Source organism: Anastrepha obliqua, chromosome 2 (genome assembly GCF_027943255.1).
Source record: "Anastrepha obliqua isolate idAnaObli1 chromosome 2, idAnaObli1_1.0, whole genome shotgun sequence".
Taxonomy (NCBI): Eukaryota; Metazoa; Arthropoda; class Insecta; order Diptera; family Tephritidae; genus Anastrepha; species Anastrepha obliqua.
The window spans coordinates 11,179,269-11,323,447 of NC_072893.1; the positions used below are offsets into that span (position 1 = coordinate 11,179,269).

The 144,179-nt window shown below is 36.0% G+C and overlaps 1 protein-coding gene across 1 annotated transcript; it reads left to right on the top strand.

Moving 5' to 3' along the window:
- Nucleotides 1-11,075: 11,075 nt before the first annotated feature.
- On the top strand, nucleotides 11,076-120,702 carry LOC129238789 (frequenin-1). Its single transcript, XM_054873968.1, has 7 exons — nucleotides 11,076-11,148; nucleotides 89,784-89,808; nucleotides 89,885-89,933; nucleotides 94,908-94,997; nucleotides 102,727-102,805; nucleotides 113,445-113,533; nucleotides 120,505-120,702. The coding sequence occupies exons 1-7, from the start codon at nucleotides 11,085-11,087 to the stop codon at nucleotides 120,670-120,672; spliced, it is 564 nt and encodes a 187-aa protein (XP_054729943.1). The 5' UTR covers nucleotides 11,076-11,084; the 3' UTR covers nucleotides 120,673-120,702.
- Nucleotides 120,703-144,179: the final 23,477 nt, after the last annotated feature.

The following is a 144,179-nucleotide window of genomic DNA, read 5'->3' on the forward strand; positions in this document are numbered from 1 at the left end:
TTGCAATTCCCATCTTTTATGCGTGCGCCGCTAACAAATTGTGACCTGTTAGTATACCTACGATAGTTCTGCTTATCTTTCTAGACAGGGCTAGTACGAATCTGGCGTATTTATCTACATTCTGTGCACACATGATTTTCACGGTTTTGCAAGTGGCTAGATTATTCCAACTCCTGTCTATCTGTGGTGTTATGTTCGCAGCGATGCCATTGTGCACCGTATTTTAAGGTTTCAGTATATCGTTTTCTTGTTCGAATTGTATGTAAACAAAGCTTTTGGCTCTCAATGCCTTCATCTACAATTTGGTTTCCTACATTTATTGAAAAAATTAATTTTTTTTTTTCACATAAAAGTTAATATATTAAAGTTTTTTGTGTGATTAACTTTTTTATTTAAAAATAAGAATTTTTTATATTTATACATTTAGTATTTTTTTTTTTTTTAATTTTTCGTCTGATTAATTTTTTCTGCAACCAGCAACGCACTTAAAATTTTTTGGTTTTAAATACTGTTTTTACTTCCCACCTTCTTTGTCATAACTCCCTGTCTTATGTCCAATGAATCTGGAAAATTCTCACACGACTAACTACCTCTGTCACTGTCTCTATTCTTTCCTATCTCTTTCTCTGATACTTTTCTCCTTTCCTCCTTGACTATCTACCCTCTTTACAGAGCTCTAAATACAATAAGTTTTTTAGCCTGTGTGCTTTAGCTGCCAAAACTCTTGGTGGTTCTTGGCTCGACCTATTTCCATTTCAATTTCAAACCCATTTAAATATCTACCATAAGCACGTCTACAGGTAAAGTCTGCCAAACGCCAAGAAATTAACTCTTGAAAATCAAATTGTTGAGAATGGTGAGATATCGATGTTGTAAGTTGCGCTACAGCGGCAATATTCTCAACAGAGCGTCCTAGGTTTGGTCTGCCAGTCCTTTTTCTAACCTCGACAGAACCAGTTTTTTTAATTTTTTCACTAAACTTTGGATTGCCGACTCAATTGGATAAGTGTTTCTACAATGAGGAACATTATTACATGTTGTTCTTAAAGATCGACCACTTTCATAATTAGCTTGAACAATTGTACCGCATTGTATCCATGAATAAAATTGTATATCTGTCTACTTGGATAATGTCAAGAATGATATAAAAACCGGTACCGTCTAGGAATTATTCACGACGGACATTTGGGTGTCACTTTTCAAAGACCCCTTATAAATATACGGATAAATATTTATAAATATTATATATACACTGACCGATGTATTAAGATATCCGGGTACCTAATGAGTAATGTAAGAAATGAATACATTTGTTAATACTTTTTATGGAAGTTTGTAGTTCAAGTAACTTATACTTTTGTATAAGAAAGCGTGAAGCAATTTTTTTTTATAAATATTATTTATTAACTTTATTATTGGTACTGGTCTTCTAACTTATTTTAATCCAAAATTTTTCCATTTATTTGGATGAAAATATATATGAATTAAATCGATATAAGTAAATTGGCTCGAATTAGTAATTCTTTTAACAACAAAAAAAAAAGAAAAGAAACATTTCTGGGCTGAGGATGTGCTAAATTCTGTCGGGACCGAACTTATATATACTTGGTCACATATTATATATTATATATGATTCGAGTATACTCCCTTTAGTTGGTGTTGGCAGAGCTCTTTCTTCTAACTATTTGTAGTGTGTGTTGCGATATTTTTCCAAAAAGGGAGATTCCTACGATTTCGTCACAGCTTCGTCGTCGGCAGATTGGTTTTTATGAGAAGCTATTTTCTTTTCAGAAACACACTTGGAGGTTTCCCATTATCTGCCGAGACCCAACCGCTATTGGAAAAACAGTTTTTAATATTTAGTGTTTGATTAGCATTAGGAATTCCAGTATTTTTTGCTTATATCATATTTTAGCGTTAACAGCCATACCTTAGCGTCAGGAACATTATTTATTTTACCACCTTTTACTCCTTGCAATGCTATTCTATTAAGAAAAAAATATGATAGCTTAGCAATTTTATGAATCTCAAAACTGCATCCTGAAAATAAAATATGTTTACTGAAAATACCCTGCCTTCCATTGCTAAGCCTGAGGTTGCCACAGCCACGACATTGCCTCTAAATGTACGCTTTAAAGAATTCTACTTCTCACCGCCTATTGCCTCTTATTTCACTACTTGTGCCCGCATCACAATAACAGGCCTTGTAGTTTTTTAAGCGACGATGGCGTTGACAATGACAATGCAAGTGTCAAGCATTTGGCCCTTCCCATGAGTCATCTAAAACATCTTAAATGCTGAGCACTTTGGCTGTTGCCATTGGCATGCAACAAAACGAAAACAAGATGAGGAAAAGCGAAATGCGAGAGAGAAAAAAATGAATAAATAAAAAAATTCGAAGGCGTTGAAAGGAAATGCGAATACAAAAGCGAGGAACTTGAAGTGCAGCTGTTGGCGACACAAATGAACATAAACACTAACACTTACACGCAAACGTATGGGTGCAACTTGTTATGTGTACGCATATGAAGGCGAACACACACATGCGAATGGAGTGAAGTGCCCCGAAGGAAAAAGGCTGAACAAGTGAAATGAATGTTAGGTTTAATACTCGATCTTACTAATTGCGAACCGGTTTGGAAATCTAGCTGTGAGTATCAAACGATAGCTCCTCCTGCACATTAGAATCATGGCTTCCTATGATGACTACGGTTTGCAATCAGCTGGGATTCTGCTGGGCTGATTCTAACCGGGCCAGAAAGACATTTTTCCTTGTCGAGTTCAAAATTTATTAATATTTAATGAAATATTTAAAAAAAAAGAAAGTAAAGTACATGTTTTGTTGCTTCCTCCTCTTTGATATGTCGTTGTTCCACTGTAATTGCTGGACTAGCAGCAGCGTAGTTTAGAACACAGTTTTAGTTCAGAGATATAATATTTTGACCGTAGCACCGCTTTAGAAGTATCAAGAAGGGGTTACAGAGTCTACTAGATGCCTTCTGCCGAATTTAGTACTTGTTCCGGACTATCGATAAAGTAATGTAGAGAGAGATGTAACTCTTCTGTTCAATTTAGTACTAGTTCCGACTATGGAAAAAGGAATACAGTATCACTAGACCTCATCTGTCAGATTTACTAGTAGTTCCGAACTTTCAAAATGGAATGCAGGGCATTTCCGTTGTCATAAGACGAATTTAGTACTAGTTCTGGACTGTTGAAAAAGATGTGTAGAAAGGACTAGACCGCTTTTGTTGAATTTAGTATAAGTTCCGAACTATTGAAAAAGGAGGACAGGGGCACTAAACCTCATGGGTTAGATTTAGTACCAGTTCCGAACTATATAAAAAGAAATTCATGAGCCACTAGACCTCATCTGAAAGATTTAGTAGTAGTACTGAACCATTGAAATGGAATGCGGAGCATTTCCGATCTTATTAGGCGAATTAAGTATTAGTTCTGGACTATTGACAACCTCTTTTGTTGAATTTAGTACTAGCTCCAAACTATTGAAAAAGGAGCGCATGGGCACTAGACCTCATCTGTCAGATTTAGTAGTAGTTCCGAGCAACGAAATGGCATACAGAGCATTCGAAATCTCATTTGCTGAATTTAGTACTAGTTTCAAACTATTGAAAAAGGAGCGCATGGGCACTAGACCTTATCTGTCAGATTTAGTAGTAGTTCCGAGCAAAGAAATGGCATACAGAGCACTCGAAATCTCATTTACTGAATTTAGTACTAGTTCCAGATTATCGAAAAAAGAGATGCCGAGAGCTTTAATTTTTCTTGAGTAGTACCTATTATCGAGTTTAGTACTTTCTCCAAATTATCGAAAATGTGTTGCCGATAAAATCTAGATCCGTCGAGGAATAATGCAAAGCGTACCAAGTGCCATCTGTCGAGTTTATCTATCAATAAAAATTATGAAGTGTGTACTAAATCTCATTTGTGGAACTTGACACTAACTTTGAATTATATTTCTGGAAGAAAAGAGCGTTTTAGATTCCAACTGCTAAATTTAGTACTTTTTTTTAACTATCGAAAAAGTGTTGAAGAGCGTACTGGACCTTATCTGTCCAACCTAGTGGTAGTTTCGCACTATCAAAAAAGTGCTGAGTGTGTACTAAATTTCCTTTGTCGATTTAAGTAAAATTTTTTGAGCTATTTAACAAAAAAGTGTGATGAGTGTTCGTAATCCAGTTTACCGAATTTAGTACTAACTCAAAATGATCAAAAATGTTCTACGGGTAAATATGTGGATCTCTCGACTTTAGTACCAATTGCGAATAAACAACTGATGTGTATTATTCAAAGTGTCACCAGTCAAATTTAGTACTACTTAAGTACTAATTTAGTACTACTTCTGAGTGCTGGTAAGCCAGGGTATTGAATTTAGTACTAACTTAAAGTTATCGAAAATGTGGTACAGGTAAAAATCTGGATCTGTCGATTTTAGTACCATTTGCGAAATATTAAAAAAAACTGTTGTGCATTATTCCAAATGTTATTATTCAAATTTAGTACTATTTTGGTACCAATTTAGTACTACTGACGGGTGCTAGTAATCCAATTTATCCAATTTAGTACTAGCTTAAAATGATCGAAAATTTGGTACAAGATCTGACGATTTTAGTACCAATTCCAAAATGTCACAAAAAAAATGATGCACGTCATTCTAGATGTCATCAGTCGAATTTAGTACTACTTCCAAACCATCAAACAATAAAAAATCAGAGCGCAAAAAATCTTATTTGTGGCACTTAGTATTTGTTATGAACTACCGAAAAGGTAGTATGAGCATTTTAGATCTCAGCTGCTAAATTTAGTACTTGCCCCAAACTATAGAAAAAGGTTTTCAAAGTGTATCAGATCTCATCTGCCAAGTTTCGTACTAGTACCGAACTACCAAGTTGACAGTGAATAACTAACGTTTGTTTTCCTGAACGTTGCTTTATAAAACTCACCAGTTTCTTATATAAATACGAATAAATAGAAGAATCCCGTACCATTTCGCTACAAGTGGATTTTCCTGCAAGGTATTTGTGTATGTGTGTGTGTGTGATAAATGTGTCTGAATTCTGTGTTGAGGTAAGTTCATATACTTGGTCGCTGTATTAGCCAAATTAAAGTGCACTGTAAACTGCTCACAGTTAAAGTGAATGGAAGAATAAGAATACGCAAGGCGATAGCAAGAATGGGAACAAATTTAGCAGTAAGAAAGCACAAAATAACAGTGAATTGGAGATAAAGGTGAAGGTGACGATTATGAATACGAAAACCAACGATAACAAAGAGCAACAAAACTAAAATCTTGTGGCGAAATTTCGAAGATGTTTTTATGTATACCGGCAGGACACGTATGGACATATATCGGGTGTTTTGTTAGCTGCATGAGAACTATGAACATCGATAACTAGGGTTTGGCAGCTGAGAGTGGCAAACTGTTTGACATTTCTGTTTAGGGAGGTTTGGGAAGTTATGAGAAATCGTTTAACGACAGAACAACGTCAACGCCATATGGCTAGATTTATTGGAAGAAGTAGTCAAAAACTGGTCTGATCGAATGGACATATACCGGATGTCATATTAAAAAAAAATTAGTGCTATGAAGGTAAGGCAAGGTTAGGTTAAAATGGTTGGAAGGAAGATAAGGTTAAAATGGTGGCCGCAGGAGTGGAAACATTTGGTCTAAGAAATCGAATTAGTCCTTAGTGACATCATGCTGAAGGATGAAGTTACTGATGAAGTTCATCAGATTTTTAATGTCAAAGCCTGCTTTATCAGCAGGAGTAGCAAAGAAGTAAGAGCCAAGATGCCCAGATCTTAACCCCTCCAGAGCAGGACAGCTAAAGAGAAGGTGCTGAGATGATTCTACTTCATCTTCCAAACAGTTGATGCAAAAAGGACTTGAGGTATTTCCAAGTCTCACAGCATGCACATCTTGCGTATAGAGTCCCGTGAGAATAACTACAAAGTTCGCTCTACCAGATCTACCAATGAAAAAATTCATTTCATCCATATTTTTGATTCGTATTATCATTTCAAGTTCACAAGCTCTTATAAAGAACCCGATATATAATATATACCCATAAAAGTGTAGGAATATGTGCTATTATTCGGCAAGCTTGTATCAAGGAGTACGCTCAAGTACGAATGTAGTCATTCGTGTACTCATAGCGGGTGTCTAGAAATGAGCTTCGAGCATTCAAAGGATGTTAAAAATTATTTGTTAACTATTATCTACAAGTCATGCACTGAAAAAACTAATATCTGAAGACAGGATGACAATGGAAAAAAACATTTTTTTAATAAATAATCGCGGATCCAAAACCGAAATTGAAGCAGACTTCACTCCAGTTTTTGCATCTCACACTATTCAAATTCTCCAACCCTTTTCAACACCCTTTGCAAAAATAAAGATTGTATTACATGAAAATCCATGTGTGCATACTCATGTGAGCTCGCCATTACATCCGCCAGGGACGACTGTGTTAAACAAAGCGCGCATAAAGACGGCGCCGTGCTCGTCATTTTCGCTTATCGTGTCGATTGTGTGAAGTGTGTGCAAAGTACGAGGACTCGAATGTAATTGCAAGTGTGTTAAGTAGTGTTGGTATGCATTTATATATTGTGTATTGAGCATGCAACGTCTGCAAAGTCAACACTTGTATTGGAAAGTGTATCCATAAAAGTAATTTCGTGAAGAGGAAAATGATGTGTTAATTATTTTTAGTGCAAATACTGGAAATCAGACAATCGCAATGGGAAAATAGAAAATAAATTTGTGCTATTTTAAGCAAGGTCAACAATTGTTATTCGAAATGCATTTTATTCATGGCAAATTTAAGTTTTTTTTTTATTTTCTTAAGAAATTTACAGCAGTAGCTGAGATCTTCAACAGTTGTACGTTGGACAAATAATACTAGTCACACCATCATTTTTTTAGTGTTACCTTGAAATCTGAAAGGATTAATCGCCCAGACACGCGTCATGGGTATTTGTCGATTTTTACGGTCACGGACATTGACAAGTAATTCTTTCTGAAAATATATAAGCAGTAAATGGGTTTTAAATATAACCTTATCATAAACATATCTTATAGAGCAACTGAAGGTATGTCGCATAAAGCTCTGCGCAAAAAAAAAAAATTAAAATCGAAAAGGTGTCTTCCGACTTCGTGTACTGTAATTTCAACTTGAACATATAAACTCAGAACTTAATTTTTTGATCTGTGTCTACATAAATTTTATTATTTTTATTAAATGTTATTTTATATTAAACATAAACTCAATGGTTGCTTTGGATTCTTGAGTTTAGAAATGTTCATTATTTGGAAAACTAAGATTTGATCTTACTATTTTGAATATGGCGGCCGCCGTAGCCGAATGGATTGGTGTGTGACTATAATTCAGGAGTGCGTAAGTTCGAATCTCTGTGCATGAATATCAAATAATCGAAAAAGTTTTTTCTAATAGCGGTCGGCCCTCGGCAACCAATGGCAAACCTTCGAGTGTATTTCAGTCATAGAAAAGCTCTTCATAAAAAACCTTTACCTTTTCGAGGCGGTATCAAACAGTAAGTCTCCCCATTTGAGGATTAATACCATTATTACTTTTTATTATTAGAAGGCCACTACGCACTGCGACCAGAGCTGATCTATTGTAAAAGGCCTATTTTTGTAACCCTAGAGTTTTAGGATTTTTAAAAATTTTAGCACAATTTTGGGGTTGTTGTTCCAAACATTGCATGGAGATACTACGATACCACCAAGGTGATGAAGTCTCTGTCTGCCCAACGCAGGACATTCACAAAGCACATGTTCTGAGTTTTTTATGTCCATTTCGCAAAAGCGGCATACATTGGTCTCAGATAGACCAATATTATTTAGATAATACCTCAGCCTGCAGTGAGCTGTAAGATATCCTGGTAAAAGACGCAGATCTACTCTGCTTAGTGGGAGAAGCTTGTCAGATATTCCTTTGTTGGGACTTAGGAATAGTTTGGCTTGGCCCCCAAATTGGGGGACATCAGAATTCGTTTTAGAGGTATGGTTCCTTCGGCAAAGTTTCTTATTCTGATCCCTAGAATACGATTTTCACAGAGCAATGAGCGATTTTTAAATCGACCCGCCCTATTGTACACAGATTACGGTATCTTTTAGCTATATTTTAGGACTTAGTGTTAGTAAATATATTTATTTGGGAAGGAGCTAAAGCTGATCTCCGGGAGCTCCACACAAAAAAGATGTTTTGCGGTGGCCACTATATCTCTGAACTGGATCCTCTGAAATTAAAAAACCAAACACATTTCGTTAAAGTGATGTTAAACCTAGTCATTAATTGAAGGAATAAGCAAAATACATTTTTTGACAAATTGGCGGTTCCTCACAAGAAAAACCGATTTTTGACCAAAATTTCGGCTTATGTTGTTATTAAAAAAAGATTTATCGGTAGCAAAAAATTTTGAAATAATTACTAAAAAATATATTTAAGAAGCTCGTGTGAAAATTTGAGACTAATCGGTTTCTTTTTTTTCGAGTAATGTTGGTCGCCGACATTGAAAACACCCTTTTGAGACAAACGCGTTTAAACTTTGAAAAGCACTTTCAAGCACTCGGAAGCACCTTTTCAATTTTAACTGTATATAACCCCTTAATGAAAATTGGTATACATCAGCCGAAATAAGAACTAGAATTGAAATGGCTAGGTCTACATTCTGTAAGTTTAGAAATATCTTAAGCTGCCATTACTTCGATATAAATCTTAAAGTTTGTTTTGTGAAATGTTTTGTTTGGTCTATGCTCATACATATATGGCATGGAATGTTGGACACTCAAAGTTATTGACGTGAACATACTCGGGGCCTTCGAAATCTAAATTTTTAGGCGCACATTGAAAATTCCGTGGACCGTTCTGGTTTCTAACATAGAGTTTCTATGAGGAGTTAATCGAGGCCGTTACAAACAATGAAACGTCGCAAGACAGCTGATTTTGGACACATAATGGGAGAACCAAATGCCACTTATTACAGCTAATACTGGAAGAAAAAAGTGAAGGGAAATAATGCGTTGACCGGAAGTATGTTAGTTATTATGGGTCCGAATTATGAGGAACAAAAAAACAACAAACAAAAACAAAAAGATATAAGGTAGTAGTCCGGTGTAACGACCGAAATTTCGACGTTTTGTCATAAATCTTTTTTAAAAAGAAAATAAAATGCGATCGTTTTAAAGTTTTTACATGTTCTTATTGGTGTTTTGAAGTATATATAAACACATTTTTATATTCAAAGAGATTATTATTCTGAAGACTTTATTTTAGGTCCCGAACCTAAAATATACATAAAAAACAAAATAAAAAAAAACATTGCGGCCTTGTCAAAAAAGTTCTCAAAAACTTCTTATTAGAAAATTAAATGTTTCCGGTATCTAGATAGGTGTGTCTAGAATAAGATTAAATTTTTATCCAAATAGAATAGTTTTGAGTCAGTGATTCCCCGACATTTCGAAAACATGGTTTTGAGAAAAAGATGTTTAAAGTTTCGACAACAGATTTTTTATAAACATTTTCAGCAGCTTTTAGCGCCCTACGTAAAGTTCTAGTCTCTTTAAAGTTGGCTTTTGCAGTTTTCTCTGCCCTCAAAATCCGTGCATTGTCAACATCGTCAGTGTAGTCCCTGGCTGTTTGCCCTAATGTAACGCCCATTGTCTCCACAACTTTGAGTACAGGTAGAAAACCCTCATTAAAGATGCAAGCGGCGGTATAAGTAGCAATTTCCAGAACGTTTTTCCCAGTAAAAGTATGCTTGGGAGCAAAATGCCATACACAGTGATTAAAACTTTCGTTGTTTTTTTGGGTGTTCCCGTCCAAGCATCTTTTCAATAAATCGTCGGATGCTAAAGTCTCGTACACTGGTTTTATGAGATTTATAACTTGCTCTCTTGATTTTCCGCTTTGAGCTGTTGATACTTGCACCAAGAATCTGAGCAGTAAGAGTGCTGAGGGTTTCCGTTTGTTGATGTCATGTGGTACCTGGGTTATACCTGGGTATACGTATTGTATACCGTATAATAAAAGAGGGGATGGTCAGAGTAGCTGCTGCTGGTGTGTCACACGCTTTCTTACACACTACGGCGCGCTCTCTTATTTTAGCTATAACTTTAAAAATAATTAAAGTTTCTGTCTGAAATTTTTATAGTATGATTTTAAGATGTTTTTCTGCCGAAAAATGTAAAAAAAAAAATCGTCACACCGGGCTACTACCATAAACGAATAAGCAATTACAGAAAATGCAGTTTGATATACAACGAACACGCACCCAAAGAGCAGTTTTTTGAAAAAATGTCCCTTTCATTTATAAGTAAAAAATACTAATAGTTATAGGAAATAGCTGATACCTTCAATTACTCCGGGGTGATAGTAAATACTTCATGGTTTTAAAGCAAGAAGCAGTAATCCAATCGGTTCAGAAATTTTCGATTTGTTGCAGTTTGAAAATTACTTTTATGACTTTTTAACACATTTTGGCTTAGGGTTAAGTTTTTTTTTCAATAAATTCGTGGAATATATGAAGGAAGAACCCTTCATAAGAGATCAGCTGAAAAAGAAAGAAAACCCTGTACAAATCGTTAAATTCTGGGCGTAGTTATTAGCGTACATACAAATATATTTTGAGCCTTTATTTTATAATTACCCAAAATTTAAATCTAAAAAATATATTTAATAATCAATTCCTTAATTTTTATTATCTTTCAGATCTCCAGCCATTGCAATGCTTAAGATGTTCACGCAATTATGACAAACGTTACATAAAAATTTTAAAATCTACAACTCCCTTAGTCTCCTCCCTAATTGAATATTTCAAATTAAAAATATTAATTTATCGCTAAGAAGCAACGAAGGTATATAAAAAGTAACGACAAAAGTACCAAGTTGCAAGATATATACATCTATTTATATATAGAGATATAAATATATATAAATAATCCCTTATAAGTCTTAAGAAAAAAATTTAATAAAAATCTACGTGAAATATCAACGAATATTGAGTTGTGAATTCCAAGCGTTAATTGCACCGTCATCACAATGGGCAAAAAGAGTTCAAAATTGAAACAGGATACCATCGATCGTCTGACGACTGATACATATTGTGAGTATAAGACATTTCATGTTGTAAAAAAACGAAAGTGTTTATGAAATTTTAATTTAATTTTAAATGGGGTAGTCTAGTAGAGAATTTTCAATTAAAATGTGAGCAACTATTATTTTTGATTTATTTTAACGGCTTTTAATAAACCCCAGATTTGCACACAATTTTAACCAAAAAATGTATAGAGACAAAAAGATGGCAATTCCAGACCGTCTTTAAAAAAAATAATAATAATAATTGGATAAGATATTCACTACAAAAAAAAGTATGTATATAAAACCATTTATCATCAAACCCATTTTTCGTGGTCAAATATTTTATCAGAATTTTGTTAGAGCAATGAACCGCAGTTTCTTGTTTTATAGTCCCTATACAACAGATAAAAAATCTCACCACACAAGAATCCAATCGGAGACATTTATGTTCAATTTAGCAACAAATGGATACATTTTTCAAACAAAATCGTTACTCGTGTGTGAATCGTGAAAAAATCGAATGAGTCACAGAAAGGACATAGGTTTTTTCCTCAAAACACCTCTGGTTTCGTGGGTATCTGAAAGCCAGGTGGTCTTTTATGAGACGATCTTTTCACGGCAGGATCACATTTGCAGGTTTGTAATTGCTTACTAAGAGGCGACGGCCATTAGAAACAGATATTTCTATTATTTAATCTTTTATGCTCACAGTGGGGGTTAAATACCCGACCAAGCACAGATTCATTTCATCGCGGCGGCTGCCAAATTGTTACTAAATAATTTAAGATACGCAATCAATTTTAGCTTCATTTCGTTGGTAATAAACATAAAGTCTGAAACTGTAAAATGAAATGAAGTGCATAATAATTTTCAAGATTTAATTTAGTTGAAAATTGCCGGTGAGCATTTCAGTAATTGTTTGCTGAAAATTTAAATGAAATTGGGAAAATTAAGCATTACCACAGCATTGCTTTGTGGTTTTAATGCAACCACTTAACGCCATGTCAAACGTTCAGTCGCTATTAATTACAGCTTATTTTATTGTAATTTACCATCAGGTGGATATAGGGATTTTGTAATTAAATAAAAATACAGCAGCAGTTGACCTGCATGTGAATAAATGTATGTACATAACATATGTACTTTAGGGTGCCTCATCAAAACAAGTGTGGAAGTTCCGACAGAAATATAAAATGTAATATATTTTGAGACTGGCGTCAAAGTATTTCGGAAAAATGATAAGATTTACGTAAATTTTCATTAAAAGTTTTTATTTTTCTATAAATATAAACACAAATTTTTGAAATTATTTTTTCTAAAAATAACCAAATATGAAGAAATAAAATAAACAATGAGAGATGAGTTAAAGATTTTAAGCTTAAAAAATTTGCATAGAAATGGTTAAAAATTCTGAATAACGAAATTAAGAGAATGAGATTTGCTATTTCTAATTCTCCAAGTAAAACCTCTTAGGCGTTGATGGACGAGCGAGAATGGAGAGTAAAATTTCAAGGCCATGCAACGTTTTGGGCATTTTCGTTCCGCGAGAGAGAAAAAAGATATAACGTAGAGGAAAAGGAGAGAGAGAGCTATACCTTATATATATCTTAGATACACTTTAAGGTATTTTTCCTGAGCTTTTCCTTGTGGTTGCTAATTTCTAGTGAGAAATAACACTGCCTACTTTTTGGCACTTGTTTGTTGGTGCAAACTTGTAGGAAATATGTTTTTGGTGCCTCCTTTTTGGCGTTATATTTCCTTGGAGCCTACTATTTGGGGCCTTTTTTAGATCCAAATTTTTTTGGCGTTTTTTTCGTGTCTACTTTTTGGCTCTTATTTCCGTTTCCTGGTTAGAAATCCGGCGTTGGATTTATTGGTATTGCCGTGCGGTAATTTGTGTCGTTGCTGCAGGCCTGGAATCGCTATGTATGTGCTGGTGACAAACGCTCCGAGTAGTGCTCGTTGTTGCCATGGTTTGTGCCCGGCGTTTACCTACACCGGTCGACCCGACTCCGTTTTTTGTAAATTTTGTCTATTTGTATTCTATGCAAATGTTGTGAATTTATTTAGATATATATTCTATCTCTCTCTCTCTCTCTCTCTCTCTCTCTCATTTTCTCTCGAGTCTCTCCCTCTTTCTTTGTCTGCCTTGAAAGTTTCACTTCTCTTCTGTGTACTACGCTACACGCACTTTTTTTTTAATAATTTTTTTTGTTTTTCAAAAGCAGACTTAAAGAAAACTTGAATATGCTACCAAATCCTGACTAATGAAGGCAATTAAGGTATCACTTGAAAGGAATTTTCTCAATTGTTCATTTTTTGGAACTTTTTTACGCTCAAATTTTGTTATTGTGTTTGCAAATATCATTATTTTTATTCCGTTGATACAATTTTGAGCATTTTTAGGCAAGTCTTTCAAGCGTTAAACTTTTCTATTATCTGTGGTTACTTAAAAAAAAAAATTGATAAATATTTTTTAAAATCATTTAAATAAAAACCAAAATTTTTTTTAATTATTTTTTTTTTTTTATTTAAAAAAATTGATTTTGGAGCTACTATCAAATTCATCTAGCTCACGTAATTCCCAATATATTTTCCCAATATGGTTTTGCGAAATGCCTAAAAATATTAAAAGATTTTTTAACCCCTATGAAAATATAGTCCCAATTTTTTTGCTGGTTTTGTATGGTGAGTGATGCATCCTAATGTCTATTTGCACAGGACATCTGCGACTGTTTGTTTTTGAACAGATTACATATGTTGATAATTTCTGTCATACTGCGATAGCAAAGAGTTTATTTAAAATCAATTTAAATGTAAAAATAATTATTTCGCTATTTCGTCGTAAAAACTGTCACAAAATGTTAAATAACCGAAAAACAAAAAAAAAAAAATAAGAAAAAACTTAAATGGAAATTCCCTAAAGTAATGCAGCGCAATTAGTGTGCAAGTGCTCTGATTACGTAAAGTGACTGTGTGTGTGCATCTCTGTATGTGTGCACAAATATATAAAATAAATACTGGTTATCATGGCAGTGGAGCTAATTGCATGAACTACCAAAAAAAAGTTCTTAATTTATGCTGCTATTTTTTACAATTTTTTTGTAGCCAAAATTAAGTGCAGGAAATGCTAAATGCAACTGTGCTTAACTGCAGCTGAAAAAAGTGCCATCGAAATTACTGCATAAATAAAAACAAATTAATTCCATCTCACTACTACCTTCAAATGCAATTATTTATGCAACAGACTCTTTTATGGCCAATGCCATTTGCAGCAGCCACTGCCAGCCAACGCCTGGTATTGAGCCGATGTGTCGAGCATACCACCACGTCAGTGCCTTCCGACAATCAATGGTGTGGAAGAAATTAGTGCAGTATAATTTGTATACCCGCGGCGCGCCGAATCGATAGAACGGAGCTACGCGCCAACTAGCAAGCGTACACACACACACACACTTACGAGTCTGCTCATAGTAATATTTCCCAAAATGTTGCAACATTTAAGTGCTACAACGCCCGAGCGAGCGCCACATTCCCTTTTTTCCAATTCACTTGCGGGCATTCGCTCGCATGTAATAATAATAATTTTCAATGACTTGTCAAGGCGCCCTTGAACGTGGCGGCGATGTTCAAAAATTGTTGAATTTCTTTTTCAATGCCATGAAAATATTCATATAAGTGCGCATTCATAAGTACTTATGCAAATGCACATTCTCGGCTCGAGTGCATAGGCATGCATGCATATGTTGTGTGTGTGTGTGTGGGTGCGCGTGGAAATGGCACTCATAATCGGCAAGTTCATTTAGAGGGCACGTTTCTTTGTTATTTTGAATTATATTTCACAAATAAAAAAAATATGCTCTGCATGGTGTAAGGAGGTGCTTGCGGATGTGTTACAACTAAGTAAATTTCTATGTTCAAGAAGAGTGTTGTTTGCGAACGCTTAGTTGGCACAGCGGGGCGTATACGTGACATTGGTGGTTGTAAATTGGAAAGAAAATAAATTGATTTGATAACAAAAGGAGGTGATTTTTCGATATAGGGGACATGTTATGCGGTGATTTAGGTTCAATATTTCATTTTGAAGCTTAAATTTTAGAAATATCGCTATAATAGTAAATATTTGTAACACAGACGCGGCGACTGAGTAGGGAGGCGTATATGTGTTAACGTTTTACTTGGTAAATGAGTTCTTCATTGAATATGTCTTTATTTTTCTTCTTTCAATTTATTCCATTAACTTATGCTCATTAGAATTACGCGGATAATAAAAAATGTTATATATCGTGTGCAAATGCTGAAAAAATGCTGAAACAAAATGTATTAAAATAAATAGATTAAATAAATAACAAAATAAAATAATAGAACTATTTCAAATATTCAAAAAAAAAAAAAAACAGAAAAGGAAAAAAATGAGATAAATAAATGAAATAAATAATAAAAGAACATAATGGAGCTATTTAAAAATTTCCAAGAAAAGAAAAGTTATTGAAGTAAATAAATTAAATAAATAATAAAAAAATAAATCCAAAAAATTCCAAAAAAAAAAATTATTAAATTAAATACAATAATTTAATTAAATAATAAATGAATAACAGAACTACTTGAAAAATTCTAAACAGAAAATCATTAAATTAAATAAAATAAGTAAACTGTAAAAAGCAATAAAACCATTTAAAAAATTTCAATAACAAAAACTATTAAATTAAATAAATAATAAAAAAATAATATAACTACTTGAAAAATACCACAAAAAACAAATTAAATTAAGTAAAGAACACTACAAAAATAATAAAACGATTGAAAAAATTCCAAAAAAATTTACTAAATTAAATAAATAATAAAAAAGAAAAAATAATAGAGCTATTTAGAAGATTCTAAAAAAAATATTAAATTAAAAAAATAGTAAAAATATAATAGAACTATTTAAAAAAATCAAAACAAAATTTTAAAATTTATTAAACTAAATAAATAATAAAAAATAATGGAACTATTAAAAAAATTCCAAAAAAAGTATTTAAAACTTATTAAATCAAATAAGTGAAATAAGAAATGAAAGGAAATGATAGAACTATTTAAAAGATTCCTAAAGTATATATTGTATTGTATATAACATTAAATAAATTATTAAAGAAAATAATCGAACTATTTAAAAATTCCAAATCAAAAACTTATTGAATTAAATAAATTAAATAAATAATAAAAAAGTAAAACAACAATATAAAAAATTCAAAAATAAATTTTTTATTTATTCTAATATTAAATTTAATAAATATTAAAAAAATTAGTAAAAAATTATTTTAATTTAAAATTATTTTATGTCAAGTGTTTGTAAAGGATAAAAACGCAAAAAAATCATATAAAAACTGTTTAATATACATATTAAAGTTCTTCCCTTGGCAATCGATATACGCAGCACTTATGATAAGTTCGCGAACTAAGATAGCTAATGAATGAAATTAAAGTACCTATTGTTTTATATGCATGGCGTTAATAACTATAGTAAAGCGGCTTATTGACAAGATTTGGCAACTTACTTGATTCTTATCTAAATTTAAAAGTTTTTTTTAGAGAAAATGTATTTCCTTCTCATAAAAATCCATCAAATCTAAGTTTCAACTTTTATACAAATTAGGGAAAAACAGAAAAGTCTCTTGAAAATTTCAAATTTTTTATTTAGAATTAAAACAATTTCGAGCAAGTGGTTTTATAGCATTTTTTTCTTTCATTTTGGTAATGCTACTAGGTTGTTCTATAAAATGCGGTTTGATAAGAAAATCACAATTTTATGGTTTGAAATACACTTTAGTATTCAGTATGGTCTCTCTGATCATCAAGGCACTTTGTGTTCCAAGGAGATTTTATTTTATGAATTCCATTTCCGAAGTGAAAATCTAGAAGGGTCGGAAAATATGCTTCCACAGCTGTTATGACCTCATCATTTGATGAAATTTACGCGTGACATTTTTTAGGTCTGGAAATAAATGGAAGTCGCAAGGGGTCAAATCCGGTGAATACGGTGGATGCTCTAACAATTTGAACTTTGATTCATGGATTTTAGCCATGGGAAAATGCTCAGTGACATGTTAAAAAATATTGTTCTTCTTTCAATAGCTGTGCCTTTTTTCATGCATTTTTTTTCCTTCAGCTGGTGTAATAGGTTACAATAGTATCCAGAATATATTGTTTTACCAGATTGCAAGTAGGTAGGTAGGTAGGTAAAATGGCAAGAGTACCACAGGCACACTTCAAATAGCACTTACGTGCCGTTTTGATACCATAATGTGGACCACTATCTGTGCAAAGAAAAAAACGTTTGGGAAGAGAAACCTTTTACAGCCATCCAGTGCTGTTGATGTAGTGGAGGAGAGAAAAGGGATCTAGGCTGAAGAATTTCCTCAAGTCATCCCCAAAGGACACACTAAGGAATCTCAAGCGCCTAGTCGCCAGAGCCGGACATTTTCAGATAAAGTGTTCAACAGTCTCTTTCTCTGCAAGATCCCCACAGCTTCTGCAATAGGGATTGTACGGAGTTCCAAGGTTCTCCGCATGAGTACCGATCGCTCAGTGGCCAGTGACCAGTTTGCAAGTAATCCACAAACGAAACTCTTTTCACATCCCAAAAAACTGATCCTGAACATCCTGGGCCATTTCTGGACACGAACTCGTTTCGGAGCCGCCTCTTCGGTTTAACACCACTCTCTAGCCCTCTGTTTTGATTTAGGATTGTGCTGATAGAACCAAGTCTCATCCATAGTGATGAATGGATGCACAACATCCACCTTATCCGTTTGAAAAAGCTCCAAAGTTGCTGAGAAAGTTGCGTCCGAAAGTAAAACACCTTGTTCCATTATTGGTGTATGCGGCACCCATTGGGCACACAGCTTTTGGAAACCCAATACTTCAGTCGGTTGGCATGAGAAAGAAACGACTAACGCGCTTTGTTAAACTCAGCCAAAATCGCGTAAGCGGTTATCGCTCCAATTAAAAAGAAGAAGAAGAATACTTCAGTCAAAATATTACTTGGCTAGTGTACCAATGAGTTGCCTCGGACTTCTACTAAGTCTTTTTCATTCAGTCAACGATTTTCCAACAAGATATCGTGTATTTTTTCTACGATTTCTGGTGTTTTCGCTGTCTTTGGATGTCCTTGACGTGGCTCGTCCTTAAAGATTATATGAGCCCATTTAAATTCAGCAGCCCATTTTTCTGCTGTACTAATTGATGACAAAAAGTCTTTATATACTTTCAACATTCGTTCATAAATTGTTTGCTTTTAAAACTTCCAAAAGTAAAAATTCTATCACCTGCATGATACTTGATTTTTTCCATTATAGAAAATATTGAGACACGTCGATACTAAATGACTGGTATGCAAAGAATTGACACATTGAAAAGAAACTTCACATTAGTTCATATGAAAACAGGAACAACATAGCAATGGCCCTTTTCGTCCCTTTTGAGGAAAAGATAATAAATAGTTAAACCAGAGGTATTTAAGGGATTGAAATGCAACACAAAAATATTTGCCAAAAAAATTACTCACAAGTGTCTTAAGGCACCAAATCTAAAACTCAACTTAAACGCCAAAAATAACACGTAATAGAAAATAGCGGTAACATAGGTACAATGGAATTGTATGACACAAATTTCTTCATTATACACTATACTCCATTTTTCAAAATATTTTCCGTACAAACCGTTTCCCCCCAACCAGAATTTAGTGCAATGAAAGCGCGGATAGATGAGCCATTGAAGGTGCTTTCTTTACGGTTCGTAGTTGAAGTCTAAGTCTGAACTCTGTTCTTAGTTTTTTCGTTGTAGTTGTAGTTGGGGTTTTTTCGTTTTTCTATTTCTCCTAAGCTCAAATTTTGATACTATCTCCAGTTTCACGTTCTTTATCTTAATCAATCTGGTCTAAAGCCGCTAAATTACTTTAAATTGAATTAAATAAGTTTCAAGCACTCAACTGCCAGTCACGCCACATGCTGGATGTGTATGCGTGACTTTCAGCCTAGAAACACCTGACCTCCTGCAAGTTGATTTAATTTAAGTGCTTAGCGCAATTATTTGAGTTGCAACACGCAAACCTGTAGAAATCTAAAAGAGGAGTGTTAAAACTAATTTAGTTTTGTTCATACATCATATCGCAAACATGGCGAGCTACAGCGAGAACATGCTAGGGAGCTAAAAACACGTGAGGTGCATTGCGTGAGCCTATGCATTTATGAACAAAAAGTGGTGTGGACATGCAAACGCAGCTATGATTACATACTTTCAAAAAAGGTAATATAAAGCAAGCGGAATTATAACTGAAACCAAATGAGTAGTAGATTATCATTGTTTTAGGACGCAGGCTTATCGATGGAAATTTACTTGCATTCTTATATGCAATTAATAAAATAAACACTTTTTGATTTTTTTGAATTAAATAAAAAAAATGCCTTTATAATTGTTTAGAAAGTGGAAACAATTTTAAAAATAATTTCAATTTAAATATTAGCTTGGTGAAAAAGAAATTCTTTATTTATGCGTAAATGGCTTAAAACTGTTTTACGGCTCCGGGGCGATGCTACGACTACGAACATTTCGGTCAACTTTATATTAATTATTTCTGTGATTTTATCGACATTACCCTACCATCAAAAATGCCTCAATGAAGTTGATGCAACCAAAATTGCATGAATTGGCTATTATAGTATCGGCAGCATAAACACCATTCACAATTTCAGCGGCCTGACTTTCATTTTTGATTTTACCAAAGAAAAACTGTAAGATGTACCGAATTTTCGCTTTGTGGACTTCCATTGCCGACACCCTGTATCCCAGAACTGATCGAAAAAAGAACGGAAAAAGAGGGAAATAATTTTTTTTAGTGTGAAATGGCACCTTGACAACAAGCATAAACTATAAGTTTGCATATCTATATTTTACGAGATATCGATCACTACAGCCATCTACCCAGAAAATAAGGGATTTTTTCCCCCAAACTAATATATACATATACATACATACTCGGTTGAAGAATAATGTCAGCGAAAGATCACTTTTTATTTATTAAAATATTAACTGTACAAGATTAACTATATAATTAATTTTTTTATTATGAAAATATAGTTCATTCTTTAACAAATACCACATAAATCCAAGTTCCAAACTTTGTTCTCAGAAATTCTCATCAGAATTTCAAAAGTACAAGTTTTTAGTCAGAAATCGAAAAGAGTTGGTTCGCAGGTTTATATCCCACTAAATTTTAGTATAACAAAGTGTGGGTTGGTAAATTTCTCGAAATTCTTCTTGATTTTTCATAATTTGTTCCCCTCACGATGTTGAGTATTCTTCAGATACAAAATAAAAATGGGGTTCACTCGTTGTAATTGAGATTAATTTGGAAATATGGTCAAAACGGAACAATATGTGGTTTCCTTACCCCTAAACCCACACACTTTATGATACAATAACACAGACATTTTGATACTTAGTGTTCGGCACAACATGGCGTATACGTAATATTTGGTATTCGCAAATGCAACAAACAGAAATGCATAATTGCAAAACTAACGAAGTAAACTACGCCACTGCAGACATGATATTATTATCTTTTACAAATCTTGTTTATTTCTTCTATTTAAAAGCTTCTCACAAAAACCATTTGCCGTTCGGAGTCAGCTTAAAACTGTATATATCATATATATAATTGGCGCGTACACCCTTTTTGGGTGTTTGACCAGTTCCTTCTCCTATTTGTGGTGTGCGTCTTGATGTTGTTCCACAAATGGAGGGACCTACAGTTTTAATCCGATTCCGAACGGCAGATATTTTTTATGAGGAGCTTTTTCATGACAGAAATACTCTCGGAAGTTTGCCATTGCCTGCCGAGGGGCGCCCGCTATTAGAAAAATGTTTTTCTTAATTTTGGTGTTTCACCGAGATTCGAACCTACGTTCTCTCTGAATTCCGAATGGTAATCACGCATCAACCCATTCGTCTACGGCGGCCGCAGCTTAAAACTGTAGGTCCCTTTATTTGTGGAACAACATCAAGACGCACATCACAAATACCGTCTTTTTTCGAAAATAAGACACTGTCTTACTTTCTGTTTAGTCCAAAATACGCGCTAGTGCTTATTTTCGGGAGAGGGGAAAAAATTATGTTTATTTATATATTTGTATTTAATATTTATTTTACACAGAATACGGAAATTTAAATTTATTCAATTACAGTCATGTCACCTTCTTCTAGAACATCGTCATAAATGTTCTGAATTATATTCTGACTTGCTTCCAAATGCTTTTCCTTTTGAATCCTTGGGCCGAATCTCTCATGTCTTGCGATATAGCTGTCGTTAAATGAACACCTCTTGTCTAAGTAGCCTGTTCGTAGTGCATTGGAAACATCACTATCAGTTATTTTTTCCCATGAATTTTTTACCCAATTCACAATTTCTTGTAAGCCTGGTTTTACAAAATTACCTCGATTTCTCAAGATTCTATTTTCAATATATTTATTGACTTCCATCCGCAAATGCTACTTGAATGACTTGTTTATTGCAATGTCAAGTATCTCGATGTAACCAGTAATTCCTGTCGGAATCATTATTTGATCAATCTTCCTCTCAACAAGAAGGTCTTTCGTGTCTTTAACGCGGTGAGTACTGGCTAAGTCCCAAACTAGTAAACCTCTATTATGACCAGTCAACAGCGGTGGCAGCAATCCACTAAATCAAACCAACTCTCTTTCTTCTAATTGCTTGGGTGCACCAGGCTTTTTCACTTTCAATCATATAAATTCCTGAAACACGTTGAATCCGGTAATTTTTACCTTTAGTGACTAAAAATGGCGATATTTTCTTGCCATCTATACGAATCACCAAAATGCAGGTAAACTGGCATTTTCGTAACCGGTAGAATGAACGCAAAGTGACGAAGAAGTCTTGTGCCGAACTGGAGCGCCTTGGGCTAGAAATACCGCGGCCTCATCCACAGCAATCATGTTGGAGAGTTGGTATTTCAAAAAATCGATGCCATCAACAAAAAGCTTAAACGCATGTGCACGTTTAACAACTTCATTGTCTTTCAGCTTAAACAATGTTGTTGTTCTCCTTAGAGACAGTTCATATCGTTTAAGGAAGTTGTCCAACCAGTGTGACGATGATTTAAATTCGTCTGTGGATATATAAATGCGATTGCTGTTTCAAGGGCAATATTTTGAATATTAGCCCTGCGCACAACCAAAGCCATTGCTCTATGTTTGCAATCCTTTCCCAGATGCAATCTTCCAACTCAGAAAATGACGGCTGCCGGCCTGATCCAACTCTTGGTTTTTTCTCATTTTTTTGGTTCACCAGTTGATACAGGTAATCGTAGTCTATGCACCATTTACGATCCGTACGGAGATCCAGCATCTTCTATTTACAGAATGTTACCAGATTTACACGCCGGGAGTCTTCCCCGATTTCCTTTTTGTACTCGACGGAATAGTTTCTTTTCTTTTGGTTTGCACTCATTTTAACTGAGCTTAAAAATTATTCACTTTATTTTGAAATAAAATTACGTATGAGGAAATAATGATACTTACAAGACTGAAATGAGTGAGCGATGTATATCTGCACTGTCGCTCAATATAGACTGCTGCCTTATGTTATATTTTGAAGATAAATTCCAAGAATTAATTTGAAACGAACTGTAGAGGTAAAGAATTAATTTCTCAGAATATTTTGTTTCATTCGTTTCTCTAAAATACCAGTATTATGAAAACTAAAGGTATTATTGCTTATACTTAATAAATAAAAAACATTTTTAACGAATTATTTTTGCCTCCTCATTTTAACTAGAGCTTAGTTTCGGAGGATGTCTTACTTTCGGCTAATTTTTATTTACTTTAAATAGATAGAAAATGAAAGCCTCCCCCAAGCGCCAAGAATAGGGCAGACCAACAGAGTTCTTTGAATGAAAACAAATTTATGAAAAACACACAAATTCACTAACATAGAATTGTAGTTATGTTCGCAGCTGTTCAAGCTTGCTGTGCAATATTTTTTTATCAGCCATCTATCGAAAATGGTAGCAGCAAAGTAGTACACTGAGTTCTTTCTCACAATTCCAGTACAAAAAAAAAATTGTCATACATTTAACATGAAATTCAATTTAATGTGAAGAAACCTGCAAAAACGGTTTTATGTCTTCATTTATTTTATGTTCCGTACAAATTGTTGCTCATTATTTTTTAATACTTAAGCGTAAGTTGCACAATTTATTTCATTAGAAAGCAGTAAGTAAATGTTATTTAATATAAATAGAAGTACGTAACTCCATATGCGGCCACCGCAGCTAAATGTGTTGGTGAGTGATTACCATGGGGCAAGAATAAAAAAAAAAATGTTTCTAAAGCAATCAATTGTCGGAAGTAGTTGCAAGCCGTTGAGTATTTTTCTGCCATAAAAAGTTCCTCTTAGAAAAAGCCATCTGCCATTCGGGGGCGGTATAAGAGTGTAGGGCCATCCACATGTGAAAAAATATTAATAGTCCCAAGTAGTAAGAGGATCATGGCCAAATACCCAACATTTAAACCAGTCTTTTTATTTTTAGATTTTACACTAAACTCTTAACTCAATACAAGCTCATTACGAGGGACATATTCAGTATTTATTAAATTCCAAGCATTTGTGGCTGTCATGTTGATTGTTGTGGAAGCTGATTGAGGTAATCGCTAGATTAAGTCTTTTTGGACATTCACATTCGTATGATATTTGCATTGAATGTTCTTTCGCTTTTGTCAACTGACAATGTTCTTTGAATTGTTTTCTGCATTTGTTATAATCAGCATTTGAAGCTAAGCCAAGCCGAAAAACCCTTTTGCTGAACATCTATTCCATATCCCGTTTTTGCGATTTGTTAAGATTGACGAGTCTCTGTATTTGAGCATTACATAAATGACTGTCCATATATTTATAATAGTAATGCGGCGAAAGTAGAGGGCGTTTCAAGAGGAATGTGCATTAAAAAGAATAAAGAAGAAAAATATTGTTGAAATAACGAAAAATTAAAAAAAAAAAATTTTTTTATAATTTTTTTAATAATTTTTTTTTTACTTTGTGTCGTTAATTATGACACAACATAAAACTAGTTATGAAATAAACAGATTTGAATTTTGACACTGCTTATTGGCGTACATTCGGGATATCTAATTTTTTTCTTTGTCGCATAAATTTTCTTACAGTTGTTCCATATTGTTGAAACCACAAATTAGGATACTGCTCCGCCATTGGCCACAAACAGTTTTCAATCAATGTTCTGTAAGAAGCTCCTGAAATCCTTTGTTCAAAGTTTATAATAGGAAAATATCAAAAATTGATCTTTATTGTAGCCCTCCAAAAAAGGGTTCGTAAAAATCATGTTTGTTTTTTACTAAGCTTTTATTAGATTTTGCGAGCTGTTCGCGGCGTTCGGTCAAAGCTTGAATTTGCAGATTTTATGTGTATCGCGATTTCTATATGAAATAGCTTCAATGTGTTAAAGAGCCCTTTTTCGTTTTGTTATAATTTTTTTGAAGCTCGAAGTTCCGATTCTCTCGTAAAACGCTAGATGATTACAAATAGTTTAGTAGAATTCAGAAGGCGCTGAATATTATAGTATGACCTCGATGGCCATATTCGTAATGACTATTAAAAGAGATAACTTTTTTCTCAAATTGTAAAATTCATTGTTAGATGTTTTGTGTGCCATGTGGCATAGGTCTTCTGTAACCACATACCGCCGGTATCTAAATATTTTAATCAGTTTAGGCAAGAACAATTTAATGATCAGTTAGGTGTTATGGCGGCGTAGACCGGGTGCTAGTGAATTGGATTCGTTCGATGTTGGTGCTGTGCGAATGCGCTATGGGTAAACCCCACCAAGACTGGCATTGTGTCCTTCACCAGAAGGAGGAAGCTTGACTCTCGTTCTGCCTAAGCTAAAAAAAGTTACAATCCAGCTATCCAGAGAAATTAAATATCTTGTAGTAATCCTCGATAGTAAACTCCTTTGGAAGTCACACGTTGAAACAAAGACATTCAAAGCACTGACAGCCTTCTGGCAGTGCAAAGGTCCTATGGATCTACACGGCTATGATAAGACCTATTATCAGCTATGCATCAGTGGTCTGGATGAGTAGACTCCCTCTCGTTGGAGTCAGGAGGACCTTGGGAATTGGTACGGCCTCTGTTCGGCATTGGACAATAGGGTAGGCATGGACTTTGATCCAACTATCCTCGCGATGACCCTTGACTTCATGCCATCCAGAGTCGTGCTTGACAAGAGATACAGTGTGGTGCTGCCAGAGGCTCAACTGTGGTCAAATTCAGAAAATCAGCCTAACACACATTGTTTTCGCATTTTCACGGATGTCTCTTTGGTCTTTGTGTTAAGAAGAGACCATCTTGGCTCCTTAGCATCACAAGATCTACTCAGATTTCTTCGAAAGTCGGGGGTATTTAAAGGAAATTAAAAGGGATATCCGAGTGCAGTTCAATGGACTTAATTGTGTCTGAGTGCTATACTTACTAGTCTGTCGTGATCACGGTAATGTTAAGCTCATTTCCAACTGAGTACGATTCCTCTAGTACAAAAATCTTTACATAAAGTGATTGTCTTCGAATTTCATGTTCGTTAATTTGAGAGAGTATATACTTTATGTTTTTATCCAAAGACGGTACATCGAAAATCGTACACTTTGCGAGAAAATGTGATGAAAAATTCGAAAATTTGGTTTATCAATTGTGAAGTCAAACTCTTTCTTCATCTGTAACATCTATCATTTTGTATACAAACTTCTTAATTTCAATTTCGATCGCCAAGTTCGTAAGCTGGTCTAAATTATGGGAATAAAAAAACTGGTTATTGAACTACTTCTATCATTAATATTGCCTTTAAGAGTCCTTAATAAAATATAAATGGCAGATATTTTTGTGTAACATTTTAACTCAATATCTCTTACCATATTTTTAAAAATCTTCAACATATTATTTTCGAAGTATCGAAAAGGGGTTAAAATGTGTCAACAAAAATGTTTTTTAGAAAATTTCAGTGGAGGTCTTCTCAGAACAATGTGCGAAAACGGACGCTGCTCTGAAAAAATTAGCAGCCTCCGGGGATTACTTTAGGTAGCGTTGGAACAAAGGATATAAAGGAAAGATAGAAATGAGGAGGTATCTACTAGAGTTGAGCTTAGGCCCACATAAGTTATAGACCTATGAATACTAAACTCGGGGTTCCAAATAAGATATCGAATGCTTACTTATGGGCTTGAAGGTTTGAAGGAAAAAATTCGGTCTAATAGCCGCATAGCAAATAAACGTCCAAGGAAGCCGTAGACGAACAGCGAGCATCTGAAGACGGCTGCTAGAGTCAGAAACCCATGCACGTTAGCAGGAATGAAGTGAAGAGATTAGCGCAAGACAGACGCGAATAGAAGAAATTCGTCTGGCTCTATTTTGTGACTATAACTCTAAGAATTTGTGATGTTGATGCAGGAAAGTCCGTTTTAGATCTTCAGCCAGTTTAGATACTAAATATTCACCAAGACCAGGGGGTTAGGGGAATAAACTAGCGTTTGACAACGATAAATTCAGACGAATGGAAAAATCTAGGCAACAGAGAACAATAGCATTAAGAAAAACACTGAATATAATAGGACACAGGATTGAGTCTTAAGCAACCCCAGCAAAGATTTTATTGCTACCTGACAATTTATGTACCCACAGCACTTCACAGCTGATAAGTATAGGGAGCTCTCCAAAAATTTAGCTGATATTAAATCAAATTATGGGCTTAGAAATAAATGAAGCCAAAACTAAAGCGTTTTTTTCAACTTCTTCGGACTTTGTCAACCACAATGTGGGCTATATGCTCAAAATCGGTGATTGTATAATAGTTTTAAAGTAGTGAAGGAATTTAAGTTATTACGAATAAACATTGATTAAAATAAATAATTGGCGCTTACACTTTTGTTAGGTGTTTGGCCAAGCTCCTCTTCCTATTTGTGGTGCGCGTCTTGATGTTGTTCCACAAATGGAGGGACCTACAGTTTTAAGCCGACTCCAAATGGAAAATGGTTTTAATGAGTAACTTCGAAAGGAAAGTTTTGCTAAAAATTTGTGATGCTTTATGTGGTAAAGACTAATGGCGGAAACGCTACAACAATAAACTCGAAAAACTGTATGTGCATCCATCTGTAATGGCCACAATAATAATGAACAGGCCAAAATGGTCATGGCTCCATGTCTGACGGGCGAATACCGACTACCCACTCCAACAAATACTTTTTGGAAAGTGCCAAACTTATGGAAGAAGGGATCGCCCAGCGCTCAGATAGATTGACGGTGTGGATGAAGCAGATGAAGATGTAGAACGAAAACTACGAAACCGAGACGATTGGAGGCATATGCTTCAGCAGGGGAAGATACGACCAGGGGTGTCCAGCCAACAAAGATGATGATAAATCAAAATTTAAATAACGCTTAATGGAACGTTAGAAAACGTGAAAGAGTACATGGGAGTATTATCTTTTGAAGAGTACGCAACATTTTTACTTTTCTCATTCTTTTAAAAGACTGAACTTTCTTTCATGACTTACTTGGACTAAGTGCGGAATCCATAGAAATTTCATGGATATTAGTTTAATAAAATAGCAGTTAAAAGCTGGGAGCTCCCTTTGAGGCACCCTTTTTCAGCCTCAATCTGCACTACATAGAGTTTGTCATGCCAGTAAGCACATACACATACACTCACAAACATATTCGAAATATGTCAAACTATTTGGTCCAATGTGTTGAATGTCTTTTGTGCAGACATGAAATAAATTGGAAAATGTCTTAGAAGCAAACTTGCAGACAAATCGTGCTTTTCGCAGCCTTAAGCGCACTTGCACATCGAAATGACTGTGTGTCTCTCAATATTTTTGATAAATTCTTTCGCCAAAGTGCTGACATGCAACCACCCTAGTCGTAGATATACTCGTGCATCTTCTTTAATTTTATTTCACAGATAAATATAATTGCATGTCGCTTAAAAGTGTACCACTGCGGCAAAGACTTGCGAGCGTTTGGCATTTCGAAAGACTGCAACTGCAGTAAACGGGGGAAGAGAAATTATTTATGGGGCAAGATAAGGAGTAAGAAATATGGCAATCATATGAAGTGGATTACGGATTATGAACGTTACTTGGATAATAGTGATAATATTGCATGTGCACTAAGTAAATGTTGTTGGAAGAGAAATACATTTTATTTGAGTGGTTTGTGAACGTTATGATATTAAAGGAAGAATAGTGAGTGCTGTGCCACCTACTAAAGTTGTAAAAATCTGAAGTGAATTAGGGTATTTGAAATTTATTATTTCTAACTAAAAAAACCGCAACGCGTATAAAAATATTGATGTAAGCTTCATAATTAGTTGCATAAAAATCAGCGAAAGTTTGATATTCTTGCTGAATTAACTCCTAAGGTCTCAATGGGACTTGACGCTACTGATGTTCAGGTTTGTCAAACGTTTCAACACTGAACTGAACAATAAAACACTTGGAGAGAGTTATCCAAAAATCAACACGATAAACCGGAATCTTATAAATGGTAAATGGACGAATCCCTCACCGAGGAAGGTGCAGGAGCAAGTGTCTGCGGATCTGCATAAAAGATACTCGGAAGCGCTAGGCAAGAATACAAATATACTTTAAGCGGGAACCTACGCAATAGCCCGAGTTGCTCACTTTAACAATGAACGCAACTATAACTACAGAAGCATATCTACCTCAACCGGTAGCCAGGCAGCAATCAAGGCTCTCAACTCCCTCCAGGTTACATCAAACCTGAAGCTGAGACGTTTTGATCAGTTGAATATCTTAGTCCAGGACAACCAGATACGTATCCTCTGGGATTTAGGACACATAAAAATTACTGGGAACGAAATGGTAGGTAAATTAGCCAAAAAAGAGGCGGTTTTCCTATTTATAAGTTCAGGGTCATTTGTGTCCTAGAAAAGGGTAACTTCTTCTCTATTATTCAGAAAGTAGAGGAAAGACAAAGAAGGTCATTTTGGTACAATATACCGGGTTTATCGTAAGTAGTGGTAGGTAGCTTTAACCTAAACTGATTTAAGAAAATATTGCTTGGAGTTAAATGAAAATAATTTAATAACCATCACAGGAATTCTCAAGAGGCATTATGGAGTTATCAACTCACTAACTTGAGAATATACTCCAACTTAGTTTGCAGTGGCTGTGTAGAAATGATTGACGGAACGAAAATGAGGCTAGCAATTTGACCCCTTGTAGGTTCCGTAGGAAGGAAGACGAAACCGCTAAAAATGTGCCCAGCACTGATATCTAAGCGGCGCAAGCACTTGGGTAAACATATTTTACCAGTGTCGAAAATAAAACTCAATGAAAGAGGATAAATACTAAAATTTTTTGCGGAAGTTGGGCTGAGAGAAATACTCTGAATCTATGAAAACGGCACAATAGATCTTTCTGGTCGTAGCGCTAGCCCCTCAAAATAATAAAAATAGTATACTTCGTATTGATCATTCGAGATCTTTCCTGATGCCGCGATATTAGAAGAAAATTCGATAATAAATTTATGTAGGGTGAACAAAAAATCAATCAAATATTTTTGCAAGGGATAACTTTAGATATCTTCGCCTTACGTTATGCGTATATGTAAGTGCGATATGGGTTGTGCTAGATAGTGCTGGAAAGGTAATATTTCTTATTCAAAAGATTTTCTGACGCGGTTTTTTATTTGCTTGACTTAGTGTTGTTGGAGCGCTTGTTAAATTTTGTACTCTAGCGTAGAAAAAAAACGCCACATTTTACAATTTTTTTTTTCGATGAAGCTCAAAGTGCAATACAGCCGGCGGAAAATGTGAATAGTGTACATAGTTCTGCCACTGTAAGAGCAAATCATGCCCAATTTTGTACTCCATTCCGGGAAGGAAAGAAGCAAACTCTCAAAAATGGCTAACTTTGGCCACTAGTAGGTAGGTAGGTAGGCGTAGTGATTGTCAATTGACACGCTTAGGCCTGCTGTAGGCCCATTGTGATACCACCAGGGCTGTCCCGCCTCCTCGCTCTACATTGTCCTCATTGAACCAACCTGTGGCTTTAATATAAAGGGTTCGCCATATAACTTTACGGAATTAAAAATGCTATAAAAAGAAAGTACTCAATATTTTTCCAAACTGTTTTTTTATTTTGAAGTACAATCCTTCCGGTTAATGATGGAACACAACTTCATTCATATGGCTGCCTCGGCTAGCCATGCACCATCCCATACGATCGGCCCAATTTTTCAACACATATGACATCGCGTATGTTGGTCTTCAGTGCATCATTTTTGTTGCTTGTTTTTTGGCATAACTCTGGTCTTTGACGGCATCCCAAAGATAATAATCCAACGGCGCCAAATCGCAGCTCCGAGGCGGCCAAACGATATCAGAATTTCGGCTGATAATGCGATCTTCGAAGGCAGTGCGCAAAAGATTGATCGTAGCATTCGCTGTGTGGCAAGTAGCGCCATATTGTGGGAACCAAATGCCACCAATATCCTTCTCTTCAATTTCTCGGAACAAAAATTCGTTCAACATGGCCCGGTAACGCTCTCCATTGACGGTTACGGCCACTCCTCGCTCATTTTCGAAGACAAATGTACCAATGATGCCTCTCGACCAAAATCCGCACCAAACATTGACTCGTTGTGAATGCATCGGCTTTTCTTCGAGTGCGTGCGGGTTTCCTGAGCCCCAAATGGGGCAATTTTGGTTGTTAACATACCCGCCGAGATGGAAATGAGCTTCATCCGAAAAGATGATTTTTCGGTAAAAGTCTTCATCTTCTTCAAGTCGATCCCAAGCCCATGAAGCGAAGCGAAAACGCATTGGGTGGTCGGTCCTTTGAGCGTATACACAACCATTTTCGTTCAGCGGAAGAATAAAACTAATTTTTTGTCCAATCAGATGACAGCTAAGTGTTACCATTCTTCAAGTAATACCCAGTTCAAATCCGTAACGATAGATGGCGGGCCCTGTATCTAACAAGGCTTGTTATTTTTAAATCGGCTGCTTATGCCAAGTTATTCAAGGAACTTCTTCCTAAAATATTGAACCTTCTTCTATTCAGAGCCATCATCTATCACAGAAAGTCTTCTATAGCCTCTTCTTCTTCAATTCGTTACAGCTTTTGAAATAATATAACGGTGCTCCCAATCTACTGGCATGCCAGCCAATCAGGCAATGCCCTGTTAGGTCCTCAAGAATATTTCTCATGTCCTTCCTGTTCAGTTTCAACAGTCAGCTTGTTCAGCCCATGTTCCATTCTGGCCACATCATTCTATTTAATTGTTGCACATCATGGATTGGCCACTAGTAAAATAATTGTGCGTGATGATGAATCACCAGTCTAGGCCACAGGCATAAAGATAGTAACTCGTCTGAAGCTGCGGAACTGGCAACAAGTGTTTATCACTTGTTATTGTCTGTGGTGATTGATTTTGCTGATGAAAAATCCTGGTCGAGTGAAACTTGTGAGAATTAAGTCATATGAAGAATTAATAGCCATATGAGAGTAGGTGCATTACTCCCAAAGTTAGTCTTACAGTTTTCTCCGTAAATAGGGTAAACATTGCGAAGACTTCATTGTAGAAAACTAAAGCTTATCCGGTCAAGTAGAACTGGACAGTCAGCGATGCCATTAATAGCATTGAAAAGAAACGAAATGGAAAGGACTGTTCTTCTCTTTTCTATAGATTCTAAATTAATTAGCTTTAGCCGAGAATTATAGGATGGAACAGGGGACTCAAATCGTAGGGAAATTAATGCCTGCTTAAGAAATATTTTTTGAATGCGCTCAGTTCTATTTATCGAGAGTTGGTCGTAGGGTCTCCAAATAGAGTATCAGAGTACTCTAAGTGAGAACGATCAAGAGCCGTAAACAGCAGTTTATCGATGTACGGATCAGAAAATTCAGATGTATTGCAACAAATGAAGCCTAGAGCCGAATACGAATTTCAAAGAATAAAATTAATGTGCCCACTGAAATTTCGTATCTAATAAAACTCCAAGATACTTAAACTCAGTCACACTTTGTAGTGCATTATTAAAAATAGCATAGAATGTGTTAAAAATGTATTAGCGCTTCGGAAATGAGACACGGCTTAATACACCATTAATGAAGATCGTTCAATCTGAGCATCCACTGAGTCCTTAACAGATGAGAGAGTTTTTAAATCATCCGCGAAGAGCAAGAAATTAGAGCAAGCAAATCATTTGCTTATGTCAATGATGAAAACCACAAAAATAAGTGGCCCTAAGATGTTCCTTTGAGGGACGCCTGAAGTAACAACAAAGTGGTTGGATGAAACAATTTTCACCGCGCACCATTTGTCTGTAAAATGTGACTTTAGCCATTGCAGAAAGGTGAAGTGAATACACAAACAAGCTAGCTCGCCGTGCGTTAAGGAGTCTGACTCGTGATGAATTCCAAACATGAATATGACGAGCCAGGTTCGTAATAGATCGTGGGACCAAACATAAACATTACGAGCCTGGGTCGTGAGTGAATGTTAGTTCTTACCTGTAGGCCACCACATTTTGTCACGAGTCTCATAGTTGCTGTTACAAGTAGTTTAAATTATTCTGATCTGTTTACTACGCGTTGACGCCTAACACTTGGTCCCGAGTTTCGTCGAGCTAAATGGCACGGCAAGGGGTTAATAGAGTCTAGTATGATAACTTAGAGTCCTTTGGAAAACGATAACATACCGAAAACCACCCAGATTAGAGCTGCCTAGTAGCCAGTTATAGAACCATGTTGATTTGCGGTAATCAAAGACTTAACTGCGAAATCAATTTTATCCTTTACAATCCACTCGAACAGATTAGGGATGTCTGATAGCTTGGCCCATAGCTGCGAACATCATTTTTTCTTCTGCTTTTAAAAAAAGGTTTTACTCGTATGATTGTATGAAAATTTCCATGCATTTAAAAAAGTGCCCTTTAAGAGGAATTACCAAGGCTGGATAATTCTTGAACAAAAGTGTTGAAAGACCGTCAGCATCTGTATATGAAAATGACAAATGAAACTAATCATTCCGATCCTTATTCTAAGATTTTTACTCTCTTTATATTAACTGTGCATATCATTACATATCGGACTACTGTTTCAGCGTTAATGAAAGTAGAGAAAAGAAGAGTATAGTTATGCATTGTTATGCCTTTGATTAATTGGCCATTAGCTTCTTTCCCCAGTTCAGACCAGTTCTTACTGGCTGTGGACCTGGCTAATGTTGACGTTGAGAGCATCGATCGTTTTCAGTTTATTGACACAGACCTGCGGAATCAGAAAGCTACACAAAAAAAAAGAGTCAACCGAGCTCAAATCGCATGGGCTTGCTGGCCAAATCATGTTCCCTTTGCGAGAGAGAGTCGCACCCTAAAATCGCTCATAAAAAAGTTTTTAAATTTTCTGTGGTGACTTTTTAGCAGCGCTTAAATAATGGATGGCGTTGAAACAAAATGGCCACCAAAATCGTTGGCCCCTTCCAGTTTTCTAACTGATATTTGAATATGCGTAACATAAACACATAAATAACTTACATAACATAACAGAACTTTATCGGACATTTTTTGTTTATTAAATATTCACACCTTTTATTTCTCCCCTTTGTCAATAGAATGTTGAAACTTCAAATACACTAAGGGATTGATACGTACACATTAGGGTGCATCACTCTCCATACAACAAAAAAAAAAAATAAAAAAAAAATAAATAAATAAAAAAAAAAGTAAAAAATATAAAATCAAACCTTTTTCTGCATCGCAATCATAAAATTTATTACTTTTTATTTAAAAACTTGCGCCAAAATATAATATTTAACCATTGAACTGCCGGGTATACTCGTCAGAGCGAAACGAATATTTTTTCTCATATCGGTAAATTACAAAAATCATCGTGAAGACAAAAAATCGCATTTGTGTTATTAATCAACGAATAAACTGTAACTTTTTCACTGGAAAAGGGCAAATAAAGATCTTTTAGGGGATTAAAGGTAGTCAGAGGCCCAAAAAAATAATGATATTCATTAATTTTTTTTGCTAGTCAATATTTTTCAGATTTTCGGGGAAAAAACCGACAATTGTATAAAAAAATCGAAATTAAAAAAAAAATCCTTCGATCAGGCACGAGATATACAGGGTAAACGATATGAAGTGTTTTTTAAGTTACAGTTATCATCAGTCCAAGAACATAGTTTTGAGAAAAACTTTGTTAATATTTGAATAACTCGAAAAGTATTTGTTGCATTCACTTCAAATTTTCGCACAATATTTTTAAGATTTAATACTTTAAGAAAATACAAAAAAAAAAAAATATCAAATTCTTTGAAAATTTTGTCCACACCTAACCCCTTAAAAAATTTGCACTTTAGAATTTTCATTAATCTGTCAACCTTTTATATTTTTATATATAATAGCTTGCATTAAGCTGAAATAGCAAATTCTAGGGAAGTACCGTTACAAGTCTATTTTTTCAAACAGCAAAGCATTTCGTATGCATATCTCAGGATTGTGAGATTCCATAGCTGAAAGTTTGGTGGATTTTATTCACAGGAAAAGTAATAGTAAGTTCTTGTATACCTTTGAGGAATAAAATTTGGAAATACATAGTTTTAATTATCTCTACCAGAATGAATGAATTATTGTGGTAGATATGAAGATATGTGCTTAAACAGGAAAATAATGGCAATTCTTTTATTGCCTTAATCCGTTTTATGGCTTCTTCTTTTCGTTCCTAGAATGCCTCAGATTTATCTTATTCTGATATATTTTCTTTCAATGAAATACATTTTGGATAAAAATATATATTTTCTAAAAAACCAATACGCAGCGTTTGAGTTTTAGTCACAATTGAGTACTTTTACAGGAAGAAATATTTCACTCTGTGTATGCCAAATATTCTCGTCTTCGCTGGAAAATAATTCAGTAGGTAAAAAAAGTGTCAAACGCAAGAAGAACATGCTTCAGTATTAGGAGTTACCCGCTAATCGATTTCCAAGCCATTGCATGCTTTGGGAATGATTCAGAAACAGGGGACTTGGGTTCCTTATGAGTTAAAACCAAGGGATTATGAACATCGTTTTTACACCTGTGAACAACTGCTCCAGCGGCGAAAAAGGAAGTATTCTCTTCATCGCATCGTGATGGGTGATGAAAAATGGATTCATTACAACAATCCAAAGAAAAAAAAGTCATCACATCTAGTCAAGCCAAGTCAAGACTGTCTAGTCATGCTTCTCTGTCGTCGCCTCGGCCGAATATTCTCGCTGCGAAGGTTATGCTATGTATTTGGTGGAACCAAGTTGGTGTTATTTATTATGAACTGTTAAAACCAAGCGAAACCAACGCTGGGGATCGGTATCGACTTCAATTGATGCGCGAGAGGCGGCCGCAATAAGCGGAGAGGCATGAAAGAGTGATTCTACGCTCGGCCTCACTTTGCAAAATCCGTTAAAACCTACCTGGAAACACTGAAATAGGAAATCCCACCCCACCCGCCATATTCTCAAGGTATTGCGCTGACATGGTCTAGCACATGGTCTAGCTGACTCACTAGATAGCCTCAAAAGATGAACAGTTTTACCGCGACGGCATACGAGATATACCAGAAAGATGGGGAAAAAGTAGTAGCCAGTGATGGGCAATACTTTCAATGATTTACTTGTAACCATTTTTTTTTTCATCAAAAAAATTTTAGCAGAAGTCTTCGTCTGCAATGGAAAATAATTAAGCAGATAAAAAGAAAATGTCTCGAAACAAAATTAAATAGTTAAAGGGTTAAAAACTACGAGAATTTACGTGAGCTGGACCGTAAAGTTTTCTAAATTTTTAGCTCAGCCTTGTAAGTATAGGGACCCCACCCGCTTTAGTGACTTTTTGAAAAAAGACAATTTTTTTAACTGATTTGGTTCATATCAACTTGATTTTTGAAGGTATTTTCAAATCGGTTGAGCTCACGTAAATTTTAATATATTATTTTTCCGAAATATTTTGGCAGAAGTCTTAAAATTCAGAAAGCTTCATAGTTCTGATGAAAAGCTACTACATTTTTCCAGATGCACCCTAATATACATTTACATACAATTTTTATAAAACTCCTTTGGGTGTTGAGCTGCACAACTTTCTACTCAAACCATCAAACTTACCTGCCCCTGAACTAATTTTTATTGAAAGTCATATTGTAATAAAATATTGAGTTTGGCAAACTTCTGAATTATGCAATCCAGTCGAATATGAAAATAAAAACAAAACCAACATGTTTGCAGAGCAAGTCACTAAAAAATATAAAACTAACGAAGCAAGTGAGGGAATCGAGTTTTTTCCTTTGCTTCATTTCCTTGCATTTTTTATGTTGTAGAAGAGCTTAAGGCGTAAATATCACCCCAAGGCATTGCTGGTGGCATTTTGTCGCTAGATATACTGCCTTTAAGTGAATACATACCGATGTATGTATGTGATAGTGCAGACATACAGATATAAATAGGTATATAAATAAGCAGCTTGTGACACCAAGCCGCAAAATCTTTTTGCAAAGAAGTTAACCCTCGGGGAAGTTGATGAGTAATCGAGATCGTAATAATTTAAGACACTTGTGGAAAGAGTTAAGTGATGTATGTTTAAGTAATTGATAACGAGGCAAGCAACAGTTTAGGTGGTGTGCAGATGGTGGGTGGAGGCGTAAAGAAATATGGGCATTTTCTTGTCATCAGAATGCCGTAATGCCAATAGTTGCTTAAGGTGTTGTTTGATTTAAATGGGGGGAAAGTGGGTAAATTACTGAATTTGTCAAAAAAAAATGTCATTATTGAAATAAAATATACATATTAATTCAAATTCTTGTTCCAATGAAGTCTTCTGCTATTACGTGCAAAAAAGTAGACACCAATAAAATACAAGATGCACAAAGTTTTAGCTTCGTTTGAGGTTACTTACATGAACGTATATTACTATTATTTTTAAAAGGCATTAGCAGGGAGTACAATCTAAAGTCTTGCGGATAGTTTCGGGAGCTTCATGGCATACGAATATGAAGAACGGCAACATTCACAGAGATATTTGCATAACTGGTGCAGCCGATGATATAGCGCGCCTGAGCAAAAAATACCTAAAGAAGCTAGAATAGAGATGGTTTATAAACTAGCCCGAAATCTATTGGTAAATGATGGTCACACACCATTGAGAAAAAAAGATGTGTTCAAGTCTGCTCTATATTAATTAGCTCATCACGCACGAGGGTCCGTCCACGAAGGCGACGGAATCTCGGCCATTCCAGCTTTCAGTACGGTCTCATCATCCAGAGAGGTAAAAGAAGCTTTAAGGCAGACTTTTCGGCTTCCTCCATCCAATTCCATTAAGTCAAAAAAAAATTAAATTCACACGCAATTGTCGTGAGCAATAACGGAAGCTTTAAGGAAACGGAGGCTTCGAAAAATCGGAGACTGGAAGCGCATCCTTTCTAGCTCCCTCCACTCATTCCATCATATCACATTCACATCCAATATAATCATATATGCACGTATATATATGTATTTTATTTGAACAAAGAACTGGCAGCACTGGCAAAGAAGCATAATAATTAAGCACATAAGACTTGAAAACTTTCTGTTAGTGTCCAATAATAGATGTTATTTTGGTATTCAAAGAAAAATTCTACTTTTTAATATAAATGATCGGATGTTCACTTCATTATAAAGAGGAAGGTATACCGCTAATGGTGGAAAATAACATGAGGCAAATGACCACCACGATCATGCTTATTGCCTTTTCATGAAATTTTGTATAACCGAATTGCAAAATGGCTGCCCTATGTCCTCCTATTGGATAGCATCACGAATTCCATCCAAATTGGAAATTTTTTTTACAGAAGAAAATCAATTAAGTCGCTAGCAAGTGATACTTAAACCTAAGATATAAAAAAAATTTTCGAATCTGATTTGCATAAATGTGGTATCCTTGAGAGCGTCAGAAGTCAGGCAGCATTTCAGTTTGATTATTTTCTTAATTTTTCCCAAATAAAATGTTTCTTAATATGCTCGATTTTTTAATTTTCAGTATTTCCTTGCATATTTCAAACACTTTTCAACTAAATATAATGAAAATACTGAAAAATTTCTTTATAAACAAGACATTTTTTGGGATAGAGTCTCAAAGGCTTCAGAAGTCATGACTGTTTGAGGTCACTGATGGGTAGATACCAGGACGCGTCAGCAGCGGACCGCAAGACTTTATTTTGGAACCTATGGATTTGATGTATGTTGCTGGTGTTGAAGCAACTCCATAGTTGGATCCAATATTATTATCAACTTCTAGGAATACACTAATCAAATATTTGTAGTGATTAAATCCTTCCATGGCTGTTACTTGCGTAGGAAAACGAAAACTTTATTTCGGATGTCATGCACAGCAGGTCAAATGCATTTCACTTTTCCAATTGAGGTTTGTTTGATATATAAATTTCAACCTTCAGCTTAAATTAATATCGAATTTTCTTTCCACTTTTCGTATGCATGTCCGACGGTAATATTTCCAAATGTCAGAAGTAATTAGTGCTTAGTCGCATTCAAAATACTTCATTAAATAAATCTGTCGTAAAATGGAAGTGTTTGATTTGGAAGTGAGTGGGAGGTGCAAAGTAAATTCCGAGAAGCACGTAATTTCACTAACACACATTCATATATTACAAACACATACATACGTATAATCCATATACACGCAAGTATAGTACATTGAGTGGCATGTTTGGAATAATAGAAATTTTAACCAAGATGATTTTGTCACGTAGATTTTGGTTTTTTTATGTTCGCTTGTTACATAAGCACAGGGGGATGAAAGTACTAAAGTTGTGAATTGACGAGACTTTTACATAAACTATATAAAATGCATACTTATCTGTGTATATGAAGAGTATATGAAAATTAAAAAATAACACTTAAAATCAAAATTAATTAAAATTGTGAAGAAGGCGAGCGTGCAGGCTTACATATGCAGAAGAACAACGGCTCAATTAAGGGTTTCAAGCTAACACCAGCCCAAGCAGTCAAATACTGATGACAGTCGTGAGTCTTGTATGAAATATTTATGCTCCCAAAGCGGCAATTTTGCGTGCCGGCGCGGCAAAGATGTAAAATAAGCCTCATTGGCCATCAGAAGTACCATAGCTAATCGATTATCAAAGTGAAATAACTTTATTTCTTTGTACATCGACACAAACATATTTTTGAATTAGAATATACAATTTTTTTAAATAAATTTCATTTGGAAAATGGTTAATCAAGAATTAAGTGGTTACATACGTCCAGTAGTGCCAAAAATGCGCTAAAAAAATTATTTTACAAGGAATAACAATAGAAATGAATATAAAACAATTTTATACGCTGTTTATTAGAACTTAAACTTTATAAAAAATTAATTTAAATTTTTCTTTACAAAATTTAGTATTTAAAAAATCACGTGACCCAAAGTACAATGAAAAAAAGTTGCTTCATGGCCTACATCATTTCTCCTTGAAATGTTGATGGATTTGTAAAAATAAAAACAAAAATATAAAATAAAGTTGTGATTATAGTCTGTCATTACAGATGTTTAAATTTCGAACAATTTTGCAATTTACGGCATTAAAAAAAAAAAAAATGTCTTTTACGTCATAAATGTCACACTTTAATTATGTTTATAACGCTTTTTAATAAAAATATCAAAAATCCGGCTAGACAAACTATAGGGGAAACACTTTCGAATATTAAAAAAAAAAAAACGCATCAAAAAATATTAAAAACTGTATGAGTTATCATGACCGTGCCGGAAAAAGTAGTTTCGAGAAAAAACGAGTTTAAAATTTCAAGTGCATTTCGTAACGGCCACTTGCCTCAAACGACGGGCAGCTATCTGTGCGCATCAAACTGTCGCCGGGCAGCTACATTTTCTAACATAACTTTGTATCTGGGGGGAATTTTTACAATCGACGTCTACAGAATTACGCCTAAGACTATAAAGAATAGCATTCCCTTAAAAAAAGATGGATTTTTTGAAAATTCTGGGCGAATGTAACTTAAAATATTTTCTTAAAATTCATTCTTTCGTTTTTGTTTTAATGGAGGATGAGATGGCAGCGCCATTCAAAATATATTTGGAATTCTTAAATACATTTCCGTTGATACCAATATTCTAATATTTAACTCCGTTTCACAATTGATAAGTATAAATTTTTTTATCAGATAATGGGTGGTAACACCATTATATTGTTCTAATTTTTTTCACTTTATTCTTATAGGTAATCTAATAATAAATTCAATTTTTCAATTGGTTCATTCACATTTTTTTATAAAAAATTATATGACATTTTTTTTTATAACAGTTTTTGGAAATAAATTTCCCTTAGTATACATAGTGCAAACTTTATTTTAGTTTTAGAACTTAGTTCACTTATTTTCATGGCAACTCATGGCAACTCAAACATTTTGTTTTATTGAAACAGTCTTGCTTTAGCACACATCCCGCTTAGTAAATAATTTATATTTGTTATCAAAATTTTTTTCTAAACGCGTTTAATTTGATAGAGATATTCTGGTATTTAATTTATTTTGGAATCGGTACATATTTTTAATAAAAAATTAGGTGGCAAGGCCGTTAATAATTTATTTTGGATTACAATTTTTTTAAATACTATTCCCTTGGTTCCCTTGTAATAATATTTTTTTTCAGTTTTGTAATTGGTTTATATTAATTCATTAAAAATTAGGTGGCAAGGCCATTCATTTTTTTTAACTAAAAAATTAACATTACGCAGCGTTGCTGTACCCAAAATATGTTTTTAGTTAAGCTTCTTTTACACGACTTTTTATTTAAGACTCCTATTCTATGTAGTATTTAGTCCTGCTTCATATTTAATACTTATCCTTTAAGGGGCCTGACGATCTAGAAATTTCAAGAAATCGGTTTTTTGTTTTAAGAATACACAAACTTTAAACTCATTTATCTCGAAATGACTTTTTTCGGCCTGATGTTGTCAAAAAAACAAAACTTTTCCACCGAATCATCTGAAATTTTAATATGTTGTTTACAACATCAATGGCTATCGCCTATACTAGAATCACATTAGTATTTCCATTATTTCGAATTTATTTGATTAAAAATTGAAAAAGAGAGTCAAATCCAAAACCGCGCCATTTCGTCAATTTTGTTTTTTTTTTTAATCTAGTATGGGACATAGCTACAGTCATACTAATTAATATTTTTTTTTGGTTTCTGTATTTCAGATAAATAGAAGATAAAATGGACAACACCATACAGGTCCAATTTTTCGGAAGGGGCAATTTCAGCTCCATTTTTTAAATTATTAAAATAAAAAAAATTTGTTTGTAAAAAGCCTAAAAAATGTAAATATCGTTTTGCAGTTTTTTTATTGTAAAATAAAATTCCTGAAAATACCCCAAATTTTAGAACTCTAGACCACCGGACCCCTTAATTAAAATATTATTTCTTATCAAAAATTGGATGGCAACATCTCTTAAAACTGTTTTTTATTTAAGCTTTTTGACAGGCTCATATTTGTTCATAAAAAATTCGGCGGCAACACCACCCAAAATAATTTATATTGAAGTTTTTGTTTTAATCGCCTTTCTTTAAATACTTATATTTCAGTATTTTACTACGCTTTGCACTTATTTCTATTAGAAAATAAAAATAAATAAATTTTTGGCGTTGTTGGGTGTTTGGCCGAGCTCTTCCGCCTATTTGTGGCGTGCGTCTTAATGCTGTTTGATTTTTATTAATCCTTAAACATTAGGTTTGAACTAAGTTGATTTCAAATATCGTGCTTTTGCCACCCATATTACAGTACTGCACATTGCGTTGTTATTAACTTTTATTTATTATCAAAAATTGGTTGGCAACGCCATTCAAAAAAATTAATTATTATACATATTTTTAAACTACATTTTATTTGTTAGCCTATTCTTAATTTAGATTTTTAATAAAAATTATTTGGCAACGTTGATCAAAATACATTATATATAAGTATAATATTACAGTTTCTGCTTCAAACACCTTTCGTTAACTACTCTAATTTCAATGTGAGAGGTTACCAAGGCGAATCTATTAAAGGTGATGCTTATAAATCAGCTTAGTTGTTTTTTTTCTTTCGCCGTGTCCACGTGGCTGTCAGCTCAGATTGAAAGAAGGCGAATTCATTATATGTTTTCTAGTTTCTCAGTACTTTGCTTTGACAATCGGTGTTGTTGGTCTAGTGCCACCACCTTTAATGAATGCGCCAAGGAGGTTACTCTAAATTTTTATTGATATGACATCATTAACGTTCTCTCAGTGTGCTTGAAAAAGAAAAACGCTAAAGCTTCTTCAAAATTTATAATTTAAAGCTTTCCAAATCATGCAATTGAGCACAGCTCTTATTAAAAATACCAAGAGACATTTACGCAGCAGCAGTATAGCATCAATTACTTTGAATCTGGATGTATTGAATCCAATCGCACGTCATGGTTTCGCCAGTAAAACTGGAACTTAATTTCTTAAACTGCCATAAACCTTTTTTTCATAAAAAGGCTTTTCAGCCTTTGGGATGCGGCTTAAATTCGAAATACCATGAAGACATCAGCACATACATACTTGCCCATATAAGAGGAGCGCACCGGTAGTTTCAAAGTTATAACTGTCAACAATGATGTGGGTAAAATGAGGCGGGTGCGCAGTCTACTTATTTGATGCCTGTGGTGAGCTTTCTTTATTTTTTTTTATTACCGCCATAAAATTTCGCTCATCAATCTTTACTGGCTCGTTAGCAACAACTGATTGAAGCATATTGGTAGCGGGAAACGATGTAGAGAATACAGAAGGTGGCGTCTTCCGAAAATCGATACTTTATTTTTGAAGAATTTTGATGTTTGAGTGACTTCAGTACAGAAAATATATTATATTTAATATAACATTTAGAAGTTGCTTGGTCTGCGTAAATTGAGTGGGTATTTTTGTGAGCATTGTGATTTGAGGATTTATGATTTTTAAATAAAAAAAATTATAAAAAAATGCCGCAAAATCTTGTTTTGCCTTTCCTTCCGATGACGCGCAGTGTCAAGAACGTGAGTAGAGTTTTGCGGGCAAGATAAGCCATGTAACCTAAGCTCGATGATGGGTTATATGAAGTACGCGTTGCTCAACGGTCAGAATATCACAATATTCTCCAATATAAGCACTTTTTACAATACTGAATTCAATAAAGCTTTAATGAAAAATTAAAAACATTAAAAATTACTTAAACATGGTTTCCCTAAGAACTTATAACTGTGAGAAATGAGATTCAGGTTGTTTTTATTGAAACAATTAACATTATCTTTTACTTTGAGATTTTTTGCAAACTTATTGGCATGCTTCCGTTTCATCTATTTCTCCAGAAATATCAGCACTTTTCTTGCTTCAATAAACCAACAGCATATGGAAATATACGCAGGGTCGGAAAAATTCTAGCATCCTGCGCATGGTGCGTTCTGCATATCCTGGAGGCTTAAATATATTTATCCTTCGTGAAGCCGAAGCTCAACGGACATTACGAGATAGTTATGAAGTAGTAAACGTTGATACTTTTAGAAAGAATATTAGGTAGTTAATGCCAAGGCCAAAGACACGAATCTAGTGCCGTTATGCTGGTTCGTAAAGAAAGTGGTGCCTGAGAAGTTTGGTATGCAGCTCGAGCCTACTTCTGAAACCACTCCGTCTGAAAACTCGTGAAGGAGCTCGAAGTGGTCACTCTACCTGGTTTTGAATATACGTTGATAGATTTCAAAGGTTTTTAAGTCAAACTAATTGAACTTATAATAGCGGCCACCACAGCCGAATGGGTTGGTGCGTGACTACCATTCGGAATTCACAGAAAGAACGTAGGTTGGAATCTCGGTGAAACACCAAAATTAAGGAAACAATTTTTCTAATAGCGGTCGCCCGTCTGCAGGAAATGGCAAACTTTCGTGAGTATTTTTGTCAAGAAAAAGTGCCTTATACAAAACAAACTGCCATTTCAAGGGGGTATAAAAATGGAGATATTTTTAGTTGTGGGAAAACATCAAAACGCAAACCACAAATTGGAGAAGGAGCTAGCCTAACACCCAATGAAGGGTCAATACGTAATTCATTGTCTATTTTGAAAGTAATTTGATATTTCCGTGCTTGAAGAAGTCGTAAAGAAAAAAAAAATTACTGTTTGATTTTCATTAACCTCTTTAGATAGCGGCCTTGGTAGTCTAGCGTAAGTTCACTAGCTTGCCATCCCAGAGGTTCTGGGTTCGAATCCCATGTAAAGCATGGTTCTTGCACTTTTCCAAACTGACCTAGTTGGTTTGGTTGGTTTAAGTGGTGATTCTTCCAGAATCCAACTAGCGCTTCCGCACCATTTTGTTGCCACATCTGACCTACTTTCCTAGTTTCTAAAACAAAACAAAATTCATTCCTTATTCCAATCTTTACTCTCGCACAAAAAAAGATAGCGCATTATTTGCATCGTGGTTGCTAAAACAAGCAAAAAACAAAAAAGCACAAAAAAAAATTTCATTCCTTAACCCCAAACACCTTATCCTTCCAATCCTTAATCCCAGACAAAAGTCGGCGAAAAAGACACAGAGGAAGCGGGCGACCGCGGTAATAGCGCAGACACACAAAAATTAGCGCAATCCTTAACCATCTGTGCGATCTTTCTGCCAGAAAAATGTGACACACAGATGGCGCTCCAAGCAGTAAGAAGGCGTTGTTCCTAAGCAACGACAGGTCGGCATTCCCACGTCTTAGGACTGATAGCGGCAGGTTAATCACCTACCCTGCCAGAAATCAAAATAGATTAACGAAACTAACGCAAGACTGAATCTTGTCGAGGCACTATGCTCCCGAGAGGAGTGATAGTTTCGAACAATCGAGAAACATTTGAAAACACTTAAAACACCGGCCCAACAAGGTTTATATTATGCAACGGATATGATATAAGCTACTATTTGGGCTCTCGGCGCTTCTGGCGCCTCATTAAGAACTCGCATAGCCTGGCGGTGCTTGAGTGAAAACAAGACTTATTTTATTCACTAATTTTGAGTGTTCGTGGTCTGACGTCTGCTTTAATCTGGTAATTTGTTAAGAGTAAATCTCTAAAGAAAGCAACTCATAGCTGGTAGACGCCTTCCAATCCCATCAACCAGGGAAATCTTCTTCGCCGTTAATTAGTGCCTTACGATCGTTTGGGCTGAATTACCGCAATTTTGTCGCGATCTATTTCGGTTGCTATTTTTGCATGTGGCGTATTTTGGTTTTTGCTAAACGGGCAGACTTTGTTAAGTTTCAGCAGATTGGTTGGTTGGTTGGTTGGTTAAAGTGGTGATTCTTCCACAATCCAACTAGCGCTTCCGCACCATTTTGTTGCCATATCCTCGTTATCAACTTGTTTACCAGTTATTTACGGCAAGACTATATCCAGTCTGTGCGGCTTGAGAACCTTATTAGGTTGTTGACGCCTAAGCCAGACAGTTATTCGAGATCTCGAACAGCGGTTGTCCCAAGGTTAACAAGATTGTCTCCTTTTTCTCCGGTTGTTTGCAACTGTGACAGTATGTATTGTGAGGGATACCCATTTTGGCTGCTTGTTCTCTGATAGACCAAAAGCCAGTTATTACTGCCGTCAGTCTTCAACGTCTCGTCGTTTCATGCTTATTAATGTCGACGATTGTTTGAGGTTGTAGGTAGGCCATAACATTCTGTTAATTTTGCATTTCGTCTGGTCTTTCCATCTACAATCCGCGATTCGGAGGTATTTTTGGGAAATTGCATTCTTGACAGCACCTAATGGAGCGATATTAATGGCAGATACCCTTCTTGCCAGTTCATCTGCTTTCTCTTTACCTTCAATGTTCCGATATCCCGGGATTCAGATTAAGATCTAAGAATCGTAGACGTAATTTATTTCCAAAAGGTTTTCTCTCGTGAGACACCCATACATTGACCTTCTTCTTGATAAAAGGTGTCGCAAAATTAATCGCTCTATCGGGAGACTTATAATTTTTGCAAACGACGTCGTAGGTCAGTCACATTTGACACTTGTAAACTGGACAGTTTCATTATAGAAAAAAAAAACATAAGTAATGGAGAGCGCAAAGATCCAAATGATGCCCATCACGCAATATAATTTTTTTTAAAAACTTTTCATCTAATCTTGTAGTCTTAATTATCTATTTTATTACATAAAATTTATTAAAAAAAAAAAAAAAATTTTTTTATTAATATAAATAAAATTTATTAAAAAAAATATTTTTCAATAAAGGGTGAATGTTAATAAAAACAAAAAAAAAATTATTTTTTAATAAAAAAAATTGTTTTATAAAATTAAAAAAAAAAATTTACTAATTTATAAAAAACATGTTCTTATTATATTAAATAATTAAATTAAATTTGCTAAAAAAATATTTTTCAATAAAGGGTGTTAATTAATAAAAAAAATTGTTAAATAAAAAAAAATTTTTTATATTATTTTATTAAAAAAAATTCACTAATTTACAAAAAATTTTTTCTTAGTTTATTAAATAAAATTTACTAAAAAAAAATTATTTTGTTTCTTTATTAATAAAAATTACTAAAACAAATATTTATTTTTTTATTATTTCATTAAATAAAATTTACTAAAAAATTGTTTTCAATAAGGGGTGAATATTAATAAAAAAACATTATTTTTTAATAAAAAAAATTGTTTAGTAAAAACTTTTTTTTTAATTTTATTAAAAAAATTTACTAATTTATAAAAAAATTTTCTTATCATATTAAATAAAATTAATTAAAAAAAATTATTTTGTTTCTTTATTAATAAAAATTACTAAAGGAGATATTTATTGTTTTTATTTTATTAAATAAAAGTTACTAAAAAAAATTAGATGATTATTAGTAAAAAAAAATTGAAGCATAATTTTGGGCTACTATTCAGTTTCTGGTCAAAAGCATGAGTACTTACGCGCCAGCCAAGATCCCCGATTTCTATGAATTTATTGACAATCTCCATGGTTGGCTTACCAAAGCGTGCTTTATCTGGGCATTGAAAACCATACGGCTGCGGTGCCGTGATATGTACCACATTCCTCAAAAAAAATGCAAAAAGTAAAATACCAATTCATACATTTCTCCTTTACATTTCACATAGTCACAAAGGCCAATCAGCGGTCATTCATTAACGTCCACCTATTTATGTCAACCCTTTTCAAATATAAATTTGTCAAAATTTGTTTACCATCTTTATGTGAGGCATTCATTTGCCAACGAAACAAGCACAGAATTGGAGAAATGTCTTGGCTTTGAAACTTAACCTTTCCTTTGTGCTTTAAATAAATTCTAAATTTCTACGAAAATTCCGCATAACAGCTGCCAAATACAAAATTTCAGTTGGGTTGCCCATACTTGTACCAGTATATTGGGTGAATAGTCCTATAAATAGGCAGTACGTACGTATGTGCATGTGTGTTAAAGTATGCCAAAAGTATGCTTGGTATTTCAATTAGACAATAGAGCTTTAAGAGTCCCCTTTTTGTTAAATATAAGTACGGCAATTCATTTTAAATTCTACATTGCGCGTTCAAAAATCGTATTTATGTATGCATTGAAAGTAATTTTCTGCGCTTGTATGTATTTATGTGTTCCTCCTCCATCCAGCTATATTTAGCACAACCATTGTTAGTTACTTTCATCGAATTGTGCCACTGCTTCCAACCCCATTTTATGGCCTTCACTCCACTATAAGTATAACAAATCAATTAGCCATGCCAATCTTGTTTTTGACTGCTGCAAAAACAAAAACAATTACTAAGCGAATTGCCTGACTGTTGGAACTGGAAACTGTAAGGTTAAATAACATTCACGGGTTGTTAAGCAGGATTGATGGCGCTTACCTACATTTTGTAAATGTATGTGTGTGCAGGTGTATGGGTGTGGGATGGTGCGGCTGGCAGACACACCTGCCACTCAAATTAATTGCATGGATCATTTTTGTTAAGCCTTTGAATTATTTAATGCTATAAAGTTGAGATTTATTATATGCTTAGACCGAAAGTATTTTGGGGATTTGCGGCTCATCTCCAATTAAATGCTGATAATATTTGCTTAAGCAGCTATGGAGCCAATCAAGAAGATGAAGAATATAAAATAAAATAAAAGGGAAGATTTTAAGATAACGGCGCTCCCACTCATGGTATACCCGCTATGAAATACAATTTTCAATGCTTCGCCTGCTTGCTTGTACTAATTTCCGAAGGCACTAAAACGGCTTTAATGAAAATCAGTGTCACTGTATATAAAATATAAGTTATATATGTAATAATAAGTTACGGTGTTGGAAGAATTTTGTTCCATGAAGGTTATGTGAACTCTTCTGCGTATATGCAAATTATTATATTAAATAAAAGTGTTTTACCAATTTCTGTTTATTTAAACCAATGTCTTTCGACGAAATGAGATTAAGGCAATAAAAGCCTCTTTATAGGTAAGTTAAGGGGTTAGGGCTAGTTAGAGGCCTGAAAAAATTATGATTTTCAATAATTTTTTTTCTAGTTAATTGCTTTATTTTACCAAAACAAAAACATAGCATTAATACTTCCTGGTTTGGCTTGACTCCAGCAAAATTAAAAAAAAAAAAAAAATATTCGTAAAAGTTTTCGCGGTTTGAGTGGGGCCCGCTCCTCCAGAAGTCCCCTGTGGTGATAATCACAAGTCCTTGGAGATTCATATAAAATCAATCGGACAAGAGAAATTAGTTTTATTAATTGATAGTCTTGTGCCTGGCCGAAGGTTTTTTTTTTTCAAAATTAACAATATGGCGACCTCAGGATATATTTTTCAGATTTTCGAGAAAAAAAAACCGACAATTACTTGTTAAAAAAAATCGAAATTAAAAAAAAAAAATAACAAAAATCCTTCGGTCAGGCACGAATTTTTGGTTTTGAGAAAAACGTATTTAAAGTTTCGTTATCAATTTATGCAAGTTATATGAATTATTTAATAGCTTACACTGTGTCATTTATTCCTGTGCTATATAAGAGTTATTCGGCAGTCATAGTAGCTTCCAAAATATCGATTTGCTGTTGTTGCTTACGTAGCATTCTACCTTCTCGAGCGTTATTGTTAGCACGCTTATCTGCCACGGTCATACGTGCAGCATCCATTTTTTCAGCAAACCGATGAGAATTAAGCCCACAATTCTCATCCCAGTGTATGAATATACAAGTAGCTATGTATGCAGCAATTTGCACGATAGTATAACTAGTATTTATCGTTTTTGGGTTGATTTAAGCTTTCATTATTAAACTTATTGAATCCATCTACACATCTTGGAAGTAAATTTTCATTACTGAGATCTTCGTAAGTAAATTTGATAGCCTTTAAAACATCAGGAGGTAAGGGAGAATAATCGTGTGTATACCTAAGTAGCAAGCTCTCCTCTTGCTTCAGCGCGGTGGTAAGAGCACCAAAAATCTTTGCCTTTTGGACACATATAATGGCTTTTCATTGCTCGAGCCGCAGTGATAAAAAGTTGCTATTATAGCAGCTTTCAGATCTTCAATAGAATCACAATGCTGGGGTATTGGTAAACCATAGTACACAGTTAATTTTTCTATTACTTTTCCGCCAGCACCTTTTTGTTTAGTTTTCAGTGCGCGCAAACGAGTTCCTACCCACTTTTGGACATGTAAATATATATGTAGTAGGGTATATGTAGGGAATATATATATTTAGGTATACTTATAATATATATACATCAAAATGGACATTCATAATAATAGTAATAATAATAATAAAACCCGAGAAGTCGGTTGCCTACAGCAGCTGCAGCTACTTGCTCTCGAAAGTTCCGGAGCACCCGAGCGCCCTTTGTTAATTGTTGAATAACTCGAAAAGTATTTGTCGGATTCACTTCAAATTTTTACACAATATTTTTAAGATATTATACTTTAAGAAAATGTAAAAAACCATCTAATTTTTTGAAAATTCTTACTTGTCATAACCTCTAAACGCAGTGGAATGGAAACTTATTTTATATACTAGAAATATCACTTCAATTGGTGAACCTCAAATCGTCTTTTTTTACCTTAAGTGTCAGTACTATTTTTTTATTTGAAATCGATAAGAATAGGACCTATGAGTGAGTCCATATCAAGTGGGCCAAGTATTTTGAGTGTTGATGTAAATATTTGGGCAACTGGTTTATTTGCAGACTTATGATATGATTAAGATATTTCAACCTACTGAAAAAATTAAAAAAAAAAAGTTAATAATTTTGGATTTTATTCAATGTTGAAAATTTTGGTCTATGTGTAGTTTTTTAAGGGAAGTAGCTTCGGTTATTTTTACATTTAAAAAATAAATAACATACATTTTTTAGAATAAAATATATTAAAAAAAAAAAAATTTTGGAAAAAAAATTCAGATTTTCTTATAAATATCTGAGACGAAGCTCAGTAATATACGAAATAATGTTTCGGAAAAAGAATTTAGTGTTTTCGAACAATATTTTTGGGAGAGTTTTCAAATTTATTTGTTTTATTTTTTTATTAATATCTAAGACAATGCCCTATAATACCTAAAAGTTCAATGGTGGGTTCCCATAACCTTTCGAGTTATATTCAAACAGGGTAAATGTCTCATGTAATGGCATACCGTTTTAGTGCATCTTCTATACATAATTCGACAAGGTAGCAAGAAATATTCTCGCTCAATTTAGATAGCTAAGTAGGTGCTCCGTGGGTTTGAGGTCTGGTGATTATTGGGGACAGTCGAGCGCTTTGATATGATTTTCTTGAAATCAAATTTCTGGTTCTCTGGTGCTGTGCTGTGTTAAAAAAGTAGTGTTTTCGTGAATATACAAAAATTATTCAAGCTAGCTAACAAACAATTCAAGCTGTCGAACACCACCTGAATGTCCAACATTTATGTTTTATGTGAAGTAGCATAATATAAAACAGTTTATGTCGGTTACCAGTGGAACTATCACAGTAGACTACTTTTGCAAGCTCAGCCACCGCGCCGTCACGTCAGAAGCCGCATACGTAAGTATATATAATTGGCGCTTATATCCTTTATTGGGCATTTGATTGAGTTCCTGCTCCTATTTGTGGTGTGCGTCTTGATGTTGTTACATAAATGGAGGGCCGTACAGTTTCAGGCCGCCTCCGAATGGCAGATAGTTTTTTATGAAGAGATTTTCCTCGCAGAAATACACTCAGAGGGTTGCCATTACCTGTCGCGGGGTGATCGCTAATAAAGAACATTTTTATTGAATGATGTATCATATCCGGAGCTTCGAGCCTGGGCACTTCCGAATCGTAGTCATGCACCAATCTATTCGGCTACGGAGACCGTATACTTGAGCTAAAAAATATTATTCCGAAATACTTAAGCTAACCGATTCACCCGACAGACTTTTGTTAAGCAATCAACGGAATTTATCGAAATACAATCGACATCTAATAACGTTCGATTCAACTTTTTTGTTATCCTTGCAAAAGAGAAGCTGTTGGTTTTCTCTAGTAATGCTGCGTATTCAGACTTTTATTTTCGTGTCAATTTATTTTTTTTTTTAAAGAATCTGAAAGTTCCAAAGGGTAAATGCACCTTTGCGTATCCTTTTTTTCATAGGAGAAAAAGCCGGCTATTTTCTACGCTTTTGTAAAACAGAAATCGATGTTGAATGTTTTTTAACATTTTTACCAAAAAAATTACGGATTTTGCGATATGTTGTTCTTAAAGATCTACAATTTTCATAATAAGTTTCCATAATTCTAACGCTTTATTCTTTCGTGTAAAATTGTGCCTCTGTCTACTTGACAAACGCCAATGATGTCATAATAAAGGTTCCATCTAAGAGCTATTCACTACCTACATCTATTCATCTTTCGAAGACCCGTTATTTTAAAAAAAATAAAGGAAATTGGGATCTTAAAGGCTATATTTTTCAAAAGACATTATACAATATTTGTCTTGACAAAAAGTAAAAAATTTAAGCCGGGTATACACTCTTTTGTTCGAAATCCATATTACTATCATAGGTAAGTATAAGTTTAATATTTAAAACCATTTGTTTTTAATTTAGTTCTTTGACAATTTTAATCCTTTAAACAAATTTAGTAGAAGAAGGAAATGAAAAACTGTAGCATAACTATCTGGTGATTTTTAAGAGCTTTTACTCACTCACCCAGAACTATCGTCAACATATCAGTTGTGTTTCTAATATATCACAGACTCTCAATATACTCGTTTCACATGGCTATTCAAAACTTGTCCTACACTCATTCTGTCTGCACTGTATTCTCACAATGTTACAAGAACAACTTCAGTAACGTTTACGAAGTCTAAAATTGAATACTTCTACCTGTACGAAAGCCAGTAATGCCTATTAATTTTTAAATATTTGCAAAATGCCTTCTAACGAAATACCAAATCCTTCTAACGAATTAAAAATCTTATGAAGGGATTCAAAACGTAATCAAGGGAGTACGGGATTTGTGACAGCCAAAGTGAATGAGATTTTATTGTATGATTCCTGAATTTCACATTTTAATTGAAATACCAAAAGTCAAGCGCTCCAAAATTGTGAAGTTCCATTTAAAATTGTTTGCCATTGAATTCTCATACATAATTAAGCTCTTCAAATTTACTGTATTACTGAGAAATTTCCTAAGCCAAGTACTGGTAAGTGAATAACTGCACACGAGGCATATACGAAAAATGTGTGAATGTGTAAGTCAATTGTAATTGCATTCTTTCTACAACAATAAGACAATGAAGCTCACACATTAATTTCAATTTGAAGCCTAAAATTCAACTTGACTCAGTTGGATTTGGGCCAAAATTGAAATGCGTAAAACCGCAAGTGCATAAGTAGGCAAAAAAGCACACAAAAAAAGCGATAACATGAAGAATAAAATTTGAAAATGGAAATGGATTTTTGCCATGTCAAGTCAGAGAAGAAAATGCAAAGTACTCGCTTGAAACTAGAGAATCACACACACACATAGGTATATGCAAATAGAAAGGATATTAAATTTTATAGATATTTTTTACATATATGTATATGTTCGCGTGCATTAGGATAAGCACTCAGACTCTATGCGTGTGTGAGTAGCTTTGCATAGGCACGCAAATATGAAGCAGCTAGCGCCTGAATAACCTCAGTGTGCGTGTGAGCATCGCCTCTGCGAAACCTTGGCAATGACGAAAAAGCATTAGCAGCAAGAACAATATGGGAAAATTCGTAAGTGAAAACGGGCCGTAAACGCCACCGTGTGTATGTGTGCATGTGGATGAGCGTAAGTATGCGCACATTTTCATGTGAAAAGTAATGCTTTGCCACAATTTTGCGGTTTACGCGCTCACTTGCATAACTACCTAGTGGAAGCGTTCATATGTACATACAAGCACACGCACTCGTACGTTTGTACAAAAGTACGCAAAAAAAGTTCGGCTACAATAAAATCAAAAGTTGAAGAACAAAAGTTGGCGAAAAAATCGGCAGCGCGATATTTGTTAGTGCGAGAGCTCTTTTGCGAATTTTCGAATGCCAAATGAATTTATTGATTTGATGTTCATGCTCGGGGGAAGGGGGCAATCACTTTGGTATATACCAGTATATATAAGCAAACATGTGTGCAAATTCATTGGTGTTCATGGTAATCGAAACTTGAATGAGTCAGCGCAACTCCTAGAAAGCGTGGTGAGACCTTGCTTCAAATTAGAGTGGCATTGGTGTAACCTATGGCTTGAAAAAATACCTACGGCTTTTCAATATATGTATCTGTGGACTTTTAAAGAAACCTTTAACTGACATTAGAAGGTTTTGCTTTTGGACTATTAAATTGTGACCTTTTTATTCAATTTTTATTCAAATTTACTCAAACTGATTTTTAAGCTGATGCGACGAATGACTCATAGTTTAAATAGTGCACTGTAACTAACTCACAGTGAAACGAGAGGATTGGGATCCTATTGAATGCGTGCGATCTACTCCTGGAGGGGTGGGCTTCGCGTCAACTCAGCGAGCGCTGGGCAAGTACACAAACTTTTAAGATCGCGAAATCTTTCTGGCCATGAGTGGATCGGAGGCGCTCGAGGGATCTCCTGCGGGTAAAAAAATCTCAATCTTAAATCTGGTGGGTGCCCTTACAGAACATTGGCCGTGTAGTATACAGTCTGTGAGACTCGTCATTACTTTTAGTCCTCTTTGCGTCAGTTGCATGGAAGATGAGGTGGAATCATCTCAGCACTTTCTCCTTAACTATCCTGCTTTCGTAGTGCTAAGCTTTAAGCATCTTAACTCTCATCTCTTTGCCACGCCTGCTGATATAGGAGACATTGATAAATTTCATCAGCTGTACGAAGCAAATCAGTCATCACTCGGTTGTCTTCAACAAATACAAATCCACTCCTCCTCCTACTTCCGTTCTTCTCAGCCTCCTTGTGTCCCCTACCTCCTTCCGTTCTTCCCAGCGTCCTTATGCCCCCTACAATGACCTCTTTATCTGCAACCTAACCTAAATACTGCACTAAAATTCAGCCACTTCACGTTCAATAAGGGGAAAGTGCGAAGTGAACTCAATAAATTAAGCCACTGAAAAAAAAAGAAATTTGCATATTTTGGGACTTTTTTTCTGTGGGACTACAAAAATAATCAAAATTCTGAAAAGAAGTCCTTGAACTGAATATGTCATAAATAGTAAAGTATTTTTCGCAAAGTTGTATAAAAGAAAAGGGCTCTCTGAACGAGCGGTCGCAACAACTGAAAATTCATATCTTACGGCGAACGAAAATTTCTTTGGATTACATTTACATGTGAATAGCTCTAGAAGCAGAGAAGAACTTTTTGACGAATTGAAAAAAAATTCTACATTTTTAAAGCCAAAAAACAAAAAATAATATAATACTTTCCTGACAATTTTTTGGTGGAAAAATATGGGTTATAATAAGATCCGCGCAAATTATTTGTAGAAAACATTTTGTTTATAAAAAAATACCGTCAAATTCGGACAAAAAATCGAATTTTTAAAAATATCCACGTAATATATCGAAAAAATTCATTCACATCAGCATTTCAATGCAGAATGTAATTGTAAATATACGGCAGAAATTTCCAGTCAATCGGTAAATATTTCTTCGATGAGTTCAGCTGATTTTAAAATAATTCAATAAAAGTTTGGTTAGAGTATTCAGCTGGGTACTAATCGAACTTTGAAGGGTTGTGCCAATTTCAAAATGAAAGTACCCACAATTAGTTTTTATTTGTTTAATGCAGAAAATTATAAGGAATTTAAGAATTGCCGTGATCGAAGCTTTGAAGCATAATTTACTGCTACCAACAAATAGACATCAATGATTTGGAATTGAAATTTGAAACTTCTAGGGATACCATATTCTTAGTTTGCTTGTTTAGCTTAAAATCTGCATTCTTGCAGCCTTTGCAAACATTTGGTAAAAATATTGTTAGCCTTTTTTTCCCAAAGTAACGTATTTGTCATTTAATTAACAATTATACTTTTTATAAGAGCTTTTATGGGTTGGTTTATATAATATTATTTATACAACTATCAATAAAATTCGTTGTATCATAGAATTACATTATACATAGATACTGGATCGATTTCTTTTACAACTACGTGATATTTCTAAGATTGTAATCTATATAAGGTCGATTGGTCGTTTGCGTTGGATTGGACGGGCTCGCATGAGTTCTTGCGTAGGAAGTAAATTTACTTCGTTGTTGCAGTGTGTTTCTATCGTTGCCTGGTACTTTCTGCTGACCTTTGTTATTTCTTCTTTAATTGTGATAATGTCCAGTTCCCTGTGTAAGTCGTGATTGGAGATATATCAGGGTGCATTAGTTATTGTTCTTAGAATTTTTGATTGCTGTCTTTGTATAATATTAGTATTCGATTTTTTGGCTTTGTAATTGTTTTGTAGTAGAGTTTTTTGAATCTATTTTTGATTTGGTCTGTCTTATTTTTAATGTGATGCTTCCATAGTAGTTTGCTGTCCAGATGTATACCTAGGCATTTCGCAGATAAGAATGTAGGAATAGGTGCTCCATTTATGGTGACGTTTCTTGGTATGAAGTTCCTTTTTGTTGTGTATATAACCTGCTGCGTTTTCAGAGCATTTATTTAAATATTCCAAAAGTCGAACCATTCCTTGGTTTTGTTAAATATTTGTTGCATCTTCTTCGTAGCTTTCGCTAATCTTGTATGTCCGTAAAGTAAAACTGTGTCATCTGCGAATGCAGCCAATATTGCATTTACGTTAGTGGGCAATGGTATGTCAGCAGTGTATAGATTGTAAAGCAGTGGTTCGAGAACGTCACTCTATGGAATTCCTGCTTTATTTTTTTTTAGAGTGATGAGGTATTGTGGTTAAATTTAACGTAGAAATGTCGATCCCTTATGTAACTTTCCAGTAGTTTGCATATATTGTTATTTAGCCCTTTTCGAACGGGAAATTGCTCTGATGGGAGTAGCAGCTAGGAGGAGCATATTTAGCTTTTCGGAGTTATTTAGGGAATTCGAAAGTTAGTTAAAGTAATGCGTGCGACACGCAGAATGGCTAGCTTTCTACTGATCCCGGAAATCTTTCCTTTCCTCGCCAGACCGGCGACCGACTTTTCCGACGACATGACGGCATCGATTGCAAACGGTTAATATGTAGTTTGATTCATGATTCAAATTTATTATGCTAAGGAATTTATTACGAGAAAAATCAACTAATGATATCGACTAACAAAAATTGATGCTATGTTAGCCACGTCTTAAACTTTACTTAAGTAAAAAACTTTCCTTAACTTTAACGAAGTAGTTTTATTCTCATCTGAATAAATTTAATATATATTGGAGGATTTTTTCAACACTTATATCTTAAATTTTCTCTATATATGCTAGGCTTAGGAACTGTAGAGCTTGGTGAAGAGGGCGAAAGAGCTGATTCGAACAGCGGTGACGAAGAAGTTTGCCTTGAACCAGTACTCGATCGATTCAGAGATGCTTACTGGTGTAAGGCCGGCGTTTAACAAAAATGATCTTCTCGCTGATGACACCGAGGGGAGGAGTTCGTTGGAGGAGACGTCGGCCTCACCACGATGGCGGCTAAATGTAGAGATTCAAATGAAACTGCACCAAATAAACCTCCACCATTCTGGCTCGCACCAGAGAACCTTTCTGCCCGCTGAGCTGTCGGTGGACGTAATATAGCCCTCATCCAAGAGTCGTGGATCAATGACAACACAATGCTATTTAAATTTATTGCCAGCCAGCATATGGATAAGACACGTGCTTGTATACTAGCAAAAGATAATATAAACTATCCGGGGATAAAACCTATAGTACGTTTCATAAAAGAGTAGAAATGGTTCCATGATAAATAAATACAATGGTACCACAACGAACCTGCATGTCTATGTTGGCTATTCTAAACTGACTGCTATAAAAACCTAACCTAACCTAACCTATATGTAGGAAATTAGTAAAACAAAAAAATTCGAAAATCGCATTCTTTGATATTTCTTAGAATGTAAATCGAGAACTTTTATGTTTTGGTACACAAAGCAAAATACAATTTTTTTTACCTGTGATAACTTTAACTTGGATATGAGGAATTTTAATGATCTACCTCTTTTGTTTGAATTAAAACCCGTTATTCGAGAACTCTTTTTTTTTGTTTTATATCCTTGTGGACTCCCTTCGGGAGCATAGGGCCTCGACAAGACTCTTTCATCGCACACTGCTTTTCTTTCGCCGTCCCGTATGATGTTGACATCTGCTAGTTGGCGCAACATCGACCTTTTTCAAGTACATATTCTTCGGCTGACCGCGACCTTTGCTTCCTAGCGAGTTTCAGTCTAGTGCCATTCTCGAGATGTGAACTATATGCGACTACTTCAATATAGAAATGGAACGTTCTGGTTCTTGGGTAAAAAAAAAATATTAAGGATTTGTATACTCTTCTTATCAGTGGTATGAAATTCAATCAGCAGGTAGTGGTACTACTAAAATAATAATTCGCATCCATGAGCTTTATTTACTGCCCATCTATCACCAATTTTTGTTCTTCCACAAATCCGGCCGTTTCTGGCGGATTGCTTCGCGCAAATTGCGCATAACTCGCAGGTAATATTCCTGATTGACCGTTTTGCCCTGTGGCAAGAACTCATGATGCACAACGCCCCTACAATCAAAGAAAACGGTAAGCAAAACTTTTACATTCGACCAAACTTGGAGCGCTTTTTTCGGTCTAGGTTCGTGCGGCAGCTTCCATTGAGATGATTGAGCTTTGGTTTCCACGTCATAACCATAAACCCACGATTCGTTATCAGTTATGACCCTCTGGAACAAATTTGGGTCGTCGCGGACATCTCATTAGCAACGTTCATGCGATGCTGCTTTTGGTCGATATTGAGCAGTTTTGGTACGAATTTTGCGGCGACCCGTCTCATGCCCAAATCATTGAAAAAAAAACGAAAGGCACGAGCCAATCGATATGTCTAGGTCCTCAGCAACTTCTCTAACGGTGATTCGACGATTGGGCAATACCATTTTCTTCACTTCATCAATGTCTTCGTGTGTTGTTGAAGTGCTCGGGTGTCCGGCACGCCGGTGCGCTTTTCGTCGTTCAAATCTTCTCGGCCTTCTGAGAACATTTTGTACCACCGATAAACGTTGCTTTGGTCCAAAGTAGCTTCTTCGTATGACACAGTCAACATTCGAAATGCATCTGCGCACTTAATTTCGTTTTTCACACAAAACTTGATACAGGTTCTTTGATCCATCTTTTTGAATAAGTAAAAATTGAGGACGAGCCAAAACACGTGCAAGCAAAGCAGCTGTCAGAAATTAAATGAACATTCCAAATGGCAGAACTCGTTGGCATGAGTAAGAGACATCGCCACAAAAAAATTAAAATTCGAATATACGTAACTTGCGAAAATTCAAAATTCGCGATATTTTTTGAACACACCTTGTAACTCGAAACTTTTTACAGTAAACGCTTTATTCTTTATTAATTGCCAATTATTTAATATTTCTAAGTGCAATATTAGTTATAACTTACGCACCAGTTATATACTATTGGCTTGCAGCTAAGCTTTTCTTCTTCTTTTTAACGTCACAGTCCTTGGTGAACCGTTGCTTCCTTCACAGCTTCTTGCCATCGTTTTCGATTTACAGCTACTTCCCTCCAACATTGTGCGCCCATTTTCCTAAAATCAGCTTCCACATCTTCTAGCCACTTTTTCCTCGGGCGTCCCAGTTTTCTTTCTCCAATTAGGCGAAGATCTAGCGCTTTTCTCGTTGAACGCTCCCTTGGAATTCTCAGCCATCTAAGTCATTGAAATTTGATAAATCTTATTATCGTTTCTTTCTTAACTGTGTCTTCCAGTTCAGCATTGTGCCTAATGCGATAAGTGCCATCTGCCAGTCCAAGCGGACCATAGATCTTTCGGAGGACTCTTCTTTCAAAGCACATTAGCCGTTTCGTCTCGTTAGCTTTCAGCGTCCATAGTTCACAGCCATATGTAAGCACAAGCTCAGCTAAGCTATCGCCATTTAATGTTAATTACTATTCTTTGGGATGCAAAAAAAGAAAAAAAAATGTAGTAATAAGATATATAAATATTAAATTTTAATAATACTGAATGTTGAATTAAGACAGATTGCATTTAATAAATGGAGTTATAAAAAAAAATCTAAAAGGTCTATTTGGACCATTCTACCTAGTTCCACCCACCGTCATTATTTAACACTTTCCACTCAGGTCCGTGCATTTGCTTATTTAAATTGCATTTTCTACGTTTGCTCTCTTTTGATGATTTTCACAAATTTCATGCCTTTTCTTTATCAGCAACGTCACCTTTTTCACTCTACTCTTTACTCACTAATTTCCTAACCAAATTACACTCACCACCATTTATGTTCATATTCGATTTGGAAGTCATTTTCCTTCTTTTCACGGTAACTTCTACTCTCTGTTGCTGATTGCTTTTTTCTCCAACTCTTTTAAATAAAAAATTCAGTATTTTGTGTTGCTTCTCACGTACTTCTATTTATGCTTGTAACATTGGCCTTTTGTTATTTCAGTTTTTCAGAATTCAAGAAAAGAAAAACGAAAAATTAAAATGCGTCTAGCAAAAACAAAGTGACAATCTCTGTTGTCTCGCCCATAAAAAGAGATATTAATTTCGTGTTCATTTTAAACTTTTGCAACACTTTTCGTTCTTTATGTCGAAACTGCGCTGTAGGTGGAGATTAGTCTGCTGATAAATATTTGCTGGGTCATAGTTTAATTAATTGCGTGATCTTGTTAATGTTGTTGCTGTAATTTCAATGCTAAATTTATTCTAGAGGGTTGGTATACGCCTAACTGTTCCTCTTCTTATTGTTCAGAAATGACGTTAAGCGACTTTTACAGAGCGCACCAGTTGTCTTTTCACGGTCTCAAACTCGATTTCCAATAAAGTATCATACAATATAACACACAAAAGCGGGACTTCAATGATGCCCTTGTAATATAATAGTATAGACGTCGAAGTTGAGGGTCCTTCAGGTAGGTAAACTTTCAAAAATATCGCCAAATCATAGAACTCCTGCAATAGGACAGGTATCCGAGCAGTTATTCGATTGTCAAGGTATTGAAAATTAGGTAAGGTTAGATTAAGTGGCTCCCATCCGACACACTTAAGTCTAAATAGCCACATTGTGTTACCATTGGACCTCTTGCTTTACACTTCGCAGTCTTATCTGAACCAACCTGTGGATTTAATGAATTTCATTAATTTCGGCAGTCCTATTTGAGAGACCTCAATGCTGTCAAGAAAAGCGAATCCGAGCGTGGAAAGTCTTTCTCTGTACATAGAAATGCATGCACAATAGGCCGGGTCGATTTGTGGGGAGGCAAAAAAATCGCCCATTGCTCTGTGAAAATCATTTTCTAGGGATCAAAATAAGAAACTTTGCCGAAGGAACCATACCTCTAAAACGAATTCTGATGTCCCCCAATTTGGGTCGAACTTTTTAGTTTCTTTTCTCATGTAAAGGCCAAAAATGGTGATATTTTGAAATGATTGTATGGGGAACCCCCCAGGGGAGTTCCAGGGGGTGTGCCACTGGCATGGGTGGATCGGCCGTCCAAAGTTAGTGGCGGTCGGTCATACATTTGGACTGGATTGGAGCACTCTAAATGGGTCAAAGTGGGATTTTTCGTTCGACCCAAATTGGGGGACATCAGAATTCGTTTTAGAGGTATGGTTCCTTCGTCAAAGTTTCTTATCTTGATCCGTAGAATACGATTTTCACAGAGCAATGAGCGATTTTTAAATCGACCCGCCCTAATGCACAAGGAGGTGTTCCACGGTTTTTTCTTCTTCAATATCTTAACAGCTCCGACAAAAGTCATTTTTAGGTACTCGACACAATGCCCTGTTAGTACCTTTATCGTGTTTCTCATATCCTGTCTCTTAAGATTCAGCAGCGATTTTGTGCGGCCGTGGTTCTATTCTGGTCAAGTTTGCCTGCTTATTTATCAAAAAGCTGATTGCCTCCAAAGGGTATGAGCAGCGTTGATGGAGTATCTGTCTATTAATAATCTGCACGTAGCTAAGGGAATCGGTATTAGCAGATTATCGGGGTGGAGATTTAGTGTTGTACCTTTCCTGGAAAGCAGATTCCAATTACCTTCCATATTTCTAGAGCGTTGCAACCAGATCAGGTATATTTTAAAATATTGCGATACTTCAAATAATAATAATTTGTGTTACTTAACTACCGGTTGTGATGAGGGTTTTATTGACTCTCACCAGCTGCCTGAATATCCGAGTAGATAGATATACGAGTATACGTACTTCTTCTCTTCTTTAAATGTAATAATCCTTCTCTTATTGCGACAACTTCTGCCTAGAAGACACTACAGTGATTAGGCAATCGAAAGGATGCGCTGATGCTTAGCTTTTCAGAGTAAACTCCTCCTTTCGTATTCCCTCAACGGAAGAGTGGGCGAGATGTAACATTTGGAAGCAGGGCTCGAAGCTGGGCGGAAGAATTGGTGGAGGAGTATTCTGCGAGGAGCTCCCCATCAAGCTCAAATAGGCTTCCAGGCCACTGTAATGTTTTCAAGCGGAAGAAGCCGCAACTAAGGAAACAGTGTATTGGTTGCTTGTTTCGGTAATTACTGTAAAGGATACAAATATCTACTCCGACAGCCAAGCGGTAATTAGAGCCTTGGGCTCGTTGTTTGTGCATTCGACATTAGGTAAGGGATTGTCTGACTTCTCTCCCGACTTCATTCGAATACTTCGATATTGAGCTCATTTGGGTTTCCGGTCACAGTGACATAGAGGGAAACTGCTGGGCTAATGAGCTGGCTAGAGAAGGGACCCCGGAAGCCGTTTCAGCGGAAAATGAGAGAGTTGTGGTTCCCTTGAGATCCTCTGGTCTGTTACTGCAAAGATGATCCCCACGTCAACTCAGCGAGTGCTGGGCTAGTGCGCAAACAAGCAAAATCGCGAGATTCTTCTGGGCACGCGTAGATCGGGGACGCTCGAGGGAACTTCTAAGGCTAATAAAGATGCAGCTCTTGAATTGATACCTACCTTATGGGACGACATTGTCCGTTAGGTGCCCATGCAGCGTGACTTGAGATTGCTTCAAGTCCTCTCTGCGGAAGCTGTCTGGAGGACGAGGTGAAATTAGTTCACCACTTTTTTTTCAGCTGTCTTGCTCTCGTCGGGCTAAGATTTAAACATCTGGGCTCTCACTTTTTCGCAGATTTTGCGGGTTTAAATATCGCCATCTGGTAAAATGCATCCAGAGATAAACGGTTCACTAGACATGGCTAGTTTACTGGGGCGGCAGCCCTTAGTAGAGGAAACCGCAAGTGATTCCGATAACGTAGAACCGGCTACCATGGGAATGAAATTCATCCAGTAGCTCGAAACGGTTAATACGGACGTAATGAGCCACTGTTGGTCGTCATCTTCTAATCCAAAGCCACGTCTTCTTCTTTTCTTTCACCCCTCTGATTCCTTCCTTTCTCCTTTTAACCTACCCTCCACCCTGTATTATACTGAAATGGACAAATTTTCAATTTTTGTCCAAGTGGGCCCGTCGAAAGAGGAGCCATTTTCCTTCACTTAACCAAAACCTCCTAAACTGAGAGTACTGCACAGATTTCTGGGCTGATAATTCGATTGAGACGGAGATGATTTTATTACTTAATTTTTTTTAGCAAAACACTTTGATACAGATAATCCACTGATTTGAAGTTTTAAAATCCTTTTTTTATCAAGTCTACTTGCTTTTAGTAAATCAAGCCTTCTCTGCTCTGGACTGGCCTCACCCAGTATAACTGCAGTCATTTTTTTAATCTTAAAATGCTTCTTTTCTCATATTCACACTTCAGAGCTTTCAAGCGCCTACTGCTGTACTTTAGCCATAAGTAATCACAGAATATATAAATATTTGATGTCTGATGTTTATGCATTTTTAGTTGCATTGTAAACACTGTAATCGGCTTTAAAAGCAAAACCCATAACAATCGCATTTTCACATAATTGCGAATAAAAGCATAATCGTACACAAACGATTGCAGACAGCGTAATTTATCCATTTCATTGTGGTAATCATCATTAGAGCTAACTATTGACAAGCAAACGATAAAGCCGAAGAAAAGTAGGCACACCGCTGCCAGCTGTTGTAAACGCATACGCTTTTGTGGTGCTATTATCCGGCGAATTATTCTGCAAGCCAACAAACTCATCGTTAACAGCTGTGTTCTGTAACGCAAGACACTTATAAAAAATACATAAACAATAAAGGCCCATGCAGCGACGGCAGTAGCCGAGTGATCTTGTGTAGGACTACCCAGACATTCAGCATGGGTTCAATGCTCGCTGTGGGTGTGAAATATCAAATGATGGCGAACGATTTTGCAGCTCAGTGTGCAATAGCAAATTTTGAGAGAATTTTTTTTCATGAAAAAACATTCCCGAAAAATCAAGCTGTCATTGGAACGCTATATTTAAGGCGGCGTATAACAGAATGCATGAAAAGCTTGGCCAAACTGCTAATAAAATGCCCGAGCCTTATACTTTGCCAATTCTAAGGCGATATTTGCGAGATTTCATAGCGACGTTAGCGAATGGAATAAACAATGGAAATGTGATTGTAATTGTGAAATGCGAATTGGAACAGCCAATGAGGAGGCAAGCAAGATTAAATGACAAGGAGAAAGTGCGCTCTGCATGGGAGGACACACATATACATTTGCATGCGCGTGCAAATGTGGGTACGAGTGGTAACAATAGCCTGGTGAAGGCATTTTAATTGCACATTCATTTGGCCATTGAAACTGAATTGCTCGGCGGAAACAAAACGAAATGGGCACAGCAGATTATGCACATACATACATGCATATGCTTGCTGATGTTGTATGTGTGCGTGGCGTATGCATGAAAATCTTGGAATTTCATTGTGGCAATTAAAGACGAACGAATGCTGGCGGCATTTTGAACAGGCCGAAATGGAAATCAACCCAGCACTGGGCTGGTGGCTAGTTGCTTGCTGAGTGGCGGAAAATCACGTTTAAACTTACATTAAAATAATAACAACAACAAAAAGAAAACAACGCTAACAGCAAGGACATCAGCAGCTTCTGTGTACAGTGGTGGACAGCCTCTGTGCACTGTGGACAGATCACAACGAATGCAGATGGTTGGTTGGTTGGTTGACAGGCTACCGCACGTGCCACATGACCAATATTAAATATCTGCATGCCTCAAGGCAGCATGAGCGAAGGAATTAAATTTCCGTGCAGGATAAATGCCACAGTCAGTGGAGTGTGTGTGTTTGTGTGTCAGCTGAGTATAAGAGGAGAAAGGAGTAATTTGAAGTGAGTGGAGAAGGCAAGTGACGTTAAGCATACAAGACGCGGTGCAGCTTAAAATCAACTGAGGAAATATTGATTACGAGTAGGCAGGCACGCAGGCAGGCATCCAGGGAGGCAAGTAGGCAAGCAAGCAGCGGGCAGAATATGGGGAATTGCAGTAAAAGAGCAGGCCACGTAGTTGCAAACATGCATATATCGGGTGTTTAAATAGGTGTTATCACATTAGAACTGCGTTTAACGACGACCGTTGCCGAATGCGTTGGTGCGTAACTACCATTCGGAAGTGTACAGGCCTGAATCTTCGTGCATGTAACACCAAATGATAGACCAAGTTTTTTCTAAAGCGGTTGTTCCTCGGCAGGCAATCTCCAATTCTCGAGTAAATTTCTGCTATGAAAAAGTTCCTCATAAAATAGCTCGGTTTAATAAGCAATCGCGCTCATAGCGGTAATTTTGGTAAAGCTAAAGTTGTCAAATATTCGGTTTTTCCCACTTTACTAGTATTGCTTTATTATTATTTCATAAGTCATCATCATCTTCAAGTAGCGTGAACAGCTGAGGATGAACTTTAGCTGCGTCTACAATCCGCATCCAATTTGCACGGTTCATAGCAATAGACTTTCAGCTCCTCACTCGTAGCCTTTTCAGGTTGGCTATGACTTGGTCAACCGATATTAACCTAGGACGTCCTCGGGCCTGAGTAGTTAGAGAGTTTGTTGGTAAAAAGGATTTTTGAGGGCGGCTGACCTCCATGCGCACAGTGTGTCTTAACCATTAAAGCCTTTGGGAGTTAATGTGTTTAATGACATCTTCTTTTACAACTACCTTATGATCAGAAAGTACCAGGAATGTTTAAATAAAACAAAACAGAGTTAAATCTGAGGCAAATTTATTTTATCTCCTTCAAGACCCGTCTGAAGCAACACACATGTGCCAACGTTTCACCCAGTTCTCCATGCACCCCTGGTAGGCCGACGAAGGGATGACCTTTAGCTCCTTCGTCGCATTGCCTTTGATCTCCTCTATCGACTGAAATCTCCTTCCACGAAGTGGTAACTTCTACTTGGGTAACAAAAATAAGTCGCTCGGGGCCATATCAGGTGAATACGGTGCTTCCACGTTGGTATTTACTTGGTGTTTGGCAAATAATCCAGCACAATTTAGTCTCGGTGCGATGTCGCGTTAACATCATGCAAAATCGAAGAATGGTTTGCCCACATTTCCTGCCGTTTTGACGTATATCATCTCTCAAACTACTTAAAACGGATAAATAATATTATTTTTTGACTGTCTGGCCCGATGAAAGGTATTCATGGTCCACTACGCCTTGGCAATCAAATAAACCAGTCAACCCGGTACTTTTTGATTATAGGGCATTACTTTCAAATACTTTGTCTTGATATTTAACAACTGAAGTGTAACTCGCTTCAACAACTCATTGAAATTTCTGAAATGGACTATCATAAATAAGTAAAAGACGTGATTTGATTCGACGAAATTCTAAGAGAGATTCATCAGCTGCCTTCACACTCAGAAAAAGCCACTATTTGATGTCGATGCTGATCCGATGGTATCGTCGGCTCTTCTATCATCTAAATTCTATTTTTTGTTTTGTTAGTTGGAACAGTCAATGCACCTACACAATAATCAATTTTAAATATTTTGCAGAAAATACAACAATGATAGTAGCGACTTGGGTAGTTTACGTAAGATCACTAGCTTGCTATCCCAGAGGTTGTGGGTGCGAGTCCCCCGCAACCGCGGTAATAGCGCAGGCACACCAACGAAGCCCTCAACCATCTGTGCGATCCTTTTGGTAGAAAAATTGGAAAAAAAACACAGATCGTACTCCAAGCAGTAAGAAGGCGCTGTTCCTAAGTTAAGGACTGGTAGCAGCAAGCTAATCACCTACCCTGTCAGAAATGAAATATATTTACGTAACCAACGCAAGAATAATGTCTTGTTAAAGCCCTATGCTCCCGAGAGGAGTGAACAAAGAAAAAAAACTTGAGTGTAACGCATGGACTGAAAAGTCCCACGATTTTTTTTTATCAAAATTAGCTTCTTTTACCAACGTAATTTCCATCCAGTTCAACGCAATCATTCCAGCGCCGCTCTAATATTTCAGTACCACTTTCGTAAAAAGATTTATCGTTTGCCTCAAAATGACCTTCACGCATCAAGTGGAAGAGAAGATGCCTAAATCCATCCCACCTAAAGCACGGTCCTCGCACTTGTCCAAACTTACCTACTTTCCTAGTTTCTAAAAACAAAGAAAAAAAATCTCATTCTTCAACCCCAAAAAACTTATCTTTCTGATCCTTACTCCCACACAATGGTCAGCGCATTATTTGCGTTATGGCTGCTAAACCAAGCAAAGAAAAAACAGCTACACAATGCATCAGTGGCGCCAGAAAGAGGAAGCGGGCAATAGAGCAGACACACCAAATTAAGTGAAGTCCTCAACCATCTGCGTGATTCTTCAGGCAGAAAACTGTGAAACACAGATGGCGCTCTAAGTAGTTAGAAGACGTTGTTCCTCAGCAATGACAGTTGGGTATTCCCACTATTTAACCAACGCAAGACTGAGTCTTGTCGAGGCCCTAAACTCCCGGTTGGAGCGAACAAGGAAAAAAAAAATGTGAAGATGTTATTCAAAAGTGCGCCACTAGCAGGCGCCTCCTACCGTGGGGGCATATCATCCTTCACACTCTACAACAAATGCTTATGAAAATCAAAAGGCAACCTAGCCGCAATTACTTAAGCTGTTTATTTAAGTCATTTCAGCACCACCACTCTTAATGATAAACCCTTTATTTATATGTAAAAGTGTACTTTTATGCAATGCAGCTGCTATTGGCCATTCTTGTTTGCTCTGCGGCACTTAATTCTGTCTCTGTTGCTTGTCATTCCCATAATCGAGCCACGCGTTTGGCGTTTAAAAATGCAAAGGACATTTAAATGCCATTTCAAGTAAAGTGCGCCACGCTGTCCACCGGAATGGTGTAAGAACCTGAATTGTGCAAGCAGCGTTACAGGTAACAGCTGCCGGTGGAAATGGAAAATTAAATTTTATTTATATAATTTTATTTTACAATTTTTATCTGAGCTTTCGCTTTTCTTTTGCTCTCATAGTCACTGCATGTGATTCCGAGAAGAAATTACAAAAACGAAAAAGCAAGGATATAGTAATAACTTAAATCGCATGGAAGTGGCAAATATCTCTCGAGCTATAATAGTTTAATAATTGCAGTTAGACTGCAACGTGAAATCGGTTTATAAGCAATTGAGGTAAGCACTGCGGATATGGGAGCTGTCATTGCATTGTAGGCCATTTAGAATGCATAACATGAGTGACGTGCATTTTATTTGGTGTGACAGGTTTTCTGTAGCAGCCGACTAAACAGAAGTTGTTAAAATCAGATAGAATTTCAGATGAAATACCATAGTTTTCTTTAATGTTCGGTGCTCCGATTTCTTAGTAAAATGATTACCAAACTTTACTTTATTTTTTTATTTATTTTATTTGAGTATTTTAATAATTAATACTAGATTTACGGTTGTTGATTACCCATTTTTACTGAAGAGCGCCAATTTGACTCATACAACAAAATTTCAGTTTCTTGCAAAAATAAACCTTACAACTGAATTGCAATAAACGATTTATGATTAAAAACTTCATGAAGAACAAGTTTTACATATAAAATCAGTTTTGGAAATTCATGTTCCGCAAACATTTTTTATTGCACTTAGCACAAAGGCTCTAAAATCTATTTCTCTTACATAATGACAATTCGTTCGCAAGTCAACATCATGAACTTTCGGCATGAGAACGGAAGTGTTCTCGACATCGTCGTTATTCAAGACTCTACGAGCTTCAAATTCGGTGCATGATTTTATATCTGCTAACGTGCGTGCCTTCGTCAGTAATCAGTTTGAAAGCACTACTTACCGATCTTTTAGCATAGACGGTTGGCTTCAAGAACTCTTTGAATACGGTATAACCTGCTATTCTACCTCCATCCCTTTTTCTTCTTCTCTATTGGTGCGATAACCGCTTACGCGAATATGGCCAAGTATAACAAAGTGCGTGAGTCGTTTTTTTCTCATGCTAATCGGCGCCGGTTGCAAATACCAAGTGAAGCCAAGTCCATCTCTACCTGATCTTTCCAACGCAGAGGAGTCGGAACGTTTCTTTCCATTCGGATGACATGACCAGCCAGCGTAGCCGCTGAATCTCTATTCGCTGCGCTATGTCTATGTCGTCATAAAGCTCATACAGCTCATCGTTCCACCGCCGGCGGTACTCGCCGTTGCTAACGTTCAAAGGTCCAAAAATCTTCCGCAGAATCTTTCTCTCAAACCCTCCAAGGGATAGAGCGGAATGATGCCATCGTCCAAGATTTTGCGCCATATATCTCTACCTTTTTTCCATATTTTCCATCAAGTCCCAACAGCAGCTTTTTCGGTGGGAATTTCTTTACTGTAAGATATATCAATAGCATCTAACTCATTTTCGATTTTGCTCTTATTTTGTTAGGAGTGAAGTTCCTCTTCTTGACCACTTGAAAATTCAGTGCAGACTTCCTCCTCCATTTCACTTTCGTTAAAGCATAGTTCTATATCAGTTACATCTGATTCATTATCTGAAAGCTCTTTCCTTATTTTGTTTAGTTTTTTATTATTATAAATATAATAATATAAAATATTATAAAAGACAATTTTTCTGATTTTTTCCTATATCTCCCAATAGCAAGCCTAAAACACATTTGTGAACCAAGTTTTTCTTGCCAAAAATTGATTTGATAAAAAAATCACCAAATGAAATATTATTTTATAAAATCATATTTTTTTTGCCAAAGAAGTTCTGTCCACTCGAAGTATAATGACGAAAGAGTTGAGTAATATAGTTGGGTATACCTTCTACTCAAATATGAACGAGACGGTATCAATAAAACGGTCCGCGGATGACATGTGGCAAAAATAATTTTTTTGTTTTTTTGGTAGGACTGTTATAAGCTTACATGACAAATTTCAGCGTGATATGTCGCATGGTTTGTTTTCTGTGCTACTGTAAACAAGTCAAGCTCGAGTGTGTTCTTCGAATTCTCTTTTATGATGGTAGGTATACCACATTCGAATATGCGAAATGAGGGAGTGGGCGGAGGGGAGTATTCTATGTTTCATTACGTTAGTAAAGCCCGACATATGTATTTAAAAAATAATATTTCAGTGTTATATATATATATAGCTATATAAATTAACCCTCTGTTGGGCACTCTTTGTGTGGCCAGACTGGCTTCCAGGACTTTGGACGTGAATTCAATATATTTCTGTTATAGCGAATGACTTGAGATTTCAGGTAGCTTGCTAAAATTCAATTTTCTATGGATTTATGTAAATAACCTTTTAAAAAGAATCCTCGAGAAGGCCAGACCCGAGTGCTCAACTGAAGGTTTTAAAAAAGTTGACCAGCGGAGGGTTAAATGAGGCAAATTGGCTCAGTTTGAAAATCTGGGGCTAATAATATTGCATAATATATCACAAAACTGGCATCACCTGTATTATACTAAATGTCAATTATGTCAATTCATTGAATCACACATTGTTTCACTTCCTGTTTAACCGAATAAACGAGAAGACGTTTCAGCAAGACTCTGATTTTCAATACAAATTTTCAATAGGTAATGGGCCCAGACTGATCAGTCAAAAACTTCGTGCCAATCTTAAAGTGATGTTGGTTTCATGTTGGCGATCGCTGTAAATTTAAGGGATTCTTCAACAGATACACAGATAATACAGATTGTCTTTTCGCTCTACAACGAAGATTCTTGCGTCTGTTGAAGCATTTTTTACAATAGCTTTGTGTTCGGTAAATGTTACTTCAAGACTCTGCTGAGTCATTTTTGGCACTGACAACAAATTTGCTCGGAGGTCCGGTACATACAACGTTTCGTTAAGTGTAACATTACAGCCGGTATTCGATTTGATTTACACTATTCCACACCCTTCTACTTTTGTAAAGCTATCATTCGCTAACGCTAACATTTTGCCATCTAAGGTTTCAAAATATCGAAATTTTTCACGCAACGCACACATGTGCGATGATGCCCCTGAATCTAGACACCATCTGCCATTCATATTTACGCTGCGTGCACCTAAAACAATCTCTTCAACTTTGCACGACGAATGGTTTTGTTCTTGCCTCTGTTGTGACTTTGTGTGCTTGAAATTTTTGGATTTACAATCCCTCGCTTTGTGGCCTATCTATCCGCATGTGGGACAAACGTATTTGAAAGATTGTTTCTGTTGATCTTCCCTTGCTGTGTTTGGTGGTCGACCTTCGCTTTTATTTAAGTTATGTCTATTCGCATGCAATACGTCTTCGGGAAAAATAATACAATAATAATATTTTTGTTTTGTTTGTTGTTCCGATAATCGCAACTAGTTGACACTAGAATAATTTGAAAGATTTTTTTCAGAGCTAATTTTTTTCTACATTTTTTCTGCAACTTTTTTTTCTGTATCCTTATCAAAATGATACACAGAAACTAATTTTTTCGAAATTGTTTACATTCACATTATGCAAATTTAAAGCTGATTTTATACCATATCCAAACAAGCACACAAATTGCGGCAATTCAGTTTTTAATTGAGTTATCGGCTTTGGTGTTCACACAAACTCAATTGAACTGACTCAGTTAATGTTTTATTTTTGTTTGTGAGAAAAGGAAAATGAAGGATAATTCAGCTTTACAAAAAAATGTAGACAGGTTATAAACTGGGTGGGCCATATAGCGTTTGCTTTTTGAACCACCTATTTTTTTGAGAATGGTAACACAAATGACATGTAAAATGTGTTCATAATTTACTTAAAGGTTTGACATTTACGAAATGGGACGCTATACGATTGAACAAAATTGGGAAATATTGAAAACCTATTTCCAAAGTGGGAGTCTTCTTCTTCTTTTCTTATTTTCACATCGGTGGCTACATCAATAAGCAAAATTGTCGGATTTGGGACTCAGAAAATCCACACGTTACTGTAGAGAAGCAAATGGATCCACAACGAGTCAATGTTTGGTGAGAAAGTTTGAAAAAATATTGATTAGTGTTTTTCTATAGTCGATTCAAAAAGCAAATTTTACATGGCCCACCCTGTACATCTGTGTTTTTTCCGTTGGCTGCAGAGTTTCACCACTATCAAATCTAGGATAACTGACGCACTATGCTTATTACGCTCCAGCCTCGTCCATTTTGGTGTTGTGGAACTTTTTATTTTTTAATTAAATTGTTAGTAATCTGGAAGAGCAGTATTTCTTACTATTTCAATTCAATTCAATTGACTACACATAAAATGAACGAACTGGTGAAAACTTACTCCAATTGCTTATTCCGCATAGAAGTAGCGAACTGTGGAGCTGCATGAAACTCGTGAATTCTGTATTCACTGTATTCTGGTTATAGTTTCGCTTAAATGATTGTCTCAAAAAAAAAAAAAAAGTCGTCTAACTTGGACGTGAATTTGGATTTGTTCTTTATAGAACCAGGTATCTTTTCGAATTGATCTCAGTGCGACGAAGTTTCTGTCATGGGTTCAAATTTTGCTTACTGAATCTCTACCTGTATTAGATAAGTATATTAAAACATAGTACACTAATACATACACTAATGCATACACTAACGTATATATATGTGCACTAACATGTTATTGCATTATCGTCACATATCGGCAATTGACAATTGACATGCAACACGCCATGACAATATTTGCTTTATGCTCTTGACGTAGTGTGTAATGACGTGTGCTTGATTGACATGATTGACTTCAGCTCAATTGGCAGCAATGCTGCTCAATTGAGTAGTGACCATAGAAAAGTGTAACATAACACATAATTCACCATATACAGTTACAGAGTGAAGGTGGTTTGGTATTAGGAACGCTAGTGGCTGTGTCATTGAACTTACATTTTTCTAGTTTAAGCGCGCTGAAAACATTGAATAGCTTTGTATAAGTGAGGTATTTTTATTTGGTTTGGTTATTTACAATTTATTAAAGCTTTTTTGAAATAAAATATCAATCAAGTGGCCACCCTTATTAGCAATCATAAACTGCGATCTTTTTCCTGCGTCAAGCATTTCGGGTTTTATAGCGTCGAAATGTATAGCGTTAAAATGTGCCTCGTTAGTCATTAAAATTTGCTTCCAAAAATTGGGTTCAGTGCAAACCATTCGATCGACGGTTTGGCCGTATTCCCAGCGACGTGAATGGTCTGTCGGCAATATTCTTTATGTCAATTGCTCTTTATATGGAAACCAATTTAAATCAGCCTTTAAAATACGCCGCATTATGACGCCAAAATACTGAGCGTGACGACGATATGACACTGTTGGCTCCTGGGCAACGCTTTCCCTCACTGCTTCAACAAGTTCATTGGAACGTCTTGGTCCTTGATGAACGGCATGTTGACGATCTTCTATCGTCCCGTGCTTAAAAAAATTGACACCAAACGACGAATAGTATTGAGGGTGCCTGTTTGCCGCGATACTTTTTGCGATATGCGTGTTGAGTTAGGTCAATAGAACGACTATTTCCGATGTATAGCGTCACTATTTCAGTGCGTTGTTTCAGTGTAAAGCGATTCATGATCGAAATTGTACTGAACTGGCGTATCGAAAACATGTGTGTTGAAGTTTATCGGTTGCTAAATGACAAAGTTATTCAGCGTTTACATATCGACGTGAAAGATGAAGCACGCTGTACACAGATAATCAATGCATTCAGAATAGGCCTTTGTAAACATATGTTACTACATGCAAAGGTTTGACCTCCAAACGTATAAAACGTGGATTCTCTAAACCTTTTTTTATTAGCCTACTTCTTCTTAGCATTTTATACTTATAGCTTCAATCTTTTTACAGAGAGAGTAGCAGAGATGATATTTTATAAAGTGTCTGAAATATACGAAATTATGTTATTATAAAAGTATATGTTTTGATATTTAATTTTCCCCTCTTATAAATTCAAGTTAGGTGTTTTCCAACTACTGTATCAATTTAATTCGTTAATGTTTTGATACACCTTTTATTGTAAGAAATTTTATTACTATTTAATAAAGAAAGAACAGGAATGTATTCTGACAGCCAGGCTGCTGTTCTAGTTAATTAATATTCTAGAACTAAATCTTAGCTGGTGCGGTCATGAACAATGAAATTGTGCTCAATTTCTCAGTCAGTAGTCATACGCCCTATATCGATTGCCAAACGCAAGCTTATCTGTGAAAATGAAACGGTCGGCAAAAATACGGCATTTCTTAATGAAAACATAGCGATTGTACTACAATACACCCTATATATTTAGCACAATCTTCACAGAGTATCACCTACAAGAAAATCTGTTGCAGTTATATCCAGGTAGGCAGGTGTCTAACATTTTCTGTGCGAATGTCGAAGCCCCACATCTATTCGTTGTTGTGTTTGTTAGCTACATGAGAACTATCGATGTTGATAACTATGGTTTGACAGCTGAGAAAGGCAAAATATATTGAAGTTTCTGTTCACTAAAGTTTAGCAAGTCATCATGAATCGTTTAACGCCAGAACAACGCTCCCGAATTGTGGTAAATTACTTTGAAAAAAAAAAAAAAATTATTCGTGAAGTTAATAGAGCGAAGTATTGAAGAAGACGCCGAAATGGCGATTCTCCTCTCTCTCAACTTTTTGGAATTTGTCCTTCGACTACGTGAAATATTTTGCATAAGAATCCTTGATTATGTGCCTATAGAATACAGCTCGGACATGAATTCAATCCAGTTGGGCTTTGAAATAATTGCGTTGATTTATATTTATTATTCAGATTTATTGAAAAAAGTATGTAGAAAATGATGGACCATGTAACTTATAGCCGCGGTGGACATATGTCGGATATTATATTCGAAATATATCAGAAATCTAGCTCAATCATTTGGTCAGACAATAATATATCCGAACAATTTGGAACATCTTCTGGGGTTAAACAAGGTAGCCTATTGTCTCCAATGCTCTATGACCTGTATGAAGAGTTAGGAGGTGGCCTGTTAATTGATAATTAAAATATAAGATTTTTACTTTAGGTGGATGATATAGAGCTTCTTTCAGACGATATACAGATATTACGAAAAATGGTACAAAATTTAGAAAGAAAAATTGCGAGAAATGGAATATGGAGAATATGGCAAAATTGGCGATAATATTTCTCAGACACGGCGGAAAGTTAGGAAAAGAAGAAAAATGGCAGTAAATGGGAAAAGAAGCAATAATCGTTAATGAGTGTTGCAACTTACGAGTGTTACTTACACCCAAAATATTCTTTAAAAATTTCCTTTAAAAAACATTTGGAAAAAAGAACGCTGCTGGAGCTGATATAGTTAGCTTATGGAATAGTTTGTTTAGGAAAAAGAACATAGCTTGAAGTGGTAAGTGGAAGATGTTGCAGGCCGGTTGTCGAGCTATTCAAAGTTGTGCTGCTCAAGTGTGGAGACATGGATTATTTGAAGATGTGGATAAATTATATTTGCATTTTATAAAACAGATTTTCAGGATTAGTATAAGGACACATTTATACTGTATCACAACACTTGAAATTTATATTTATATAGTTTTATTCAAATAAAAGAATGAAAGACTCCCTGATAGTCTGTTAAATTCGGTTTTAAAACGAAATATCTTCTGGGTTAGAGAAGTCAACAAAATATGAAATGCTTATGCCTAAGATGGGATGATATGGAAAATGAGACAAGAAATTGGAATGCGGAATGCTAATATTTAATAGCATTAAAATAGTCAACAAAGAAAAAATGTGGCAATGTGCAACGAACAGTACTGGCAGGATGTATAAGGTTTTAGATCATATAGGCAGTATAAAAATTTTGCTGATTTTTAAACTCAAGAGTTGGTGCATTATGTTAAACGGACTGTATAAGAAAAACTACTCCATCTGTAACTTAAATGAGTATGAAACAATCAAGAATTTTCTAAAAAGATGACCCATATTAAAATTTTATCGACACGCAGCTTTTGAGAAACACTTTCTAGTCCAATCTGAAATTGTACAAATTGTGAATGCTACCGATGATCCGAATAGGAGAAATCTTATGAGTTTTGTTATTAATGCCCGTATCCCCATTTGAAATGTAATATTATATGTTTTTTGCAATTTATTTTTATAAGTTATATAATTACTTCGGCCACCGTAGCCAAATGGGGCGGTGCATGACTACCATTCGGAGAACGTAGGTTCAAAAAATGAAGAAAAAGTTTTTCTAATACCTCGATAGGCAACGGCAAACCTCCGAGTGTATTTCTGCCATGAAAAAGTTCCTCATGAAAATACCTGCCGTTCGGAATCGAGTTGAAACTGTAGGTTCCTAACATCAAGACGCACGTCGTAAATAGAAGGTTGTAAGCGCCAATTATATACATATATATATATTTTTATATTGCAATAGTCGTGTAATTAACAAATACCCAAGTTTGTATATATCTTATATGCAATTAGAGTTGAAATAAAGCTTTAAAGTGTTATACATTTTTGGTTGAGCCTCAATGACACTAAAATCTATCAATATCTTTAATATTTCCATCCCCATACTACAACCCTAATGAGTATCTGCCTACATATATATATTGACAGAGTATCCTGCGTAATCGCGACGATGACAAAAATTATTAGAGGCGTGAAAACACGTGTAGTTAGGCGTGAGTATACGTGGAATTTCATGCATGCCTTCACTTGCGTTATAAATACTTGTCAATATTAACACACATATACGTAAGCATATCAAGGTAATACTAGAACATTCACAATATGCATATGTAGAGCTGTAACTGCACACCACAAAGCTATCAATCGCCGTCAACTTCTCCGACCGCTGTTGCTTGTGCTGTATCCTATCACGCGCACCACTACAGCATGTAATTAATGAAATCAATTATGAAGCAACGCTGCACAAACAAATATTTGCTGTCAAGCCTGCGTTTGTTAACTTAAATGCTCTGACATATGTATGCATATATGTATATACATACATGACCTACACGTGCGTTGGTATGGTGTGCGGTGCGTATACGTAACATTTGAACTGAAAGCGAATGCCACAATAAATGAAATGAAGTAAGAAGGCTTCGAAGTCACTTAAACATTGCTGTTAATAAAACGTACATAATTAATGTGTTTTAAGTTAATATTACATGGAAATCATAAATTGCTTGAGTAATTTTCTGCGAATATTTTAGTGAAATTTAAGTGCAATCAGTTGTTTATAAGCCTTGGAAAAGTGTTTTAGAAACGTAAATTCGTTTAAGCTAGCTGATGTCACGACGCATGTCGGTAGTATGCCAATCAACTCGACCACTCCTTAAATGCCTTCCGTGTTTATGTAGGCATTGCGGTTTGCTGCGAGAAAACTTTTCAATCAAGCATTCAATGGAATGTGAGGTTTGTGCCTGAGAGTTGTATCACAATGACAATTTAGTTAATTGTGCAAAAGCGCTTTGGCTGAAGGTCAAAACAAGATTAGCGAAAGTTAAAAATAAAATAGTCAACTAAAAGTTGGTGGTTCCCATACGGAAGCTAATAGTGAAACTCTTTTATATTTTGTATGTAGCATTCGTATTCGTTTCTTCATTTTGTTGTGCTGAGTGGTTTGAGTCATAAAATATTTTGGTGGTGGTGGAGGTGTTGTCTGAGTGACACAGCATAGACCTGATTAACATAAAGATGCCATTTTGATACACTACTTTTAGAATCATATTGGGTAGTCAAAAAAGTCTTTTCGTATTTTGTCAATAGAAGTCGTTGGAGTCATCTATCTCCAGTGCTACCAATCACATTGTGTCATGTCATATGGTGTTAAAAAGGTGACATTTTAAGCTTCATTTAAGCAAAAAAAATTAAATTCGGAGAAGTGGAAAAAAAGTTATAGTTATACAAAAATTAATGAAAATAATGAAGAAATTTGCTATATTTTGAAATTTTTGTATAAAAAGGGAAGAATGCCACGCAAACCACCAATGAAATTTGTGAAGTTTACGGAGACGATGCTGTATCAGTTCGTGTAGTACAACAATGGTTCGCTCGCTTCCGTTCTGGAAATTTCGATGTGAAAGATGCACCTCGCTCCGGTCGACCTATCGTTGAAAAAGTCGGTGAAATTATGAAAAAGACTGACCAGGACCGTCACATAAGCTGCCATGACATCGCCAAGGTACTAAACATTCATCATGAAATGGTTTTGAACCATTTAAAAAAGGCTTGTCACAAAAAGAAGCTCGATCTTTGGGTACCACATGAATTGTCTGTGAAAAATTTAATGGACCGAATTAACATCTGCGATTCTTTGCTGATACGAAATGAAATCGAACCATTTCTGAAGCGAATGGTAACAGGAGACGAAAAGTGGATCAAATACGACAATAATGTGCGAAAAAGATCATGGTGGAAGGGTGGTGAAGCTCAGCAAATGGTCGCAAAGCCAGGATTGACGCCTCGAAAGGTTATGCTGTGTGTTTGGTGGGATTGGAAAGGAATCATCCACTATGAGCTGCTCCAGCCTGCTCGAACGATTGATTCTACACTTTACTGTCAACAACTGATGAGATTGAAGGAAGCAATCGAAAAAAAAACGGCCAGAACTGATTAGCAGAAAGGGCGTCGTCGCTAGGCCATACACATCTTTGATGACTCAGCAAAAACTGGGAGAGCTTGGCTGGGAAGTTTTGATGCATCCACCATATAGCCCTGACCTTGCACCATCGGACTACCATTTGTTTTGGTCAATGCAGAACTCCCCTAATGGAGTAAAGTTAGCTTCAAGAGAAGCCTGCGAAAATTACTTGTCACAGTTTTCGCCGAGAAACCACAAAAGTTTTACACTGATGGAATAATGTCTCTAGAAGAAAAATGGCAAAAGATGGTCGACCAAAATGGTAAATATTTGGTTTAATAAAGTTCATTATAGATATTAAAAAAAAATGAGTTGAAGTTTGATTAGAAATACGAAAAGACTTTTTCGACTACCCAATATATATATATATAATTGGCGCTTTCACCCTTTTCGGGTGTTTGGCCTCTGTGGCGTGCGTCTTGATATTGTACCGCAAATGGAGGGACCTACAGTTTCATGCCGGCTCCGAACGGCAGATATTTTTATGAGCAGCTTTTTCATGGCAGAAGTACACTCGAAGGTTTGCCATTGATTAATTTTGGTGATTTTTCCGAGATTAGAACCTACTTTTAGAGTTACTGTTTTTTATTAGTCGAAACATCTTGATTTGACTGTGAATCTGTCTATGTCGTCTATTTTTTTTTATGCAATTTCTTTCAAGTGAAATACTGTTTCCTTAGATTCTTGTTGATTCCAGCTTTTACAGCTATCGATGTACGGCCACCCCAAAGGCCAATTACTGGTTATTGTTGACGTAATTCGGAATATGTCTGCTCGTGGCTTTTTTAACAATTGGGCCAAATTTGTTTAGTTATATTCTAGGTATCAGTGTTATTCCATCTGTTAATGACCTGCTTCGGGAATAGCGAGAAGATTTCACTTTTGCGGGCTTCTTGGGAACAGCCCATTTGTACTGCTTCGGACTCGTTAACATTCGAAACCCCCATTAAAATATTCCACCTACAATCTTTTACTGCTTTAAAGTAGAATATGCACTTAAATATCTGTAAGAAGTTTGTATTTTTGTAGTTTAAATTTATATGAAAAAATGGAATAAACTGAAAACTGAATAAATGGTTTGATCAGAAAATGGTTGTTGGTGTAATATTTTATGGCTCAAATAATGGCTGGCTACATATCTCTTGAAATAGTAAAATTAAGCAAAAATAACTTTGCTGAATATTACTTCACTAAACTGTGAGCTGTTATGTCGAAAATTATCATAGTCATCAACCGAAAGAAAATTCCAACTGTTGATGTGAGCTGCACAATAGCCAGTAATTCATGCGAAAATGTAAGAAAACCAAAATGCATTCAAAGCAAATAAATGCCTTTACTTATCTAAATTAAAATTTAAAAAAATTCCGCATATATAGCTTTTGTGGTCCTCTATCTTTATCTCTAACTGAGGCAACACTGCGTATGAGCAACCAACTTCGAATCAAACAAATGCGAATGATTTATGAATTCAACAAGTTTTTGCAACTGCTGAATATTTGTTTGCATTTAAAATGCAATCACAATAAATGTGAAATAAATGCAAAACTAAAGCGAATAAAACAATGAAATCACCAACAACAAGTGAACGCCATTATGTGAGCAAACAAAATGCAAAATTCATTTAGTTTCAACAAATTTTGTATCTTTAAAGATGCCATGCATTTCTCATGACAAAGCAACAAGCTAAGCTCAAGTTTTAGTTGTTGTTGTTGTTGCTGCTGTTACACACAAGCATATAAGTACACTTGCAGGCATTTAATATTCAATGAAGGTAGCTGTTTCTCCATTCTTGTCATTGCCCTTCATATTTTTCAAACAAGTTATATTGACTGAAAATCAAATCAGTATGCACAGCAACAGCAACAGCAACAACAGCAGCAGGAACGAAAGCAACAGCATGGCTTGCATCGCTCATATGTGTGGCTCATGCAGGAGCTGAGGCATGTGGCGCCTAAGCAAATGCCACAAATAAATGCATATGCACGCCACGCCACGTCGGGAGGGCGAATTACACGCATACCCACATACACATGCAAGAGGGGTTTCTGCACATATACATACATACAAGAGAGTAAACAAATTCTAAATATAAATACAAGTATGTGCGCTTACCTTGACGATCTGCATGCAGGAGCATAAGTACAGTTGTGGCTGGACTAGGTTTTTATTTTTATTTAACTTTGGTTGCATACAAATATATCCCATCTGTGGCTGTGTGTGTAGCAGTGTGTAAGCGACGCCATGGTGCAATCAAAATACTTTTGTTAGTCAACCGAGTCAACATCGTGTTCATGACGTTCTCCTATGCACACACATTGACATGTTGCAACTTTAATATGACAAAAACAACGCAAGCATCAACAACAGCAGCAGTGGAAGCCAGCAGCTGCTGCTTCTTGTTCTCGGTGCAATTGTTATAGTATTTACACTGAAAAATAAAAAGTAGTGAAGTGAAAAGAATGAAATGAACATAGTTGTGCATATCGAGGTGAAGCGGAAAGGTGGTGCTGGCAAGCAATGCAAACAGCATAGAGGGCGAGCAAAGAAAAAAAGGAAGAAAGAAAGAGAGAAAAAAAAAACACTGAAATAGGAGATGAATACACAAGTCTTGGAAAAGTGCAAGGGTAAGTCAAGCTTCGTGGTGGTTAATTTTGTAAAGAGTAAACAATAGCTCATAAGAACTGGAGAAAATTGGGTTAGGCCAAATACACTCAGAAAATGTTATTCTGGTTTGCACTTTTTTTCTTATTCGATTTTTTATTTCATTTTTATTATGTAAACTTCGTATTAATTTTCAGAGTAAGAGTAAATATTATAAACTTGTTTACTTAACTCATTTAAGATATGAGGATTGAGGCAGCATCGAATGCCTTTACATCGCCAGTGTAGAACTTTAACCCGAACTAAACCTTCTACCGTTACCACTGTTAAGAGTAAATCATTGGGTGTTGGTCGAGCACTAGGCTCTACGGCAGCTGCATTTCACATGCAGTCCGTCAAAAGCTGCATGCACTTTAATTTTCCCCTAGTTTTGTTTATTTACGAAGGAAACCACCTCAGTTGGGCATGTATGCGTATCGCTGATTGCTAACGAATTTTTAACCGATGCAAACTTTGCAGGCGTCATAGTGCTGTCTATTTTCCTGGTACTATTGGATCTTCGATAATGCAGTTAAATTATCTCTGGTAGTCGCAAATCGTGGGCATACAAAAAAACACATGCCTTGCATACTGGTAATAAAGGCGAGTCACGTATCTGAAGGCGATGTACTTCTGGTAGCTACCATAACCTTTCAGAAATTGAATTAGGTGGAAGTTAAGCTCACCGTAGCTGCGATATAGCCATTTTTCGATACGAACACCTTCGCTTTGTGAAGTTTTCCCAACGCTCCCGCCATTTTAATAAGTCAAGGGTTTTCCTATAAGAGGTATTACTTTGATATTCAAAGAAAAATGCTATTTTTTAATTTAAATGATCGGATGTTTGTTTCATTCTAACGAGGAAGGTATGCAGTTAATAGTGGAAAATAACATCATGCTCAGGGCCCTATCCTTTTCATGAAATTTCCCATAACCGAATTGCAAAGTGGCTGCCCTATGTCTTCGATAGCCTCACGAATTCCATTTTTGAGGTATTGCATCGACCCTGGGCTGTTGGTGTAGACCTTCTCTTTCACGTGGCCTCAAAGAAAAAAGTCACAAAGGGTTAAATCACAAGATCTCGGTGGCCAATTGTGATCATCTCTTCGAGAGATAACACGGTCCGGAAACTTTTCCCGAAAAGATCAATTCGTTTCGTTGCTTGTGTGGCACATAGCGCCGTCTTGTTGAAAATAAACGTTGTCGAGATCAATACCATCCAATTCCGGCAACAAAAAAATCATTAATCATCTCTCATACGTAACACCTGTTATTGGAAAACCCTTACATAGACTTCTATTTTTTCATGATCGCTGCTATGTTTGTCTGAACCTGTTCTTTTAACACGTAATCTCTTGTTCGCTCTTCCGCCAATGTGCTTGAGACCGCCATTGCAGCCGTCAGTGCGCAAAGCCTGTGCAACGCCTCATATGGTCTTATATATGGCCTTACTGCGAAGGATTTTGCCTATATTAAAGGTGCTTATAGCAGAGTGGATGTGATGTTGCTAGTTAGCAGCCGGAACCAAACGTCAGTTATAACACCCGGATATTTAAGCCGACGATTTAAACTCATGTGTACCTTTACTGCAAGAGGCTGTCTCTGGTTTCTTCCGAGTACTTAAGCAAACGTAAAGGGGAAAGTGTGCAGAATTATGTTCAAACTCATACTAATTACAACTTCCGCAGACACAATAACTGAAATAATATTTCGGAAACCTCAGCAAAATTTTGACACCTATTATCTCTGTTCTGAGGTGGGTAATTTATACAACTAGACGAAAGAAATAAATGCGTTCATTTTCTATGAAACAGTTATTTTGACCAAAAAGATCTTTTCTCGCCTGGAATGATGCTCAGAAAACTAGAAGGTCGCTCAATAAAGCAGCCTTATTATTATGAGCTCAAGTACATATATAGATGCACATATACATGCATATAATAATCACTGTGTTTAAATATTATTTTAAAATAATCTTTTTGTTCTAACAATTTCTAAACTACAACTTAAAAAATGTTTTTATATTTGAAACTTCAGCTTCATGCAAAATTCTTTCCGCTGTCTCTGACAGCAGCGTCTCTTCAACAGTTTTGCCACCCATCTTAGCGGGAGCAGCATCTGTCATACAACTAATGTCAGAAACAGTGCTCAGCAGTAGTAGCAGCTACAGTTGGATGATTTGAATGGGAAATTTAATAAAAATATTTTTTACATTTGTACGAGTATGGGCTGTCATGCACGAACTGCATTCAACAATAATTGTGACAAGCCCACAACACTGACAAAGAATTCAGACACATAGATGAGCCTGCAGGGAAAATATGAAGAGCGAGAAAAATTTATATTTCATAACTTAGCAAACTTTCAACAAATTCGCACTTATCTTCCTGTTGGTTGCTCTCGTTTGATGCCGCGTATATAAAAAAGAAAATTAATACTGGTTCTTATTTATAGTATCTCATTATTAAATTACCTTTAGTTTTACTTAGGGAGGAGTAGTAAACTGAAAATAACCGAAGGCAATTTCTTTGACATTTATGGTTTTTGGAAGCTCCGCGCGTTAAAAATTGTACTTGAGGCAACTTTTGTGTCTTTCGATCCAATACCTTTGAAGCAGCGTGTTTCCAGAGTCTACTGTTTGATGATCTGTTATGAAAATAATCAGGGTAAGACGTTAAATGGACTAATAGGACAACTAAAGTTTAACCCCACCACCACCTACATTTTTCGGATTGTTGGTACAGAGGGAATCCAAGAATTAAGTTTATGGAGGAAAATTATTGATCGGGTGTGTAATACTATTTTTGCCTTAGTAGCAGTTGAATATGACGAATGACACTTAATCGCATATTGGCCTCCTGGAGAATATTATTTTTCAACTTTAATTTGCAAGTTGCCATAGGAATTCCAGTTCTGCCTCTGTTTTCAAGCATTGGAAGAATAGTACCCTTTCTGGCTAGCTCATCGTGCAATTTCCTTCAATGTCTCTACATCCCGGAACCCATATAAGGCTGACCTTGAAGACAGTGCTAATATCAGTTAGAGCTACTATTCATTCCTGGGCAACCTTTGTTGTTATTATAACTGCCTCCACTGATTTGATGGCGGTCGAGCTGTCCGATAAGATATTTATCGTAGTTCTTTTTAAGGCTTGTGCGTTCAGGTACTCAGTTACCTTCTTTATGGCTAAGACTTCTACCTGCTAAAAGTAGTTTGGAAGTCAGACTGATAATTCTAATCCCAATTCTTTTAAAAAAACTTGGTGAAAAATAAAAATAAATAATTGGCGCGTACACCCTTTTTGGGTGTTTGGCTGAGCTCCTCCTCCTATTTGTGGCGTGTGTCTTAATGTTGTTCCACAAATGGAGGGACCTACAGTTTCAAGCCGACTCCAAACGACTCTCAATATTAGATTTCCACTTAAGTTTCCTGTATAATATGAGTTTTCAATATTTAATATTCTCTTTCAAAGACATCTCCACACCCTTGAAAATTAGCGAGGAGGCTGTGGGCAGTCTATGTTTCCTTGTAAAGAGAATTACTTCAGTTTTAATAATTATTCAGAGTCCCCTACTCTCTGTCCAGTTACAAAGCGTGGCCATGTTAGAGCGCAGAACACCCATGCGCGTGTTGGAATACTTGCCTTTCATCGCGATTGCGGTATCGTTAGCGTAAGCTTTGGCAAGGCAATCCAGAGGAGGAAACCCCTTGTTTTTAGGGTCAGCAGCAAGGAACTCACTGCCGAGACCTCCTGCCTCCTTGAGCAGTACCTCTGCAGATCTGCCTGCTTAATATTGTGTTGCCTAATCTTGCAGTTACCTTCCTTCTGACAAGTATATTCTCGATTAGAGTAGCAACATTAGGTTCGACTCCAAAATCTTCTAGCATTAAATACTGCTAAATGCTTCTTCAATGTCTACAAAAATTACCAAAGTAAATTCATTTTTCTGCCAGGCTCCACGAACCCAACGATCGCTTATAAAGCAGTTTCTGTAGATGTACCTTTTATGTAGGTGTGTTGTGCTGTGGAGAACCTGCTGATTGCTGGCACGCCCCGTAGATACTCATCGATAATCCTTTCTAGGAAACATGTGCGATTGATAGGTCTGAAGCCTTTAGGGTTAGTGTGTAAGGACCTGCCTACTTTAGGTGTATGGGGGACGAAAGTATGCAATTTGGCGGAATGTAGCCCCTATTGAGGCAGCTTCTAGAAATGAACAAAGAACTCACACTTTATAGAGCTCCTTTATTGGTAGTATGGAAGAGGAAGAATTCGGGTCAGTCAAGGTCCCAAATTCAACAAACAAGGTCGATTTTTGAACGGCATGGATTTTATTTCAATGACAAAAGCGCATATTTCTAAGACCATGCACGTATTTCTGCAAATTCCTTCCTTCTTTACATCCACGCTGCTTGGTAGAAAAATTTACAGCCATAGCTCTTTAAAGCTTTGATGGTGTTGATGAGGAATGTTATGCTTGTTTGTTCGACTGAGTTCCTTACTCTACTTGTTTGGCTTCCTATTTAGCTAACCAAGGCTGCTAGGGCTCACAAACTGACAAGCTTGCAGACTAAGAGACGAACAAACTCACTGACTGTTTGAGGAGTTGGTTATTTAGTTGACTGGTTGAGTGGTTGCCTGGTTGATTGCCTCAATGTAGCATTTTATTCGCATTTGTCATTGATGGTGTTATTGTATATGATTTAGCTGTTGCTGCGGCAGTTATACTCAGTCTTTTTCATCTTCCTAGTTTCTGCAGCCAATGTCACTGCAACAGCTATTGTTATTATTGCGGCTAATGGTATGCCCTTTGTTGATTGTGCTGGCTGCCATTGGCATTTCTCGCTTAGCGAATTCCTTTGACCACTTCCACTAGACTTCATTAGCCGCACTTTATTTTGTTGCTTCGAATATTTGTTGTTGTTGAAGGTCAATTGTGTCTCTCTGCGTCTTTCGCTTTTTTTCCTCCTGCAGTTGGTTTTAACCGGTGAAAATATGTTTGTTGCTCCAATGTATACTCCCTTACATCCTCTTGTATGTCCTTATCAACGTTAATGGAGTGCAATCAGCACAAAGTCAATATTTCTGCAGTGTCCTTAATAAATAAGTATTTATTCAGTATGAATGAAAATTGTGTTAGGTATTGTTATTATTACAAATGTTCACTGAGCAGTGACTAGTCAAAAGACAAATGAACTGTGTACAGTGGTGTGGAAATCATTTCGATAAACTGGAAATTCATTTAAAGCGTGATATGTTCAGCTTGCGAGGAAGAAGCAGGTAGTTCAATTTTACAATTTTTTTGAGAGACTTTCCTATTAAACATTGTATGTGTAATAATATCACAAAAAATTGCACGTTGCTAATAATTTATTGTAAAATTTAACTAATCGCAGAGAAACTGACTCTTTTATTTCAGTTTTTTGTCTTTCACACTTCTAAACTGAACCTGGAATCAAAGTCCTTCACGACTTTGTTGCTTATTTGTATTGCTAAGACAAGAGCTTCAAAAGTTAACGCTGTATTATGGTATATAATAAATTAATTTTTATGAAAGCTTTTATAAAATGTATACAATAAAATAAAAAACATTAAAAAATAAATAAATTTATTTAATTGTTTGTCTAATAACACTTTGGACAAACTAAAAAAAAGTTTACGCTTTTAGTTTTTTCACTAAAGTTTGAATTTTTTAAAAGACTTTAAAATTTTATGGATGAAAGCGGCTTAAAAAAATCCTATGAAAATAAAATTCAATGTCGAATTGAGGGAAGCCAATGTGGAAAGACGGTGCATAAAATCCTAAGAAGTCGATGCATAATTACATACGCATTCAAGCATAGAGCTCAAATATACATAACTTACGCTTCTAGTTTTCTCGTGGAATGTTGGTAGTTTTGTTTAAAGAACTTTGAAGTTTGAACAAGGATAGTGGTTTTGAAAAAAAGGTTACATTTAATATTATACAACGTATGGAAATATGAGTGTGAAATGAAAGACAGTGCGATGAATGCTAAGAATTCATTTATTTATATTATTTATTTATTACACCGTACTACAAAATCGAACTACTTTTGCCACACATGAGGAAATGAATATACGAGCGAAACTAACGCTAAAATATTTCTTTATTTATTTAGCTTAATCAAACAACAACAGGACATTTTTCAGTGTTAGATACAAATTACAAGATGACTTAAAAAGTATTAAAACACATAAAATAAGAATTGAATCTAAAATGTATTAAATTATTCGAAAAGGGAAAGATTGAAGAGAAAAACAAAAATTTACAAAATGTAACGAAGTAGAGTTTAGCTCACTGACGCATGTCTAGCAGTTAAAAATTAGCTTTTACTCAGCAGACTAACGCCGTTTTAAAGCAATGCTGGGCACAAAGCATTAAGAAATAAAAGCAATAAGCATTTCACTACCACTACTTCTTCAGTGGTAGTTAAAACACGAATTTCATTATCACTGAAAATTAATTGATAGTAAAAAAAAATGAGGTACAAGTGGAAGTCTAAAATAAACAAGACTGGCGTCATAAAAATATCTTTGATGGCGCCATCTTTGTGAAGAGTTTGTGCGTTGAAAGTTACATCCCTAGCTGACTTCCAGTAAAAGCTTGGTGACATTCGGTTCAGTAGAAGTGAAGTTATTGCGTCTAAAGCGTCAGTATGACACAAACATACATCGGTACAAAAATGAGTCTCGAAAAAAGAAGTAATATCAAATTTTGTTTTAAAATCGGTAAAACGTTTACCGAAGCATTTTAACAGATGAAAAAAGTTTATGGCTATGATTGTCTATCTCGTTCAAGAGTTCATGAGTGGTTTACACTGTTCAGAGATGGTTGTGAGGACATAACTGACAATGAACATACGGACCGATCAAATTCAGTAAAATAATAAGACAAAGAAATAAGGTTGTAAAATGTATTTTGTTTTCGTCGTCATTCTGAGGTAAATCATTTCAAAAATGTCACTTAAGGTTGTTAACCCTGAATAGCTTTCATAATTTTCATTCAAATTCCAAATACCAAAAGTCATCTTTTATTTCATACTCATATTTCTACACCATAGAGTATTTTTTAAACTACTATCTTTATTGGAACCACAAGTATTGTGCAAAAAATAAATTTCGGACGTTTTGTGATATTTGATATTGGCACATTCTTTAAAAGGTTTTAAAGTGAGTTTCTTGAAAGGGTTCTATGCAGTCTTCAGCAGTGATGACCCTTTTAAGTAAATCTGGATCATCGTTGACGTCACTCAACAATTCCTGAGCGATACTCATGTGTCGTTGTTTTTGGTCAAAATTCAGCAATTTTGTAACGAGCTTCGCTGCCATACGCTTCATGCCCAAAACTTTCAAAAAGATTGCATGACATGAACCAACCGATATGCCGACATTCCCGGCAACATCTCTGATTGTGAGTAGACGATTCTTCATAACAATTTTCTTCACTTTCTCAACATTTTCATCGGTTGTTGATGTGCTGTGGCGCATAGAGCAGGTGCCGCCATTTCGCCGCCAGCTTCTCGACCTTTTGTGAAAAGCTTGTGCCACTTGTAAGCATTTTTTTGACTCAGGGTATTCTCATCGTATGCCATTGTCAACATTTCAAGTGTTTTTGATTTTATGCAACTTCTTTGATACATTTTTTTCGATAGCAGAAAATCGCCGAACTTGCAAAACACTTATGCCTCTCACAAACAAGCTAAACAGGTTATATTGCTAAAACCGTGAACATACCTGGGAGGCGAGAGTACCAACATAAAAACAAAAAAATAATAATCGAAAGTCAAATGTACGCAACCCGCGTATTTGGTAGGTAGGTAAGTAAAATGGCAAGAGTGCCACCGGCATACTTCAAGTAGCACATTTGCACAGAAAGTGTTCCACAGCCTCTCTCTCTGCAGGAGTACCGCTTTTCCGCATGAGTACCAAGCTTTTCCGCATGAGTACCGATCACCTAGTGACCAGTGAACCCCGCAATGAGTTTGGAAATTGAATGGCGGGGGATTCCTATTAAGCGTTCTGATTCTATCGTATTGGGGCCATTCAAAATTCACCCAATTTTTTTAACACACCTCGCACAGACGAAATGGTGTAAGATTACTAACTTTTATATCTAAAACCTATTCAGCGTTAATGCACCATGCACCGATGGTATAGATGTGTATTAATTTTTTTCCGATTTGGTTCCACTTCTTGGAAAATATTCCAAAAAATTGCAAGCTATGATAATTTTGCTTTTTGGTATCCCGTATGCTCACAAATATGTTTGACTAATTCTTTTCCTTTTTCACTTTCAGTTACAGAAAAAGAAATTCGACAGTGGTAAGTTATACTTAATTTGCTTCTCTCAAGTTAAAAGAATTTTGTACATGTTTTTTGTAATTTTCTTGCAAAATAGGCACAAAGGATTCCTGAAAGACTGTCCCAATGGCTTACTCACAGAGCAAGTAAGTGATTCGTGGTCATGAAAATAAAATGTTTATAGATATGTTTTTTTCAAATGTTTGTAAATATTTTATTTTATAAGATATTATTTTAAAAGGTTTTTTTTTGTTTTTGAGAAAATAAGGTAGCACTATATAGTCAATAGTCAAAGAAATTGTTTATCAAAATCTGATCTGGGCTTAAGTACTGATGTATTTAGAAATAAAACGGCCAAAAATTCGAAAAATTTCCGTTGCACTTTTCATAGTCAAGAGTGCAGCTCTTGTAGAAGCTCAAGCCCATACCAGAGACTAAGAAAATGTGATTATTAAGTGTCGAATGAAGATTTTACGACTAAATTTTCAATTTCTGTTATTTCTTATTCTTACTTACTGGAAGAAAACACACTCGGCTGGATTTCAAAGCTAAAGTTCTCTACTACTTTAACTTAAAAGCTACAACCGTCAGAAGCTACTTGGATGGTACAAGTGTGCTGGTTATTTGTTTGATAACAGTAGATACTTCGTTTTCCCACATTCACTGCCAGTATCTTTCGATTTACTTCTTTCTTTCTTTCACTTCTTTCCCAAGTTTAGTTAAGAAAGTAGTAATGAGATTAAGGCTAGTAAAAGATTGCAGTTAAACAATGCAGTTTGAGTTTTCCCTTGATTTTAAACTGCTCGGAGGCATCTCTAAGGTACTGGCAGCAATTCTTGCATAGTCGAGCGAATGCGTGTCTGCTGATTGGAGTTTAAATGTGATTTGCTCATCCCCAAGGAGGGTAAACTGATCAGATATGTAGTCAGTATCCTATACACCGCATACAAAGCTTTATAAAGAATGTTTCACGAAACGAACTGATTGCACCTTATCTATTTGGACATATTAGTCTTGGGAAAGACACTTGCCAACTACTACTTGTCACCACGGAAAGAAGTGGCCAATGTGCCGCAACATCTGCTTTTGGTATCCCTGCAAAGTAAATATGTCTGTATTAAATGACCATCTCCTTCAGAATCGATGAGCAAATCACATTTAAACTCCAATCAGCAGACACGCATTCGCTCGACTATGCAAGAATTGCTGCCAGTACCTTACCAACTCCTTGCCCCCATTATGATCCGATCCATTCTTCCACCTCCCGTAACATGTCCGATTTGGTTTCAAAACTTTTGAGCAAGAAACTGTTACGTACCTTGATAAATCTTCTTATACTGAAATATGACGCTGTATACTACCATAAGCCGGACCTCGGCGTAGTTGATCAGCCTCAGTCTATTAACGGATCTTATGTCACATAGGACTAATTGTACAACTGTGGGTCCGATGATTCTTTCCACACTCACTCTGATGCTGAAGTTTCAAGCTTGGTCTTTAGATTGTAAGTGCGATCCCGACACTCAAAGAAGCAGTCTTTGGTCATTTCGGATGAATTATGCCAATAAACGAGTCTAACATAGTGAATGAAGTTACTTGACCGAAATTTCTCTACAACCATCTCAGACACAGAATTTACATGACTACCATTGTAGAATTTCTAATAATCGAATGTATTTTAATCATTTTTTGATTCATAATTTCTTGGATGACGATGACATCTACAACTGTTGTTACAAGAACACAACCAGCTGAACAGAGACACTTTCTTCATCGTAGTTTGTGTACCTTATCCGCCTTTGGACCTCTTTTTATATGAAATGGTCCTTGATATCTAAGCCCAGAACATAACACCAACGTTGCTCATATATTTATATAGCCTTGACTGCAGACAGGGAGTTCCTGGACCGAATATGAAGGAGGGGACCTTACAAGGGTTCGCCTTCTCATTTTAGCTCTCTAGAAAATGGGTGCATGTAAGCTATCAGCAAGATATTTCTACCCTCTTTCAAAAGTTGTGAGCTACTTGAAACGTTTGTAAAATAATAATTTTTTACCGAGACTGATGAATGGTAGTCCAAAAACTTTCCTCGCATATTTAGATTCTACACAAAAACATCCGCTACATTTTTGTCTTTAATTAAAATATTTACCAATGTTTTAGAAATTTCATATATTACTAAATTTCTCTTTTTCTTTTCTCTTTTTACACAAAAAACGAATAATATTAATTGAAAAACAACCGGCAACTTGGAAAAAACAAACAATTAAACGGTGTTAATTGTCACAACCCTACCACCCATCATTACTCACTACACAAAACTTGCAACTTGGCGTTCTATGGGAATTACGCTGTGATAAACAACTGGAATAAACGGAAAATGAAATTAATGACACTTTTATGTGCCGGATTGACAATTGTTTGCGTGCGTGAAAAACCAACAAAAATAAAACGCGATTAAATAAATACAATTAAAATGCCACAATTTTCGATGCGCCCTCTTGGCTGGGTGTGCATATGTCCATGAATGGCTCTTACGCCTATTGCTTAAACATATAAAACAACAAAATAAACATTTTACAACTGCACGCGATTTTTATGATTGACTGACTGACGTAATGTCTGGCTTATTTGCTGGTATTCATGTTGCCATCTCAACCTTAAACTCGTCTTCAATATTAAACAATGCCTTAACCACAACTATAATCACCATTCTTTATCTCCACTTGGACTTCAACTTCAACCTTGACTTTGACCTAAACCTCAACTTCATGCTCAATTTTCACTTCAATCACTTCCTTAATCCCCACCTTTATATGAACCTCCACCTCAACCTAAATTGCCATCTCCACCTAATTTCAACCTGACCTCAATCCCCATCTGCATCTTCTTTTTTACCTTAACCATCAACCCCAACCTCAATTTCAAACACAACCTGAACCTCAATTTCAACTACACTTCACTTTCATTTCAATCACAATCTCACCTCAACCTCAACGTCAATTTCAACCTCAACTTCAACCTCAACCTCATCCTCAACGTCAACCCCAACCTCAACTTCAACCTCAACCTCAACTTCAACCTCAATCTCAACCCAAATCTCAACATAAATCACCTTAATCTCAACTTTAAACTCAATCTTAACCTCAACCCAAACCTCAACCTAAATCTCTACTTTACCCACTACTTTTATCTCCACCTGCATCATCTCCTCATCTTAACCTTAATCTCAATCTTAACGTCAACCTTAATCTCAACCTCAACCTCAACCTCAACCTCAACCTCAACCTCAACCTCAACCTCAACCTCAACCTCAACCTCAACCTCAACCTCAACCTCAACCTCAACCTCAACCTAAACCCCAACCTCAACCTCAACTTTAAACTCAATCTCAACCCAAACCTCAACCAAAATCACTACCTTAATAACTACTTTTATCTCCACTTGCATCACCTCCTCATCTTAACCTTAATCTCAATCTTAATGTCAACTTTAATTTCGACCTCAATGTCAACCTCAACTTCAACCTCAACTTTAACCTCAACCTCAACCTCAACCTCAACCTCAACCTCAACCTCAACCTCAACCTCAACCTCAACCTCAACCTCAACCTCAACCTCAACCTCAACCTCAACCTCAACCTCAACCTAAACCCCAACCTCAACCTCAACTTTAAACTCAATCTCAACCCAAACCTCAACCAAAATCACTACCTTAATAACTACTTTTATCTCCACTTGCATCACCTCCTCATCTTAACCTTAATCTCAATCTTAATGTCAACTTTAATTTCGACCTCAATGTCAACCTCAACTTCAACCTCAACTTTAACCTCAACCTCAACCTCAACCTCAACACCTGAACCTCGACCTCAACCTCAACCTAAATCACTATCTTAACCATCACTTTTATCTCCACCTGCATCACCTCCTCATCTTAACCTTCATCTCAATCTTAATGTCAACCTTAATCTCAACCGTAATCTCAATTTTAAACTCAATCTCATCCTCAACCTTAATTACAACTTCAACTACTACTTTAACCACGACTTTTATATTCACCTTTATATTCCCTTCCCCCTCTACCCCAATCTCAATCTCAACCTCAATCTCCATATTCACCTCCAATCTTAATCTCAATTTCAACTCCTTCCTCACCCTTCACTTCAACCCGAACTTCTATCACCACCTTAACTTCCATCTCCACCTCAACTTCCATCTCTATCACTGCCGACGCACAAAATATTATCATCGCCTCTGCTGTTGTATGATTTCTGTTGACGTTGCACTACTGTTGCTTCTATCACCGTTTGAATGCAACAAACTCCATTTTTTTCGCTTACGCAAAAATTCTTGTGAACTAATACGAAATTACACGCAACGTGCATTCCAACGCGCTCCAATTTAACAACATTTCTCTGCGCAATAAAATATGCAATATTGAAACACAAACAACTGGTCTATAAAACGTTGACACTATCACTAAAAACAACATGAACGGTATCAACAAAAACTATAACGAACGATGTTGCTGCGCGCTGGAAAATTATATGTCCGTCATTCGCCTTCAAATGAATTGTCGGCTTTGCTGTTGCTGTCGCTGTGGATACACTGCCATCGCTGTGGACGCCATCATCATCAACATCACCACCACCATTACTGTCACTGCCACACTGCCACTCTGCTGATTTCCTTATCACTCCGTGCTTCTGCTCGGTATCGTGTGCCGTCGCCTTTGGCGTGTTTGCGCCGCGCTTGAAAAACATTTTAACATTCTTGAACGCCTTCACGTACGGTGTATCACATATACACGCATACACGCTTTATAAAACATATTGCCACTATATGTGAAACGCATACATACATACACAATGCATACTATCGCTTGCTTTCATTTGTGTCGCATCTTATATGATTGCGCTTTGCATCTGTGCGCTCCACGGCGTATACGCAACATTTAATATTTGCGCTTAACTCACTTACTCGCCACAAAACTGTGACTTATACAAATGCGTGCACGAACAACAACTATGATTACTACAAAAACCACTTACATTTGTTATGCTCTCACATGCACACACCCACACTGGCATACATATACCATACATACGCTGCAATAGGGTTTTATTAAAATCTACAAACAATTCTTCCCACAAGGAGATCCCAGTAAATTTGCTTCACTGGTGTTTCGAGTTTTCGACGAGAATAATGTAAGTATCAAAATAAATCCACTTCACAGACATCTACGTATATCACTTATATTCTTTATACAAAACACAATTTGCGTGTGTGTGTGAGTGTGCGAGTGCTAGTGCAAAAAACTTGCATAGTGAATGACTGATGTTGATAAATGAAATAACTTGATGCAATGAAATTTTGTTAAGTCCTGCGTTGAGCGTCAAGCATCCTATGCTACCGCGCGCAGCATCCACTCGGCGGTAAACTTGCGGTCGAAGGGTTTAGTATATGTTTACATGCAATCAGGAGTAGACAAGAAACAAGCGAAAATAAATGTTTTAAGCAAAATAAAAGCGAAAAGCTTAACTTCGCGACCCGGATATGATTTGAGTGGATTTGTTACTCAAGTTACAGAAGTGGGTGTGACTTACTTTGATAAAATACGTAAGATTGAGTTAGAGTGGCGGTAAGCTACTGGCGTGATTAGGTGGTGGAAGTACACTGTTAGTTTAGCGCGAATTTTATTTTGCTGTGGAATTCAGGCAAACAAAAGAAAAAGACTGCGAAATGTGTGATTACTTGTCTTTTTCGTTATTTTTCTTTCGTTCACGGTATTGTAAGCAGGTACTCTAGAAATTAATTTGAAATTTTTTAGCGCTCACAGATGTTTGCAATAAATTGGTGTAAGTTGCAGTTGTGTAGTTTTAAATAAAATTTATTAAATGAGTGCTGATACTTAAGTTTTGCAATACACAATTTAAAATATGTAAATGTTTATACTCGTATATAGAAATAATATAAAATACTTAAGTAATACCTATAATAAAATATTTAAATAACATAGGCAAAAATAACTTTTTTATTAAAAATATCATCTATGAGGAGCAATACACTTTTTTTGCACATTTAAACCTAAGCGGCTGAAGTACTTACTCCACTCCAATTGAATAATTTCAAAACACACGACCTTGAAGTGCTTTTGGTGCCGTCAAGCAACATTGACCTCGCGTTCGATTTATGAAAAACTGTCTGAATACTTAAAAGGAAAGTCTAGTCTTGAAGATGACTACTAATCTAGCGACTAGTGGTAGGAAGGGCTGCCTGGGGAGCCTAGCTTGAATATTTTTTACCTTATAAACAGGTTTATAGTCCGGTTGAAACACATCTCTTCGACCGAAAAACTTTGGCAATGTCTTTAATTGTATTGCTGAACCACTCATCAATCTCCTTAAGACCCTAAACGGTTCAGTATTGCATAATTTTTGTCCTATTTTCGATTAATCGTTGAACAGGTACCTATATCACACTTTACTGATAATCAGGAATTAATGCACCAAATATATGGACCTCAGTTGTATAGTAGCTATTGTAACTACTAGCCTAATAACACTGTTCCGGGACTACCTAAAAATTTGTCGCATTTATCTCGACTGCTCGGTTTACGTTGAGCTGATATTTTTATTTATTTTCTGTGCCTTTGGTCTATATTTTTTGACAAAAAAAAACCTACACGAGAAGGAAGCTGGGAGTTTGGTTAGGTTAACTTGTAATTTTTGTCGACTATAGGACACACTCACTCTTATAGCCCATTGCGATGCCGCGTGCGGAACTTGTCCTGATTTCCCTAGCTCCAAAGTGAAGCTCACGGGGATTAGCGCCCCGTTGATTTCCACCGAGCTTGTTCTTCTTCTTTATTGGCCCGATAACCATTAACCAATTTTAAGAGAGTTTAACAAAGCGCACCAGTTGTTTCTTCCTCGTGCTAACTGATTTTAGTTGGAAACACTGGAGTTAATACTGGTTCCTAGATAAACGAAGCCTTTTACAACCTCCAAATCATAACTGCCAACAGTGACGCGAATTTGAATTCACTGAAAATTTGTCTACCTAAAATAGAAAATAGGAGTCTGAATAGAGCAGGACAGTGGCACAGAGAGTCAGCACCGTCCCTACTTCTTCCTCTAGACAGTGTTTGCAGAAGTCATGTGCTTTGCACGCCTAGCCTGTTGGCGTGTCTGCTTATGAGACAGTGCTCCATTATACCGGAAGTCTGTGTGCTAAGACTATGCGTATTTTGACTTTGCAGAGATTTTGCGCATTTAGTATTGAGAGTAGGCCACAATGGTCAGGTGATTCTGCAGGTGGATTCATAACAACATCTCGCCTGCGATGTTCATACATTTTTTTTTCAAAAATGAGTAGCTTATATGCAATTTTTTATGTACTCATCAGTCTGTTTGGTGACGAGGTTTATTTGTTCATCTGCTCCTTACTTGACTAAGTCATCTCCTTATGAGATATACGGCTACTTCCTGGCTTCCTTAGAGGTTATCGACAGCTTTGTGAGGCATTTTATTACCGCCTGTCTTTTGTGATAGCTTGAGATAATATTTACATTTTGCCTGGTTGATATCATCTCAAGCTATCACATCAAATTTTGTCATTGTCACTAGTTTTGTCATACCTTCAGCCAGACACTGCAGTAGTCCGAGTGTCGAAAGCTTTCGCCCAATCTACATTCGAGCTTTCGGTCATCCGTGTACACATGGATGGATTAGCACCATCGTGAACGTTGTGGTGTTTATAGAGAGTGCATAGTTTACCAGTTTGGGAAGCTCGGAAAAGCCGGTTAGGATCTTATCGTGGTCGTAACCCTTGATTCGACTTTTCTAAGGTAGCCATTTTTGTTGCCGCACTGCTAGCTATATATTGAGTAGTTTTAGGAGTATTTAGAGTAGATGGCAAGACCGCACAAATAATTTGTATGCTCATTTCGATAGCAGGCTGACATGGATACCAAAGCTCTTGGGAGCTTTGGTTATTTAAGGTTTTATATACACTTTTAGGCTGAAAACTCACGTTTTTTTGAGAATTTTTTACAAAGAACGATTTTATTAAACAAACACAATTTTTCATTATTCAAATAATGTCTACTTTAAAGTTAATTATAGCAGGTAAAGTTAGTGAAAATATTGAAGTGCACGGCTCCTGCAGATGATCTCCCAGAACATCTCCGGTTTGGATTATCTGAAATCAAAAAACCAATTAGATTCTTTGTGTGGATATATAAAGTCAGGTATTAACGATGGAAGTGTCAAATTTTTTATTTTTGATAAAATGGCGGATATAGGAAAAAAATCGAATTTTCTACAAAAGTTTTCGCGAAAAATTGCATAAAAAATATAAAAAATCATCAGAATTCTTATTCCTTCGACTAATACCTGGATAATATGTATATCTGAGAAGGTTCAGCCGTTTTTGAGAAATCGTGTCCACCGACTTCGAAAACACGGTTTTGAGAAAAACGCGTTTAAAGTTTCAATAGCACTTTACATAGGGTAAAAATTCTCTGAAACGCCTTTTCAAATTTGCGCGTAACTTCGAAAATATTCACCGGAAGGATATTCAATTTTCTTTGCGCATTCTTGAATATATGTACATTAAGAAAATCAAATAAAAACAAAATCGATTTTTACAAAATTCTGACTATATATAACCCCTTAATCGAAATTCTCATGTTTCTTCCAAAAGAAAGCTCTTATTCTCAGATAGCTTAAAACCAATATGCACCTCCGGCATACGGCTCGTGGACACTGCAGCTAACTCTGGAGTACTCCAAAGATTGCAGTCAAGAACCCTATAAGTGATTACAAGTGCACCGTATTGTATCAAAAATCCTCAAATCCATTGTGATCTCTAAATTGTTTTTTGTGATTTGCTAAATTGTTTTCTACAAATATGATTTCCTTTTTTTTTGCTATCTATCGAGATTTCGTTGTCACTATTTAATAACCTTTTAATTTCCTTTAACTTCGGTGAGATTTAGTTTATAGTACTGTGTTTAGGCGACATCAGTCACAGCCGCTGCGTGGTTGTAGGTATGACCTCAGCGAGTGATCTGAAAGTTTGATATCGACTTTAGCAGTTTCTAAAAAATTCTAAACTTAATTCTTAAATTCAATGAAATATAATCTCTATTTAATAGGGCTCATTACTTATCATTTTATTTTATTTTTTTATTACTAATATTTTTTATTTCATACTCATTGTGGCTAATTGCTTTAATCTCTTTACATTTTGCTTAAATCAATACTGCCTTGAACAAAACTAGCTATTCATACCTCCTGGCGTATTACATTATTCTTTTATGACAAATTTCCCTTCTCCGCACAACTCCCACTCGATTCTAACATTAATTAATATTATACATATCGAGGCACATCGTTCATTTTGACACTTTGCCTTTTATTTCAATTTCGCTATCTGTTGCGATGCGAAGTGGTTTTCTGGTTGCTACAATTATTTAATTAACTAATTCCATACCAATTGCGGGTTTAACGCCACAAACCACAAATATATAAGACATGCAAACACACACATACACACATACATAGATATGTATGAATGCCACTCTTGTTGGCAAAGACATATCGATGAAATGGCGGGAATGAATGCCTGGGCTGGAAAAACGCCAATATCTATAATTAAGAAGGAACGGAAAAACGAAGGCGGAAATAATTAGAGTATAAACGAAATGAAAGAAAACGATTCCAAGAGGGAATAAAAATGCGATAAGTTGAAAGTAATTGATGAGCAATTGTTTTGTTAGGGACACGTGCGGAGCACAAATATTTATGCTAAAAATATAAAAATAAAAAAAATAAAAAAACATTGGAATTACACCAAAAAAAAAAAAAATTAAAAAAATAAAAATAAATTAAACAATTAATGATCCTATCGGAAGATTCTTAACTTTTGCAAATGGTGTCATATTTTACACTAGGGATGTAGAAAGCTGCAGTATACAAACAGACAAGCAATGGAGCGCGCAAAGGTCAAAACAAAGATAGATTTCCAGCACTCAGAATATTATTTTTATCTAGCAAAAAATTATTCAAAAACAAAACTGTTGATTAATTTTGGGCCAGATTATTTACGCAAATAGTTAATGTATTATGTTTCAAAAAGAAAACCGATTTATTTTCCCATCTCTAAACTACTTAGGCTCAGTGAGTGTACAGAAACTAAGGCAGAAATTGGATAATCTTCCACACATTGTTCTTAGTTAAACTAATATTTCAATTAAGGCAAAATTACTTCTCTGTAAGTAAAAATATAGTTTTATTCAAAGAAAAAAACTCAAACATTCTTCAACAGCATCTATTAGTCAAACCTAGTCAAGTCAAGTCGTCGTCTATTTGTTTTTATTTCTATTTGGAAATTATCCGTTTCATTGAAGTGCTCTTTGGTAAACCACATTTTTTGTTCTTTGGTCTGACGTTAACACAAACAAATTCAAATTACGCAATATCATTATAACTGAACCAACTTTGAGTTGCAAGCTATGTGGTGGAAATCCTGGTAACTGCGGAGAGTTCTAAAACTCCGTTGGATAATTTACTGCATCAGCGGGATTTGATATGGAATCAACGGATTTGTATGTCACCAAATCGCCCTCGATTTTTGATTGAGTGGTGAAATTCAGTGCGTGTACATCATTATTCTTTGCGGCGAGAATTGCTCCTTGACTTAACCAAGCATAATTCTGATAATTCTCACTAATGTTTGGGAAAACATTTTCAATAAAAGCTAATTGAGAGTCTACAAATCGGCAAAAGTCGTTGGCAAGAGTAACTAATCCAGCTGTCGGCTTTTCCATTTCCAACAGCTAACAATTGTTTGGAAAATTGTGCAGCACTTTGATCATTTTGAAGTTGAACTCTCATATTAGTGGTTAGCGATAATGTTTTTACGTTATTCCACAAAGGTGATGCCTTCAGGCCAGCATTCAATTCATCTTCCTTCAGTGTGAAGTTAAGTGCTTCAAGTGATTGCTTATGTGCCATTGTGCACTCATCCCAAACAATGAGCTTGCATTGCATCAACAATTTTCCCATTGCACTGGATCGGGAAATATTCCATGTTGCACAGAATGTGCAGTTCGACCGCCATGTAGAAGAGTCGCCGCAATTCCAGATGATGCTAACGCCAAAACTATGTCACATCTTGATCGAATAGTGGCCAAAATCAATGAAATGCAAATGTTTTCCCGGTTCCTCCAGGTGCGTTCAAGAAGAATAGGCTACCAGTATTATTGTCCACCGCTTGCATTAATGTTTTGTATACTTGCTTTTGCTGTTCATTCAGCAGCGGCACATCAGTTCGAACGAATTCCTGCAATGTATCAACATTCTATTGCAGCTCTCGATTTAATTTTAGGTTGAATGCATCGTGCATCGAGCGATTTGGCGCAATCATTCCTACTTCAATCAGTAGCTTGTTTGTAACAGTCAAGCATTGATCCTCAATCAGAATCAATCCTTCATTGTATGTAGATTTCATCGGTTATTTGCATGTCGGGATTATCCGTTCGAATGCGCAAGCGATGCAAGATATCTTCACATATGTCGTCTTTGTATTTGTTCCATAATTGAATTGGCTGTGAAGGGAACATGTGGTGATGACTGATGAATTTAACATCAATTGCACGATCCACATAATTTCCACAATTCAACTTACCACTTTAAGGACAAATGCCTGCTGTTGAAGTTGGAAAAAAAATTCCACAATACGCGTGATTGATTTGATGGTTTCCAAATGAGCTGTTAGGAAACGAATTACTTTAACCTCAATTTCACAATTTCACAGTGAACACAATACCGGTTTGAAGTTAGCGTGTGAAAGAACGTGCGCATAATAAATGTCACATGAAATGAACTGAGCAGAGGGCATGCTATACACCTCATGGAGCCCGAGACCTTTCCAACGAATGGAAAACCGTGGAAATCGGTTCGTTCGTTCTGGAGTTATAGCGTCAGGAAGAAAAACTCGACCTATTTTTATATTATAGATTTTTTTATTGAAAAAATTATTAATTGAAAAAGATGATTTTTTTAGGTATTTTTAGCACTAAGATGAATAAATATTGAAATATAGAACAAAATAAAAATGGTAGCATTTTTCTTTACCATATCTAATATTGATATTCCTAGAACCAATAAAAAGAATTGGATTTTTAAAGCTACTCGTTATAAACTTGTAAGGAGTGGGTTAATTTTATATTTAATTTTAAATTTATTTTAATATTTCGTGTGGGGCAATTTTTTGCGTCTCACAACTAATAGTGTACACAAAAAAATGCCATGTTTGCTCAGTATGAATTTAAGTATGTCCGTAAATATTATAAGTTATAAGCACCACTCACTTGTTTACCCACAACTTGCGACCCTCCATATGGCTACCTGGATTAAGTGCGCTCAGGGTAGCTTGGCTGTTGCTGATCTTACTTTATTCCATGCGAGTGTCTGCTGCAGCCACAGTGTCTAGGGACAGTCTGTTGATTTATGGATTAATTTCGGTCAGCAGAGCTAATTATGTAACTTTCTATGTGGCCCGCAGCTACTTTGGCGCTACCACACTGTGAACTCTATGCACATAAATATGTACACACACATACATTCATGGAGTTCCCCGTAGAAAAATGCGTTGTGATGTTGTGTGAATGAGTAATGTTGTTACTGTTGTTGTGTTGGTCAGCGTGTCAGTGTGTGCCCAATCCGTTTCGTTCTCATTATGCCACGCGCTGGCATTTCACAAATATGATGTATTATTTCTCATTTCATATTTTGTCTCATTTTATCTCTCTTCCTGTGTTTCTTTGTTCACTCCTTCCTATTTTTTCTATTCACATTTGCTTATCTATCGATGCCTGCCACTGCTTCTGGACTATGTGAAAATTGCTGCTATTTGGACACAACACAGGATGGTTCAATAGAATTTGAGGAATTCATACGAGCCCTATCCGTGACATCGAAGGGAAACTTGGATGAAAAATTACAATGTAAGTTTATTGCTCCCTTTTTGTTGTATTCGCAACTTTATATTGATTCCATATAAATTATAGTATATATTTTTTCATACATACATATAAATATAAGTGAATATGCAGTGGGTGGACGAATTATTATACTCATACGTATTTTTTTTTTCAAATATGTATCGGATGTCTTGACAAAAATACAAGAAGATAACCATCTTGCACTAATCTGTAAGTCCTCAGATCTCAATTAGATTGACAATGTGGAGTAGCGGAGTAGAAAGTTGCACTGATTCTGGTAGAGAGGATACAAAAAGTTAACTTAGTTACAACCGAAATTTCGACGTTTTTCCATGAATCTTTTTTAAAAAGAAAATAAAATGCGAGCGTTTTAAAGTTTTTACATGTTTTTATTGGTGTTTTGAAGTATAAAAAAAAAAAAATTTAAAGTTAATTTCATATTAATTTGCTTAAAATTTTTGACGTCACTGGTAAGTGGAGTCCTTAAAAAAAAAGATGAGTTGGTTCGTGGAAAAACACAGCCTTCCAAAGTCATCTGAAATAAAAAATTCAAAGAGGTTATTATTTTGCAGAATTTTTTTTAGGTCCCGAACCTAAAATATACATAAAAATAAAAAAACAAAAATAAAATGGCGGACTTGTGAAAAAAGTTCTCAAAATCTAATTTTTTTCTTTATAAATTGTTTAAATTAAATAGTTTATTATTAAAAAATTAAATGTTTTAAAGGTCCGGGATCTAGATATGTGTGTCTAGAATAACGGGCTAAATTTTTAGCCAAATCGGTTGAATAGTTTTGAGTCAGTAATTTCCCGAAATTTCGAAAACATCATTCTGAGAAAAACGTGTTTAAAGACGGTCAGAGCAGCTGCTGCTGGCGTGCCACACGCTTTCATACAGATTACGGCACGCTCTCTTATTTTAGCTATAACTTTAAAAATAATTAAAATTTCTGTCTGAAATTCTTATAGTATATTTTTAAGAGATTTTTCTTCCGAAAAATGTAAAAAAATTTGATTTTTTGAACCCGTCACACCGGGCTACTACCTTATATCGGCAAATAGAAAGTTTACATTAGAATTTTAGGGGAATCAACTTTTTCACCCTTTAGCTCTTCTTATGGAAAATCGGCACGGGAAACTATGGGATCTATACATTTTAGGTAACTGATGTGTTCCACAAGTGTATTTAAAAAATAACCGAAAGCATTTTTTTGGAACATTTAACCCTCCAACTCTTCCATGTATGGGTGTTTATTTTTTTATTTATTTATTTATAACAATTTATACAATAATAAATTACAGTACAAATTATACTTGTATAAGCGACACCAGCTACGGGGCTTTCAGTCGTCTTTTATTACATTATTTTTTTTTTTTTATTTGAGTTCAGTAATATTAAAAGGTAAAATAAACATTGTTAACCGTCCGTTGTGTGAAAGTTTTATATTCTTTCGTTGTTTAAAATGGCCTGGCTAGGCCACCTATGAGAACACGTGCTTTATTTATAGGCTGGTAGGAAAATTATGTCTGCAATCAATTTAAGTGTAATACCGATTATAAAAAAACAGATTGATTAGTGTTAAAAGAAATTTATTTATCAAGGTTCATCCTTCTTATTGTTTTTTTTTTATTGTTGCTTATGAAGTTGACGTAGTTACTGCAGCTAGACATATGCTGCAAGTGTAGGCTTTGGTTTCTAAACCGTGAGCTAAGCACATTGTATCTTTGCAAATGTGGCAAGTAAATCGGGTTTTTCTTTTAAACTTATCCAGTTTGATACATAACTTGCACAATGGCCGGTGCTGTGAGCTTACGGGCTTTGATGCAGTTTTTTGTGCTGGGGCCGTCGAAGTTGATGGTGGATCCTGTGAAAGATACATTATTTAAATTAATTATATATTTCAGTACCAATTCGGATGTTTGTATAAATACTTACATAAAATACATTGAACTTTTGCATTGTTATTTTAATTCCTGGTCTACCATATACCCTGGCATTTGCTGCACGTGTTTCATAAGGGGGATTGTCAGTTGTTCAGCCAATTCTAATATAAAATCTCTTCGTTGGTCTGACTTCTTGCTTGGTCGCAAATACTTGTGTACAATATAAGAAGCCAAGCCAGTAATGTCAAGCATATTAAAAAAAATGGCCAATGGCCACCGGTTTGTTGCGCGTTTGCAACTGTAGCCAGAAAGCATTTTGTCCATTGCATCAACCCCAGACTTATTTTCACTGTAGTCTAAGACAGCTGCAGGTTTATATTTGTTTGAAGTTTCTGTGGCTTGCATGTAATGTTGTGTCGACAATACTAGCACATATTTGTCTACTTTGGCAACGTATGATAACATAGATACATTTTCATCCAGGAAAGCAAACAAAGTCTGATATAGAGGTCGAAACTTTTTATACGGCCTTGTCTTTTTGTTCAGCGGAAAGCATAGAGGAACAAATTTTCTATTTGGGCGCACTGTGCCTACGACAGCTAATCCCTTCTGCATAAGAGACTTGGCCAATTCGAGTGATGTGAACAAGTTATCGCAATACACCGTTTGGCCGGAATTACGATACCTCTCTGCCAAATCCAGTACCACTCTTTCACCTTGGTTAATTTCTCGTTCTTCATTTGGTCGTTTTCCTGTGTAAATCTGTCCCTTGAGAGGGTAGTTTGTTGAAGAATCGCAGACCCACCAAATTTTTATTCCGTACTTTACCGGCTTAGACGGAATATACTGCGTAAACCTAGTTCGCCCACGGTACGGAAATAGTTGCTCATCTACTGTTATTGCTGCATTTGGTGGAGTATATGCTTCTTGCAGATTGTGATTCATCATAGTCCAAATGTCGTCGATTGGTGCAGATTTACTTAACAGCATACGTTCAGAATGAGTATTAGCTCCATCAAAACGAACAAACCGAAGCAACATTTTGAATAGATCGAACGACATTGTTGCATTATAAATATCAAAATACCGAGAATGCCATAAATCCTTTGCTTGCATATTATTACAGTGGAACACACCGGAAAATAATAGCAATCCAAACCAAGCATACATTTCCATTTCGTCTGTGAGCTTCCACTCTTTTGGTTTACATGCTGGACTAGCCTCGTTCCAGGCCTTGATCATTTCTCCTGCTTTCCGATTCGTCTGACGAACAATTATATCGACTATTTCAGGTGACATTATGTCACGAAAAATAGACACTGGATTTGACAGAAATCGATGAGCAGGTCCCACTGGTCTGGCGCTGGTACTGGTAAATCGGTTCCAATGGCGTGCTCTAGGTGCTGGCGGTTCCTTTTTCCAAAACATATTGTCAATCTTGCACTCGTAACATTGCTCTTTTTCACCTAGTAATCGATTCACTCCACTGGCAAGATTTGAGACACTAGGCTTTAGTTCGATTACTTCATCCCATTCAACTTCATAAATTTCTTCGTTTTCAGGCAATTCTTCTTCAACCTCAAGCTCATTCTCAATATCAGACACTTCTCCGTCATCAACAGGAACATAATTCTCATCATTATCGAATGTCGGTGACAAACGGATCATCTTCCTCATCCTCCACTGCAATAAATTTGCTCAATACTTCCTCGTGATGGCGCATTTGCTCACTTGATAGACGATTATTTCTTCTACCGATAGCTAATAGAGCCCTAACTACTTCGTTTGAAAGTGACATTTCTGTTCCGGCACAAAACACTTTATGAGTAATACAGATCACTATTTCAATTGTTAATAAATACTTACTTTTCTCCACTCAAACAAAAATGATTGCAAAAAGCAAAATCAATCATACACAATAAAATGTGCACCTGTAATAAATAGAACCAAATTCAATTCTAACGGCATATATCTGGCGCCTGTTCTCGTGTTTTTTTTTTTACTAAAACTAGTAAAACTGTTGAAAATGCGCTGAGAGCGAGAGAGCGACTAAAGTTTCAACTTCTGAGTGAGAGAGAACCGTATTCACTCTTTCTTGTACTCTAATTAGTCAGAAGACCAAGTACGGTACATGACTATACTAAAATACCCTAACATATGAAGTTTTTGTGTAAAATGTATTTTTTTTTTCATAATCACTTCGCTGGAAATGGTTATAAAATTTTCAGAAGATTCATCTAACAGACCTGTATGGTATATTTTCGCCGTTTTTTGAAAACTTAACAAAACAAAAAGATATACCCCTCTAAAATTCGGAATGACCTGCGTAGGCCACATCTCACAACGGACGGTTAATATAAAAACAAATTACAAATGTTGAATTCTGATTGAAAAATTAAGTTTGGCGTATTTTGCTTAGACCGACTGAGTAAGGCGTCTTCGAATGATTTCGCGTTGATGTGCCAAGGGGGAAAGCGTTATGAAATTTTTCTTGGCGAAAGTGATAGCTCTTATTTGGGTGTTTGTTTTGTCCCTTTGTTAGGAAACTGCAAAAAATACTTACAGCGGGTGATATAAAGGGCTTAAATGTGCCACAAAAATATTTATCGCAAAATTTTACTAAAATTTCCTTAATACACCAAAGTTCAAAATTTGACTGAACCACTATAAATAAGACAAAATTGGACCAGTACCAGAAAATACAAAAAAAAAGTGAATTGCCAGAACACCACAGAGTTTACATTAGATGATTTCACAAGAAGAAGGATTCAATGAAAAATATTACATTAATCGTATTTTTTAAGTGCTCCTGCCCTTTGCGCTAATACGGGTTTTCTAATAACAGGGATTATTGGTGAATCGATTGCGCTATTGAGAGATTATTAACGATTTTTTATGGCCGGAATTGGATGGTATTGATCTGGAAAACGTTTATTTGCAACAAGACGGCGCTACGTGCCACACAAGCAACGAAACCATTGATCATTTACGGGAAAAGTTTCCGGAACGTTTTATCTCTCGAAGAGGTGATCACAATTGGCCACCGAGATCGTGTGATTCAACACCACGAATACAATGGGCTTTTTAGCCTGAGTGTTTTAGGAGTTACCATTCTCTCGGTTCTTCTTGGATCGCCTTTTTCATATTTCAATTTCAATTTCATCTAAAAGTGTATATTATAAAAAACAAAATTTAATAATTCGTAACATTTTTTCTGTATTAAATTACGTTTCATTTGTTTCTTTCTAAGCAAATAAGATAACAAGTGAAATGATCCAATATACTAGTGGAAATTTGTTATCAAATGAGTATAATAATATGGTCGCCTACTGTACATGCATACCTAATATAAATGTTATTGAAATCTTGACATTGAATAATGACTATGCGAAGGTGGAGGATCTATTTATTGCTTATTTATGCCTACCTATAGATTTTCTCATCGAATGTATTTATGCGCATATCCATACATGCATACATACATACACACATACATATATATATACATAAATTATAATAATAATATCAATGTGCACATACATCTCCTTTGTTTTTATTTTTTCTTTTGCATATCCGTTTTAGCATTAATTTCTTGCCAAATCCGCGCTTCTCTTCTATTGTTACCGCTATCACAATACATCTGTACCACTCTTTACCCAGTTCATGATTTATGATTCACTCGTTATTGTATAATTTTTGAATGTTCGCGCAACCGTACAATTGGCATTTTATTGCTGCCACATTACAGATGACTTATGTCTGTTTTGCTATGCATAAATTTGAGCGGTTTTAAGGGGGTGTAGAAGAACTTCTAGTTGACTGAGATTTATGATGCCACCGTTACCGTTATTATCTAATTAAATCGCAAAACTATAACCCGCGAAAGTTCTCACGATTCTGGTGTAAGTAGCCAGCTGCTTTTGCTTTGTTGAATGAGAGCAGTAAGGGATATATTTACGATATGTGTGCACTTACTTTAAAAGCTCCAAAATCCTATTTTTTAATTCCAAATGACATAAAAAAACTACAAAGTATTGTCTTTTATTTAAGTCATAGTTGAGTGATAGACATTTTCATGTTCAACAACAAAACGAAGCGTCCTCAATAAAAACTATCAATGCTGGAGTTCCGCAAGGAAGTGTTTTGGGGGTCCGGTACTGTATGCTGTATTCGCTGCGACATCCCTGAGTCAAACAATATTAATTTGACAACATATGTCGATATACGGCTATTATTACAACCAACAGTTTCCCGGCAGAAACCTTACAACATCTACAATCAGAGTTCGACTTTACCGGAACGTGACTATTGAAATGGAAAACTCGAGTCAATTCGCAAAAATTAATTCAAACTACTTTTGCATTGAGACAGGGACACTGCCCGAAAGTATCACTTAATGATACCGAAATCCCCTAAAGCAATACTCTTAAATATCTCGGAGTTCACCATGATCGATGATTAACCTGCAAAGTCCATATCAAAGTTAAGCAGAAGCAACTTAAAATTAAAACCAAAAAATTTATTGGCTTTTGAGTCGAGATTACCAAGTCAATCTTGAAAACAATGTGCACCTATAAAACAATATTAAAGTCTGTCTTGACTTCTGCTACTAGGCTTTACTGTTTGAAGGCTCAGTATTTCATCTCGAATATTTTACTTCAACTGTTTAATAGTCTCTGGTTTATTAAGATACACTTTGTCTTTTAAATATCCCCATAAAATGGAGTCAAATCTGACGAACGAGGTGGCCAAGAGAAATCTGAATTTTTGAAAATCAGACGTTCGCCAAAAATTTGATGCAGCAGGTCCATAGTTTGCCTAGCAGTATGCGCAGTTGCTCCATCTTGTTGAAACCACAAATTAGGATACTCTTCGCCATTGGCCGCAAAAAGTTTTCAATCAAGGTTCTGTAAGAAGCTCCTGAAATCGATTCCGGCGTTTCAGTGCGAATATTTCGATGGGCACCTCGTCCAGGACGGTCGGCCACTGAACCCAGTTCCTCAAAACGACCGACCAAACTCCTAATCACGAAGGCGATGGGAGGAATTAAAGTGTTGCCGATATTTACGCTGTGTTTAAACTATTGATCGTTGACAAGAATAGAAAAACTCGATAATTTTAACGCGTTGTGTTGTACTGTAGGGTTCCATAATAAATTTCCAGCAATTCAATTATAACCCACAGAAAGAGAAAAATAAATATGTCAAAAAATAAAAAAGTGATTTGGGTGTTTGGCCGAGCTCCTCCTCCTATTTGTGGTGTGCGTCTTGATGTTGTTCCACAAATGGAGGGGCGTACAGTTTTAAGCCGATTCCGAGCGGCAGATACAATATTTTTATTAGGAGCCTTTTCATGGCAGAAATACATTCGCTATTTGAAAAATGTTTTTCTTAATTTTGGTGTTTCACCGAGATTCGAACCAACGTTCTCTCTGTGAATTGCGAATGGTAATCACGCAAGTCTTATTTGGCCCAGCAGAAGGCCTGCTAAAGTCGGTGAAGAACGTCTAAAATCACTTTTAAACGATAACGTCGACAATCCAGTCATCAATTGGCAGAAAAAATGAGCTGCGATCATAAAACGATTCTCAATCATGTTCATTCAATGGGATTTATTGAAAAACTGGGAGCCTGGGAGCCTCAGGAGCTCAACGAAAAAAAAAAACAAAGAAAGTCGCCTGATGCTTGTCGCCCGCTATCGAGCAGAACGCAATCGTAAACAGCGCTTTTTGTACCCAATCGTCACGGGAGTTGAAAAATGGTGCCCATACATCAATATGAAGGAAAGAAAGGAGTGAGTGGCTTCAGGAGATACGTCAACGCCGAGAGTCGAGCCGGATCTTCATCCAAAGAAAATCATGCTATGGGTTTTGTGGGGCTAGGAAGGCATGGTGCGCTGGGAAATGCTCGAAAAGAGTGCCACGGTCAACAAAGAGCTCTATATTATTCAGCTATATCACGTAAATGAAGCTATTCGACTGAAAGGACCTCATCGACATGGTCAAACCATACCTCTTCACGACAACGCCAGGCCCCATGCTGCACAAGTCGTCATAGCCGCACTCCAAGAGCTCGAATGGGAGACCCTTCAGCATTCGCCGTTTTCTTCGTACCTTGCACTGTACATTTACCATCTTTTCCGTTCCCCGTCAAACCATATGAAGGGCGTGAATTGTTACCTTCGATAACACAGAGGTCCTTAGAAACTGGTTCAACAACTTCTTTGACACTAGTCCAAGCGATTTGTATCCGAACGGTATCAACAAATTGGTCGAGAGGTGGGAAGAGGTTGTAAACAGCAACGGTGAATATATAACTGATTAACTTATTGATATATCCAATGATCGAAAGGTACCGGGAATGTTTAATTTAAACGAACCGCGCACTTGGGAACCGGACCTATGTTGGTAGGACTGTAAGACACACATCTGTCACTTTTTAGGACGGATCATTAGTGACTGTCTGGCCGCCGAAAATGTGGGTAAACAATTCTCGGATTTTGCATGATGATAACGCGCCATCGCACCGAGCCCAAATTGTGCCGGATTATTTTACTGAACACCAAGCAAATATGTACCTCGTGCAAGCACCGTATTCACCTGATATGGCCCCATGCGACTTCTTTTTGTTTCATAAGTTGAAGTTACCACTTCCTGGAAGGAGATTTCAGCCGATAGAGGAGATCAAAGAAAATGCGACGAAGGAGCAGAAGGCCATCCATTCGTCGGCCTACCAGGGGTGCATGGAGGACTGCGTTAAACGTTGGCACGCGTGTCTTGCTTCATCCGGGTCATATTTTGAAGGAGAAAAAATAAATTTACCTGAAATTTAACTCTGTTTAGTTTTATTATTCCCGGTATTTTCTGGTCATAGGTAGTTATTGTTTTTTGTTTAAATAAAAGTCTTCGGTAAAAACGCTTCGAACTTAACCAACCCAATACATTGGGGTGCATCACCCTTCCTAGAAAAATGTTACTATTTTTCAATCGGAATTACACAATCTATTATGTTCTAAATTTTTCGCTAAAATACTTATTTTTGTATCTACTGGAAAAGTACCGCCTATAAAAATATTTTTTCCAAAAATTAACCTCAGATGATCAAAACAAATAGATTTTTCTTGCCATTTGTGGAGTTGAAAAATGGGCGCAATCATATTTTAAATGATGAAAGATATTTTTCTAATGATATTTCAGAGGTCAAAATCGGTTACGATTTTCTTCTTCTTCTTCTTAATTGGCGCGATAACTGCTTATGCGATTTTGGCCGAGTTTAACAAAGCGCGCCTGTCGTTTCTTTCTCGTGCTAACCGGCGCCAGTTGGACACACCAAGTGAAGGAGGCCTTCCTCTTCCTCTGCTACCACCAGCTGGTATCGAATATTTTCAGAGCCAGAGCGTTTGTATCCGTTCGGATGACATGACCCAGCCAACGTAGCCGCTGGATCTTTATTCGCTGCGGTATGTCTATGTCGTCGTAAAGCTCATACAGCTCATCGTTCCGTCGCTTGCGATATTCGCCGTTGCCAACGTGCAAAGGTCCAAAAATCTTACGCAGAATCTTTCTCTCGAACACTCCAAGCGTCGCTTCATCGGATGTTGTCATCGTCCAAGCTTCTGCGCCATACGTTAGGACGGGCATTATGAGAGCTTCGTAGAATGTTAGTTCTGTCCGTCGAGAGAGGACTTTACTGCTCAATTGCCTACTTAGTCCAAAGTAGAACTTGTTGGCAAGAGAGATTCTACGTTCGATTTCAAGGCTGACATTGTTATCGGTGTCAATGCTGCGGTTACGATTTTACTGAGTTATTTTGACGCGTCAGTTTAACTCCATAGTTTTCATGATTTTTCGACATTCCCGACTAAGAGTCTACCAGAGCGTGGCTTAACTACAGAGCAAGCTTTAGCGAATACAAAACGGACGAACTTTTTTTTGCAAGCGTAAAATCACGTCTGATTTCTATGTCGTCATATTATTAAGTTGGACAACTACTGATTGGAAAACTGTACTCCACTAACCTCACGTAACACATTTTGCTTGCATTTCATTCACCTCTCTTTCAGTCAATTCCCTGTGACATAACAGCCAAAGTTGTTCATCGGATGACAAATTTTGCTTCGGATGTTCAAACCTTGTAACCTAACATCCTTGAGTTTATCATTTGTACAAAAAAATAAGCGATATCACAACTCACAAAATGAGATAAATTCCACCTAAGATCCATGGAATCTCCCACTGTGCGCTGCGTAAAATGCTCCACAGCAATAATTGTTTGCCACCATATAAGTATTACAGTTATGTTTTATGCCATCAATTAAAAACTGCCAACTTTTTTGCCTGCCAACTACTTTTTCCATGACATTTATGTCTTTTTATCTCATGCGATTGCGCTCGCTTAATCCGTTTAATGACAGCTAACAATTTTGCAAATGCGGCGGTGTATTTATTTATTTATGCCATAGGTGGGTCTGGTGGAAAAAATTTATTTACATATTGGTTTAATAAATATTTATAAATAAATAAATATTAAATAAAAGTTTTTTCATATATACATATGTTTTTTTTTCATACACATGAATGTATGTATGTATGTACGTATGTGTAGCAATATGCAGCTCATTCATTTATAAAGAAATATAAAAATTTATTTACGTGTACGCATGAAATATTTAGCGCAATTTATATGTAAATTTCTTCCTGTGCTGCTGCTGTTGTTGTTTATTTATTTGAACTATTTTATTTTTATTTGCCGCATTTCAGGGGCTTTCCGGTTGTATGATGTGGACAATGACGGTTATATAACACGCGAGGAAATGTACAATATTGTGGATGCCATATATCAGATGGTGGTAAGTTGCATGGCAATAGAATTAAAAAAAAAAATAAAAAAAAATATGCGAAAGTAAATAGAATTAATATGTTTACTTGAGTATATGCGAATATACTTCTATTTAACCGCCGGTGTGTTTAAAGTTGGTTAAAAAAGAGCTGCAGTAATCCTAATAGAAATTGGTAATAGGGATGCTGCTATCAAATTTAGCAATTAGGAAGCACTGCTTAAAAGATACCCTAAAATATGATACAAGCATCAGATGGATCTACCCATAAAAAAATTCTCTAAAAATGAAGTTAAAGAAGTGATGAAAACACTTAAATAAAGAAGGCCTCTGATATGTCCTTATAACAGGAGAGTTACTGAAACAACTTTCAGAAGAAGGACTCACTCTTCTTACGTACAAATATAATTCTACTAAATTATCTGGTTTTGTTGCAACTCAATGGAAAGTAGCTCAAGTAAAATGATCCTTGAATGACATCAACCCATCTGCCTATTGTCTATTGCCTCTAAAGAAATGAAATCCCTTTTCCTCAAAAGAGTGCTGCCCATAATTGAAGACCGAAAATTAATGCCAAATAACCAATTCGGTTTCAGGAAAACACTCACATAATTGGCGCGTACACCCTTTTTGGGTGTTTGGCCGAGCTTCTCCTCCTATTTGTGGTGTGCGTCTTGATGTTGTTCCACAAATGGAGGGGCGTACAGTTTCAAGCCGACTCCGAACGGCAAATATTTTTATGGAGGTTTCGGAGGCTTGCCATTGCCTGCCGAGGGGCGACCGCTATTAGAAAAATCGTTTTCTTTATTTTGCTTTTTCACCGAGATTCGAGCCTACTTTCTCTCTGTAGCACAAAGCATTTGAACACAGAAAATATTGCACATCGACTTTTCTCGATATTTCTCAAACCCTTGACCGCATTTGGCATTATGGCTCACTCTACAAAATAAAAGACACTCATTCCATAAATTATTACATGTTTATTAAGTCCTGCCTCGAAAATGGAGGTGGAAGAACGGTCTGAACTCTATGCAAGTTCAGCTGGTGTACTCCAAGGGAGTATTATGGATGAGGCCCATAATATATACTTTATATACTATACTTGCTATACACATACGATCTACCAGCTTCTGAAAAAACAATAATCGGAACGTTTGCGGACGACACTGCAGTACTCACAATTGACTCCTACCCCCATGTGGCCCCCCAAAAACTACAGGAGGGACTTGATAAAATAACTCATTGGTTGAAGGACTGGCGCATTAAGCGAAATGAAGAAAAATCTTCCCATGTCACTTTTACATTAAATCGAAAAACTTGCCCACCCGTTAAGCTCAATAAAATAATCATTCCCCAAACCAACGTCACAAAATATCTCGGCATGTATTTTGATAGAAAACTTACATGGAAAACCCATGTTTCACCAAACAAAAGAATCCAGGAATAAAACTTAGAAACCTATACGAGGTGTGTTCAAAAAGTATCGCGAATTTTGAATTTTCGCAGGTTACGTATATTCGAATTTCGATTTTTTTGTGGCGAAACTGAAGAGGCCCATGAAAGGACGACGCTACGCTACGATTGACGAGATAAATACAGCATCGAAGGATGAGCTGATCAAGATAAAAAAAAAATGATTTTTTGAAGTGCTTCGAAGATTGGAAAAAACGTTGGCGCAAGTGCATAATAACTCATGGGCATTACTTTGAAGGGCACAAAATAGAATTATTGCATAAATAAATAATTTTTGAAAAAACACAAAATTCGCGATACTTTTTGAACACACCTCGTATTGCGCTAAATAGAAATGCTCATGTTTCTCTCGAAAGTAAGCTCACACTTTACTCAGCTATGTTGAAACCAGTAAGGAACTACGGCATACAGCTCTGGGCCAGTGCAGCTAAGTCCAACATCGAAATACTTCAAATATTCCAATCGAAAACCCTCAGAATGATTTCAAATGCCGTTTATTATATCAGGAATGAAAGATTAGCCCTGATGTGTTAATAAATTCATCTAAATTATTATTTATTTATTATAAAATTAGTAAATGGTTGCTCTACTGCCTGTATTCCATAATTGCTGTCTTTCTCTTAAATGAATTAAATAGCTTTAAGGGGGGGAGGCGGGGGTGGGGTAAGGGATAAAAATCTATTTTTTTTTGCATGTTATTGTAGTAAAACATTTCAAAAATACCGTGTTAAAATTTTAAGTCAATCCGAGCAAAACTTTTTAAGTTATAGAGCATAAAGCCGAGCCGCCTCAAACATCTGCCGAGACGCAGCAGGTGCGCGCGTAGTCCGTTACAAACTTTAAACGCGGTTTTCTCGAACCTTTTTTTTTAAGTGCGTAGTCATTGGCATTTGAAAACTACTCAACCGATCCTTTTGAAATTTTGCACACATATTTTACATATAAAAAACCTCCCTCCAACGTTTTTTTTTCGCCATTTTTTTTATATTAAGGTGGTTTTACACCTACAAAATGGCGGCATTTTTTCGTCAAAAATCACTTTTTACTTCAAACGACTACCAAATGGCTGAAAATGAAAATAAATCGTCAAAATAAACGTTGGGGGGAAGTTTAACTCATATTTTAACTAAATTATTCAATTTTTTTGATTTCAGATGATTCTACGCTGAGATATGCTGGCTACTGCAAAATGTATTTTTGAAAAGACGTCTACGTAAATGTGCTCTCATTCGCTCATTTTGCAATATTTTTACATGAAAATTTTATCAAATATTCTTGAAATGTTACTTTATAATATGCAACAACTTTTAATAAACTGACTTGAACCGTTTCGCTACAATAAATTCATGAAAAAAGTGTTTTTTTTAGCGTTTATCCCTTACCCCCCCTTAAGTAAAAATATTGCTTAATGTCTAAAAAATCAATCGCAATAATAAATTTATTAAAAAAAAAATAAAAAATTATCCACCGTCTCCAAACTTTGTGAGTGCATATCCCGAAAAGCTCGAATTGCCTAACCTAGCATGACTTTATTAGAGTCAGATTAACAATAACCAATCTTGAATCAATAAAGTCTGTCCCACAGACTTCCAATAAGCGTTTGAGGAGGATTTGGCAGATTGGCTCGCAAAGCTTTGGTACAAAATTTAGATTATCTAGGATTCCATTCCACTTTTCTTGACTTACTTAAATCTTATCTTTACCGCAGACAATGTGTGGTTGCTTTTGATCTTGACTCTTTATGGCCTTTGTAGGCTCGCCAGGTGTTTTTAAGGAAGCTTTCTTAGGCCCTTCAATCTGAATTGGATACTTTCTTATAATATTGTTGAATGTAAGTAAGTGCTCTCATTGTACTTGCAGAAGCTAGCCCAATCTCCTTTCAACGCGTTACCATATATCTGTTTCCGAACGTAAATTCATACCAGAGAGGTTTCTTCATTTTCTGCGAGGAGCTTCCCATCAAACTGAAATTTAGGCTTTCGTACCACTGTAGGTTTCTTATTTCTGTAGTTACTGAAAAAGACGTAAATATCTACTCCAAGGATATGCGATTGATGTGTGAATACTAATTTCAGACTACAACGCACTGTGGTTATCTTTTGCACCGGAGCTTTTCCGACTACTTCAGGCCCGGCACTAGATGCTCTGATTGGTTTACCACCACTTGATGCTTTCATCCAAGGAGAGGCCTTGAAGGCCATCTGTAGACTGAAACGCAGTGGGAACTGGTACGGCCCTTGTCCGGCATTGGAACACCGAGAAGGCATGGACATCGATCCAAGTCGTACTTGAAAAGAGATACAGTGTAGTGCTACCAGAGGCTCAGTTGTGGGGAGACTCAGAAAATGAGCCCGGCAAACACTGTTTTCGCATTTTTACGGATGGCTCCAGGACCGAGCATGGCTCCGACTCTGGGGTCTACGTGGAATCCAGCGGGACAAAACTGCACTTTGCTTTTGGAATGCATGCATCTGTGTTTCAAGCGGAGGTGTATGCAGTTCAAGAAGCGATGAACTTTGTTGTGGAAAAGCGATGGAGAGGCAGATCTATATGTGTCTGCAGCGACAGCCAAGCTGCGCTTATGGCCTTAGACAGCCCTCCAACCACATCAGGGGTAGTGAAGTCCTGTAAATCCAGGCTGAACTATATCGGTAGACATAATAGCCTGATGCTAACATGGGTCCCGGGACACGTGGGTATCGCGGGTAACGAGACCTCTGATTCCTTAGCTAAGATGAGCTCTGAGGCCAACTTCCTTGGCCCAGAGCCCGTTTTGCTACTCCCTTCTGCGGCCATTACGACCACGGTTAGCAAATGGGTAACTACCACCCACAAGCGAGTTTGGCAGGCTGAGAGAGGCTGCAGATGGACAAAACTGATGTTACCTGTCATGTCCGATCGACTGCCGCAAACCCTTCTGTCATTAAGCAGAGGGGAGTGCAGACGGCTGGTTGGACTGATGACGGGCCACTTTCTGTGGGCAAAGCACATGGAAAGGATGGGCATCTCAGACAGTGTACTCTGCCCAGCTTGTGAAGAGGAGGATGAGACGGCGGACCACTTCCTGTGTGTCTGCCCCGCCTTCGCTCGAATCAGGTGTGAGGTCTTTGGCACTGATGTGTTAAGAAGCGACCATCTTGGCTCCTTGGCACCACAAGATCTACTCAGATTTCTTCGGAGAACGGGTAGATTTAAAGAAAATTAAAAGGGAATCCAAGTGTAGTACAATGGACTCAATTAATGTCTGAGCGCTTGCTAGTTGTTCCGACAAAAGAAAAAAAAAAAACTAATTTCAGGACGGTCACTAGAAGCTATATGCTATAAAATGCAGCTATCTCTAAATGAGATTGATCATTAGTGCAAATTACATGGTCTATCGGTGAATCCCATAAAAAGTACCTTGGTACTTTAACCTAGGAAACGCAATATGGAAGGCTTGTTGTTACCCACCTTTAAAGGGATACCACTGCTACCGTCTACTACTGTAAAATGCTTAGGGGTAATCCTAGATTGTAAGATGACCTGGAAGAGGCACGTTGAGCAGAAGGTCTCTCGAGCACTAGAAGTCTTCTGGGAGTGTAAGAGAACCTTTTGCAAGACATGGGGTCTAAGACCGGCCATAGTACACTGGTTGTAAATCACCCTGAATAGACGCATTAGCACATACGCCTCTGTAGTTTGGTGGAGTGGCTTATATAGTTAGCTCCAGAGTAAAACCCCCACCCAGGCTATAGAGAAATGTGTGAGTATCATAAGCGCTGTAAGTACGATACTCTTTATGCCATCCTGAACTTGCAACCTCTTAATCTTCAAATGCAGAAGGCAGCAATGAAGGCGGTGTATAGACTCAAGTCAAACGGAGTCTGAGGAAACGAAGAAAACACGGGCCACTTTCAGAATTGTCACCAGTTGCAATTGAGCGGTGTACCCTGTTCTCGATGCCAGCGGACAATCGGGTGAATTACGCTAGCTTCGGTAGGAAGTATGATGTTTTGATCACATATAGAGATCAATGGTTAAGTCCAGAGAACCTATTAACGAGATATCAGCACATTTTATACACCATCGGAGCCAAACCAGCGATGGAAGCGGATCTGGATAGTACTTAGACGAAAACATTAAGTACTTCTATGCCACAAGGCATATGGCCACGGTATTCTTTACGGAAGACTATGCCATCTTGAATGTATTATACAAGCTAATTGAGAAAAAGTGGCGGAGTAGATAGATTGGAATTTTTGCTGACAGCCAAGCTGCACTAAAAACCCTTGCTAACCCACGCAGCTCTTCGAAGTTAGTCGGTGAATGTAAGACAAAACTGAACAGTGTTGCAAAACACAACAAAGTTAGTCTTATTTGGATGCCTGGATTGACGACTTCATGAGGTTAGTCCATAGAAGGCGCTGGTCTAGATTGGGCTCCTGCAGAATAGCTAAGTGCTTTGTGAAAGAATCAAAGATTAAATTGTCGACCTTCTTCCCAAAACTTAGTAGAAAGTACCTGAGAGTACTAGTAGGTGTAATCACAGGGCATAACGCCTGTGGTCAGCATAGGGCTCCCATGGGAATCATTGACCGCCCAATATGCCTATATTATCGTGAAAATAAGGGCACTGCAGGGAACTTTCTCTGTAGCTGTCCGGCGTTCTGTAGAATTAGACTTAGGCTGTTGGGGTGCGATGTTCTTAGCACGGATAAAGTTCGTATTCCGCCTCTTTCAGATCTCTTAAGATTCATCAATGAACCCTAGAGATTTGTGGAAGAGTGACCTGAAACCGATTTCTCCGTCTTACTATCCTTTCTGGATCTATCCTGTCTCTCTATTCCTTTCACTGTAATCTATCCAAGGGTAGTGCAATGGTCTTCCTGACTGAGTGCTTGGACTTGTCCAACCCACGGCAAATCTCATCGAATCTAAGGTAAGTTGGTACTGGGCTGCGCGTATGCACATTTCTTCCTGTCGTACCAGACCAAGTTGTTTACTTTTTATTCTCGACGTGGGTTCGTATTTGGGTAGTATGTTTGATGATGACTCTGAAGACAGGCCAAAAATTGGCAGTAATCACTAGACTATATCCCGATACTGTGCATATGACCCCGCAGTCTGCAGTGACTAGTAAAGATGCCTGTAAGCTTTCTTAACTTTTTAATAGAGATTTATGAGATGAACGATTCCATGACTAATATTGCGACTATTTTGGACATATCTGCAAATATTTTTGGGGAATTCGAGAATTTTTGGACTTGAGTATAATAAGAAGTACATCCACTGAAAAAGTTTTGAATAAAATGAAAAACAAAAAAGTTTCATTTTTTAAATTCAGAAATTTATTGAATCTTGAGAATTTTAGTATGGAATATTTTAAAGCCAAATATCTTTTATCAAACATTCATAGCTCAAATTTTTAACACTGATGAAACCACCTTCTTTGCATGACTTGAATCTTTTTACTTCCCTTGAATTTTCTAACATATCTTTCTTTCTTTTTTTCCATGTTTCTCCTTGCACAGGGTCAACAACCGCAATCGGAGGATGAGAATACGCCGCAGAAACGCGTCGATAAAATATTCGATCAAATGGATAAAAATCATGATGGTAAATTAACATTAGAAGAATTTCGTGAGGGTAGTAAAGCTGATCCACGTATAGTTCAGGCGTTAAGTTTAGGTGGTGGTTAAGACGGCCAAGCAAACAAAACGAACGAACGAAAAAAAGCGAACAGTAAACTTTAATAAAATTTTATGATATTCAAAAAAGTAAGTGTAGGTTGACGGACGGTAGCGCTGAAGGATGTTTATATAATACAAGAATCTTTAATAAATATCCAGCACAGTAGTTTGGTATAAAATTAAAGCAGTAGGGGGTTTTTTATAGCAAAGCAAAGCTGGTTGGAGGGCAAGAAATTTTTAATCTGTTGAGTGAGTAAAAACTATTTCTTCACGACCCAAGCTACTTTTATTCTATAAATATTTCACCATTCAAAAGAAATTTATTTCTTAATTTCTTGCTTTTCTTGCTCCGAATTACTTGCAAATTTTCGAACGAGGTTATAAAATCTTTTATTATTCCAAAGAAAAAAAAAAAATAAAAACAATTATGCAACAGCAAAATGAGAAATTAGTAATTTTTATCGACAAATATATGAGATAATAATTTTTTTGCAATTAAATTTTAATAGTACTAAGAAAATAATTGACAAAAATATATATATATAAATACATATATAGAAATTACATGAAAAACAAAATTAAAAAAAAAAAAAATTATTGTGAAACAAACAAATGCGTTCATTAGTATATATATACATTATACACATTAATTGGGCAGCGAAGTAAAAATTAATAGATTAGCAATACAAAGCGAATACACCAACTAGTAGGTTATTAGAAACAAAAGAAAAAAAAGGAAGAAAAAAATCTTACAACTGATAACAAAACATTGTTTATATGCAAACGAAAGTGTTTAGTGGAACAAAACTCATAAAACAAGCCTTCATTATATTTATAAAAAATAAAAAATTAATACGTAAAAACCAATTATTAAAAATAATAAAAAATGCAAGTTTTAACATTAGCAATTAGCCTTATTGCATATTAGCATGGCCTTACGGCTTTCACAGTTGAAGATGGCTATGAAGATGGCGAAAACATTACATATAGGCGGTAGAATAATTAGTGGCAAATGGAAGGGAATGAAACGTATAAATATTTACTTAGGCAAGTTGACTAAGTAGAAGTGATTGTTGAAGGCGTTTGTTCCAGTGCAGCGAAGAAAAATTTATTTGTTTTAATTTTTTTTTTACAATATTTTTTTTTTTAATTTGTTTGTTTTGTTTTCTAGTTTTTTTTTTTTGGTTAATTTTTTTGTATTTTTTTTTTTAATTTTTTTTACAATGTTTTTCCTTAATTTTTTTCTTTTAATTTAATTAATTTATTTTTTTTTTTTAATTATAATTTTATTATTTTTGCTTTAATTCTTTTATTTTTTTTTTCATATTTGGTTTTCTAATTTTTTTTTTGTTTAATTTTTTTTTTAATTTTTTTTTAATTTTTTTTATTTTTTTTAATTTTTTGTTTTTTATTTATTTAAATTTTAATTTTTTTATGTTTGCTTTAGTTTTTTTATTTATTTAAATTTATTTTCTTAAATAATAATGTCAACTAAATACCCATCCCAAGCAGCTTCAATTAAGTTGCAGGTACTTAGCTCAATAGACAGAAGAACTTTCGTCTAGCAAAATTCGTTGCATACCTTCCGGGCGAAAATTGAAAGATCTTTTATTGAGAATTGCGAAAATCCCAGTTTTATTGTGAGCGGCATTATCGAGTACGATATTAACTAATTTGATTTCTATTTGCGCAAATATTTCATTTGACGTGGTGAATTCCACTCGCGAGTTTCAGTATGGAAGCTAACAAAGAGTTGTAGTAGAGAACTTCTACAACAGAGAAAAAAATTATACAGGTGTACTAAAATAGTACAGATGTGCTAAAAATCGCCAACTAAATTCATAATGGCAAAATCCTATTAACTGCAATTTGTTTTCTATTTCCCAAATTAGGTGCTTTGGCGTGGTGAATTCCATTCGCGAGTTTTAGTATGAAAATTCAAAGAGAGTAGCGGTAGAAGAAGTCTAAAGCAGTGAAAGAACAAATAAAATTAGTACAGGTGTACTCAAGAATGATAGATAACAGGTTTGCTCGTTAGATGCGGTGAAAAAAATTTGTTTGAGGGAACTTTAGATTCTACGACATTCGTTTTGTGTTTCACTAAGCTAAAGCTAAATTTTGTGAAACAAAAACGAATGACGTCAACATATCGGTCAAATTTGCTCAGACCCGAGCAAATGAGGTGCACTAAAAATCGCTAACTAAATTCACCATGTAAAAAACCTATTAGCTCCAATTTGATTCCTATTTCAACTATTGGCTCTTTTGGCATTGTAAATATAATTTACGATCATGCAGTTCCAGTTTTTCTAATATAGTAAAGCTAAGAATGCACTGAGACGAGCAGCTCTAAAGGGATATTAAGTGCATTCTAAATGATACCTATTGGGTTCCTTTGTGTGATGAAATATTCAGCTCGCATTTCGTCTTCATACTTTCTTTGGTATAAAATCTAAGGTTGCAGACAGAGTGGAAGCGAAGCCGAACATGAAGATAAAGGCTCCCAGACACGTCAGCAGGCACCTATTCAATTACTCCGACGAAATCCAGGACAAAACAAATCGACAAATACTGAAGGCTTCAGTGTTTAGACAGACAATTAACGACATTCATCAGGATACACTTATCACCTTATTAAGCTCTCGACCTCCGAATGCCGTAATCGGAGACCAACTACCACCCATAGCAGATGAAGAGCTCCAGCTACCCGAGAAACCCGGGTAACCTTTGCACATTTACGTTCTGAATACTGTAGCAGGTTTAACTCCTACCTATCTAGAATTGACCCCGACATACTTAACATATATCCAGCATGTTAAGGTATCCCACACGACACTAACCACCTTTTCACATGCCCCATTAAACCCACTCTTCTAACACCCCTCTCCCTCTGGACCCAACCTGTCGAAACAGCAAGTTTTCTGAGATTACCATTAGGTGAGCTAGACGAAGACAGGATTAAGTATAATGCTACAACAACAACAGCAACGAAGATAAAGAAGAAGTCGAAGTCGAATTGCTCACGTTGCGGTCAAGCTGGCGAGTGTTTCAAGTGGTAAAGGAAAGAGATGTAACAACAGTTCAAATTCATTTGTGCTTAGAGCCATTCTTTCTAAATGAAAACCTTTTGTTTTGAAGGTATACTTAAATTAAAAAATCAATTCACGAAATATATTTAAACAGCGTAGAATACATCTGCTTGCTTCTAAATAAAACCCCTTTTTTAAAGGTAAAATAAATTAAATAAATAAAAAAATAAATTTGTCTAGAGAACTTCACCACTTGTATGAAAAGTTGCGGCCAATTAATATATTTGAACAGTCCAGCTCAGTTTTAAGCTGACCGGTTGCGTCTTCATCTTTGTCATCGCTTGCCTGCGATCACTTTCATATGTTTACAACTGCACTGATTTTCTCCTTCGGCTACATCTTTGGCTTCATCTCCGGCTTCGTCTTCATTTTCACTCTGTCTCTAACCTTAGTAAAGTAGTATTGCGTGTTTTTATACTTAGACAAAATGTCAGTTGAGCAGAGAACGAATAAATACACGAAGGCATTTCGCTAAGCAGTCTCGGACACAGACACGAATTGGTTCTAAGTCCTTGTCGTGGACCGATTTTTTCATGCTAGTTCAACTGTGATGAGTTTTTCAATTCAATTTGTGATGAAACTGAGTTTTAGTCTGCAAAATTGGGCGTTTCAATTTGGTTTAACGTGAAAGTAGCACTAAAAATATGGCCCTAAGGTTCAAATTGGTTTTAGTGCCCAACAATTTTTTACTAGCGTCTTCCCAGAAGAACGAACCTTGTCCAAAGAGTCGGTTCACGCCACTCTTTAAAATTCATCGTCGCCGCACCTGCACTTCCAATTGTGGTTACAACTATCACGCTGTCTCATCACTGCAGTTGTTGTTGTCGTCGCTATTGTTTTCGTTGGAGCTCCCATTACTTACTTCCACTATCTTCGCATTTTCCTTTATGCATTGTTTTTGACCAACAACTAACAGCATAAGCATAAGTTTGTCGGATCATTTTCCCTTATTGTATTTTTACCTGCTATTTCAGAAGATCTATAGGTTTCCTTCACATTGTTTAAGGTGAAATAGCAGGACCTTTTCAATACATTGTAAGCGTCTTATAGCTCCTGATGACGCTCAAGCATGCTTATGCATATAAAGGGTGGTTAAGTTTTAAGGGCCAGTGTTGATTTTGAATAAAATACAATGGTTTTAGAAAATTATTGTTATTTCTCTTTATTATGATAATATTGGTATGACGCAATTACACATGGAACAAAATATCGGCCAAATGACCGCCGCGGTCTCGGCGGCACACCTCCATCCAATGGTCCAAATTTTCGATGACACTGAGGCATAATTGAGGTTCTATGCCGTTAATGTGCCGAATTATATCATCCTTAAGCTCTTGAATTGTTGCTGGCTTATCGACGTACACCTTTTTTTTCAAATAAACCCAAAGAAGGAAGTCCAACGGTGTCAAATCACATGCCATAATCAAGAGCCATTGTTTCCTTAACAACACACAACATTTTTGTTTTTTTCTGAAATGCTTGTTTTTATTTTTTTTTGTTCTTTTTGTGTGGAGACGACTAGTAAGTCCAACTCTTAGACACCATTACGTCCATTGTATTGCACTGGAATTCCCTTTTTGATTTTCTTTAAATCTACTCGACCTCCCTCCGAAGATATCTGAGTAGATCATGCGATGCTAAGGAGCCAAGGTGGTCGCTTCTTAACACATCAGTGCCAAAGACCTCAAGCCTGATTCGAGCGAAGGCTGGGCAGACGCACAGAAAGTCGTTCGCCACCTCATCCTCCTCTCCACACGCTTTTCCGTGTGCCTCGCCAATAGAAAGTGGGCTGCCTAGAGTCTTCTCTGCTTAATGACAGGAGGGTTTGCGACAGTCGGTCGGACATAACAGGTAACATCAATTTTGTCTTCTCTCAGCCTGCCAAGTTCGCTTGTGGGTTGAAGTAACCGGTTTGCTAATAGTGGCTTTGATGGCTGCTGAAGGGAGTGGCAGAACGGGCAGCGGGACAAAGAAGTTAGCTTCGGAGTTCAATAGTCAGAGGTCTCGTTACCTACGTTATCCACGTGCCCCGGGACCTATGTAAGCAACAGGATATTACATCAACCGACACCTTTTAGCTTGGATTTACAGGACTCAACTAACCTTGAAGTGGTTGGTGGGCTGTCTAAGGCCATAGGCGCAGCATTGCTGTCGCTGCAGTTACATACAGATCTGCCTTACGACCTGTTTTCCACAACAAAGTTCATTGCTTTTTGAACAAAATATGAAATGCTTACCACCATAACATCTTTTTTCTAACTTTTCCAATACATAACTTTTTCGTTTCGGTATAATTAACAGATATTTGCTGTGATTTTCACGCAAGTATGGTTTTTGACCTAGGCGGTTATTGATTATGACTCAGAAATGAGGAGAAGTCAACAAGGAAAAAATTGTAACTCTGCAATAAAAAACAACGAGTCGCTCCAATACAACCACATCTCATGCAGTACTCATGGCATGTGATCTTATTACCATGCAATCACTCCACATATCCTAGTATTTCAAACGATCTAAAACTTACCTATCGTTATAAGTAGTATTTAGAGATTTTCAACCTCATTTCGTTAAAAATATTATTTAAATTTGTTTACTTTTTTATTTTGTTATTTTATTTATTTTGTTGTAAAATTGTGAGAAACTAAATACTCAATCAGAGCACTTGAGAGAGAGGGAGCCAATACAGCTCTCGTAATATTCAGCAGAATCTAAGGAAAAAACTTGATACGCTCTGTACTCTATCACAGGGTGCACAGCATTTGAAGCAACAATTTGTGTGCTAGTTATGTACTATATGTATGAATGTTGTATTAGGATTTTGCCTACGCTCCTGTGCGAATTTTCTAATTGACTCTTATTGACATGCACGCAGACAGAACTCTGACTAATACTAATCCATCATACTAAGTTAATTTCTATTCTATGTGCGGTTCAGCTTTATTATTGTTTCAGCCAACTATGAAGAGGGAAAATTTCAATTTAAATAAAAGCAAAACAGTCTTAATTAAAACCAGCTGTAAAGTCACATTAAAATAAAGCAAAACACAAAAAAACAAACTGTGCTTAAACAGTCTTATATTACAAACTGTAAGAAAAACACCGAATAACTATAAAAAGTTGTGAAGCAGACCTACCTATAAATATTTGGATCAAACACAAGAGAAAAAAGGAAGAATAAAAATTTAAATAAAAATAAAATCTTTATTATCTAAAATCACACAACTACATCAAAGCTTTTCGAAAAACTACTATGTATTTGCTATAAAAACAAATAAATAAATTTATAGTTAAAATAAAACCTCACCGAAATTCTTCAGAATACCAATGCAAAAAGAGTCTGTAAAAAACAAAATAAAAATAAAAAATGGAAAACAAAAAATAAGTTAAATACCAACAACAATGCAAGGAAATATGTAAAATATATTTTAGTAAATTTATAAAACTAGAATTAATGCTGTTAAAAACAATACTTACAGCGAATAGTGTCGAAGTGTAAAAAGCAGTTTATCTAAGCGGGAATCTGTATTTAAAGGCCAGCTCACGCAAATTTATTGGCAAGCAAAAACTGTTAAAAAAATGCACGAAATTAACTTAGTTCTCTAAAAAGCTATGTAAATATTTGAAAATACTTAAATAACGAATACCACCATTGTACTTCATGCACATGAAATACATACAAAGTAATTTTCGAAAGTTTTAATTCAAAAAAGGGGAGTTAAAAAACACAAAAACCAAGGCATCAAATCATTTGAAAAATGAAAAGCAATTTCTAGATGGCTCAATTTAGCACAAAACCAACTATAGAGGGAGTAAAAAATTATACTTCGTAAGAAATTTTATTCAAGAGAATCAGTGAACTTATATAGGAGCCGCGATTTTTTTTTTAATATTCCTCCAAGTATCAGGTCAGCCCATAAGTTCGTGCATTTTTTAAAGGTGGTTTTAAAATTAATAAAAAAGATGTTTAAAGTATTTATTAATCAATAATATATTTTTCTTCATTATCTACAATGTCTTCCCAACGTATAGGCAAATTTTTAATTCCCTGCTCAAAAAAATTTTTTATAGCGTCTTTTGAGGAGTAGTTCTTGATACTCATATGGGATGGAAGCCCCCGGAAAAGGTGATAATCACAAGGTGAAATATCCCATCCGAGCTCGTTCAGCTTGTCTAATATTTGCCTTGCGGTATGAGGTCTCGCGTTGTCGTGGTGAAACAAAACTTTGCGTCTATTCACTAAAGATGGTCGATTTTTTTTAAGTCCCTCAAAAAACATTCTTTCATGCCCTAATCAAAATCACAGAAATGAAGCTCTCAAAAATGTAAACCAAATTCACAAAAATTCAACAAATTTCCATCTAAATTTTTAAGTGTTTAATCTAAACCGGGAAGCATAACTAAGTGTTGAGTGATTTTTTTAGAGTAAATTTAAGCTTTTTTTACTTATTTTTTTGCAAAAAAATTCTTTCACGCCTTCATCGAAATGAATGTAAACAAAACTAAAAAAAATCTACACCAAATTCACAGATATTCAACGAATTTTTACCCAAATTTTGAATATTTTTACCTGAACTTTTAAAAAATGTTTGTAAAATAAAAAATCTTACAAATACAAGCAAATATTAAGGTTGACTTTGCATAGTTTTTTTTTTTTGTTACTGATAATTTTTGCACTTTAGTCTGTATAAAAATGAATTTATTTTGAAAGAAAATGCGCAAGACCGCTTTAAATTTTTTTTGAAATCTATGCTAGTTTTTATAAATTGCATTTCTTGCACTGCAAACAAAAAAAAACTTTTACTTCTTAAATGAAATCTTTAAATTTTATATAAAATTTGATTCTATAAATCTTAGATATTATTAAAAAAAAAATAATATTAAAAAAATTTGGTAAAAAAAGATAACTTAAAACTAAACAAATTATATAAAAAAAAAATATAAAAAAAAAATTCCCATGCACTCAGTTATGTTCGCCACTGTACTTTGTGAACAGCTTTTGAGCGAGTTTCTCTACTATTTTGTGGTATGTGTCTTGAAGTGATCATGCGAATGAAATGTCCTATGTTTTTTAAGGGAAGTTTTTGCAGAGCCAAACTACAAACACGCGCGGAAGCTTATAGTCTGCCGCGGAGTGACCGCTTTTAGACATTTTTTTGGGCAAGCACACAAATTTATAAGGTAGCGAAATCTTTCTGGCCACCTATAGGTCGGAGGCGTTCGAAGTATCTTCCGTGGATGACAAAATCTCAGCTTTCTAACTTCGTGGGCATCCTCACAGATCAGTAGCTATGCATGCCGTCAGACTTCAAGTGCTTATTGTGTCAACTGAATGGAGGATGCGGTGGAATCATCTCAGCCCCTTCTTGTTAGCTGCTTTCCTCTCGCGGGGCTAAGATTTAGGCATCTTGGTTCTTGCTTCTTTTCGACGTGTGCCTATATAGCAGGCCTTGATATCAAAAATCTGATGAACTTCATCAGCAGCATAAAGCCGTTAACGCAACCACAAATCAGTCATGGTTCGTAATCCACAAATACTCAATTCCTCTCTTTCCCCACTTTCTCTCCTCTGAATCTTCTCTCTCCTTTCGTCCTATCGGTTTCCTTTACCTCTTTTCCCTTGCAATGGTATCACAAAGAATGAACTAAATTTCTTCGTCCAAGTGGGCCCACTCTCTGGGCAACATTATAACTTAGCCTAGGCTGCACAAAACAATTATTTATTTTGTGTACTGATATTATCGGTTTTTGAATGCAAAAAAAGAACCGTACAGTTTCTTTTGCGTTGGTTTGTTGGTTGGTTGGTTGGTTTGAGTGGTGATTCTTCCAGAATACAACTAGCGCTTCCGCACCATTTTGTTGCTACTCGCCACCAATTTGTTTAGCGGGGATTTACAGCATGACTATATTCAGTCTGTGCGGCTTAAGAACCTTATTACGTTGTTGACATCTAAGCCATACAGTTGTTCGAGACTCTCGAACAGCGGCCTGCCCAGGGTTAACATTCTGTCCCTCTATAGGGCAGGGCATTCACAGAGGAAATGGAATATGGTTTCCGGTTGGTTCACATTCTTAGTAAAAATATTGCAGGTAATTGAATATGTATTAGTACAAAAATTTTGTATGCATTAGTTTCCATCATCCAATTCTTATAGAGATCATTAAATGGATTATTTTTTTTTTGAAAAATTTCAAAATTTTTTTTCAAATTCATATTAAGAGGTTTCCAATTTTTATTAAAATGTATTAAATTTTTCTAAATTGTTTATAAAGTTTGCAGTTTTTTTTAATATGATTTTGGTTAAATCAAAAATAAATTTTTGTTTGAAAAATAATAAAAAAAAATTTATTTAGAAAACATTCTAAGTATGTCTGAAAATTACCATGAACTGGATGCCTGCTAGTGTATAAGAAATATCCACTACAGCTTAGCACGATGGCACCCAATTGAAAGATATAAATCTTCTATGACACTATCGCATAGATCCGGCTGTATTTCAGCAATGACCACTCTTATGTTTGCTTTGAGCACTTCGGTCCATTGAAGCTTTTTGGCTCATCTCTGGGAATTCAAAAAACCCTATAAAGAAGGCCTCTCACGACTTACGATAGCCACACCCTCCATTCGTTCATGATGAAATTTTATAGTTTGCTTGGTGGTACCTAATCGTATAACTGGCAATGATTACTTGGCAGCCGTGATTGAGTAAGAAACATAAGATTTAACAGACGCTGCCAGCACAACCTGGCTGTAGCAGTCGAGCCAATATTGACCCGTTCCCACGACAGACGGTTCTACGTAACCGGAACGACTAGGATTTATATACAGCCAAGGACTGTCGCTTCAGCAGCATTCTTCGTATACGTATGAGGAATGCTTATGCTGCCACAACTGCAACAACAACCCGCTCCTATTAGAAAATGTCATATTTGAATCTCCCTTTGTGTTATAAGTTCGCTGATTTTCGTAGACTTAAAATACTCGTACAACAAAAATTCGATCAACTGGTTACGAATGAATAAAATATGTCATAAAGAAATTTGTATAAAACTAAAATAAATTCAGATTCTTCACCAATCATATACACACAAAATTTCATTAAAAATTCACATAATATTGTGATAAAGTTGCTTTTTTATTAAAACTTATATGCAGTAATCTTCAAAAATTAACTAAAATAATATTGAAATGAGCGAAATCATGAAAAGTGTCTGCCTTGGAAATAAATTATTACTTCTACAAGAAAAAAAAGTTTAGCAACAATTTCCAACACCATTCAAGTGGTTGCGACGATGCAAAAGCTCCAAGACGAAAGGTCTAAGCATTACCTTATTTTCTAAGCAAAAGCAAAAGCTAAAGTCAATTCTAATATTTAATACGCTATGCTAAAAAAATATTAAAAAATTTGAAAAAATCACCAAAATACACCAACACTATTTAGTATATGAAAAATTAAAAAAAAAACAACAAGGCACATACAACAACAATTTTCATTACTAGAAAACTATAGTATATGTAAATTACGTTACTTATATACATACATGCATACATATAATTATATTTAGTGATGAACTAAAAAGAAAGTATCCTTAAAAGCAATATTTTAAATTCGACTAATGTATACAGAATAAAGGAAATTAATAACATATTATAAATTACGAAAAATATAAATATTTAAAAATAATTAAGCAAAAATTAGTAGAAAAAATTGAACAAAAAGCATTCAGTTGGCGGCGCATTGCAAGCATTATTTGCAATAGAACAAGAAAAATGCAATTTAGAAACTACAGAAATTTTTTCAATTAAATGCCATTAATAAGCGGTGATTATGGGTTAATAAAATTTTCAAAAATAGAAACAGAAATTAAAAACAAAAAAAGAAGTCAGATGCAAACAAGTGAAAGTAATTAATATAAAATAATAAAAAGTTGCATGAAAAGATGAATGCAATATTCAAAAAAAAAAGAGTAAATAATACTAAGGCAGCAGGATAGCAAAAACAAAAAGCAAAGTTGATAAAAAACAAAAATATGTACATTTAAAAAATAAAAAAAAAATAATAATAAAAACAAAATTATAAAAAAATAATGCAAACTATGTCAGAAAACACAAATGCATATAAATATTTGCAAGCGCAACAAATTAATACAAGAAAAAAAAAATAAATAAAAATAAAAATATTTATTATATTAAAACTTATATACATACATACATTTTAATAGGAATGTATACAAAAACACAAAATATTTTTCTTAATTTTTAATGATTTTCGAATTTTTTTGTTTTATTTATAATAACTTATTTTATTGTTAATATTTATAATACAAATTATAGTAAAATACCAAAGTAACTGTGTGGGGCGAAATTATTCCGAAATAAAAATTGAAGCAAAAAATATAACGACATGGAGTATTATTTAAAAGTTGCTGATTGTTCATCGAAAGGTAAGTGATTATCCGAGTAAGCAAATGAAAAGGTGCGTGTAGCGTAGTACACATAACAGAGGTGACACCTTCAAGGCAGACAAAGAAGAGGGAGAGACCCGCAAGAGAATGAGAGAGAGAGAGCAAGAATTATATATGTATTCTTGATCCCTGTCTCATTCTCTTTCAGGTATCTCCCTCTTTCTTTGTCTCAACATTTGCAGAGAATACAAATAGACAAAATTTCCAAATAAATTCCCCTTCATAGCTCGACATATTGACACCTCGTACTTTTACGATAGATAGTTGCATTGTATGCGGACAAGCCACTGACTATACGACCCGTGTGCGGAAGCCCTAACTGCGTTAATTCGAAATTTTCATCAAATTGAGTCTGCCTTGTGAATACCTAGCAGCGACGTTGAAATAAAATTTGCTTCGGCATAAGTGTCTTGCTTTTACCTAATAGCACTGCTTACATACTATTCACAATAGAGCAAGCGCATCCAACTTTGCACTAAACATCAATCGGCTTTTTTTTACAGACGTACACGGGGACAAATTTGTTTCTTTTTTGTAATATTTGAAAGTAAATTAGTTAAAAAATTCTTAATTTACCAATTATTGAGGAAAAAAAAGAAATACGGTTCGCAACGACTATGGATCTGAGCTTCGACTATGGATCTGAGCTTGGACGAAATAATGGAAACCAAAAAGATTGCTCGGCCATCAGCAGTTAAGAAATTGTAAGTATGTCGAAATATATTTCCCTTTGTTCAAGACTGAGCAATCTGAAATCTTTTGGTTAACGCTTTTCATTCATTGCAGCAAAAATTCGGAAAACCCAATTCGGAAAATATACAAGGTATAGCTCTCTCTCTCCTTTTCCTCTACGTTATATCTTTTTTCTCTCTCGCGGAACGAAAATGCCCAAAACGTTGCATGGCCTTGAAATTTTACTCTCCATTCTCGCTCGTTCATCGACGCCTAAGAAGTTTCACTTCACTCAAGTGTCTTCCAAGGGACGCACTTAGAGGTTCTTTTAAAACGAAAAAAAAGGTTTTACTATTTTTATTCCATTATTATATGTGAAAATTAGATCATTTAAATGTCCACCAGCAATACTTTGCGCCACAGCAGCAATATTCTCAACAGAATGTGAAAGTTTTTCCTTTTTCTATCCTCAACACAACCAGTTTCTTGAAATTTTTTCACCAACCTTTGAATAGTCCACTTAAATGCACGATTGTTTCACACTAAAAAATCACGAATTTTGCGATATGGTAAGCTGAAAGATCGGTTATTTTCATAATAATAATAAGTTTTGAATCATCTTAACGCGTTGTTCTATCTTTGTACATCTGTGTAGTTGTGAAATGTCAAAGATGACATAAGAGAAGGTACCATTTAAGAATTATTCACACAAGAAAATAATTTTCCTGGTCTTGCTTAATATAAACTTTGGTAAAAGAGAGGCGGTGGGAAAGTAGCCTTGGGACTATAACCCTCCTCAATATAAGTTAAAATAATTAATTGATGAAGCTAAAATAAAGACCATTTTACCTGAAGGTTGTTCAAATATCGAGTTGCCAACACCACACCCGGTGAAAAAGGACCAAATGAACTTCATTATACTTATGTGGACGCAGTGGGTGCACCAGTCATTACGCTGTATAACAAAAATATTCCAGAAAACAATTTTGTAAATTTGAATTTAAAATTTATATTTTTCGAAGTTTACTTGTTGGAAAAACTGCTTTTGGTAGTTGCTTTCCTCTTTAATACCTTCATCATTGCATTTCTATATGTCTTGATTTCTCCATTCATAAAAATTAAAAATCTTTCTTAGTTAAAATTTAATATTAAAGAAAATATGAACTTACTTAAGTGAGTGTACCTTTTTTGAATTTACATTCGTATTTTCGTCAATAAGTACACAAATGCAAATTAAAAAAAAGTACACTAACACCCAGTAGGAAACTATACCTTTTAAACATTTCGATCAGTTCTGAAAACTTTTTTGTTTTTTTTACAATGGCGGTTCAATAAGCACCCGTGTTTGATGACAGAGGGAAGTTGGTATTAGCATCGTATGCCGCCATCTAAGAAAAGACGGCAAAACAAATTTCTGACTGATTGATAGGTTAGTTTGGATTTGGCAGCTATTCGACTAAGACGTGTTTCGTGATTTTCGCTAAGATGGAAAAATAACAGAAAAGATGCGAGGAGACAAAAGTAAAGTTGGATGCTGTCTATGGGAACGCTTCGCCATCTATGAGATAGATATTGGTTCAACGAATCTAAATGTGGGCGAACATCCGTTTCTGATGAAGAGCGACCAGGACGCCCGGCAGACGTGGTTACCGAGGAAATCGTTCAAAAAGTCCACGACATGATTCTTGCTGATCAACGAACGAAAGTGCGCGAAGCAACAGAGGTCATAGGTGTGTCGACTGGAACGGTAATTAATATTTTGCAACCAAAAATAAGCGGATGAGGTTTTTAACATAGAAACAGTCTGTAGAGCAATTTAAGTGAGATCTGAAGGAATTTTTGCGTCGAGTTGTCATCGTTAATGAAACCTGCATTCCTTATCACACAACAGAAACTAATCAACAATCAAAACAATGGATTTTTTCCGGTGAATCTGCTACAAAGAAGGCGGAGACAGTCCCATAAAATGGTGTTATCCTCATGGATTTTTCAGAAAAAAGAATAAAGGTCTCTATACAATACTACAGTGAGTTATTGGACCTCCTTCACAAAAACTTGAAGGAGACACAGCCGCATTTGGTGAAAAAGAAGGTGTTGTTTTACCACGATTACGCACCAACACTTTCGCCCGGAGTTCTCCCCGCCTGATGAAAAAAAAAAAATGGTGTCGTCATTTTTAATACAGGTACTTATTGAACCCCGCTCATAATACAATTCTAGTTTTTTGCCGACAACATTTTGCAGCAGTAATCACTAGTTTCGACCGCCGTGGCCGAATTGGCTGGTGTATGATTACCATTCAGTTGTGCCCGAGATCGAATATTCAGGGAGCAAACACCACTCGGAAGGCAATGGCAAAACTCAAACCTCAGAGTGTATTTCTGCCATGAAAAAGCTACTCATAAACTTCATCTACCGTTCGGAGGCAGCGCAAAACTTCAAGTCCCTCCATTTGCAGAAAACATCAATACGCACATCCCAAATATGAGGAGTACCTCGTCCAAACACCCAAAAAGGGTTTATTATTTTATATACTCGTAGTTGTAGTCGTATAGTCACTAGTTGCTCCAAGTAGGAAATTTACATTTTTATTTCTCTCACTTTAATTTGAACTCTGTAATTTTTCATTATTTTCCCACCTACAACAAAATTTTAATTTCTTCGTTTTGCTTGTGATGTGTGTTTGTTTTAATGGCATATAAAGCACAAATTAAAGGCTGCTATGCGATAGCTGAAACAACTCAAAAAGCTGTTAGAATTTGCAACTACAAAAACAAGAATAGCTAAACAGGCAACAAACACACTTTTTATGGTGGCATAGAAATTAAAAAGAATGCAAAAACAAAAAAGAAAACCAATCGTCAGCACGAATATGCATTTTATATGAGCTATGACTGCAAGCCTGCCCAGCGATAACAACAGCAATAACGCCGCCAGCATTGCGCTTCCCATGTGTTGGTCGGAAATGAGACACCAACGCCGCCGTCGACTAAGCAAACCAAAAAAAGACCGCTTGTGTGGGAAAAAGGAGGTTTTTTTGTAGGTGGGAATAGTTCCTTCACATCCATACGCAAACACATAAGCACACACATATACATAAAACATATTTATGCATCCACTGAATGCACACGGGACTGAAAAGTTGTATTGGTCAGTTGGCTCAGCTGTGGGCTGCGGGCTGTGTTTTGGGTATTAGTGTCCCGTTACCTGGCGCCACTTTCCATTTGTGTTTTCAGTAAAATTTTCATTTGCAAAGCAGGAAGTTAAACTCGCACAGAGGTGTGTGTGGTACGCAAAAGAGAACTAAGTTTAACGGAAACAAAGAAAAACCGGAAAAAGTAACAATAATGGAGAAATTGAAAGGTATGCACATGCACGTCCAAGATATATGCACACAGAGAAATCCATTACTAGGGTGTGGTGCCTCTAGTGAATTTTGAGCCGTGACTAGTTTGCATTCTTCCTTTTCTTCTATATAAGAAACTGGTGAATTTTATATGGAAATATTCAAAGGAGTGTTAGCTACTTTGAGTTGCATCTAAGATCTTCTTTCCAAATATATTCCATTGAGTTAAGTAAGGACATGAAATCCGGAAAAATCATCTCATAAGGTTACTGATAGCTCAGCGACCTACTCGTAAATATATTCAAAATATAATTTTTATATCACAGAAGGCGAGTGGCAAGGCAACACGTTGACAAGGCTTAGGCAAGAACTACTTACATTCTGTCAAAAAAATATCGGGAATTGTTCATTTAAAAGCGCGCGTTCCACATATGTTTAAATTTTTTTCTGGAATGTTGGTACGACTGTTCTCTAAAGTGTCGCAGAGTTTGCGCGTGATCTGTAAATTATCTTCTTTTCGTTATTCAATTATATCAGTCAACCGCAGGTGTGCTCTTCCATTTTCACTATGGATAAAAATATGGAACAAAGAATTTGTCTCCAATTTTGTGCTTTGAACGGGATTTCGTGTGCCGAATCACCGAAAATATTTCAGAAAGCCTATTTCGAGTATGCTTTATCCAAAACACGGGTCTACGAGTGGTATAAGGCTTTTGCAAAGGATCGAGAATTGGTGGACAATTTGCCCCATCTGGTTGCCCATCAACGTCTTCAACGGATGCAAGCGTCGACAAAGTCAAGGAAATGGTGCTAAGAAACCATCACTTAAGTTTGAGGAAGGTAGCGTGTCACACGAATCAACTCGCAACATTTTACACCATAAATTGGGCATGCGACGCGTGGCTGCTCGACTCATTCCAAGAGATTTGAATTTCTTTCAAAAAATTCATCGGAAGCAGATGGCTGAAGACATGCTTGAGCAAGTGAATTGAGACCCAATGTTTATCCAGCGCATCATAACAGGTGATGAGACGTGGGTATATGAATTTAGCATGCAAATCAGACATGCAACCAGGCGGCTGAATAACGTTATCAACATGCGAAGAAAACCCAAAAACCACGTCAAAGTCGGTCAAAAGTGAAAGTCAGGATACTCGTTTTCTTTGATTATCGTGGTGTTGTGCACTCGAAATTCATTCCTAATGGTTCTGCGGTAAATAAAGAACACTATTTGGAAGTTATGCAACGTGTGAGATAGAAAGTGCGTAGGAGACGGCCCCATTTGTGGAAACACAATGCATGGATCTTGCACCATGATAACGCACTGTCCTATAAGGCTCATATTGTGAACACTTTTTTTACCAAAAACGCGCAAAATATCTTCTTTCAACCACAGTATTCACTGGATTAAGCACCCTGTGACTTTTTTCTTTTCGCAAAACTTAAACTTAAAAGTCCACTCCGCGGCCGCCGCTTTGCGTCGATAGAGGTCATTAAGGGAGGAAACCGGTTTAGGAGGCCAAAATTTTGGTGTTATTTGTGAATTTTTTGAACAAAGAAGGAATAATCAGAAATTGTTTCAACTTAGAGGGTATTTTACTCATATTTTTAAGTACACATTAAAATTCTATCAAGCCATTTCCGCCGGAAATAGTGGCGTTAGAGCGTCAATCGCCATCCAATTATCTTGCAGGTGGGCATTCCTGAAGTTGGAATTTTTCTCCGTAATCAACAACAATTTTTTTTTTCGTTAACAACGTGTTTCCTAAGAATATGAACCTAATTTTGATAAAATAGTATTCAAAATTGCATATCTTTGAGGCGCTTGAACACAATGTAATTTTTTCATACCATATTTTCTCATCTATTTTGCTTAAAAAAAAAATATTTTTAATGATAATATAATATAATCCCAAAATTAGGTTCATATGATTAAGGATTGAATAAAGAATACTCCAAAACAAAATTTATAACGATTGGTCTATAACTTTTTGAGCTAGAGTGCCCACCAGTTGAAAAAAAGTAGTTTCGAGAAAAACCTCGTTCTAACTAACGCGCGCTACGGTGCGGAACCGACAGCAAGTCACTGAAGTGCTCAAAGAATCGGGAATAATGCGAATTTCGCTTTAAAATTTGTATCACATATTCTTGAGGAGTTATACTAACAATTTATGCAATAAAAAAGAGTCGATTCTTTGATAGGTCTAAACTGGTTTCCCCCCTTAAAGAAAGTTTGCTGAAGGTGCTGAAGAAGATCACTTCAAACGGGTTTAAAAGGTGCTTCAATGACTGGACTACTCGTTGGAATTTGTGTATTGCTTCGAATGGAACCCATCTTGAAGGGGTCAAAATAAATTTTGATGATTAAACAATTATTTTGCGTTTTATTGAACAATTCCCGGTACTTTTTGACAGAATGTATAATATATAACTGAGATAATGAGTCGTCAGTGGAGTCCACTTATTTCTTACTTGATTTTGATACCTTTTTTTTGAAAATATATTGCATTTCCAACAAATACCACATATATATATATAAGATTCCAATTTTTTGCAAACTAAAAAAAAAAACTAAAGAAATTTTCATAAAAGTTTCATTTTTATTTTTATTATTTTTTTATATTATTATTAATTTTTTTTATTTAGAGTAAATATTTTTATTGCCCATTAAATTTTAATATAACAAAGTGCAAGTTTTAAGTAGGGCTGCTGTAGTCGAATGGGTTGATGCGTGACTACCATTCAGAAGAAGGCGGTCGCCCCTCGGCAGGCAATTTCAAACCTTCGAGTGTATTTCTGCCACGAAAAAACTCCTCATAACAGACGCACGCCACAATTAGGCGGAGAAGCTCGGCCAAAAATACACAAAAAGAGTGAAAGCTCACTCAGAATTGGCTGTGTCTAGTTGTGACTTGACTAGAATTTCCGAAAACACAAGCAACCACTTGCTTTGACGTGCTTTTTCCGTGAACAATTTTTTTTTATTAAGCTCGTCTTGGAATATCTCTTCTGCTTACTGCTGTTTTCTTTCCGTCTTTTTGCATGGATCCAAGATTCGTGACCTATTACGATACCATATACTTGCTTTCAACTACTGCGACTTAATTTCTTCATCTTTTCTTTACACCAAACGACACATTTCTTTTTTTTTTGGGCAATTGTCAAATTATGCGGAATCCAACGAAAAAAAAAATCTTCTTGACAACCAAATGTGCACCCAATATTTAACATTTGCTAGTCTTACTAATCCCCAAAGTAGTTTATAAGTTTCGAATTTATTTTAAAACATAATGAAAATGTGATAAAATAAATTCCAAAAACCCACATCAACTTCTAGACCATCTTTATACAGCATATCAATGCCTGAGAAGCCGTGACCAGCATACGATTCCATGGCCGTATAATGCTAGAAGGGCTGATACTGTCAAATGATGAGTGATACCTTCCACTTGATGGTGCCCACTTGACTAAATCGTACTACTTATGAAGTAGAGATATGTTTCACTAGCACAGGTCTTCCTCTGTCGGGTAAGCGTATGTATGTAGCTATGTAAATGCATTGTGTTCTGATACGAAATGTTTTGATAATAAGAAAGAATATTGTGACTTTTTTCCATTACTATATATGCAAGTCGACGCTGAGCAACATTACTACTATTAACGGGTATTTTTTATGACCTATAGAAATTTCAAAGCAGCTGTTCAAGTAAATATCTGTTTTTGACTTTTTTATTTGGTATACCAGCGATAATTACTATGTAAGGACGTCGAAATTGAAATGTGTTTGATATATTCCATAGCAAATATATCTATTGATTTTATTTGACGTATTTAAATTGACCGAAAATCTCTTATTTTGGAATAATTAGACTCAATAGAAAATTGGCAGGGATCATGCGATGTAGTCATTTGATGAGATCATGTGATGCGATCATTGCTGAGATCATATGATGGCACAAATTTTTCATAGGTATATGAAAATTTTTCTTATTTCTTAGAAAAAAAACCGTGTTTGCATTTTCACATCATATGATGTGATTATGTGATGTGACCATGTGATGTGATCATTTGGTGGGATCATGTGATGGCACAAATTTTTCTTATATGAAAATGTTTCTTATTTCTTAGAAACAAAAACCGTGGTTGTGTTTCAGTTACATTGCACTTCTTTGGTAGGTATGTTCACCGAAAACCGCAAAAAAGTAAATTTTCAGGATGGTGTATTTATCCAATCCAAAATGGTGAAATATATTGCATGAAATGAAAAGGCCTTAATTTCTGGTGTGGCCGAGAAGCTAAATAAGTTCGATTAAATTAAATAAATTCCAACTATTCTCAACAACTTTCGAAGTGAATGTTGTGCGGCAAGGTTGGATTCTGTCTCCATTTCTGTTTCTTCTTGCCATCGAAGACGACCTGAATGCGAAATTCAGCAACGATCAACAAACAGACATTCAGTAACAGATAAATAATACCTTTCTCACGCACTTGGCGTACCTGTACGTCGATGGCATAGAAGCTTTGCGACCTGAAGATACTAACTCAAGCCATGCAGGAGAAGTCACTTTAACCGACCTTAAGTAAATGTTGAGAAAACCAAATCACTGTTCCTAAATGACAGTGTATCGCAGCTGTATGAAAGCATTGAAAAATTTTACTACCTTGGCTGCATGGTCACTACAGACGCTGGTTCTGAAGGGGATGCTGAATGCAGAATCAGGTCTTCGGCATCCAATGTGGCCAAATAGTAACATCTCCAGTGTTAAGTCAGGAAAGTAGCTGCGACGATCACGAAATGACTGCAACCTTTAATAACGGCTGTCCTCTGCGCATCATGCGAATTTTCTGGCCGCAAACAAAAAACAATGCCGATTTGTTGAGAAAAGCCTCACAGGTAAACGTAATAACCGAAATAAGGCAAAGTAAATGGCAGTGGATCGGCCACTCGCTAGGAAAGTGCGACGACAACGTTGCTAAACAGGCCCAGCGCTGAAATACTTTTTAGCAACCGGTCGAGGAATTGGCGGACCGCGTACCACCTGGGCACGCTTTACAGACGCAAAAATTGAATCTGTCGGGTTGATATGGAACGCATTGAGATCGCTAGCACATAACAGTGTTCAGTGGCAAAGAGGAGCAGTTGATGCCCTATGCTCCAGATAAGAGTTGAAGGAACCTATATACATACTTAGTCTTGCCATAAATTCTGTGACAATTGCAACAATGCATACAGCGAGAAGAAATACGCAGAAAAAGTTCCGTTATGTCCGTTTATTCATGAATCATACTCAATTTCGTGGCAAATTTCGCTTGTTAATAATGGAGTGGGGAGCTAACGAAAATTACATTGAAGTGATTGCATTAAAAAAATGTGTTAAAAATGCAAGTGAGATTTACGAATTGCTGAAAAACTTAATATTTCGAAAATGTTTGTTTACCGCACGGTCAATCGTTGTTCCAAAACGTCTGAAGTGACAGACGGAAAAAGAAGTGGTCGTCCTCGCGTGGTTCGAATCAGTGCCGCACTAAAAGCCGTTCGAGAAAGAATTCGCAGAAATCCGCTTATAAAGCAGAAAATCATGTCCAGAGAAATGAATGTATTGACCATATCCATGTCAAGACTAATAGAGATAATCTCCATATGAAAGACTTCCGTCGCTCAACTGGTAATCTTTTGCCAACGCGCTTGAAGAAAATTAGGCTCGATAGATGCAACCAGCTTCTTCGGTGGCACTCGGTCAACGGCTATGAAAATTTGCTTTCCACAGATGAGAAAACTTTCACTGTTGAAGAAGTTTCTAATAAGCAAAATGGCAAAATCTAATCTGTCTTGTAAAGATGCTACATCTCTACATTTCTGCGAAAAAGGGGTTAATATCGGGGTAAAAGTGTTCCATGAGAATGTCTTAGAAGGCGTGGTGAAGCAGATGAGTAGTATTCTTTTCAATAGAGAGCGTTGGATCTTCCAGCAAGATTCCGCCCCAGCCCATAAGGCAAAAACCACCCAGCAGTAGCTAAAAAACAATATTCCTGGGTTCATAGTCGCAGAAGCTTGGTCATCTGGAAGTCCAGATCTGAATCCATTGGACTACAATTTGTACAGTTTGTGGTCAGAATTGGAGAACTCGGCCTGTCGATGACCTCACAGAAATTTGGAGAGTCAATATCCTTGGAAACCGTGCGTGCTGCAATAACTGAATGGCCTTATCCTTTGAAGGTTTGTTCAAAAGCAAATGGTTCGAATGGAAATTAAATTTTTTTTAATATGTAAATAACATTTTATTTAGTCATCTATAGGAAATGAAACTGACTTCATTAAAAAAAGTTTTATATTATAATTTCATATTTCATCTAAAATCAATCGGACAAGAGAAATTATTTTTATTAATAGGTAATCTTGTGCCTGATCAAAGCTTTTTTTTCAAAATTAACAATATTACGGCCTCTGGAAATATTTTTCAGATTTTCAGGAAAAAACTGAAATCTATCAAGCTGTTTTGAATTACAGTGATCACCAGTTCTATAAACATAGTTTAGAGAAAAACGTATTTAAAGTTTTACGAACGCTCCGGAACGCCCGAGCGCCCTTTGCTAATTGTTGAATTATTCGAAAAGTATTTCTCGGATTCACTTCAAATTTTCACCCAATATTTCTAAAAGATTACGCTTTAAGAAAATGCACAAAAAGAATCCAATATTTCAAAAATTCTGTCTACCTCTAATTCCTTAAAAGTTTATTCGTTTCGTTGTAAGAAAAAAGTATACAAGACTGCTGCAAAAAGGAATGCCTAAAATATGATTTTTGATCCATTTGAAACTTTGCACTTCCATATTAGAATCCATTGAATACTGCATACCCAATTTTTATATATTTTTATTTAAAGTGTAAATTTTTGATAAAAATTTATTGTATTGTTTTAAATTTACACAAAGTTCTATTTTTGTGGTTTGCTGTTATTTTGGTTAAAAAAAATTAAGATTGTAATAGTATATAAACTCAAAAATAGCCGTTTGGCCGTTGGTCTTTATACTCACATGTACCAGAGCCAAAGAACCCGCCAAGAACCCCTTCACTTCAGTGCACATTTTACTATCAAAGGTATTCGGAAAATTATACTAAAATCTCTTCAAGAAACGTACAATTGTCAATGGATTAATTACCAACTCTACTACAAAAAGTACACTCCTACTGGCATCGAGCCCATATACGAGTATCCTACACACATGTCTTCTCAGAACCTCTAGATATTTACACGTCTTCGAATCAGTCACTCTATAGCCACCCATGTTCACATCCTAAACAGCACAGTCAAACCAGACTGCCCTTTTGCAATTCAAACGACTACACGACTACAAACCTCCTCAATACCTGCCCAGGATTTGAATACACTAGAAATGCAATTCATTATAACCTTGAACTTTCGAATCTACTCAGCAACACAGATGAGAATAGCATTAACTTAATTTGTAAATTTATTAAACTAACTAAATTAAAACTTTAACGGTTTGCGAAAAGTATGTATAAAATTGTACTCCACTCAAACTCACACTACCCACTAATTTTCTAACACTTCCTCAACTACTCTCTCCCATTCTCTTGTATAGTTACTTATCTATATTATTACTTTATTTAAAGTACCATAAGCCGAAGGCCCTGGTAGCCAGGGCTTATTTCGTAAATGGAATAGCTATTAATAATTGTTACTCTTTTAAATAAATAAAAATAATAAAGTATACTTACATGCGTTATGCGCGAAATTTATAAACAACTGATTCCATAAAAAATTGGCACAAACCAACTCCTTATCGATTTTGAAGGTTGCTTTTGCTATCCTACATAGAATATGTGAAGCGTTGTTTGAATTTAGTATCCCCGCTAAACTAAAACGTCTGAGCAAAATGACGTCGAGTGGTAAAATCAGCTCCAACAGTATTCGAAAGGAGCT

What these genes read in the sequence shown, in the direction of transcription:
- LOC129238789 (XM_054873968.1), top strand. Translation starts at nt 11,085, where the DNA reads ATGGGCAAAAAGAGTTCAAAATTGAAACAGGATACCATCGATCGTCTG. An exon ending in ATGGCTTACTCACAGAGCAA is followed by an intron (nt 89,934 to 94,907) that starts GTAAGTGATTCG and finishes ACGCTGCAATAG; the next exon opens with GGTTTTATTAAAATCTACAA. An exon ending in GAGTTTTCGACGAGAATAAT is followed by an intron (nt 94,998 to 102,726) that starts GTAAGTATCAAA and finishes GACACAACACAG; the next exon opens with GATGGTTCAATAGAATTTGA.